The 144,179-nt window shown below is 34.9% G+C and overlaps 4 protein-coding genes, 1 long non-coding RNA gene and 1 pseudogene across 8 annotated transcripts in view; 5 read left to right on the forward strand and 1 right to left on the reverse strand.

Annotated features, from left to right (window-relative positions):
- The window catches only part of LOC125844786 (uncharacterized), an 8,084-nt gene extending 6,725 nt beyond the window's left edge, over positions 1–1,359 (forward strand). The window contains exons 2-3 of the mRNA XM_049524119.1: positions 1–64; positions 174–1,359. The exon at positions 1–64 is cut by the window's left edge and continues 100 nt beyond it. Coding sequence (XP_049380076.1) covers positions 1–64; positions 174–1,265 — 1,156 coding nt within the window. The 3' untranslated portion in view covers positions 1,266–1,359. The remainder of the gene's footprint in view (positions 65–173) is intronic.
- Positions 1,360–12,666: 11,307 nt separating this feature from the next.
- Positions 12,667–14,956, forward strand: LOC125845491 (blue copper protein-like). The gene is made up of 2 exons (XM_049525004.1): positions 12,667–12,901; positions 14,307–14,956. Exons 1-2 carry the CDS (start codon positions 12,706–12,708, stop codon positions 14,810–14,812), a joined length of 702 nt encoding a protein of 233 aa, XP_049380961.1. The 5' UTR covers positions 12,667–12,705; the 3' UTR covers positions 14,813–14,956.
- A 9,382-nt stretch (positions 14,957–24,338) lies between these two features.
- Positions 24,339–87,657, forward strand: LOC125843570 (uncharacterized). Of its 3 annotated transcripts, none has more exons than XM_049522697.1 (35): positions 24,339–24,618; positions 24,986–25,153; positions 25,273–25,362; positions 27,392–27,528; positions 27,626–27,716; positions 27,829–27,911; positions 28,047–28,153; positions 34,943–35,095; positions 35,855–35,919; positions 37,810–37,897; positions 37,996–38,074; positions 38,222–38,330; positions 38,435–38,494; positions 38,656–38,774; positions 41,397–41,775; positions 41,877–42,061; positions 42,177–42,249; positions 44,181–44,331; positions 44,423–44,592; positions 44,813–45,154; positions 45,884–46,051; positions 46,178–46,471; positions 49,308–49,484; positions 53,220–53,483; positions 53,886–53,984; positions 54,107–54,291; positions 66,985–67,320; positions 68,504–68,657; positions 68,800–68,910; positions 76,010–76,177; positions 78,126–78,246; positions 86,007–86,162; positions 86,247–86,359; positions 86,438–86,497; positions 87,190–87,657. In XM_049522697.1, exons 1-35 carry the CDS (start codon positions 24,406–24,408, stop codon positions 87,391–87,393), a joined length of 5,472 nt encoding a protein of 1,823 aa, XP_049378654.1. In that variant the 5' UTR covers positions 24,339–24,405; the 3' UTR covers positions 87,394–87,657. The 3 variants fall into 3 exon arrangements, with proteins under 3 accessions (XP_049378654.1, XP_049378653.1, XP_049378655.1); XM_049522696.1 differs by having other exon boundaries at positions 24,340–24,618; positions 86,004–86,162; XM_049522698.1 differs by lacking the exons at positions 24,339–24,618; positions 24,986–25,153; positions 25,273–25,362 and having other exon boundaries at positions 27,393–27,528; positions 28,052–28,153; positions 86,004–86,162.
- Positions 46,623–48,835, forward strand: LOC125844408 (uncharacterized; annotated as a pseudogene).
- Positions 87,658–100,533: 12,876 nt separating the features above from the next.
- On the forward strand, positions 100,534–102,027 carry LOC125844908 (uncharacterized). The gene is made up of 2 exons (XM_049524271.1): positions 100,534–101,062; positions 101,396–102,027. Exons 1-2 carry the CDS (start codon positions 100,663–100,665, stop codon positions 101,833–101,835), a joined length of 840 nt encoding a protein of 279 aa, XP_049380228.1. The 5' UTR covers positions 100,534–100,662; the 3' UTR covers positions 101,836–102,027.
- A 17,292-nt stretch (positions 102,028–119,319) lies between these two features.
- On the reverse strand, positions 119,320–125,958 carry LOC125844711 (uncharacterized). 2 transcript variants are annotated; one of them, XR_007444166.1, is made up of 4 exons: positions 125,839–125,958; positions 123,568–123,638; positions 122,476–123,473; positions 119,320–119,395 (listed from the first exon to the last, which is right to left on the reverse strand). It is a non-coding gene; the product is annotated as an uncharacterized LOC125844711 (long non-coding RNA). The 2 variants fall into 2 exon arrangements; XR_007444165.1 differs by having other exon boundaries at positions 122,476–123,638.
- Positions 125,959–144,179: the final 18,221 nt, after the last annotated feature.

A 144,179-nucleotide genomic window follows, 5' to 3' on the forward strand; every position in this document is an offset into this window, starting at 1 on the left:
AGAATTCCGCATATGGTATGACACACACAAGGCCAAGGGATTGAAGCCATTTCTTGATGGGATGGTAGTGTACTGCCTGAATTTGCTCTTCTCGTTGCATTTTTTAGTGAAGATATTGACAAACCTATTAAAATTAACTATTACTCTTACTGTAAAATGTTATTTGCTTGTAGGTGACAACAGGATGGTACAAAAAGATGGGGGAAAGAATCTGGACACCTTGGTTCATTAAATTCATCCATGCCCGTGGTTACTTTAATATTTACACCAATCTTTTGCATGAGCGAGCTTTTAGTGTGTCTCATCGCGATGCTGGTGTTAACTATGGGAAATCGGCTGGGCCAGATTCTTATTTAGTGGATGAGAAGTCTTTTGATATTAACCTTTTGAAGATGCAATCTTTGCACAGTCTGAAGTGGTACGATTTCTGTTTCAAGGAAGTTTCTCCTGGTAGAATTGTACGCAGTTCAGATGATCTAGCGTCTGTTTTTCACTCAGTTCAGAAATCGAGGACTATACTATTTGTAAACCTACAACAGGTGTCAGAGTCAATTATTAGGAATCTTCTCTGCCACTTTGAAAGATTGAATATCCAAAACTATGTCTTATTGGGTCCAAAGTCCTATTTCCTACTTGATCTTGCAAGAAGGGGTTATCCCGTGATTGACACAGACCAATTTTTTGACAGTATTAGGCTACAAAACTCGATTAACTTTGATAAATCACATGAAAAATTGGGCAAAGAGATTGTTGTGAAGGCCCACGTAGTTAGAAAGTCCTTGGAACTTAAATACAACACATGGGTTGTGGATAGTGATGTGATTCCTCTCAGCAGTGATTCATTTCTTGATTCGTATGATCCGGCTAATGACTTTCTTTTGGGGAAGAACTTTAAACTTGTCTTCATACGAAATTCAGCTTCTGCTTTAAAATTTTGGGTCGACAATGTTTTGAACAAAGTTGTTGCCTTGGTTGCCACTTTGAAGACTAGAGGTTCAATTGCCACAGAGGGAAATTTTGTAAATCTAGTTGAGAAGTTATTGGAACAAAAGAAAACTACTTTTAACAGGGTTGATGACACTGATTTTAGTTTGAACATCAGTTTTATGGATGCTAACCAAACCTCTTCAAGGAATGGAAAGAAGTTTGCCTTTTGGTCACCTGAGATGGGTTCAGAACGGATACAAAAACGACTTGAAGAGTTTGCTATGTGGGTTGTGGATAGTGATTTATCATGTAATGCAGTTGTTTGTCATCCATCATAGCATATGGAGGTGTTTATCTGTGTATCTATCGTATACTTATGATGTCTGCTTATAGTTTGATGGATTTTACATGTTAATATTGAAGGCAAGAAGATCGGAGAAGAACAAGAAAAGGCTCACTCTTCAGGAATTATCGCTGATATCAGACATGTTTTGTAAACCATCGTCAGTTGAAGGTAATCGTTCCGAGTCTGAATTAACGAAGGATGATCTGTTTTACTCTTCTTCACTGAAATGATTCTATTAGCTTATTGGTGGAAAAGGAACTGCAAGAAAACTCATTTTTGACATATTGTTCCAAGTCTTATGTAAATGTGCCAGTAGTGACATGATTGATTCATATGCCAAATATGGCTACTTATCTTGCTGAAGATCATTTGTGTCAAATCTGAAGATCATCTGAGCAATTTGCAACTGGCCTCTAGAAAACCTGTTGGTACAATTTTTATTTTTTTATTTTTTTTGTTGTTGTTGTACCGTGAATTCAGGTTTAAACAACTTGCTGTAGATAATCGATTTTCATTGGGTGATCGGATATAATGAGAATTGCCTTGGAGGGATTTAGCATAATGGTAATAGTCCAGAACTATCAACAATAACAATAAGGTCCAACAATAACCCTCTTACTTGGACCCTAGTAATCATCTGAACTGGATTGTTTAAATTTTCAGGCATCGTGAATCAATACATCTCTCATGCTCAATGGTACAATATAATAATTACCTCATAGGTATAAATTGTTCGATCCGTAAGTTCAATGTTGTTGTCTGGTTCGTAGGCTCAATCAGCCCGACCCATAGGCCTGGTGTATCCAAATTTTTATGGGTCTAATGAGGCAAGAACAAGCCCGTAGGCGGTAACCATACGATAGAAACATCATAACTATAACAAGTAATCATAGTGACCTAAGCACAATCATAACATATTTTTCTACGCCGCTAAGTTAGAAAAAGAGTGTTACTGATAGACACTATATCATGGAATGGTAGTCAACTCAATAAGATAAGGATATAAGTCAAATAACAATAATATACAAGCTTAGGTCATCAGGATCATGTCAAGACAGGAATTAAAGCTTTAACATACCTTTCAACTTGAGCCTCAAATGTGTCTCTATGAAGCTTGACTAATCGAAAAAACGAATCGTAGACAATCGGTAGTGCTTTAAGGTCGTCATTACAACTAGACTAGTTTAACTCAACAAACGGAATCAAAATCCCTACCAACCAATAACTGATAACAACAAGAAAAAGCAAACATCTTTTTAATGACCCAGTTGGTCATTTTTTGAAACTTTCATAAAATTACCATTTTATCCCTCCCGATATTTACCCTGACTTATTTCTAATTGAGTTTTGAAAGTTGGTTTCGAGTTTTGAGTAAAAAGTTGTGAATTTTGTAAGTTTTGAGTTGAAATGCTAAAGTTGTTAAAAAGTGGTTTCCGATGTCTTTTGGAGTTTCGAGGTTGGAATGAAATTCCATCGATTCCATCAGTTCTAGAATGTGAAAATTGGTCTATGAAAGTTGTCGGTTTCAAATTATGAGTCTTTTTGATGATTTGAGGTCCTAAGTTGGAAATTTGTGAAATTTTAGCCTTTGGGTTGACTTTGGTCAACATTTGGTGTTCGGAAGCTTGGATCAGAATTTCGAGAGTTACGTTAGATTCGAGGGATGACTTTAGGCCTGAGTGAGGTCTTGATTGAATTTTCAGAGGTTCCGAACTTGATTTAGCCTTTTTAGGTGTTATGTTCATTTCTTGTTACTCTTACGAGTTTCAAATTAAGGAGACCTCAGATTCATGTTTCGATGATTCCATTGAGTCCGGAATATCGAGTATAGTTAAATTGCGTATATTATTTATGTGTATGAGATTCCGAATGAATCCGAGGGTCCATTCAATGATTTGTGTTTTGTTGGTGTCTGCAGGCCTTGCTTTTGCGAAGACTTGTTTGCTTAAGCGAACTTTGCAAAAGTGAAGGAGTCTTCGCTTTTTTGAGAGGGTCCATTTTTGCAGGGTTCGCTTAAGCGATGTCTGCTTAAATCTGGGTCCGCTTTTACGATTTCAAAGGGGATTTTAGACTTACAAATTTTGGGGTTTTAGCCACACTTTCTATTGTTGAACTTTGTAAAGTCTTTGGAGGCGATTTTGAAGAGATTTTTTGTGCTAAATCATTTTGTTAAGCCTTTGTAACTTTAAAACTTCATTTCCCATTAATCGTTTATAAATTTTAACATCAAAACTTGAGATTTTGATTGGCAAATGACAAGGTTTTTCAAGAACTTGAGTTCTAAACTAAAATGGTGATTGTGAACTGATTTGAAGTCCTTTTTCGAAATGGTTTTCACCAATGGGTTCCAAATGCCTTGTGTAACATTTTCAAGCAAATATTTTTGTATTCAAACCTCATTTTCATAATTGAGTTTTTGAGTTGATTGACCAATTTTCAAAGAGTATGATATGAGTATTGTTATTTCTAGTATCTTATTGTGATTACTTGATTGAAATAGATTGTGTGGCTTTGGACATTTTTCGGAAGGGGAAGACTCAAGTCTTGGATTGACTATTTGGTTGAATTAAGGCAAGTGATCTTCTAAACCTTGTAAATCTAATAGAATCGTGTGTTTCTCTTCATTGCATGTGTTGGGGAATAATGAGAATGAGGTGATGGGCTCATTGTTCCACTTGATTAACCTTAACGAATAAAAAAGAAGTTAATAAAAAGGTAACGTGTTGGTCATAATGCTTTGTGAATTACCTTGGTGTGGACCCTATTTGATTGATTGATGAAATACTTTGATGACATTAATGTGAACTTGACTTGCTTGAATTGTTGTTTGTTCTGTATAGTGTGAAACTGCTTATTTGTATTGATTGTTATACACCGTGATGATACATGTGATGTCATGCCAAAAGAAAATGGTTCTAACAAGAGCTATGATATGGAGCCGAAGGGAAATAGTTTCCGGCTAGTGATGTTAATATAAAGCCAGAGGGAAATGGTTCCGATTAGTGATGTGATAATGTGTCGAAGGAAATGGTTTCGACAAGTAATGTGATATTAAGCCGAATGAAAATGGTTCCGGCTAGTGATGTGATATAAAGTCGAAGGGAAATACTGTCGGCTAGCGATATTGTGTTGATGGAAAATGGTTCCGACAAGAGTTGACTATCATGATTTGATGCATTTTGTTATTTGTGATCGATCTATTTGTTACTTGTGATTGACATATTTGATACATGTTGGTTGTTGAACTATGACTATTGAATTGTGGCTTAAACCTTGTGAACCGTGTATTGTGAAATTATTAGGTTGGGCTGATTTCTGTGCAAGTTGTAGTTTGAGGAGGTTCGGTTGGAATGAAAGAAGTATTCGATTTCTAGCTAGTTTGCCTTTTTTTGATTTTGTTTTCTTGCTGAGTACCGTGTTGGTTGGTACTCACTACTTGCTTATACACTTATGTAGGTTCCGAGCTCGGTACCCTGTGATTGCTCTTCTTCTCTCTTATTTCCAAGGCTTGTAAAAGGACTTTTGAGAGGTAGCTAATTGTCATCCCGACGGGCCCTCTTATTTCTTATTTTATGCTTTATTCTATTTGAGAAACCAAGACATTGAGACTTGTAATTATCTTTCATTTCTAAACTTTATGTATTAGTGATTTAACTTGTACACGTGACAACCATATTTTGGGGTTATAATAGAATGAATAAGTTTTCCGCCCTTATATCTTGCTCTTGTTTTATTTTCCGCATTTGTTTGGTTTCGTTGGATTGAAGCTGACTTGTCTTGATGGGATTAGATAAGTGTCATTACGTTCATTTTTGGGTAATGGCAATCTCATAAAAGCAGCGATCGCTCGAGGCAGTAAGGCATACTTCAGGTCGTTTAATCCGACAACTATTGTATGCGACTCCGAAAAGAAGCACATCAATCCTCTAGTTTCAACCACCTTAACTACAATATTAGCCTTTAATATAAATATTCCCTTTGTCCAACAATAGTTGTCCACTATTAACTCGACACACCCCTTAAGAAACTATAAATAGAAGGATAATTTTATTATATTACCCTTTGAATATAATTAGTACAAGATTTTGAAAAATGTAATAGGGAATGATTATAATTAATGATAAGGATAAATTAGAAAGTAAGTATAAAATTATCCATTGATTTCATAACGTAACAATTTTTTCTAAAGTTACGACTTTCTATCATCATTTTATGGCTCGATATAATCGACAAAAATCAATATGACAACTTAAGAATACGAGGGGGACATTAAAAAGGAAGCTTACTGCCTGAAAATTTCAACTAGGATTTTGTTTCAAAGCTCTTTCGGCTTCTAACTTTAGTCTAAAAATTTCAATTGACCTCATACATATATTTCTTGATAAATCACTAATTTAAATTATTTTCCCAACATACAGTGTTTTCAAAAACTTTTTTGGGGCGAGTCTCGAGGCGGAGCGTATAAAAACGCTCCGTGGCTTAAATTAAAAATGTAGATTTATAAGGCGTAATTCTAAAATTTGAGGCATAAGTCCCGAGTATAAAAATGTAAGTCCTGGGCGTAAAAACGTACTCTCGGGCGCAGTGACGGAGCTAGAAATTTTAATAAGGGGGTTCAAAATCTGAGAAGTAAACACACGAACTAGTGGAAGGGGGTTCGACATCTATTATACATACCTAAAAAATAATTTTAACCATATATAAATAGTAATATTTTTCGCCGAGGGGGTTCGGATATGCTGCCTACGCCCCTGTCCGGGCGTTTTTAATTTATTTTTTTGAACTTTTTTTGCTTTAAACCATATTTTTATTATTGGTGTAATGATATTTCTCAAATAGTAATTATAATACTTTTTATCTTCATTATTGATTATTAATACTTATCTCAAATAAAAATCATAATATAATTTTCATATATTATAGGTTATTTATAAAAATGTTATTTGTAAAATCATTGAAATGTTTACTTTTGCTTATTTTATTAGTAATAAAACTATAAAATTGAATATACATGAGACTACACTCCATAGATCTATGGGACTTACGTCCCATGTCTCGAGGCTCACGTTTCACCCCGTACTATATAAACCGCCTCACCTTATGCCCTGCCTTTTAAAATACTGATCTCATCGATAGTTGATGTAAAACCTGATAAATCGACTTGTCAATAGTACACTCATTATATAAACATTAGGAAATTATGAGAAATTGCATTATACTCAGTAAAAATGGGAAAAAAAAATACTAGAAAATTGAACAGGAGAGGGTTGGGTCAAAACACAAAAATATAAAATTGTATATATATTTTTTGGTAGGTACGTACGTGGAGTGCGTTGATAGAAACCACATGAAATATACGTAGTAGTAGTTTGGAGAAAAGAAATGATGGATACAGCTATTAATTACCCTCTCCGTTTAAAAAAAATGATCTAATTTGACTTAACACAAAATTTTAGAAAATAAAGAAGACTTTTGAATCTTCTGATTTTAAATTAAAGTTATGCCAAATGTACTAAATTGCCCTTTAATCTTATGGTCTTAAACATGTCACGTGAAAAGCTGAAATTAAAATATTACAAAAAAAAAAGTCATTTTTTAAACGGACTGAAAAGAAAAGAAACTCTTTCTTTTTTAAAATGAGGAAAGTAATTAATATCTACTACTAAATTATTATTTTATTAATATCACATGAAATTTGCAGCAAACAGTATTATTCCACCGACACTCTCTCTTTCACGCTACTGATAAGATTCTACTTAAATCATTCAATTTTTTTTGGATGTTGTGCTCCTCACCAAGTTGAAAAGACTTATACATCACTAATAAATCCATAACTAGTTATATCATATCGATAAAGAATTAAATTCTAATGATTTTGATATATATATATATATATTAAAAATGTATTTGTGAATCAATTTAATGGAAATAATAGAAAAAGAATGAATGGAAAAAAGACGAATTTTAATAGATATTTTTTTGTAAAGTTATGACCAATTAACTGATGGACATTATTTATATACATTTTTTTTTTCGCTTTAGATATTTGTATTTTAAATTTACTATTAACATGCTATTAATTAATATTCATTATGTCTTTAATTGCTTGTTCACTTTTTCTTTTTTAGATGTGTCTAATTACTTGTCCATTTTGACAAAATAAGAAAGGACAATTTATTTTTATATATTATACCCTCAATTAATTACTTTGAAAAATGTAGAACTTCTTAAAAATTTTAAATTTTTAATTCGTCCACTTCATAACTAATAGGGGTAAAATGACAAATTTACTATGTTAATCATTATTTTCTTAATAGGTGTGTCAATTTAAAAGTGAACAAGTAATTAGGGACAGAGGGTCATAAAAATTTTAATATTTTATTTTATATATAATATATTTCTTACAAAACATTATTACACAATATTTGAATATGACTTTCGTACAAAATAATTTTATAAAAAGTATATTGTTATAATGAATATCATTCCTATTATAGGTATGATATTGTTATAGAGAAATAAAATATAACATAAAAATACCAATTCTATAAAAAATCAAATTATTATAATAAAATATCATTATAATTTAATTTGACTATACTATGTATAGCATAAAACAAAATACACAACACTAATGATTTCCATTTCACCATACATTGATTTGTCATCGGGTGTTCATCCAAAAATACTATAATAAAAATAATTTTTAGCACTCAAAGACATTATAACAAAAATAATATTTAACGATCATAAATACGTATATTAACAAAAATAGTAAAATAACTATAACTATGACAAATCACGAGAATTCAGTGTACTTGAGTGTCATGGAAAAGTAATGTTGAGTGAGATATTTTTGGAAATAATAAAGATAATGTTTTTATATAATAAAAAATGAGAATAACAAAAGGAAAGAGGACACGTGACCCCTTGTAACACATGGACTGTCAACTAAATTCTGTGTAACAGAGAATAGTAAAGTAGCATTTGTTTTGAAATTTATGTGAAATTCTATTATTTGGATTATAAAAAAACAGAATGGTAGATTCTTTGCCGACCAACAAGTACTTGCTCAATTGAAATCCTCTTCTAAAAAGGTTAAAAGCATCTTACATACTCCCTCCGTCCCATTTTATATAAAATAGTTTGATTCACACAAAATTTAAGAAAAAAAAAAACTTATAAAACTTGTGACCTAAAATGAGTGATAGAAATTTGTAACGCTATAAATGATTTCATTAAGGGTAAAATGAACATTTTAAAGTGAAATTGTTACTCAATATAAAAATATGTCATTCTTTTTTGAACTAACTAAAAAGGAAAGAAAATCATATAACTTGGCACAGATGAGTACCTTATTATGATTTTAATTTTTTAAATATTGGGGCGTTTGGTCATGTTTTGCGTCAATCTACAAATACATTAGTTTATGGATGCGTAATTATGTTGCAATAAGTTACAAGATAACTAAAAAAGATATAAAATGAAGAAATCAAGAAAAAGATATCAATAACAATTGATTTATTATAGGGTAGCTCATGCTTCTCTTTTTTGGAGAGTTTTCAATCGCGATCCAAGCAAAGAATCAAAGCAAAAGGCATACAAAATAAGGCAGTACAAAAAATAATAATATAGGTGATGCATACTAGTTAGTACAATATTGTATAGTATTTGATTCGTTTGCATGAAAGTCATAGTCATAATCGTTTTGTGTTTTAATTTTACATGTTTGAATAAATTTGAACGATTAAGATCTATATCAAAGTGTTAATATTGATAATTAAGATGTCTATTCAAAAATTTGTACAAAAATTACAGGGCCGTTAGAATGTATGCATCCACCAGTGATCTTAGGACCAGGTCCTCAGACAGAATAATAGTGCCGACAATAAATAGCTCAAAAGATCAGACACAATGATTTTACGTGGAACCCCCTTGCTCAAGGGTGGTGAAAATCACGACATGTACTCACAGGATTTCAATCCAAACTCCATTTCATTCAAACAGAGCAAAGTTTTAGATTAAAAACTCTTGCAACCTAGGAATTAAAACTTTTTAATCCCTTCCCCCTTATTGTAGAAACTCTACTACAAAGGAAAACTAAGCTATAACTCTATTGCCCACTAAACCAACTAACTCTAGTTGATCTAAACTTTAAGAACCCAACAAGGCTAACTCTAGCCACCAACTCCAATCTCAAAGATAAGAGCATAACCGAGCAACAACTCTGCTGCACCACACATCAAACTAACTCTAGTTGACACTCCTAAGCAACTCTACCCAAGAGAACATCAAAACAATGATGTAAAGAGGCTTGACAACATAGATGATTCGACTAACTAACTCTAGTTAATACGACTCAAACTAAAGACTTAGACAAGCAAATGATCTACTATCCTTTATAACTTATGAGTAGATTTACAGTATAGGTACATAAGATACAAAGCTCAAAATACAACAAAAAGCTTCAGCACTCCATCAGGTCCCTTGTTGAGTATGAGCAGTGTTCTTCTTTGAAGATGACTTCTTCCTTGTAAGCTTATGAATTTTCAGAAATTCAAAACTTTGTTTGCCAAATCTTGAGTTTGTGTCTTGTGAGAAGAGACTATATCAAATGGACACAAACCCCTTGGAACGACACCATTGGCTAAGAGCATACTTCTCTGAAAAGACGTGCACCAAACACATCAGAGTTGACAGCTTTCTAACAACTGTCTTTTTCACGTACGTAGTCTTTCCAGGACCAGGTCCCTTGCATTGTTCTTTGATGCTTGAGTTCTTGAAAAGACTTGCTAACTCCTGTCTTTTTGAATGAATAATGTTGTTTGTTTATTGTTGTATATATCAATCACCAATAAAAGTATTGACCACTGAAACAAACAACCTCGTCTTCCCTTCCTATTGGTGAAGTACACTGTACTTTTTACTAACCAACCTGACAAGACAACTTTACAGTTATACACCATTTTGAACCTGGACGAGAGCACTCTGCCAGGGACCGAATCGCTGCATTTGTGAGGATCATCAAAACACCTAGAATACAACAAGGGCAAAATTGTATCTAATTTCACCACTAACCACCGCATGTCATTATCAACGTAACTACTATTACCTCAACTATCATCCTTAACTATAATTATCACTATTGTCAATCATCTTATTATCACAACTAGTCTTTACTTACAATCAATCACTACTGACAATCACCATCACCACATATATACATCACCAACCATCTTCACCATTCATAACTGTCGCTAACTCACTATCACTATAATTGTTAACCACTACCGCTAGTCGTCATCAAAACTAGCGCGCTACTACCCCCGACCACCTCAATAATCTAACATCATTCCTAATTGATACACACAATCATCATCACTAGATGATCCACCAATTGTCATACAATTTTTTAAAAGTACTTTTAAGTGATATACTTAATGCAAGCTCTCTCTCTATTTTTATTCTTGTCTACTCTCGAAAAAAAAAAAGGATGTATATTGATAGAGTTTTAGGCTTTTAATCTAATGATCATGGACTTAAATTTTATTTTTAACTAACCTCTCGCACCTTCTCACCATTGTTATTATTGCAGTACTCTCAATAAAAGAATGGAACTATCAATTTGGCATGTTCCTCATCAATATAAAAGTACCCAATCCCCCTATTATCAATTTGTCCATAGCTCTTCAATCCATTTTTTCATAGCCTAAGTTTCTAAACATTTAAGAACATCAATATACCATAGTAGAATTCACGACTTAAACATCTCTTATCATTAATACATTTTGAGTCGAAAAAAGGTTCATTCCTAAATATGGAACATCTCCTTATTTATTTAACAAAACTATTAATTAAAAATGAGCTAATATTACAATGAATTTGACATCAAACCAAACTCTACTTGCCCCAACTTCAATTTAATGTCTCTTTTTATAATAGTATAAGTATACATAGGGGTCCACTCTTAATAATTAGATTAGACAGCTGTTTTAATTGACTATAAATATCTATTGATACAGTACTCAGGAATATGCCAAGGGCTCTTTTTCACTAATTTACTTCATTAATTTGATGTATGAATTAATCTAATTTTTTTATGTTATCTAAAATTTAGATATTAAAAAAAACTAATATGTAATACAGGTTGTTGCTTTTGATATTAAAAGAGTGTTCAAAGACATAAAATCATAAATAATAAAAAGGTAAGGAATTAATTACGCCTTAATATAAGTTGCATGTGATCACTAATGTGTGTGTATATATATATATATATATATATATATATATATATATTTGACTGTTATTATTTTAGATAATTATTCAATATTAAAGATACAAAAGAAAAGTTATAATAAAACTTTCTTTAAAAAAAAAATTGGACAAATAAAATAATATATATATATATATATATATAAAAGCGAGAAAATATGAAACGCGTGAATAATTTATAATACACGATCGCACATTTTCTTGAAAATGGGTAAAGAAGAGATTCGAAGGAAAAATACCACACACATCCAAGAGTCTAGCCAAGCAATTAATAAAGCAAATCAGGTTTCTATAACCATTTCAAATTAACATACAATAATAATTTAGTTTACGATTAAATATTATAAATATTTGTTAAATATTTTAATTTATAAATACCAATGAGTTCTTGTGAATCCACATATATCATTCTAGATCTATGAGACAATAAAGTAGTTTTTTTGTTTCAATTTGCTTTGTCTTGGTGGGTAAATGGATTGATAACATATATACAATAAAATAATTGAGATACATGCAAACACATTTCGTCATATATTTTTTAAAACGAGTATTGAAAACATTCTTAAACTTGACATAAATTATTAGTTTATTCTCGAATTATTGACAGTTTTAAAAATACCCATTTACTTGACTAACTAAACTTAAATACTCCCCGATCTTGCAACATGAGTGAAATATACTTCCAAATTCTCATCAAGTTTAGAGGCATTTTCAACACTTCTCTCGCCTTTTTATTAAGAGTCTCATGCTCCTACAAGAGTTTGAGACCATTTGGCACTTGCTATGTCATGTGACAGATCAAAGGTGTATCTAAGTTTAATTAGTCAGGTAGAGATACTTTTTAATTAAGGCTATCAATCGTTTGTAGACGGAATTAATAATTTATGTTATTTTCAAGATGATATTCTCTCTTATATTTTTTATGAAAGAAAGTAGTGGTTGGGGAAGACTTTTTAATTAAACATAAACAATGCCTTTAATTGGGAAAAATCAGTACAATCAAGAAGAAACTATAGCTAAACTAAAAAGAGAACCATTTTAGTAAATTTAAGAGAGGAACAAGGTCCTCTATATAAAAGCACAAAAGGCTAGTACCACCACTTCTCTTAACAACTAATACTCCATCTTTTTTCTTTGTTCTTCCAAACAAACAAAGAATAATGGAACAAACTATTTTCAACAATAGACTTTCATGGCTTCTTGTCCTTATTTTGATTTCCTTTTCAAAATCAGTTGATGCTTACAAGAATTACACAGTGGGTGATTCTTTAGGTTGGTTTGATAATCTTGAAAAGCCTCATGTTAACTATGACAAATGGGTTGCTAACAAAAAATTCAGCCTTGGTGATTTTCTGAGTAAGTTTTCTTCTTAATATTTAACTTATATATATAGACAGTGTAAACATGATTTGTATAATTTAATTGGAGGCAGAGCTAAAATTTTATTTAATGTGTGTTTTGGATCATAATTACTTTTGCTTACTGAATTCTGAATAAATTACTTGTACATATTTAAATTTATAAAATTTAAGTTAAAATTATTAAGTTGTGATGAACCGATAACTTAATTATTACAAGATGATTTGGTTTGAAGCTTTTTGAATGTATTCCAACTATTGGTGTCCATAAGTTTTCTTCTCTCTTTTTTGTGTGGGGTAGGGGGCATCATTATATGATAACTCTGTATCTCAACGTGTAACAAAAATAAAGCATGGAACAATCTTGATTTATGGATTTTTGGATTTTTTATTTTGCTTACGATTACATATATGATGGATCTGAATTTATATATCCAAAATTGAATTTTGACAATTTTATTTGAGGGATGAATGATTTACAAACTACTTTACCAAAAACATTGATCTTTGTACTAACTTTTTTTTTTTTGAAACTACCAATTCCTCACTTGATTTTGATGTATTGGAGTTTTTTTTTTTTATAATCACAAACAGCTGTATTTGTTGGCATTATTTAGAGTTTGATAAGTTAGTTGTAGAAGTGTGTTATGATAAGGTATTGTACAAGTAACATGTAGTGAGCATATGCTTGCACATGTTCCAAACATAGAAGCCAATTCATCATTCTCTCTCATGGCAAAGGCCAGAGCTAGAGACCTATGTACTACTGATGTCAGAAGCGGAGTCAGGATTAAGAGTGTGAGGTTCTAAATTTCTTTTTTTTGTTGTTCTAGATGCAACCTCATTCGATAAATTTCCTTTAGAAAAGAGAGAGGGAGGTTTGAACCCACAACTCTAGCGTGAAAAGCATTTTCACAGTCACTTCCTTAGCAGTGAACCGTCAATCAATTTTATTAGGGATTCACAAGTTAATATACATATATATTTATTTAATTTTCTAGTACAAATACAGGGTCTACGGAAAAGCTATTGGGTTCGTCTGAACCTATGAATCCCCACCTAGCTCTGCCTCTTATTGAGATGAGTGAAATACACCCTTAAATTCTTGTCAAGTTTAGAATATTTTTAACATTTCTCTCAACTCTTTATTAAGAACTACACACTCTTACAAAAGTTTGAGACCATTTGATATGTCATGTGGCAGAGTGAGAGTATATTTAAATTGAGTTAATAAAGTAAATGGAGTGTTTTTTAAGGCTGTCAATAGTTTAAAGATGAAACTAATAATTCACGTCAAGTTATTTTCAATATTTCTCTCTTTAAATAATTCTGAATTCATAAACTTTTGAATATCATCTTAATTACTAAAATAATCTTTTTCTTTTGTGTGTTTAATTATGCAGTATTTAATACAGACAATAACCATTCAGTCACTCAAACTTACAACTTTACCACATACAAAAGTTGTGACTACAACAATGCCTTAGACAATGATACCACACAATGGGTATCTGCAGATCCATCTTCAACTTCAATTTTTCCAGTTTCAGTAGCAGTGCCACTATTAAAAGTTGGACCTATATATTTTTTCTCTAGCGATTACGATGGCGAACAGTGCGAAAACGGTCAACATTTTAAAATAAACGTAACGTATGGTCAAGGATTGCCTCGAGCCCTTAAGGATCCATCTGACGATGACTCAATGGCTCCGATTAGTCCGATTTCTGGTGATGAAGAATCAGCACCGGATACGATTGTTCCTGCTTCGTTCGATCATCCACGTGATGTGAGTACTGATGATAGTCCTGAACCTTCAAATTCGATTTCACTATCGATGTTTTCTAAGGTTTTAGGTATTCAATTGAATTGGGTATTCGTTATGCTTGCGTTAGTTTTTGGTATTTGTTGATTATAGGACTTTAGTTTCATTTTTTTGGTTCATTTTTTGGATTTACTATCTTTTTGGAGTCTGTTTGGTTTGTAAACAAATTTTTGTATGTATGTATTATAGTACAAAGATTTTTTTATAGAAGCAAATAATGTTATATGGTTAGTATTATAAATGAACAACTTTAACACTTTGTTGAGAGGTTTGTTACTTAATTATTGTTTCATAATGTATTATATTGTGTTGTATTGTATCGTATTATATTGTTTTAATGAATACAATGTTTGGATTGATTGTATCGTACTTCGTTGTTACATAATGTCGTATATCCATAATTTGAGTGATAAATCTACCAGAAAAGTAGTTTAAAGGGTAGAGCTATTATGAAAAGATAGGATAAAAGATGAAATATGATTATTAAATAATAAATAAAGATAAAATGAGAAGAAAATATTAAAATAACGGCGCGATCACACCAAATCGGACGTTACATAGATTGGGTCTTTCCGTCGTTACCTAACGATGGATTTAAACGATACGATACAATAAAATTTAAGTAACAATAAAAATCAAACATTGTAAATAACATAATATAACATAATGGGATAACAACCATCCAAACAAAGTATAATGTGTCTCAATATTTTATTTTGCATGAAAGATACACTTAATCACATAAAATATCTAGTTTATTTACTCCACTTAAAAGTGAAATTAGTTAATCATGATATTTTATAATTGGATTAATGATTGCCATTACAAATTAGTCAATGGAGAACAAATGCATGTGTAAAGGTTGGGTAACAAGTCCCACCTGGAATGTGGAGATGTTCCTCTCTCTCCAGTTTTTTGTTTGAAGTAATTTTATTCATTAAAGAGAAAATATAAAAAGTCTTCGTTAAATTAGTATTTGTTTGCTAAGAAGATATCTAAATTTTGCAGAACTCTTATGACCCTTCTAAACAATTTTATATTGGTATTAATATATCATTTATGGCCACTTGACAGTGAAAATATAGTTCACTCTCAAGGAGAGTGAGAGAGATGAACTAAGGTTTTTTGTTTTTATTTTTCTCTTTTTATTGTACTTTTTCATTTTTATATTCCTTTCCTGTTTTTCAAATTTTATTTTCTATTCAATTCTTTGTTTCTCCGGTCTTCTACGACAACATTGATAGTCAATTTCGTCGTCATGTTTGTTTTTTTAATAGGAATAATGAGAAGGTAATAAATATGAAAAGAAAAAAGAAAGAGGGAGATGGTTACTCTTAGCTACCATCTTTTCCAGTGAAAAAGCATTTTTTGACGACAAATATATGCTTTTTGAACTGCCTTGGTAATGAATTTCATCATTGGTGTTTAATTTTTTCAATAAAGATGATGAAAAGATAATAAAAGTCAAAGGAAAAATGGAGAGGACTGCTAGTCACCATATTATCCGACGACAAAAATATCTTTACGGCAATAAAAAATGACATTTTTCTACCAATTCTATGTTCTACCCGAAACAATATTAATTGATATGAGCTTGAAATAATCACAAATTAGATTTCGTAATAATGACACCCACCTTGCATAATCGTATGTCACTTTTCCTTTTCTTTTTCTATTTGTGTTGCGTGTAATACTTTTGCTTGTGTTTTGCAGTCTAGTACTTTTGGGTCTTGGGTCATGGGTCATGGACTCATATGCTTTTGATCATATTTTTGTAAACAAATCACTTCTGTATGATGTTGTTTATTCACAATTTCTTCCAATTATTACTTTAGCCAATGAGATCCAAACAAAGTCAAACCCCTCTCTTCTGTCACTTTAGACTTTGTTCTTTATGTCCTCGATTCTCCCATCTTTAGTTGTTTGACGCATCCTACATTGTGGCATAATTGTTTTTTGATGAGTTTTTTCCTCATGTAGGGCCACAGTACAAGACAAATGATTGACACAGAATATGAATTACAAGGCCTTTACTATCTAACCTCTTCAAATTCCTACAACATGTTCCATAACAAATTCTCTAGCCCTAATTTACAAATGTTTGGGACATCCGAGTTTATCCAAGCTACAGAAGATGGTGCCTAGTTTGCCTAGTTTATCCACATTACATTGTGAGTCAAGTTAACTTGAGAAGCACATATGTGCTACCTTTTTCCATAGTACTAAGGGTCGTCACAATCTATTTTTTCATTAGTTCATTATGATATTTGGGGTTTTAGTAGAGTCAATTCACCTTTAGGTTTTCGTTATTTTGTTAGTTTCATTGATGATTATTCAAGATGTATTTGGATTTTCTTAATAAAAGACCGTTCTGAGTTATTTCTAAATTCAAAAGTTTTTTTTGTTGAAATACAAAATCAGTTTGGTGTTCTTATTCATACTTTTTGTAGTGATAATGCCTTAGAATACTTATCCTCTTAGCTTCAGGAATTTATGACTCCCTAAGGAATTATTCACCAAACATCTCATTTGCATACCCCTCAGTAGAATAGTGTAACAGAAAGGAAGAATAAGCATCTCATTGAGATTACTCGTACTCTCCTAATTGAATCCATATTCCGTTGCATTTTTGGGACAATACAGTCCTTGCATCTTGTTATTTAATTAAATAATACTCTAATCTTCTACTCTATCCCTCATCGTGTCTTTGGGAGCACATGTTTTGTTCATAACTTATCCCTGGTAAAGATAAAGCAGCCCCTCGTGCTTTCAAATGTGTCTTGGTTACTCTCGAGTTCAAAAAGAGTATCGTTTCTATTTACCTGATCTTTGTCAATATCTTATGTCCCTCGATGTCATATTCTTTGAATCTCAACCTTACTATACATCTTCTGATCATTCTGATGTCTCTGAGGTCTTACCTTTACCTCATGTCTTTTTTTTATATACTATTGAGGAATCTACAATTACTTCTACATCTCCGGTTGTAGTGCCACCACTCTTGACTTATCATCGTCATTCACACTCAACACTAATCCAGATGATTAATATCATGCGCCGAACCCTGCTTCTATTATGGACTTGCCTTTTTCTTGCCAATCTATTGCACTTCAAAAAGGTATATGATCCATTAGAAATGTTAACCTATATTATATTTTCTTGAGTTATCATCGTCTCTCATCACCCCATTATGTATTTGTATCATCTTTGTCCTCTATTTTCATTCCTAAGACTATATGTGAAGAATTTTCTCTTTCGGATGCAGTCTATGCTTGAGGAGATGTCTCTTTTACATATAAGTGGTACTTGGGAACTTGTCTCCCTCCTGTAGGTAAATCTAATGTTGTCATTGGATTTATGCAGTCAAAATTTATCTAGACGGTCAGGTTGGTGGACTTAAGGCTCGCCTTGTTGTCAAAAGATATACTCAAATATTTGGGCTCGATTATAGTGATACTTTCACTCTTTTGGCTAAAATAACATATGTCCATTTTTTTCTATCTATAATTGTCGTTCGTCATTGTCTTCTTCATCAGTTAGACATTAAAATTGCTTTTCTATATAATGATTTTGCGAAAGAAGTCTACATGGAGCAACCACCTGGTTTTGTTGCTCAGGGGGAGTAGTAGCCTTGTATGTCAATTGCGTAAGTCATTCTATGGTCTCAAATAGTCTCATTGAGCCCGGTTTGAAAAGTTTGGCATGGTAATGCATGAGTTTGACATAACTCATAGTGGAGCTGATCACTCTATGTTTTATCGGTATTCTGCATCAAATTGATGTATTTATTTAGTTATTTACGTTGATGATATTGTTATCACCGACAATGATCAAGATGATATCACTAATTTGAAACAACATATCTTTAAGCATTCTCAAACTAAAGACCTTGACAAACTAAAATATTTTCTAGGTAATAAGGTTGCTTAGTCTAGATCAGATATTGTTATTTTTCAATGCAAGTTTCCTTAGACATTCTCGAGGAGACAAGAATGATGGGATGTAAACTCATTGACACTCCTATGGATCCAAATTTTAAACTCCTTTCGGGACAGGGGTGTTTTTATTTAAAATAGGAAAAACGACAAGTTTTTAAGAGTCGCCACTTAATTTTTAAAGTAAAATCAAGAAATAGAGGAAATAAACCACTTTTGAACTCATTTTCTCAGGGGAAGGGAAATAAGGATGTTACTTAAGTAAAAAAATTAAATATCCTAAAGTCAAGTAAAATAAAATATATTTTATTTAATTTTAAAAAGATATGATTGATTCATCTTTTGGGGAATTGAATTAGGGAAAAAACCTCAGAATTAATTTAAACAAATAAACACAAGGGAAATTAAGTAACAAAGAAGAGAGGATCTGGGCCCAAGTCTGGTTTCTGTTCGCCTGGGTCGGCATTTGGGCCTGACTTTTGCTTTTTGGACCTTTGGCCCAACACTTGGTACCTGTCCTACACTAACACAATAATAATCAAAATAAATGGGCTTTTGGCCCAATAATTACAACAATACAAAAGCTTAAAATTTAAGGTTCTTTTAGCCCATTTTCAATGCAATATACAATGTATACAACTGATGTATATCGCTGTATTTCGTGCGTATCCACCCTCTTTTCCAACTCCGAACACTTGTACATCGACTTAAGGAAACCTATTCTTCGATTATATTGATCTGGTTGACTCGATAAAAGAGAATTAGGCCTCCTTGGCCTATTTCGAGATGCAAGGGAGAACATAGGAGTTCATGTAGAACTTGGGCAGATTTCACATGCAAACAAAGTAAATGGAGAAGAGTTAATTTATAAACCAATTAAGAGAAACAGGGAGAGAATATACTAGATTATACAAAAGAAGGAAATGAGACGTATATATCCAAATTAACAGAAATCAAAAAAAGATGTGCTGGGAAAAATAGAGACCAATTAAACTTTGAAATTTTTTAACGGGAATAAATAAAGTAAACACGTAGATAGGCTGCTTATAAAATAAATGGGTCAACACACAGCTTGTGCATAACAAAGACAGATATAGTCAAGTTCACACTAATTTTTAAGATCAAATAAAACAATCCAATCTTTTACGAATATGTGTATTCATCACGACATGCTAAAGGAGGATGATACTAATATTCATAATAATGTCTTAAACAATAGGAACATAATGTCTACCAACCATACAGTAAGTTAATTAAGAAAATGGAGAATAGAAGCTATCAGTGAGCAATCTTAAGATGGAAATGAAGTTGTTGTGAACATATACAAAGGCTTATATCATTACATATCTCTTAACATACGAAACTAAACACCAATCTTGTAGTTGAGCAAACATCAAAAAATTGCAAATGATAGGCATCCTTCGACTAAAATCTAAACAGAATGGAGACTTAAATTCGATTCAAATACGACAGACTAAACAACAGGACACTCACAGAACTGTAAAACGCAGAATCGAATGAGTACAGCCGACAAACAATAGATAAAACAATATTCATCCTCCAAATTAATCAGTTCCGAGATCTGTCTCATTTTCGAAAAGATAATAAAAGAAAAACATAAATTCTACTACATCTAGATAAGCAGACAAGCAAACGAGAGGCAAATGATATAACAAATTCGAACAAAAGAATATAAAAGACACAACACATCTGCAAGGCGGCAAAAACTTTAGTTCACAAATAGCTACATAACGAGAATTTTACGACATTGGAAAACATCACATCGGAATAGAAGAAGAGACGAAGAGAATATTATGACAGGGAAAGCGTTACCTTCCTCCGGGCAGAGACTAGGACAACAACGAGTTGCAGTTCAAACCTCCCTTGAGGATAAGGTTGCCAACAACTAGAATTCGTACCATTTTCAACGGAATGAGAATGGTATCCAAGGGCAAGGACGAACCAAACACATGCGATTTTGACACCTGGCTGTGAAGGACAACGATGCACCTGCTGGAATTGTACAAGGGAATATGAGGAAGATGACGCGCACACGCGATTGAAGCTGGACTCGGATCGATTTCTGCTGGGTTTCGATTTTTCCTGGAGTTTGGAATGTACGCGTTCTTCACTGGAAGAAGAAAACACGCGCAGGGGTCTGCTGGTATTGCATTGGATTTGCTGGTGGGTATTTTTTGTTGGAGATGGAATTGAAATGGGTTACTGGAATAGACTCAAAATATGGGCCAATTGGTGCAAGAATTGGTGAAAAGAATTAAGTCTGAGAGTTATGAAGTGGGCCACTGAAAATTTGGCTTCAAAATTGAGTTAAGTTGGGGGTCAAAGATGGGTTAGATTTTGGAGTTTAAGAAATAGCCAAATTGAGTTAAATTAACAAATTCGGCAAAAACTTAAATAAGACGAATTAATAATAATTAATTAACGAGCTTCTTAATCTTAACGAAATAAAATAATTAACTTAATTGTAAACTAATGATTCAAAATTATAACCATAATTTAAACTCATCTAATTTAATAAAATACTTACTAAAATTAAAATCTTTCTGAGATGATTTTCGAATGTTTATAAAATGTACTAATTATATATAAAATTATCTAAAACACATATATTATTTTTATTTTTTTTATAAAAAGTGACAAAAATATTCAAAATAACTTGCGAACTATTTTTGAAAATTTATAAAACTAATTATTTCAAATCGTTTAAATTGAAGAAGCTCGATGATTAATGTATATTGTGGAGGTCCAACATTGGGTGTCAACAAGGGGGAGTCACTCAGTAATCCTAAAAGGCATAGACGACTGGTTAGAAAGTTGAATTATCTCACAATGACTAAACCTGACATCTCTTTTCTGTGAGTGTTGTAAGTCAGTTTATGACTTATCTTTGTGATAGTCATTGGGATGTAATTTTTTGTATACTATGGTATGTAAAGTCAGCTCTTGGTAAATGACTATTTTTCGAGGATCAAGGCCATGGGTATATCACTGGATATACAAACGCTGATTGGCAGGATCACCTTCTAATAGACGTACGACATTCGAATATTGTATTTTAGTAGGAGATAATTTGGTGTCATAGAAGATTAAGAAATAGAGTGTGGTTTTTCGATTTAGTGAAGAATCAGATATCGTGCAATGGTTGTAGCAACTTGTGAGCTAGTTTGGATCAAACAGTTGCTGAGAGAGTTAAAATTTGGCGAAATTGATCTGATGGAACTTGTATGTGATAATCAAGTGGTCCTTCATATCACATCAAATCTCATGTTCGTGAAAGGACTAAACACATTGAGATTGGCTGCCACTTTGTCAGAGAAAAGATACTCTTAGGAGATACTGTTACAAAATTTGTGAAGTCAAATGATCAGTTTGGAGATATCTTTACCAAGTTCTTCACTGGTCCTTGTATTAATTTCATTTGTAACAAGCTAGGTACATATGATTTGTATGCATCGGCTTGATGATGAGTGTTAGAATATGAATAGTATTACAATCCTATTTAGAATAAAATAGGAATAGGAATCCTATTTGAAAAAAAAAGAGTGTAATGTAGTGTCTATAAATAAAGTCTAAATGTAATAATATAGACACACAATTTCAATAATATTTTTCTCCTTTATTTCTCACATATACTTTTTTTTATGAATATATTTAATTATTAAATTGCAAATATAATTCTACACGCCTAATCGTGTTTTTTCAGCCCCCTTTTATCTTCAATATTCCTAGTTTCCACCTTCAAAGTTTCTCTTTCAATTTATCCCTAAATCATCGTCTCTTTCCCCCAAATTTCCTTACAATTAACGATCCTTTGCATGATTTCATGAGCTATTTTGTGATTCAGATTCATCAGATATATTCTAATTCCATTTCCCCCCCTTTTCACCAAAAGTTATAATTGTATACACTCATCTATCTTTATAGGGTTTCGATTGGAGGTTATTTTCACCATTACAATGACGAAAGCTAGTACTTTGAAGAGGATCACAAAATGGACACATTTTTTTGATAAATTATCGATAAAAGTACCTTCGCTTGATTTGTGTATCACTCAAGAGCAATCCAAAATTTCAAGCTCTATTACTGCAAAGGAGATCGAGAAGCAAACAAAGATTCGTAATGACATATTGATGGATTTTACACCTGTATAATTGTATTGTTTTAGTTTCATTTTGCCATATTGCTAGGCTGCATACATTAATACTTATATTGTTCAAACAAATATATGAGTTCATTGTATTCAAAGTATGTTAGTCAATTGTTGTATTCATATGAGTATTATATAATTTGAATAAGAGGAAGAAATTACTACTTTTTTTAATACTTTTTAGATTTTTATACAATAGAATATTTGTATACTTGGATACTTCTATTGTATTAGATGTCATTGTCACATGTATTGAATTATTAAAAGAAGTTTAAAATGTGGATATATTGAGTATGTTGTATCCAATGTATGTTAGTGAAATTGTTGTATTCTTATGTATAACTATCATTTGTATACCTATACTATTCATGTGTGTATTTAATAGTTGTATTAACATGCTAAATATACACATAATGTATTTATTGTATGCAAGAAATCAAATTTTGAGTATGTTGTATCCCAATTTTTTTGTTAAACTAATAGGAATCTAAAGTATATGTTGTGAAGAGGTCATTATTTCTTGTTAATTTAATAATGGGAAGTTGAGAGTTTAAATGGCATAATTAAAGGACAATTATAATAACAAACCCCCCTTATTTAGTGCATCATATTTAAAACTGTATCATTGTATTTTTTTTAAATACCTATAAATACTTTGAATACAACGAAATTTAGACGGAAACTATAGTTATTTTGGGTAAATATAATATTTATAGCTATTCTAATCTAATAACCCTAAAATAATTGCCATTTACTCGTTTTTGTAAGTTGCTCTTTTTAAAAATACTTAAGGGGTAAAAGGACAAAAATATATTTTTACACTACTTAAAATAAAAGAAAGCATATTGTATTGGTCGGTTCGGTTTTGAAGTTTATCGGTTATCGTCTTATCGATTTGTAGACATGCTAAACCATTATAGACCATTAAGATATTGACTTATCGATTATTGATCGTTATTACTTCTGTTATCGGTTTAATTGTTAAGATTTGACCAAAAAAAATTGAAAATCACTTAAAAACAAGGTGCAAACCAAATGAACTATGAACATGAGTTGCCATATTGCATCTTGCTCAAGAGCAAACAATGCCACATTGTAGAATAACCGAGAGTAATGAGACAATAAAAAATAAAAATATGAAACTAAACTCTAAGTCAGGGACTTTATATATCAAACAATATTAATATAATTATTTAATTTGGTATTAGGTTATCGGTGTTAATCTATTAAAAAAAATCTCAGACATAATTCAATGATAAAATAAATTAAAATCGTTACTGAAATCATTGAACCAATAACTCATTATTAATTTCAATTCAATTTTGAGCCGCCCCAACTTATTATTTAAACTTATGGGAACAACAAAAAAATGAAGACCCCAACATTTGGGGACAACTGTAGTAATTTGGTGAAAAAATATGTATAAGCCAATTTCTTGAGAAAGAGGTTAGCATATATACTTTAAACCATCACTTGGGAGAGGGGTCTTTGCGAAGTCCAGGTACAAAACCTACATTAAACGATCTCTCCAAGGTTTTCACACAGACAACAGAGAAAGAAAAGCAAAGAAAATAAAAATGGCGGACTCTTCTTCTTCCTCTTCAACTACGGCATCGTCTTGGTCATCTATGCTATCTGGAAAATCAGATGTTGAGATAGAGGAACTTCTTGATCGAATGCTCACAAGGCTCGCACTTTGCGATGACTCCAAGCTACATGACTTGCTCACCAAACTTCTCCCTCTCTCCATTGCTTCCCTTTCATCTCCTGCTCCTCTTGTCCGCAACAAAGTAATGATGTTTCCCAATTGGGTCTCTTAATTTTCTCTTTTCTTTGATTCCTGTTAACCAAATTTACTCTCTTTTCTTGAATTACTCTATATCAGTGGTAGGACTAATATAAACTAATCATTTTCCCCTTTCTCAAGACTTATAACCTAATGGGTCTTTCAATTTTATCTTTTCTTAACACTTAATTGCTTAACTTAGTACTTCACTAAACATGGGCAGTATGCTTCTTGCCTGGGATGAGTGATGAGTCTTGCACTCCCTATGAAGTTCTTTAGTTGCATTCTCAAATTTGAATTGCGTGGTAGTGTATGTTTGCTACTTAATTTTTTGAACACTTGTTAAGCTGTACTTGTGTTCTTTCCATTAGGTACTTGAGATTCTAAGCCATGTGAACAAGAGAGTGAAGCACCAGAATGACATTGGTTTGCCATTATCTGACTTGTGGCAGTTGTATATGGAATCTAATGCCTCATCGATGGTTAGGAATTTCTGCATCATGTATGTTGAGATGGCAGTTGATCGTACAAGAAAGGAGGTATGAGTTAATATGCTGTGAAGCTCATATATATATATATATATATATTTAGGTGAATTTGACATCATTTTGCAAGGCAGACGTAATTACCTTGCTGATTCTACTATCTATTGTTGCAGGATAAAGAAAATATGGCACCTAACTTCTTAGCTAACATTTCAAAGCTACCTCTTCAACATCAAGACGTACTGTTAAGGGTCATAACCAAGGTAATCACATCATCTTCATCTAGTCTAGAATATATGGGGTTCTTTGTTCTCCTTTTAGTTACATATGGTTGTCAGATTCTGTAAGAAAGATGTAGGAAAGAACAGTAGGGAAAAGGTGAGTGACTCTAGTAGAGGTGTCTGTTGTCCAAAAATTTGTGGGGAAGTTAGAGACTTAGAGGACTGCTTCTAAAATTTAAGCATATATGTTAAATACTCGGACATAGCAGGGTGCGCACAATCTTATGAATATTCTTTCTAATGATTTTGATGTATATTTTCTTAAGACAGATTGAAATGAATATACATATATATCCGTGTGTGTGTGTGTATATTTATTCATAAAGTAAAATGAATGTATATTATTAAGGACGATATTGTTTCTAGTAAAAATGACTGAAGTACAATATTGTTCTTAAACAAATTTGCCATAAACAATAATGACCATTGTTATTAGTTCATGAGTGGTTGACAGTGTATAAGACAAAGATGTAGTTATACAACAATGAAGTGCCTAGCACTTACCTATTTCTGGTGTAAACATGAGTGTATGGAAGACAGAGAATCTTTTGTTGATGTTCTAGGTCTTTATAAGCTACGTTACGCGGACTCTTCATTTTTGCTGCCGAACATGACATGGGTGCGGGATTCGGTCAACCCTTACCTGATTGACTAAAAAAAGTACAAAAATAAACTAAAAGCCAAAAGTTGGGTATAACGAACTTATAGCTTTTAGCTTAGCTACTTAGAAAAAGCCAACTCAAACACCCCCTAAATTAATTATTAGCATGTTAACTTTTGACAATTAACTTATGTTTTTTAATGCCCATCTTGGAGTATGAAAGATTGAATTCTACAACATGCATGTAAATTTTCTACAGGATATCAATTTAGAATATTTTTAAAGCTCTATTTTTATAATTTTGATTTTTTTTAGCTAAATCCCAGCACCCATATCCATACCTGGGTCCATACTCCCGAATTTAAAATTTAAATTTTTCCAAATCCAACTCCCGGATCCGCGTCCGTGTCGGATACCTACACCCGAGTCTTCGCAACTTAGTCTGTAAGTAGGTTATATCTTAGTGCATTTTCCTATATTCCCTTAGAATTATGGACAACTGCAGTTTTTATGTGGCAAATCGTTATATAAAAATGTTGCCTTCTCAAAAAAAAGAAGAAAAGATGTAGCAATAAAAAGAGAGACATGTTATATGGAGTAGATGATATTTCCTGGATTTTCTTGTGAGTCTTGCAAGGAGGAGGTACATCTTCCATCAGTTGGTAACATGGGGAACTAAGGGATAAATATGTTGCTTAGGATACAAAAAAGTTATTTTCTCCCACTTCTGCTGATCTTTTATGACAGCCAAACATTCCCTTAGGTTACGTTTCTGTATGCTTTCTATGCTCTGCTTTCTGCCTAGGGAATATTGTTACTATACAATTAGCTTTGGATGGAGGAATGTCAACAGGGGTTATATTATATCTGTCTGATGAATATGTGCATCTTGCAAGTATTATGTTACCAAGCATGTATAGTGTTATGAGGAAATACCAACTGTGGCTCTGTGAGTTTGTATTAGGTAATGGTCCAAGCAATAGCTAAAGCTTTTTTCAGATTAGAAGTTTTGTTGTAGATGCCGTTATGTTGCTCGTTATTTACCTAACAGGACCATGCAGTTGAAACTGTCAGGAAAAATTCCTGGAGAACATTTGCATGATACTAATATTCTCTGTAGCCAATGGTTTCAATTACTTTGAACTAGTTAAACATGTAAACAATTTATTTTATTTTAATTACTAGATATTGAAGTTCATATGGTGCTTATATTGGATTCATCATTTTTCTGCATTGCTCAAAGTGCTCTTTGAGAAGTGTAAAAATGTCAGATTGACTACTTTAGTGAAGATCCTTTGATAAATTGTTAGAAAGTGCTTTATCAATCACATTGGATTCTATTCACAAGACAACAAAAGACGTTGATCATATCTGTGTTAAGTCCTAGGTGAAATCTTTTCTGATTTTCAGGTGATTGGGGAATGCCATTCTGTTAAAATAAGTGATGAAGTAGCTGCAAAGTATAGAAGATCTGGTGATCTGCCAGACCACAAGATATTTCTTGAATTTTGCCTTCACATGGTTTTATATCAACCAACTTCTCAAAGGTTGGATTAGAGTTTATATGAGTGTGTTAGTTTGGTAATTTTGACATTTGAGAAGCTAATTGACTAATTTGTTGTAAAATAAAATTTATCATTACAGCGGCGCTTGCCCTGCCGGACTTTCGATTGCTCAATGTGATCGTGTTACTGGGAAACGACAATTGACAAATGACTATTTAAGAAATGTGAAGGTGATTCAGTAGCTTAACGTACCATTCTGTAAACGTTACATGGATAGATTTTTGTCCATCTCTGTTGACTATCTGAAGAAAACTTATTGTTGGTCTATCTCACATTATGCAGTTGGGAATCTTGAATATCGTTCAAGCTATGGAACTGTCTACAGAACTTGTTTATCCCCTCTATGTGGCTGCCTCTGCAGATTGGTACTTCTTGTTTCTTTCGAAGCTGATTCTGCAGAACCTGATGTGTTTAGGTTTTGTTTTAGTTAGTTGAATGTCTTCGCTCCCGTTTCTGATTTCAGAATAAATAACATGAGCTTCTTTGGTTTTCTTTGAAAGTCAAGAGTCTATTGTTAAGAGAGGAGAGGAGCTTCACAAGAAGAATGCTTCTGGTGTGAATTTGGAGGATGCAAACCTCGTGAGCAAACTGTTTGTGCTATTTAATGGTATGATATACATTATGTTAGAATGCAACTTGTTTTACCCTGATAATGTTACGCCGGTGATTGATTACATCTTATTAGTGCTGGAATTGAAAGAAAATATATCTCTGTTAGGTTGTCTTTGCATAGGGTTGGAAGAGCGGACTTTTTATACTTGCAATTCCCTGATAAACTATTTTTTGCGCTTTGATCTTCATAGTATAGAATGATAATTGCAAAAGCTTGTGGAGATTGTTCATCAATTTCACATTATTTACCAAGGATTTGTAGAAATCCTTGCTTGTAGTATAATCAGGTCAACAACACCAATACTTTTCCATTTTTCTGAGCTTTGTCTTGATTTGGAGTCCCACATCGTTTGTAGGATGGGAACATGGACTCCTAATATGGTCTTTGGACAATCCCCCCTCACGAGTTAGCTTTTAGGATTGAGTTAGGTTCAAGGTCCATTTCTTTATCATGGTATCAGGGCCAAGCCATCCCAATTTATTGTTTATGATGTTTCCCCTCTTGCTTTATATTGTCTACACTTTAGATGACCAATCGTGGGCCTAGGGGGTGTTGGAGTCCCTCATCATTTGTGGGATGGGAACATGGACTCCTTATATGGTCATGGACAATCTTTCCCTTATGAGCTAGCTTTTAGGGTTGAGTTAGACCCAAAGTCCATTTCTTTATCATGATATCAAATCCAGGCTCATCCCAATTCCATATTTTTATCGTGTTGGCTTTTCGTCTTGTATTGTCCACNATCTGATTGGGGTCCGGTCGCCTGAGCTTCCCGAGCCTTGTGATGGTGTTGTCTTTCGCACAACACCTTCAGAACGAAAGATGACACAAATCAGTCCCAACCGTCGTCGCCGGAATTTGACACGATGACTTAAAATTTCTCACCAATGCTCTGATACCATGTAAGAAATATATGGGGAAGATATTATTGAATTGTGTATTTAAATTGTTACATTGAGACCCTATTTATAGACAATACATTGAAATCCTTTTCTAACTAGGATTCCTATTCCTATTCTTCTTCCTATTCTTCTTCCTATTCTAAGTAGGAGTATATGTACATATTTCTATTCTAACAGTTTGTGGAAGGGAACATGGACTCCTTATATGGTCTTGGGGTGTCCTTCCCTTATGATGTAACTTTTGGGGTCGAGTTAGGCCCAAGGTCCATTTCTTTATCATTATATCAGATCCAGGCTCATCCAAATTCATTATTTTTAATGTTGGGCGGTTGGGCTCCTGTCTTATATTGTGCTTACTCTAGATGTCTAGTCCTGGGCGTGGGGGTGGGGGGGGAGGGGATGTTGGAGTCCCACATCGTTTGTGTGATGGGAACATGAACTCCTTATATGGTTTTGGGCAATCCTCCCCTCATGAGCTAGCTTTTGGGGTCGAGTTAGGCCCAAAGTCCATTTCTTTATCACTTCTCCTTTGGGGCATCCTCAGAATCTGAAGCTGTTCTGATTCCTTTAGTTTTTAGTAGCGTAGAAAATCTGCAATGTTCTCACATCATTCTTGCATTGTGCTTTAGCTCCACTGACCTTGTTCTTTAACTCAACTTCTTTGGTTTTGGTGAGATTCTGGCCAACCTCCACCATCAGTGTTAGCTTATTAACTTAGGGATCATTCTGATTATTTGTTTTTAGACTTCAGGTTTTTAGTTTTGATTGCAAATCCTAGAGCTATTTTCTGAGTTACAGGTGAAGGCAAGTGGTAAAATTTGAGGAGTATCTGTTTGAATTGAAGATGCTCTAGGGATAAGCTGGATCAAGTTTTTAAAAGTATTGTCGGATTTTCCATCTCAATCAATGGTATCTTCTGAAGGTTTCTTTCCTTCTCAAAGAGGATCGAGACAAGTTATGGAAGATTTGAACAACATGATAAAAACTACACAGGGCAATGGATGGATTAAGGGGTTTCAATGTGGCAAACTATCAAAATTAACAGGCTGGAAATTACTCATCTTCAATATTGCAGATGACACCTTGATTTTTTGTGATGTAGAAGAGAGCCTTGAAGCCATTTATGAGCTCATATTAATTGGATGAAAAGTCAAAACTTTCCAGCTAATGCGGTGCCAAACATACAACATATGACAACCATACTGAGAGGGGAAGTTGGTGTTATCCCAACTATCTATCTTCGGATGCTTTTGGGAGGTTAAAACAAATCAAGAGACAGTTGGATTGGAGTCTTGGAAAGGTGTGAGAAAAAAATTAGCAAGATGGAAATTACACTACATTTCCTTGGGTAGTAGACTTGCGCTCATAAATTCTGTGCTGGATGCTCTTCCAACCTACTTGATGCCCTTATCCCTATACCTACAAGTGTAGAAAAGAAGCTTGAAACCTTGAGAAGAAATTTCCTTTAGTGAGGAAATAAATAGAAACGAGGATGCCATTTTGTTAAATGCGAACCTCTGACCATTGGCAACCATAAAGGGGGACTCAGAGTGAGAAACTTGAAAAAGCAGAATAGCGGTGGAGGTTTACTAGGGAGGAACAGGCACTATGGGGCTGGGTATTAAAGGAAACATATGGAAATGAATGTTTTTTGATGAACCATCCTTATGGTACAAGTTTGTGGAGAGTTACAAAGAACCTGAGGGGGAACTCTATTGACAAGCTGATTTTTAATGTAAAGGAGGGAGAGATAATTCTATTTTTGGAGGACAACTAGTTGGGAAGGAAGCCTCAAGCAATTATTCTCTTACAGGTATGATTTGAATTAACAACAAGGGGCTACAATGAATGAGCTTTGATCTGGACAGGGCTGGAACCTCACCTTCAGAAGACTTCTTTTTGATTGGGAAATGCCCTGAATATCAGACTTAGCTAATATTCTGGAGCAATGCAGAGGACTACCGGAGGGGGAACATACACTTAATTGGCAAAAACACAGAAACAGTCCACTCAGCATAAAAAAATTGAACCAAAGTGGAGCTCAACTCAATTTATGGCCTTGGAAGCATATTTGGAGTGTAAAGATACCATACAAAATGACATGCTTCACTTGGTTAGTAGCCAGAGAAGCTGTCCTTACACAGGAAAACCTAAGAAAAGGGGGAATATGAATATGTTCAAGCCTGGTGTTATTTGTGTAGACAAAAGGCAGTGATAATCAACCATCTGTTTCTACATTATAATGTGACTAGTCAGCGGTGGGATTTGTTCATCAATCTCAAGGGTATTAGGTGGGCTTTGTCACGAAGAACATATGTACTTTTGTGTTGGAACACACGGAGAAACTTTACTACTAAAAAAGATAGATGAAAAATTGTCCCATCAACTATTTGTTGAACTCTTTGGAAGTAGAGAAGTTCAAGATGCTTTGAAAATACAAGTAATCCTACTATTAAGATCAATTTGTTCAACCTCAAAGGGTATTAGGTGGGGGAAATGTGAGGAAGAACATCTGAACTTCCAATAGAGGAGAACTTTACTACTAACAAAGACAAGTGTAAAATTGTCCCAGCAAATATTCTCTACCAGTCGCTAGAAGAGAAACAAGGAATGGAAATTGTGTCACACCATAAAGACATCAAAACATGAAGCTGCTCCTCATATGTAGCTATGTATGTATAAGGATCGAGCTCTTTTTGCTTCAAAAGCTCACGTATTTCTTTTTCTCCATATTGTCTACATTCTAAGTGCTAATTGAGCAATATCCCACGCCCGACATCTTCTTTTCTATCCTTTAAAGGTCCAACTAGAGTTCATTCTTTGCAGTTTCCGACATAGTTAATTGTATCTTGAACCATCTTCAAGCTTCCACCACAGACGTGATGTTGCATCATGTTTGATGATGCAAGAATAGATGATTCACGTCCTCTCCCTCGAGTGTTTACGGGAAGCATCAACAAACATATGTGATCCTCTTCTTTTTCATGTTTTCGATCATCAAAACCACACCCATAGGTGCTAATCACTTGAAAAGCACGCTTTTTTTTCACCCTAGGAGTCCAAGCTAATATATGAGGAAAAACACTATTTCTGTTTTGCTAGAAACATACAATACTTCAATCCAAGAGCTTGTCCTTGCTTCCAACACCCAACCCCGAGAATTCTGACTCTGCTGGTAAGGTTTGGTTATAGATCATTTCAAATAGACTTTGAAACTCTATTATATCCAATTCATCAAAGTTACTTCAAGATTTGAGATCCCAAAATAGGCTTTGCACATGTAATCTTTGGACCTGTTAGATTGTCATCGACAATACTATAGATGTTTAGGAAAGTGATCCTCAACATGTTGTTCCTGCACCATAATCTCCTAGATATTAACCCTATCTCAGTCCCAGCACGGAATGAGATACAAACATTAAATTCCTCCCACCCCTTCTTTGAAGGTCACTCCCAAAAGGCATAGTGATATATATATATATATATAAAATCTAACCATGGTATCTGGGCTAGCTTGCGTACACCTCGACTAATTTCACAGGATACTTGCAACCTGGCACCTGCCACCAGCAACAGGTTCCCGACAACTCTATCCACCAAGACTAGACGAAATGGGAAGCAATCACCTAGTGTTTTTGTCTCTGCTGGAATTTGAACTTGAGTCCTCATGGTGTTCAATCCACTTCATCATTTCATTGACTACTAGGCCACACCCTTGGGTGCAGGCATAGTGATGTTTCTTGTTCTTGACTCCCCTTCCATGGTGCCATAGTTCAACCATATCACCTCTCTTAATAAGGCATAGTGGTGTTTCTGGTTTTCCACCACCTTTCATTGTGTCAAGACTTGTATGGACCATTCATCTTCAACTTGCTAACTTCAACCAAATGTTTTTTAGGCGGCATGATAAGACTTCATAGTCTTCATTGTAATGTTTTCTTTTCTAAAGTAATGCTTCTATACACGGAACTGAAAGTAGAGACTTTTAAGAACCCAAAACATACCGGGCTTGGGACTTTCATGTTGGAGGTCTCAAGTTCGAAACCCCTTGCAACAAAAGCAAGAGGTTTGCCTTTTGGGTCGAGCTCATCGCACCGGGCTTGCCTAGTGTGGGTTTACCTCTCCTATGTGGTTTGTGAGCTATTGCATAGGAGCAGGGGTTTTACCCTGTGCGCACCCAAAGGGTAGCGGCAGCGGGTTTCCCTTGTCATAAAAAAAAAAAAAAGGAACCCAAAACATGGTATGCTATTAAAAAAGATAGCTTTATCTATTTTCTAGTAGAATAGTTCTATGCAATATTAACTTATTTCAACACAATGAACAAACAATATGCACAATAATAATCTTGGTTCAAACCATTAAAAGTTACGTATTCCTTAGCTTAAACCATGTATTATAGACTCTTAAAATCAAATATTCACAACAACTACGCCTCAATCCCAAATAAGTTTGGGTCAACTATACGGATTTTCCTTCTCCATTTAGGCTCAACTCATGTGATCATCACCAAATAAAAACAAAAGTGAAAATAAGTCAAATATATAAAAGTTATAGTAAAATTAATAATAGTAGAAGTTCTCTAACTAGACTAAGAGCCCGTTTGGATTGGCTTAAAAAAAGTAGCTTTTAAGTCAAAAATAAAAAGTAAAACTGAAATGACTTTTAAGTCAAAAAATAAAAAGTAGGGAGAGACCTACTTTTGGTTTTTGACTTATTTTAAGTCATTTTTGACCTTGCCAAACACTTCCTAACTTATTCTAAGTCATTTTTGACTTATTTTAAGTTATTTTTTTTTGATGAAGTATTTTAAGTTATTTTTTATATTACCAAACACTTTCAGAAGTCAAAAACTGACTTAAAAGTAGGTTTGACCAACTTTTAAGCCAATCCAAACACCTCTAAATCGTATTCCCCACTAGTAGATATAACCATATGATCTTTTTCCTCCATTATATTATGCCCTATCTTTAGCTAAGTCTGCGTTGATTAAAAATCAATTATTCACGAATATAAATTTTCCTATATTTCTCACATCTTCCGAATAACATGTTACCGAATATAACAATTTATGGAATCAAATTGACTTCCAATACTAGAAGGGAAACTATCATTTCTCTAACATAAATACGTTTAGCTCACTTCAGATATCCTTACTACCATCAGAACAGTTCCATTTCAGAAAGTAGTAACATTTGTACCATATAAATAGATCATTCAGAAAGTAGAAACATACATGTGAAGGTAGGTTTGTTGTCCCCCAAAGTGCAATGTCCAACAAAGAGTCACACAACAAAGGGAACTGGTCAAGTTATTAACAGGTTATTCACCCCCCACTTCCACCATGACCTGCAACTATCATGTGAGGAACATATCTACAAAGGTTTTTGGTACCATTCACTCATTGGTGTTATTGAAAATGATTTTTTAGGGGTCGTTTGGTAGTTGGATAAGAAATAAATTATTCATGTATTGATTTCTGTATAACTTATACGACGTTTGGTAGGTAGATATGAAGTAAGTTATTCATGTATAAAATTAATACGATGTTTGGTTGACAATTTAGAAACCCGCATAACTAGTACATGTATAAGTTAGGAAGGAAATTTATGTATTATTTTATGCAAGATAGAAGGTGGAATAACTATTACATGTATAACTAATACATGAATAACTAATCTTTGCATAACTAATACTTGCATAAAATAATACATAAATTCACTCATAACTAATACCTCCATACTCTAACCAGCTAGCTAACAACCCCTAAGTGCTTTTGTCTTTTTTTGCCTCAATTTTTATTTCTGATGCATATCTTGGTGAGTAAGAAATTGTTTTGCTCTATCAGATGCAGATAATGCTAACGGTGTAGCTGTTTTTATAGGTACCGCTGGAACTGACCAAATTCCACCAGAGTCTAGAGTTAGTCCTGGAAATCCATCTTTGAGAGCAAAACTGATGTCTATTTTTTGCCGATCAATAACTGCAGCAAACAGTTTTCCGTTGACTCTACAGTGTATTTTTGGCTGCATCTACGGTAAAAATCCTGTCTTTGGTATAGAACTGGGATATGCTCGGAAACCATTATCGCATCTTGTAAAGCATTAGAGTCATCTCTTAAAGGGGACCATAAAAACGTCCAAAACTTCATTTATGGCTTGCGTTGTTTCTTCAAGATTGTGTGCTGGTATTTTAGCTTCTTTTATACACACAAATGTAGGATTTAAGCTCATGTAGACTCCTACTCTGAGATTTCTGCTTGTCTAGAATGGTTATTCTTACCATTCTGTGATGTGTCCTTAAATTATTTTGCATCCTCATATGGGTAAAAGATGTTTTTTCTCTATGTTTCTGATTTTCTCTAGAGTGGGCTACGAAAGTACTCCTTCCGTCCCAATTTATATACATAGTTCAGATTTTGAAAGTCAAGCTTTTTTGTTTTGACCATGCATTCGGACATACAATTTTAAAGATTTTTTAAAAACAATTTACATATTTAAGAACTACATAAAAGGTACTACAAGTCACAAGATTTACCAATTTAAATTATTTAAAGGGCATATCGAGCTTCCCAATCAATCTAATTTTCAAGGGGTGTGCCAAGAGCTATATGTTTCAATTTTCTATTTATGCTACCTCAAACATAGAGCAGTTTTTTTAATTTGCATGTTATAAAGTGCTGCATCTTATTCTTTTATTGCATTAGTACATCTATTAGGATTTTTTCTGTCATTTCTTCAAACTTCCAGTCTTACTATTATAGAAGACAAGTCATTTATACTTCTTGCTTTTATAGGAAGTAATACAACGTCAAGGTTGAAGCAATTGGGGATGGAGTTCACTGTATGGGTCTTCAAGCATGTAAGATTTCATGACCTATGTGAATTTCTCACAACATAGTGAAGCTCAACAATCCTGTCATGTGCTAATAAAGGAGCTCAAACATTGTCCAATATAGGTCAAAGAAAGATTTGGGAAGTGCGATAACAGTTAGGGGTACTTGAGAACATTTGTTTCCAAAAATTAAAGACTCCTTTTCATGATTATAGAGGCTTGGAGAATGGCTTCACTAGATAAGTTGAAGTTCATTTCACTAATTCACCGTGAAGGTGCCAAAGTATATGCATGATGTGGCTTTGAGTGCTCTTCTTGATTTCCTGACTGCTGTATCCAATCATATATGCAAAAATGTTTTTTTTTCACCAAATGCATAAATGGAGCATGAAAGAACTTTTCATATTCCTTAATTTCCTTCCATTGCATTGGAACATCCTCTTCATCCTATCATTCCAAATTGTCCAAGAAGAGGTTTGCTGCTTTCATCTGGGTACCATGCTTCCTTAGTCCAACTCAGAATGACACTATGGTGCAACAATAAGTAATGTACATCTTTCTTGCACTTGTTGGATGAACAATACTAACTTACAAAGTTACAATAACAATATGTTCCCTATGTCTAAGATTTGCTTGCTCTAACTATTGCATTCCCAAATTACTCTCTATGTGGAGGAAAAGAGACTTTCTCTTTTGCTGTTATACTCCATATCTTCTGCCCTTCATCCCATCTTTCCCTTAAGTTACATAAGTAATAAGGTCACCTGGACCTACTTATACTTGGTCCTCTCTGTAATTTATCATCTGCACCTAGTGTACATGTAAATCTTTTGTATAAACTTCAATTCCTACTATTTCCAATACTAGATAACTCCTCTGAAGTATATCTCTCAATTATTCCCCGAATGTTGTGATGATCAACTAGAGTTTTTCTTTTTAAAAGACATCCGAGAAATTCGTTGTATTTCAATTCTGAAACATGGTGGATAATGAGTCCATTTGTAGTTTTTTCTTCACCTAAATATCAGATTTGGTTCACTGATTAGTGTTCAAGCTCAGGTGTGCCTACCGCATAGTTAGCACAATACTACCTTTGCTGTTCGAACCAAAACTTGGGAGCAGATCACTTAGAGGTGTCCTCTCATTAGCACTGTGCTCAGCCGTAGATATGACGAATAATATCCAATTACCATTATGAACAATCGAGCCAAGATCATCGTTCTCCTTTATAATGCCTTTATGGATAGGTTGTCCTTAAAGGCTCATTATTTAATGTGAGAATCATCCGTAACATGATGCCCTATATATGCACTACTTGCCTTTTCCCATAATGCATCCAACATTGGTTAGTATGTTAAGTGACAATATGAGAATCAAGTGTTAAAAAAGTTCAGTTATTAGTTAGTGTCCAACAAGAAAAGAATATAATATGAGTCTAAGGTTTGACTGTTATAGACTCATTCGTGGGTAAGGTTTATGCAAGGCGAGGCCCTCAAGTTGAGACCATCACGGACTGTCATGTTGATTGGAGAGGTAATTGGTTATTGATTGGAGATTGAAATTTTTTATGGAATATAGAAAGTGTGCAGCGAGGATGCTTGTAAATCACTAGGTAGCCTAGATCGACCTAAGCAATGCCCAAAAGTCCATGCCTTTCTTGGTTGGACCAACCCAACGGGCGATTTTCGATAAGTCTTTCTGAATTGGAAGAACAAGAAGGGGAACTGACCTCTTCTATTGAACCTGAGAGTTGGAGATCCACTTTCGCTTATGCTGAAAATGCCAAGATTTGCCTGAGGAAGATGGTCTTTGGCTTCCAGTGACAATTCACTCTTCTTATGTACACCAATTCTTTGATAACTGAAGCAATTTCATTGAATTTAATTTCTCTTGACACTTTATTATCAATATATGCAGGGAACAATGGACCAGTTGAGGCTTATGGGCCCTGTTATACTGTCTGGGATTCTGAAATCTCTTGATGGTTATTCGGCAGCAGAATCAGGTGCTATTGCTCATACAAAAATGAACTTTGTTAGGCTAAGCCCTTTGAGATTGATATAATTGGCTTAGTATAATTTTTAACAAGTAATATCTGTCCAGATGTTATTGCGCGGGAGACGAAAGCATTTGCCTTCCAAGCAATTGGCTTGCTTGCTAAGAGGATGCCTCAACTTTTTAGGTATGTACATTTTCTGATATGTGTTTTCTTTTCACTCTGCCTTTCTTCTCCAGACCTCCCTCCCCTCCCTTCCCCCGGGCCTTTCTTTTGTTTGCAGCTAAATTAGATATTTTTTGATGTGCCATTTTCTTTTTGAATTTGTTACAGAGATAAAGTCGATGTTGCTTCAAGGCTCTTTGTTGCCCTGCAATCTGAGGCCCAATTTCTCCGTCTTACTATTCAAGAAGCAACAAATTCCCTTGCTTTTGCTTACAAGGTTCTACTTTCTAAGCTGTCAATACTATTTGTCATATATTTAAGTTTTCTATGTCTCCACCCTTCTTCTTTTATTACATCTTTTGATGGCTATTTGGTTTTCAGGGTGCACCACAAAATGTATTAAATGATCTGGAGGCGCTCCTTCTGAGAAGTTCTCAAGTGGTAGGATACATTTGTACTATTGATTCCTTTTTCTTGTTCCAGTGTTATGCTTGTTTCTGTCAACTTGAGGGACTGTATTTAATATGGATGCAGGTTGTTATTTATTGTTTAATTTGATGCAAGCTGTTATTTATTGTTTAATTCGTTTTGTTTTTCAAAAGGAGGAAAGCGAAGTGCGCTTTTGTGCTATGAGATGGGCAACTTTGTTGTTTGACATGCAGCATTGCCCAAGCCGATTTATCTGTATGATTGGAGCTGCTGACACTAAGCTGGATATAAGGTTAGCTTATGAGGTTTGCTGATTAACATTAAGTGAAGATTCCTGTTTAGCAACTGTTCGATATCTTTCTACAATATTCACTTACGACCATAGTAGTACTTTTGCATATTTAGAATCTTTGCTGAGCTTTTTACAGGTTCCCTCATTATTGAAGATTCTTGTTTAGCAACTGTATGATATCTTTCTACAATATTCGCTTACGACCATAGTAGTGCTTTTGCATATTTAGAATCTTTGCTGAGCTTTTTACAGGTTCCCTCATTATGTAGCTTAATGCTTCAATTGTAAGTCTACTCAATGCAATGACATGAAATTTTGGTTATATTGTCAATTTAGATAATCTGTATCTCTTTTGGTTTCTCGTTCTTGGGATGTAATAAAGAATGGCAGTCTGGCATTTGACAATTAACCCTTGATATATGGTTATGCTTCTCAACATAAATGATTGTATCTAACTTGAAAAGTAGATCAGTTTTCCGTGGAATTCTATGGCAATAATTCTATCAATCATGTTGAGTAATTTCTAGAAAACCATATATTGGCATGGGCTCTCTACTTTTTGTGTACTACTTGTATCCCGGGACTTAAATCCCACAACCAGTGTTATCAAAGGCGCATTTAAACCTTGAAGCGAGGCTCAAAACGCGTTGAGCGCTTTGCCTCACTTAATGTGTCGTCATCAAGACTCCAAGAGATACTTTTCCTTGTGAAAGAGCATTTCTTGAAGAGGCGACGCTAAACCATTGACATTTTACATTATCGTAAAAACAATCAATTTCCTTGTCCATATATTTGTTATTCCTGAATCCTGCCTATATTATTAATCTTGGACTACACATATATATAGTTGTATATTTTCTCCATTTGCACATTTTCTCAATAAAGCTCACCCTTTATTTGTGCTTTGCACTTAAAGCCCCAACGAACCTTAGAACTTTTTTGCACTTTTCTTTTTTGATAAAACTGTCCACAACATCAGTAAATTATTACCTTTTCTAAAAATTTCTATTAGTCATTTGGTGATTCTGTTCCTTCTGAGTGATGAACCTATTCTACTTTAATTTTAACTGTAACACCATTCCTTGAAGCTTTCTCCCCTTTTTTCTGGTCAGCATGTGTGGTTCTGCACTAATTTTGTAATTTGGATGCTCCAAGTGGAAGAATGTATTCCACTTGTGTTAGTGGTTGCAAGCTAATAATGATGGTAGAATGGAGGATGGAGATGTGAGAACTCTGGAAAACTAAGTATAGGTTTGGGACAACTAGTCATAGTGAGCTCGTCCCACATACTGGCGTTGTGGATGCTTTATTGCAACCAGAAGTTTCATTCATATCGTGAGTCGCTACCAAAGATATTCCTATGCCACATTATACAACCTTCTCATCAAATGTGTACGACTTGAGAATATTTTTTTAGTAATTTGTACTTCAATTTTGAGGTAAGGCTCTGTGGAAGTTGGCAATTGTGTGAACAAATTGCACTTGGTAACACCTGATTATTCGAAGGTAGGTGACTGCCGTCTGCTTTTGTCTGGGTATGGAACAGTGTTGGCTTCTCTGTGGGTGCTATTTTGATAGGATGATTCCTAACTGTAGCTTCAATTGAACACTGAAGAGATCCATCTAGAGACCTTTTATGCATAGTTCACTTTATGTAGGTTGACATGTTGCCCTTGTAACTCTTCTTCTACCAGAGAATATGTAACAAACTTGTCAATAAGGCCTTGCCCAAGTGTTGTGGTTGAGCTGGCAGAACATGAATGTTCAGGTTCAGTTCTCTCTACCAGCTTAAACTGTTGATAAATAGTTTATGGTCTCTTAGGCCTAATTGTAAAATGCAATTAGCTAGATTGTATTCAACAATGGAGGAGGAAAAGCCCTTTGATCAAACAAATTTTAGCCTCTTACAGTAAAGTGTGCTTCCCTTCCCCCTAATCCAAAAAAAATTGTGTCTCCCTCCTCATTTGGTGAAACATGGTCAGTGAAGATTCATATAGCCGACCCCAACTTGTATGGGACTAAGGCATGGTTGTTGTGGTGCTTGTTTATGTAATTTTCTTTTTCTGGGGGGAGAGAGGGGAGAGGGAGGAGGAGGTTGGTGCATTTTGAAATTTATCTAAGTTCACTCCACTATTTTAATTTTCTGGAATTTGGTCTAATTGATGTGGATTCCCTACCTAATGCGGAAAATGAGAGTCGCATGGAGTGAAAATGCTTGAAGTTTTTCCTCCACTGAATGTAAGCTAGCCCATAGATAGTCTGAGGATTCTAGGGTCTAAGATTGCAAAGATGAAGTCAGAAGAAATAGCTTCCTGTAATTCCCTAGGTGTTTATCTGGAAAAACTGTCTACTGCAAATATTTGGCTGCTCATTTTCTTTATCCTTTCAAATGGGTTCTGGAGGATAGATTAGTAGTAGACTAGTAGTGATGGAAAGAAAGTAGGAAGTAACTAAAACAGAAGACATGGTATTCCTCATTGTTGAAACAGTATCTTTTGTTTTATAGTTTCTTTTCAAGTTACGTGCAATGTATTGTTGGGTGATTTCTTCGATGGGTTAATAGCAATATTATCTCCTCTCTCTATACACCGTCTTCAAATGTGCAACTTGTCTGTTCCGTAGGGAAATTGCATTAGAAGGTTTATTTCCTGATGAAGATCAAAGGAAAGCAGTAAGCAAAAGCCTCAGCTTAAAGTACCCAAAACTTTTTGACATGCTAGACTATATTATCCAACAGCAGCCTGCGGTGTTGGATTCTGCTAGTGTGGGAGGTTCAAAGCTTCTTTTTCCATCAAAATCTTATGTGGCTATGATCAAGTTTTTGTTGAGGTGCTTTGAGGCAGATATGAAACAGAATAATTTGGTGGAAGGTGCCCATTTTCCCGCTACAGTTGAGAAATTATGTTTGCTTCTCGAACATGCAATGGCTTACGAAGGTTCTGTTGACCTGCATGCTAATGCCTCCAAAGCGCTTATATCTGTTGGATCTCATATGCCCCAGGTAGGCTCACATTTCCCTCGAATGCTAGGACCACACTAAATTCTCATTTTATATCTGATGTATGGGTTCAGGAATTTTTGGTCTTGTAATATAATTGACAGGTGATAACTTCTCGATATGTTGATAAAGTTGCATGGATGAAGCAATTTCTGGGGCATATTGACTTTGATACACGTGAATCTATATCTCGCTTAATTGGAATTGCTTCCTGTTCACTTCCTCTTCACAGTTTGTCTGATCTTATTAGTGAATTGATTGCCTCAATCGGTACAACACCTAAGTTAAGGTTGTAGCTTGGATTATTAAACATTTAGCTGTTTGTTGCTTCTTGTGGATCATCTCCCTTGTTGGAGCAACTGCATTGGCTTCCTGATGATATAATGCATTATCAATTCTTCCAGGTTCGAGATGCAGCATGGTGTGCTATGTACTTTAGGCTATGTTACTGCAAATTGCATGTCAAGAACTGTTTCTGTAAGTTTTTTTCCTTCGGCATTTTGCATGTCAAGAACCGTTACTGCAATGTGCATCCAGGTGCTTTTTGTTAATTGATGTAAAATGCATTGTAGAACATCAGTGTACTTGATTTAGATGGATACTTTGTTAGCCGAGTTTAGTTGTTGCATATATGCTTCATGTATTATAACTCTGGTTCTCTTCCTCAGTATGACCTAAAACAATGCTTCAAGAGTAGGTGGTACACCGGCTCTGCATCATAAAAAGAGTGAAATCATTTAACTTCCAATTCCTAATCAACCCTCTGTGGATAGTCAAAGTTGAGACTGAAATATGCTGATCTCATAAATGAGTCAAAGCAATTATGCATTGCCATATTTTCCAGAGTTTGGTCATACTTAATTCTGCATGTTCTATAGTGTATTATAGGTGTAGGTGTATTGTGTAAGAATTAAGGTAGGATAAACAAAATTGGTTTTCTCTATTACTGTCGTCCCCTCAGAACGACTAGAGCTTATTCAATTTTTATTAAAATTTTGAAGTTGCTTCCACTTTATGCTTCCTAGCCAGATACCATTCATTCTTTTTGTCCTACTTGCACGGTTCCTACCTTTAACGACCAAATATTTCTTCTTTGTTTAAAATTGAAGTTCCTTTCCAATCGTCTTGTTTCCTCTAATCCTCCTTTCTCTGCCTGGTTTGCCTGACCTGCTTCTGACACCCTCTTGCTCGCTGATGCTATAGCTGTATGTTAATCCTTAGTGGTGGCCTTCTCATCCTTTTCTGCTCATTTGGTCTATAAAGCCTTGGGGTAAAGGGTAACGGAACTGGAAAAAATTAGTGGAACTGCGTTAAATTGGTTTTTTGATAGTTTAGGAGGGGCATAGATGATAGATCTTTTGGTTTTGCTTACTGTATACTCCTGATGTAATTACCACTGAAATACACCATTGGTGTATTGCTGTCTATAAAATGTTAACTTTCTAAAAAAAAATGGTTTTTTGTTCAGGGTAGCGCGGCAGTCAGTTCTCAGGGTAGGACCAAGTTAGTTTTGTTTAATTGGTAAGTAGGACCAAGTTAGGGGTAAGGTCTGTGTACATGCTACCCTTTAAGTTCCCAACTTGTCCGAGAGCATCCCGAGCCCCTTGGGTCTCAACCCGAACTTTACCAACAAGTTCCAAAACATATCCAACCTATTCAAAGTCTCAAAAAACATGATTTGGTACACAAATACTCAGAATGAGGGGTCAGATTGTTACAATCTTTACTGATATTAGCACTTGTTACTTGGTCAGCAACCACCTGATTTAAGACCTGAAATTGACCAATAATCAGGTAATAGCACCACTTTTTTCTTTATGGAATGTAATTTAGGTGTGGGGTAATTCACTTAACAGAGGGATGGTTGGTTTAGGAGAGAATGTTGCAGTCGCAGAATCTACTAGGAGCAAATTTAGCACATGTTCATTTGAGTAACCAATTATCAAATTGAATACCTGAAATTGACCAACAACCTGATTATGTTGTAGAAATGAATGCAGTCATGTTCTTAGTGATAATTCTAGTTTCGAGGCTTGTCTGGCAAAATGAAAGACTGCAGCTTTTGGAAACCTAATAATGCATGCTTTTGCAGGACAGCCAGATAGCAAAAATATTGTGTATAGTCTAGCACAAAGACAATAGTTACTGATATGGGATCTCATGGATGCTTTGATTTTATTGACATCGTTAAGACTTGAGAGTTATCTATTGCATGGTAACTTAGAAATAAAAAATATGCGATCAATTTTTTTCAAAGGTTTACTATCTTAAATGTACACAACTTGAGGATAAACCTATGCACTAATTGTTTATTTCATTATAGATCTTGTATTTATTGATTTTGTTTCGATAAGCTTTCCTGTTGGTTACATAGATCTTTGTGCTGCTTTTCTTTCTACATGTGACAGATCCCAGAAGCTTTACTCCAGAGTACACTTAAATGTCTGGTCGATGTTGTCAATTTAGAGACTGCCACATTGGCTTCTTTTGCAATGCAAGCGCTGGGCCATGTTGGACTTTGTATCCCATTGCCTCTCCTGCTGGTAGACTCTAGTTCAGGTGTGTTTGTATATTTATTGAGGCCACTATAGAATCTGTATGTGAAGCATGCTTGTAGTATAATTTTACTTAACCAAGCTTAAAACTGCAGTTCCCATATTGGTTGTCTTACGTGAAAAGTTAAGCAAGCTACTTGCTGGTGAGGACGTGAAAGCAGTGCAGAAAATTGTTATTTCCTTGGGACACTTGTGTGTCAAGGAATTATCCTCTTCGCATCTAAATATTGCTCTTGACCTGATTTTCAGTCTAAGCCAGTCAAAGGTAAGTGAAATTTCCTCCATTGATGGCCCCAAAGGTCTACTCTATGTTGGTGACATGCACAAACACTCTTTTTCTCAGGTTCACAGCTGGAGGAAAACACCTTCTTAATTGTTATAATAATATCACTGCTAAATAATTTCTTTCTTGTGCTCCTGCGTGGCATACATTGAGTTGTCATTATTTCATTTCCATCTGGGTTTCCTATTTTGTTGTTGATCAGGTAGAAGATATCTTGTTTGCTGCTGGGGAGGCATTGTCATTTCTATGGGGTGGTGTTCCTGTTACTGCTGACATGATTCTTAAGAGTAACTACACTTCACTTTCCATGAGTTCGAACTTTTTGATGGGAGATGTGTCTTCTACAAGTTCTACCTGTGTGGAATCTGAAGCCAATGAAGATGGCCATGGTACAGTTAGAGATGCAATCACTAGAAAGATTTTTGACGATCTATTATACAGTAGCCGGAAACAAGAGCGCTGTGCTGGCACTGTCTGGCTTTTATCGCTGACAATGTATTGTGGTCAGCACCAGGCTATCCAGAAACTGCTTCCTGACATCCAGGTATCTTGAATTTAACTTGATGCTGACAGTTCCACAGCAAAATCTTATAATACATACCTGGGAAAAATTTCGAACTGGTTTGGGGTTAATCCTAATGTTGTTGTATATCTGGGAGAAGTACTCAAACTATTGCTTTTCAGCTCTATTAGCCTTTTGTATATGCTGCCAGGACAGTCTTTTATTTCTTTTGATTATTGGGATATATTATTAGTAAAATCTAGAAACTATTACAAGCTTTGACTTCCTAGGGATAGGATTTCTTATTTGATTCATAAGTAAATAATACAAAAGATGGCAGTGTATCATAGTACAAAAGTAAACCAAAAACTTGGATTTTTCTTCCATGCTTAGCTAGTGTGTCCGCCAACAGGTTAGCCGATACACTGAATCCTTGTGTTTCCCAATCTAGTCAGGTATAATTTGCAGTCATCTATTACATTTTTGATAATAATCATTCCCGTTAGAGATCATGTTTATTGTTTCATAGTCAGTCTCAATTATGATAGTCACAATTTTGTTTTGAAGAGTGATGTTGAGACAGCTTCAAGCATCTCTCTTCCCCTGATAAATACAATTTTAATAACTAACCACTGGGGTGCCTTTTAAACTGTGAAGCCTATGCTTCTTCAATTATCTATAGACATCAAAGTAACCTCCTTTTATTTTGATGTTTCCAAAGAAAACAGTTTACAAGAGCCTTTTGAGCCACTGACTCTTGTACTATTGTAGGAAGCATTCTCTCACCTTCTGGCTGAGCAGAATGAGCTTACACAGGAGCTGGCATCTCAGGGACTTAGTGTTGTGTATGAGCTTGGTGATGCTTCTATGAAGAAAAGCTTAGTGAATGCTCTTGTTGGCACTCTTACTGGCTCTGGGAAGAGGAAAAGAGCTGTTAAGGTTTGATGACTACTTTTATCTTGCTCTAATTCTTGACAATCTTTCCTCGTGTGTTATACTATGAATACCCATTTTTTGCTCTGAAATTAGTTTTTATTTATTTTTTATTTTTAAATTTGTTCCTAGCTTGTAGAAGATTCTGAAGTGTTTCAAGAGGGTACAATTGGTGAAAGTCCAAGTGGAGGGAAACTAAGTACTTATAAGGAGCTTTGCAACTTGGCAAACGAGATGGGGCAGCCGGACATGATTTATAAGTTCATGGACTTAGCCAATTATCAGGCATCTTTGAATTCTAAAAGAGGTGCAGCCTTTGGATTCTCCAAGATAGCCAAGCATGCCGGGGATGCTCTGCAACCTTACTTGCATGCTCTTGTTCCAAGACTCCTTCGTTATCAGTACGATCCTGATAAGAATGTGCAGGTACTTCCATATAAGTGCTTGTGCCAAGCTGGTGTTCTGTGTACTCCTAGTTTGTTAGGGGCTTAACTTAATAGTATTCCATTCAAGCAACCATAAAGATCATTTTGGCTGTTTCAGGTGATTTGTTATGTTAATTTTTTGTATTAAATAAGCTGATATCCTACTGTCTGTGATTGTTTTGGCAGTTTTAGCTGCAAACTAAGAAATGTTTCGTTTGTTATTATATGCTTATGCTTTTCTCAAAAGTTGTGGTAAGAGGGAAAAAAGGGGTTACCATGCAAAGGAAGAAAGCCAAAGAAAGCAGGGGGAGGTGTGTAGGGGGGTGTGGTGTAAAGGGGAGAGAAAAACAGTTCAAAAAACTCCCGGCGATAAACCAAAAGTCTCCTCTCTATTTTTTCAACAGACGGACACAGAAGATTTTTTTTTGCAAACGGAGAAAATTGTTTACTTTTCTGTCTTAAATTTACATATTTTCATAATGGATACCCTGCCCGACCTGGAACACGTTCAATATCGAGACTCAATATCATCGCTAACCGGCGTTTTGTTTGCCGCTGGCGAGATATGGCCGTTGGGCCGCCTTGTCACATGGATTTATCTAGAATTTCATTTCTTCTTCGATCTATTATTTCACGAAGCCCTACCTGAAGAGGAAGATATCTCTTATTATCATCTGTGTTTATTCTTTGTGTGATGTCCCTGCTCTTTCGCATGGACCATACCTCGGAACGGTTATATTCTGTTCCGTCATTTCCATTATTCTTCTTTCTATCAAAGCTTGTATTTTCTGTCAATTCATATCTGGAGGTTGAAGCTTCATCTTCTATCTCAAGGCAAAGGCCTCATCTGAAAAAGTCATGGGGGTGTGCCTGTGTTGTTTCTTTCTTCGGTAGTCTTAGCTCTTGGACATGCTGTAATTGCTTACAGAACAATCTTTTGAGCAAGGAGGAAGCTTTTGTTTCACCGAGTTGATCCAGAAGCTGTCCTTTCGTGCAAAGTTGGATTCTCTTCATACATTAAGGTACCACAATCTCCAATTCCGACAGGTAAAACAAGAACTGAGAGTGATATGAGGAGAAAACTTGCTGGATCGGCTCATGAGGATGGGAAAGTCCCTGCTATATTGCTTGCTGATGTTGACAGTTCATTCATTTCTTGCCTTGGGGTCTCTCTTCATTACAAACTTTGCTTGCCTGGCTCACCTTACCGTTCTTTGTCTTTCAGACCTTTTTCTGCTCACCCATTGCATGTTTTGTCAAAAAGTGATTATCGTATTCGGAAGTGCCACAGTAGTCAATTTCATACCCACACTCTCTCTATGCCTCTTTTAGATGTGTCTCCAACTTCCCTAGTTTTAACCTAGATGAAACTGGTGATGAAGATGATGTTGGTAAGGTGGGATGTTCATTCCCAGTATGAGATGTTGAAGGAAATAATCAGTTTGTTACTGTTCTAGTGCATGGTTTTGGAGCCGGGGTTTTCTCTTAGAGAATGATGATGGATGAGCTAGCCCGATAGGTAGGTTGTGCAGTCACAGCCTTCTACAGGCCAGGATGGGGATTGACATCTAGGCCATGTCAGACAGACTGGGAGGAGAATCAATTGCCTAATCCCTACAAGATTGAAAGTCAGGTTGACCTGCTTCTCTCGTTTTGTTCGAGTATGGGTTTTACTTCAGTTGTACTTGCTGGTCATGATGGTGGGGGTGGATTGCTTGTACTGAAGGCTGCACAAATAGTTCAGTCATCCAGGAATTCGATTAATGTCCTTATTAAGGGGATTGTATTATTGGATGTTAGCCTGTGAGGAGAACTGGTTCCAGCCTTTGCAAGGATATTATTCTGTACTTCTCTTTGGAAACTGCACTTGGTGCATCCACTGTTGGGAACAGAAATTACTCGAGTTGTTAATAGACGTGCATGATATGTTGCCACCAAGTTGACAACTGATGTTTTGAGCCTATACAATCCCTCAGTATGTGAAGAAGGATGAGATGAAGCACTGCACGAGGTAGGAAAACATTCATCTGAGACAGTCCTCTCACCTGAAAATGCAGCACAACTGCTAAAAACAGTTGAAAGTTTATCAGTTCTGGTAATCGGAGGAGCTGAAGATGCACTTGTATCTATAAAATTTGTTCAAGTGATGGCATCAAAACTTGTAAATTCTAGACTGGTCGCCATATCTGGCTGTGGACATCTTCCACATGAGGAATGTACGAAAGCATTGCAAGCAGCCATGTCTCCCTGCTCATCAATAGAATTTTAATGGAACCACAACTGCAACTTCAGTAGGATGCTCTAATGTCAAGTTACAAGTATTTATTCAACTAATATTTATGCCCATTTTTTCACCTACACCTTTTGTAATTTTTCTTTCCTAAATTTACTCAAATAGTAGAGGTCCAAGTCCACCTCTCCTTTTGGTAGCTTTAATTTTGAATTTGCAGCTTGAGTGTTAGAGCTTTCAAAATGTTATCTTTCTACGCTCCCTCCTCTCTGCTCTCTCCTCCTTTCTTGTTTCTGTTTGCAGATTCTTAAACTCGGTTTTGGTTTCTGTTTCCTACCACTTAAGAGTGGAGATAACATCTTTGTACATGTTCTTTTTTCTTTGGAACAGTGTAGCAGATTTCCTGCTATAATCTCTCGAGCTCCTTCTCCCTATTTGTGAAAATTCTGAGTAACAGTATGGTTGAATACAAGAACAATTATTTCTTTAAAAAGAAAAGGTGGTTACCATGCAGTTTGTTATAATTATTTTTTGTATTAAGGAAATTGATATTGTACTGGCTGTAGTGACGATGCCCATTTTCGAACTATTTTATCTTTTCCTTTAGGATGCGATGACACATATTTGGAGATCACTGATTCCTGATTCAAAAAAGACAATTGATGAGCATTTTGATCTTATTATGGATGATCTTTTAACTCAAAGCGGATCCCGACTTTGGCGATCACGAGAGGCTTCTTGTCTAGCGGTTTCAGATGTAATCCAAGGACGTAAATTTGATCAGGTAAAATCATTGATTTGTCATCTTATGTTCAAGGAAATTGCACTTGTCTGTGATAAACATTTAGAAATCTTGATTAGAATGATATTCAGCCTTATGATCGAGAAAGTTGGTCAAAGTTTTGAGGTTATAGGGTGGAAACAATTGCATATATGACTCTTGTCAAAAGAAAAGGAAAGAAGAAAAATAGATAATTATTATTGAGGTACTTAACAAAAATAAAGGTTATTATACTTGATCTAGAGAAGGAATTTGGAGGATGACAGAAGTAACTTATTCTCTATACAGAAAACTGTTCCCACTAACACTTAATTTTCTTCATGTACTGGTGACTAGCTTTGTATCTCTTTACCAGCATCAAGGTTATGTATTGTACATGATGTAATGGAAAAAATATCTACAAATTCTCAAAAAAAAAAGGTTTACAAATCCCAAAATATGATTTCTTATTTATTATTTCGTCCGTCTCATTTTATGAAGCAGTGTTTTATTGGCCACAAAATTCAAGAAAGAAAGACTTGAAATTTGTGGTCTAAAACATGCCACACATTTGTGTGGCTATAAAGTCATATCATTAAGGGTTAAATGAGAATTTTAAAGTTCAATTATTTCTAAATAAAGAAAGGTGTTATTCTTCTTTATGACAGACTAGAAAAGCAAGGGTCACAGAAATGGGACAGAGGGAATATTGTTATTGTTATGTTCTTAATTTGACAAGTCTGAGCACAAAAGTAAATTAAGCTGAGGATTACAGAACCTTGCAATTTGAGAGGGCAGACTACTCGTTTTGATTGTCCATCATAATTGCTTGTTGAGGTCCACTTGGTCTACCCTCACTTACTAAACATTTTCTGAACTGAGTTAGTGGTTTCTGTATTACAAAAACTAAAAACAGTTGGGCAGTTTCTTTTGGTCACATTGGATAGTTTGTTGATGCTTCTAAAAGCTATACCAAAAGAGATAACTAATATGATAGGATCAGAAAGTTTGGTGATGCGGTGAGATATTGTAAAATTTGATAAAGAAGAAAGAAGAAAATGCTTTTTTTGTATTTCAGTATGCCTTTACATCCCATGAGAAAGGGGTATTATACAAGTAAATCTTAACTAATCAAGGAAAGACAATCAAATGAAATAAAAAAATTACTTTTTTTCGTATAATTACGCTAGGAAAAGGGAAAATGATCTCCTAAAATCACACTAATGAATTACTTTTCGGGGTGGCCCAGTGGTTTGGGCTTGGGACTTCCATGTTGGAGGTCTCAAGTTCAAAACCCCTTGCCAGCGAAAGCAAGTGGTTTGCCTTCTGTCGAGCTTGTCCCACTGGGCTTGCCTAGTGTGGGTTACCTCTCCTATGTGGTTTGCAAGCTATTGCATAGGAGCAGGGGTTTTACCTTGTTCGCACCCAAAGGGTAGCGGCTGCGGGTTTCCCTTGTCATAAAAAAAAAATCATGCTAATGAATTAACACAATCAACACTCCCCTCAAGTTAGAGCAAAAATGTCGTAAACACTCACCTTGCAAATCAGAGTATGAGAAGTCCTTTTGCTGAGGCCTTTTGTAAGTACAACTGCTAGCTGTTCTTCTGAAGGTACATGAAGTGAACTCAAGGTGCCACTAGTAATTTTCTATTTCATGAATTCCCAATCAATTTCAATATGTTTTGTTCAGTATGTTGAACAAGATTCTGAGCTAATTGATAATTCTCAAAAAAGAAAAGAAAAAGATTCTGAGCTAATTGATTGCAATTTTTATTTTGAGGAATGGTAACATAGATTGCAACTTTCTCTTAAAGAATGGTGACATAGATTGCAACTCTGTTGTCGCACTACAAGGAAAGTTTCCTTTTCTTTTTCCTGAAAAATATCAATTCTTCTAGTAACTTTTGTAGCCAAAGAAGCTCACAAATGCCCTCGGCCATAACTCTATTCTGCTTCTACAGTTGATCTTGCAATTATATTTTACTTCTTACTTCTCCAAGTAACTAGGTTCCTCCTGCGAGTGTACAATAATCAGATGTAGATCTTTTGTCATCTAAAGATCAAGCCTGATGCCCTGATGTGTGTCCGTTTTCAGAGAAATATAGATAACTCACCAGTAGAAGAGAATTCAACTTTGACAGATTGCATTATGAGATTTTTTGCTCTATTTCTTCTTGAGTAAGTTATCGAAGCATATTTATCCAACACCCAACAACTTCCCTTGAGTTTTTTCTCTAACTTCACTTTTCCCTACGGGTAGTGGTTTTAACTGTGAAACTAGGGGGAATCATCTTTTCTTCTTATTGCTCTCCTCTGAAGAGGTGATGGTGTAAGACTGAAATAGCTCAAATTCTTATAATGTAAAATGCATGCTGACAATAGATACTGGAGTGAGGATGAAATCATTTGTAGCCTTTTTGTGTAGGAGAATACCCAATAAGACACACTTAAGGGCTCTAAGATCAAGTTTCCTAGAACTCCTAGTGTGAACCAAACCTAAACATTTTTCGGAGGAATAATATGTTTATTCTCACCCTTTAGCCTCAAGAGGACTCTGATGATTGAGGGTTTTAAGTGGCATTTCTTTTGATATGATATACAACAACTAGAATGGCATCCCCAGTGGTTTTTTGATAGATTCAGGGTTAACATAAGAGATCTTGCCACTTTGAACAGACGCCTATTTGTTCTTCCATCAACCCCATTTTGTGCACTAGTGTAGGGACAACTAGTTTGATGGATTATCCCATTGAACTCCCTTAAGCACCAAATCTTTTATCTATGTATTATGTGCCATTTTCAGTTCACAAAATTTTTATCTGAGGCTCAAATTGAGTACAAATTATCTTATGGAATGACTAAAAACAAGAGAAACCTCACTTTTGGAGTTTTGGTTATCCTAGGGTAATAATCAATAAAGGTAACAAACTATCAATTTTCAGGCAAAGAAATAGTTTTAGGACCTCGGACATCCGGCTGAATAATCGTAATATTAGTACTTCTATTATCACTCAAAGGGTAAGAGTTTCTAGTATGCTTTGATATATTCACAAGCATTATAAAACAGAGAGTCAAACTTAGTCTGGAAAACAAATTAGGGTACAACATCTGTAAAACCAAAAAGGATGGGTGCCCCAACCGCCTATGCCACTGGGTTATTTCTTGATTGACAACCTCATTTCCTCCAAAAAAGGGCTTAACTAGAGTCTCCAGTCCCAACTAAATAGTTATAAGTCGTCATGCAATTTACAACTGCCAATCCTGTTCCTTTTTTGAAGATCCTTAAAAACACAGTGGTTAAGGAAGAACTCACTACTACAACTTAGTTCTTCGGTGATGGGGCTAACAGATAGCAGGAAACTCAGGTACATGAAGAATGGATGATAATGTAATATCAGGTGAACAAACACCAAAACCTGTTCCAGTGATGGGGTTTAGAGATCCATTCTCAAATAAGTCTCTTTGCGACTAGGAAAGTAGTTTTGGTAAGCCTTGGAGGAGCCTGTCATGTGTATTCATAGCAGAATGAGGTACTTTCTTGGATGTAAATTATGGCTTACTCTTCCCACTCTGCATTGCTTGTAAGGGAGCAATTGATAAATAAGCTTTTCCCGGAATTTTCCAGTCTTGCGTTTTTATAGTTTGGAATCATATCCTTTAATTTGATGTACTTGTTGATCTGTTTATCTGTGGTATCCCTTATTGCAGAGAGCATAATTGTTGCCTTATCTGACAATGTCAGTATTGCATATGATATAGGTTGAGAAGCACTTAAAAAGAATATGGACTACTGCTTACCGTGCGATGGATGACATAAAGGAGTCTGTACGAAATTCGGGTGACAGATTATGCCGGGCTATTACTAATCTAACATTGAGATTATGTGATGTTTCTCTCACACAAGTTTCAGAGGCAACAAAGACAATGGAGATTGTGTTGCCGTTACTGCTATCTGAAGGCATAATGAGTAAAGTTGAAAGCATTCGCAAGGCATCCATTGGAGTGGTTACAAAACTCACAAAGGTTTCATTCTATCTAGAAAATTGAACTAATGAGTCTGTCTTGTAGACCTTCCAGTTTCTAAAATACTCAAAATGCCATGTCTTTTCCTTCTCTATCAATCATTTCAGTCAGATCATTATGGTGCTTCTGTGCATACTTGACTGAGAAGAATTTTCTTTGCTTCGTTCTGTAATGTTCTTGGATTATTGCACCAGAGTTGAATGTTAAAGTTCTTATCTGGTGGTTGGCGATCATCATGTGTATATGGTAGAAGATGTTTTAGATGAAAGACAAACTTGTCTATTCTAATCTAGTGCCCATGCAAATATCCCACCTTTTTCTTGCTTGCGTAGATCCAGTAAGTTCGTTTCAGCTTCAAACAATCCAATTTGGTTCTTTTAACAGCTTTTTCAATAATTGCAGGGTGCGGGTGTTGCACTTCGGCCACATCTGCCTGACCTAGTCTGCTGCATGCTTGAAAGCTTATCAAGCCTGGAAGACCAAGGTTTAAATTACGTTGAGGTCTGGCAAATTCTGTGGTTTCTGATATTGCTTTGGTACTTATTAGTGTCTGGAACATTATTCTATTTTTCTTTTCATTTTCTAATGTTTTCCTCTTTCTTCGGGCCTCTCCCTTATCTCAGTTGCATGCAGCAAATGTTGGTATACAAACCGAAAAGCTTGAAAACCTCCGTATATCAATAGCAAAGGGTTCACCAATGTGGGAAACTCTTGATCGTTGCATTGATGTTATTGATTCCCAGTCGGTGGAGTTATTAGTACCTCGTGTTGCTCAATTAGTTCGTGTTGGTGTTGGATTAAATACCAGGTATTTTGCAAGTACCATATGTAATTTTACATGAAAATTGCAATTTGATTGGATTTTAGTCTACATTTATCTTATTCTCTGTATTGTCTCTTTTTTGAGAAAGTAACATTTGTATTAAAATCAAAGCACAAAGGTTGTGCTGGTAATTGTGTGAAATATAGGAGAAGAATATTATTGAATTGTTTTTTCTACATTATTACACATACCCTACTTATAGACACTACAATACAATCCTTTACCAAGTAGGACTACTCCTATTCCTATGACTATTCATATTCCTATTCCTATTCCTATTCTAGGTAGGATTGTATATACCTATTTCTATACTAAGTAGGATTGTATATACCTATTCCTATTCTAACACTCCCCTCAAGCTAGTGCATACAAATCCTATGTACCTAACTTGTTACAAATATAATTAATACGAGGATTGATGAGGGCTTGGTGAGATATCTGCAAGCTGGTCACTCGACTTCACAAAATTGACAATCAATCTCAATGTGCTTAGTCTTCTCATCAAATATTAGATTTGATGCATATTGCCAGCCAATCTCAATGTATTTGGTCTTCCATGAAATATTGAATTTGATGCATAATGTCAATAAAATATAGAGTGAAATTACAGTGTTGAACTTTCCAAACCAAGCCTGCACAAACTGTTTCAGGCCATAGAGTGACTTACATAATAGACATACAAGTCTACTAAACTCCCCCATGAGCAATAAAATTAGGTGGTTGCTCCATATAGACTTCTTCGCAGCAGTCGCCGGAAAGTGCTCAAAATCTAGTATAAATATATGATTGTGTTGGAACCAATAGACGAGTCGATATTAAATACGAAAGTCACTGAAAGACTGGTCGAAACATGCTCATACACTTGAGTATTAGATTTGATGGCTGAAAGTGGTCACAATCTAAGAAATAAAATTATATGGGTAGGGTCGGAATGATGGCACGACCCAACTAGAAAATAGAAATTATATAGGAAAGGTCGGATGGACGGCATGACCCTATTGAAAAAGAGAAATAATATGGGTAGGGTCGGAATGATGGCACGACCCTACTGAAAAAAGAGAAATTATATGAGTAGGGTCGGAATGATGACACAACCCTACGCAAATAAGATTCGCGGAGTCACCGGAAAGGCGAATGAAACTATGCAAATCAAATCTAAGGAGTTACTAAAAAGACACACGGTGCTATGTAACTCAGATATGAGAAAGTAGTTTGGAAAAATCCATGGTACTATGCAAATTAAATATGAAAAGTAGTCCGAAGAGATGCATGATGCTACGCAAATTAGATATGAAGAAATAGTGACCGGAAAGATGGCACGGTGCTACACAAATTAAATATGAAAAAGTAGTCATCGAAAAGATGGCACGGTGCTACACAAATACTGACGGATATGGGGTTAACACAAAACAACTCTAGGAAGTCACCGCATATTGATGCACGGTGATCTGTTTGACTAAGTTTTCTTCCCCTGACTATGGGGTTGAGGCGTATATCATTGGCCCTACTTTTGTTAACATAATCGTTGGCCAGACGGGCGACATATATGGGTAATAGCCACCCGTTGACAACGGAAGCTCTGATACCATGTGACAAATATAGGAGGATATTATTGAATTGTTGTTTCTACATTACTACACAAAGACCCTATTTATAGACACTACAATACAATCCTTTACCCAGTGTTTTGGATGACGAAAGGCGAAAAGGGCCTGCCTCGCCTCGTGGCGAGGCGCTCTCCATTTTGAATTGAGGCGCCAATTAATACCAAATAATTAAAATATGTAATTTCATATATAAATATCCAAAATCTCAATAACAGTAACATTCATTAGCAAATATTTCAATTCAAAAACTAATAGTAGATATTAAAAGTCTAGAACTTGAATGACTCAATAATTCATAAGACAATTGACAAGCAATACTAGAACTCTAAAAGAAATACTCCAATGTCCTTTTTGTTACCATAAGAGGCCATTGAATTCATTATTTATGGACAAACAAATATTATATTATTTAGTATAAAACTAAATTGAGTAGGGAAGAAATAAATATAGAAGGATTGATTTTTTTTAAAAAAAATATAGGCAGAGTTCAGTGAGCAGTGAGCACTCCAACAGAACAGAGCACTCAGTCACTACCACTGAAAACAGAGCACTCAGGTCACTACTACATTACCATTGGAAAACAGAGCACAGTGACAGTCTCAGCCACTCACTACTGAAAAACAGAGTAGAGAAGAAGAAGAAAAGAAGAGAAGAACTAGAAGAGAAGAAGAGAAGAACTGAAGAAGAAAAAAAAAGGTCTCATACTTGGCAGCAGTCGCGAAGAACCTCGACACTCAAAGGGGTCGCTACTGAGGAGAAGAGGAGTGCAGGTCGCAAAGGTGAAAGTTTTCAAAAATACTCAAGAAAAACCCTAATTTTGGTTTTTAATTACTAAATCAGACCTTTAAAAAAAAAGGCGAAGCCAGTCGCCTCGCCATCACCTTTTCGTCGCCATAGCTCGCCATTTTCAAATTGCCTCACCTTGCCTTGTCGCCAAATGCGAAAGGCAAGCGCCTTTCATAACACTGCCTTTACCAAGAAGGATACTATTCATATTCATATTCATTTTCATTTCTAACAGTAACTACGCACATATCAGTGTTAGCAAAGGCGCGGTTAAAGCGCGCTTAAACCCTGAAGTGAGGCTCGTATTGAGCACTTCACCTCGCTTAATGTGCGCTTCAATGTCGTCATCAAGATTCTAAGAGATACTTTTCCTTGTGAATAAGCATTTCCTGAAGAGGTGACGCTAAACCATTGATTTTTCACTTTATCGTAAAAACAACCAATTTCCTTGTCCAATAAAAAGAGAAAACTGTGGCGTTTAACTTTTCTCCTAGACACAGTTCCCAAAATATGTTTTAGATTCACCTCATCATCCCCTTTTCGGTGGTCCTTCCGATCACCGGAAACCCTCAATATCATCCTTTTTCTGTTACATCTTCCTCACAGTTCCCAAAATATGTTTTAGATTCACCTCATCATCCCCTTTTCGGTGGTCCTTCCGATCACCGGAAACCCTCAATTTCATCCTTTTTCTGTCAAATCTTCCTCTATTATGGAGGATTGTATTTATTTTGCGATAGGTTTCAAGTCTTTTGACATCGAGAGAATTAGCGATACGGCTGGTGAATGGTACGAATGGCCCCAAATTCCCATAATGAAGTCCTACAGAGAAGCTTAGTTGGAAGCTTTGAAGGAAGGGATATGACCATACCTACCTTGTCGGAAGTGGGGGGTTGAACCAACAAGAATTGGAGACAAACTCATGGTTTGAATACTTACGAGATGGGGGGTGGAAAATTCTTGTTCGAGTTCGCGACAAGAGATACGGCTGAACAAGTGATTGCAGGGGATTGGGTCTGGTGTAACACAAAAGTCCGTTTGGACTGGTGGACACCAACAATAGTGGCATCAAACAGAGAGAATGGGCCAAGCTCGACCTGGATTAGAATTGTAGGCCTCCCACTTCATCTATTGTCGCAGACAATCTTCAAATCCATTAGAGATTTTTGCGGGGGTTGGGTCGAAACAGAGGAAGAGACGCAACTAAGAAATCACCTTAAATGGGCAAGAATTAGGGTTGAAGACGACGGTTCGAGGATCCCAAAGGAGGTGACAATCCTCAATGCTGGAATTTCCTTTTCCATGCAATTGTGGACAGAGTTGCCGGCGAGATACGTTGTTGGAGAAGAAAGTGAGTCGCCCCCTATTATCCAGCAATTGTCGAGGAATTATCTAGTGGCTAATAGAAGGACTGATGGGGCTGCCAGCTTTAAAACACGTGGGGTGGCAGTAAAGGACAAAGGACCTGGGCCCACTTCTAATTCAAATTTAATGGCAAATTTGGGCCAGTTCTCGCCCTTATTAAATCAAGGCCCAAAACACAATCAACATCACAAACAGCCAGATCTAACTGATAATACTAAAAAGCCCAAAAGTCTAAATGACTTCTCACGTGAGAGAGGCATGAAGGGGGAGAAAGATCTTAGAGAAATTAAAAACCTGGCATCTAAGTTCCTGCAAGCTTTCAAAAACTGGGAAAAAGAAGCCGAGGTGGAGGAAGACACGATGTGGCAAAAAGAAGGGGATGCGAAAATGTTTCCAACCAGGAAACGACTCGTAATCAAGAATGCTCCAAGACAAGAAAAGAATCCGAAATAAGAACAGCTAATATCATGCGAGAGGCAGAACAAAACTTGCAGATACAACAGATTCATGAGGTTGACCCAGTCAATATTCAATTCCCAAGTTCTCAAGAAATTATTGAGACAGAAGCATCAAATTGGGTCAATTCTCATATCCTAGAGCTGAGCAATACCTATGGGGTAGCTTTCGAAGGCTTCGAAAAAGAAACCATAGCCTTATTAATGAAGATCGATGAGGGGAAATCAATGTTGGATAATAAGGGGTCTGGTAAGGCAGTGTCTACTCCAAAGAGTAGAATTGGGAAAAATGAACTGAGAAATTTAAAATCCAGCCTTAATGAAGAAGTGGAAGGCAGCAGGAGCAGGGGGAGGAATTTAAGTTTAACTTTTAAATGAAAGTCAAACTATTGACATGGAATGTAAGGGGGCTAAACGATCAAAACAAGAGAATAATGGTGAAGAGTCTAATGCAAAAATGGAAAGCGGATGTCTACTGCTTTCAAGAAACAAAGATCAGCAAGGAAGTTGAAGCAATAGCTAAGCAATTATGGTCATGCCCATGGATGAAATGTGGTTACCTGGAAGCTGAGGGTAGCTGTGGGGGTGTCCTTATGATGTGGGACATCAGAGTTTGGAGAGGGACTTTAGTTGAAGCTGGTCAATTCTCCATCACCTATGAATTTGTATCAACTCAAAACCTTTGTACCTGGTACCTCACTGGAGTGTATGCTCCCCATACCAGGGATGAGAATCTACTTTGTTGGGAGGAAATAGCTGCAGTTAGAACTATTTGTGATGGTCCATGGGTCACATGTGGAGACTTTAACACAGTTAGAGTCATGGCAGAAAGAAGAGGATGCAGTAGGATCACAAATGTGATGAAAGATTTTTCCAACTGGATTGAGGAGATGGAATTACACGACCCTCAATTAAAAGGTGGGAACTTTACATGGTTCAGAGGGGCAAACCACCACAGTGCAGCCAGGTTAGACAGATTCTTATATTCAAGGGAATGGGAAGAAACCTTCAAAAATATAAGGCAGACGATAATGCCTAGAGTGACATCTGATCATAGCCCTATTATGCTACAATGTGGGGATTGGTGGCAGAATAAGTCCTACTTCAAGTTCGAGAATTGGTGGCTCAAAGTGGATGGTTTCAAGGGGCTAGTTGATAGTTGGTGGAGTGAGTTTGTAGTTGAAGGCTGCCCTGACTACAAGCTTAGTATGGAACTGAAGTTGCTGAAACAGAAACTCAAAGAATGGAGTAAGCAAATAGGTGGGGAACTAGGCACTAAGAAAAACAAGTTGTTATCTGAATTAGGTGACATTGATCTGGCACAAGATTCAAGACTTCTGACAGAGGATGAGCTGATGGTGAGGGCTACAATCTTGGTAGAATTGGAAGAACTGGCAAAAATTGAGGAGTCTAGGTGGAGACAAAAATCTAGGATTCTATGGTTGAAACAGGGAGACAACAATACTAGGTTTTTCCAAAGGATGGCTACAGCTCACAAGAGATATAATAATATAGACAGACTAATAATCAGCGGAGAGGAGGTCAAAGAGCCAGAAGACATTAAGTTGACTATGATTGAGTTCTATAAAAAACTCTATACTGAAACAGAGCTATGGAGGCCTTCTTTTGAGTATGTGAATTGTCCTAGAATATCCCAAGAGGAACAAGAGTGGTTGCAAAGACCTTTCAGTGAAGATGAAGTGCTAAATATAATCAAACACTGTGATGGCGACAAGGCACCTGGGCCTGATGGATTCACCATGAGTTTCTTCAAAGTCTGTTGGGATACTTTGAAGGAGGACTTGATGCAGACAATTCATAACTTTCACCAGAAGGAAACTTTTGAGAAATCATTCAATGCCACTTTTGTAGCCTTAATTCCTAAAAAGCATGGAGCAGAAGAGTTGAAGGACTTCAGACCAATAAGTCTGATTGCCGGAGTATACAAAATCATAGCCAAGCTTCTCACAGAAAGAATGAAGAAGGTCATTGGGGTATTGGTGGATGAGCACCAAATGGCTTTTCTGAAGGGTAGGCAGATAATGGATGCATCAATGCTAGCAAATGAATTAGTGGACTGTAGGGTGAAGCAAAATCTACCTGGAGTCTTATGCAAGCTGGACATTGAGAAGGCTTATGACCATGTAAATTGGTCCTTCCTCCTGAAGATTTTGAGAGATATGGGCTTTGGAAATAAATGGATCAACTGGATTGAGATTTGTATATCTACTGTGAAGTTCTCCCTTATCATTAATGGCAATCCCGAAGGGTTTTTTCAGTCACAAAGAGGTTTGAGACAAGGTGATCCTATGTCACCATTCCTATTTATCTTAGCTATGGAGGGCCTCAACTCCATGATCAGGAAAGCAAATGAGAATGGGTGGCTGCAAGGGTTTTGTGCAAATGCAAATAGGGGAGAGGTTATGGAGATCTCACACCTGTTATATGCAGATGACTCTTTGGTTTTCTGTGGAGCTGAAGTTAATCAAATAAGACACCAGAGGGCCATCTTAACCATCTTTGAAGCAATATCAGGATTGCATGTCAATTGGCATAAAAGTTGTTTATACCCAGTTAACCAGGTGGCAAATATGCAGGTGCTTGCTGAGAATTTAGGCTGTCAGGTAGCCTCCCTCCCAACAAAATACCTTGGAATGCCCCTTGGTGCAAAGAACAAAGAGGTGGAAGTCTGGAATGAAGTACTAGAACGATGTGAGAGGAAGTTGTTAAGATGGAAAAGTCAGTATCTATCCTTGGGAGGCAGAATAACTCTTATCAAATCGGTGATGGATGCACTCCCTACTTATATGATGAGCTTATTCCCAATACCAAGAAGTATAGAGAAGAAAATCAACAAAGCAAGAAGAATCTTCCTGTGGCAGGGAAATAAAGAGAAGCTTGGGTATAATCTTGTTAAATGGGATGTAGTGACACTAAACAAAATTCAGGGTGGTTTGGGTATAAAAAAGTTGAGTACGCAGAATGTCAGCTTGTTGAAGAAATGGCTATGGAGGTTCTGTAGTGAAGATCTGTCTTTGNTAAAACACGTGGGGTGGCAGTAAAGGACAAAGGACCTGGGCCCACTTCTAATTCAAACTTGATGGCAAATTTGGGCCAGTTCTCGCCCTTATTAAATCAAGGCCCAAAACACAATCAACATCACAAACAGCCAGATCTAACTGATAATACTAAAAAGCCCAAAAGTCTAAATGACTTTTCACGTGAGAGAGGCATGAAGGGGGAGAAAGATCTTAGAGAAATTAAAGACCTGGCATCTAAGTTCCTGCAAGCTTTCAAAAACTGGGAAAAAGAAGCCGAGGTGGAGGAAGACACGATGGGGCAAAAAGAAGGGGATGCGAAAAATGTTTCCAACCAGGAAACGACTCGTAATCAAGAATGCTCCAAGACAAGAAAAGAATCCGAAATAAGAACAACTAATATCATGCAAGAGGCAGAACAAAACTTGCAGATACAGCAGATTCATGAGGTCGACCCAGTCAATATTCAATTCCCAAGCTCTCAAGAAATTATCGAGACAGAAGCATCAAATTGGGTCAATTCTCATATCCTAGAGTTGAGCAATACCTATGGGGTAGCTTTCGAAGGCTTCAAAAAAGAAACCATAGCCCTATTAATGAAGATTGATGAGAGGAAATCAATGTTGGATAATAAGGGGTCTGGTAAGGCAGTGTCTACTCCAAAGAGTAGAATTGGGAAAAATGAACTGAAAAATTTAAAATCCAGCCTTGATGAAGAAGTGGAAGGCAGCAGGAGCAGGGGGAAGAATTTAAGTTTAACTTTTAAATGAAAGTCAAACTATTGACATGGAATGTAAGGGGGCTAAACGATCAAAACAAGAGAATAATGGTGAAGAGTCTAATGCAAAAATGGAAAGCGGATGTCTACTGCTTTCAAGAAACAAAGATCAGCAAGGAAGTTGAAGCAATGGCTAAGCAATTATGGTCATGCCGATGGATGAAATGTGGTTACCTGGAAGCTGAGGGTAGCTGTGGGGGTGTCCTTATGATGTGGGACAGCAGAATTTGGAGAGGGACTTTAGTTGCAGCTGGTCAATTCTCCATCACCTATGAATTTGTATCAACTCAAAACCTTTATACCTGGTACCTCACTGGAGTGTATGCTCCCCATACCAGGGATGAGAAGCTACTTTGTTGGGAGGAAATAGCTGCAGTTAGAACTATTTGTGATGGTCCATGGGCCACATGTGGAGACTTTAACACAGTTAGAGTCATGGCAGAAAGAAGAGGATGCAGTAGGATCACAAATGTGATGAAAGATTTTTCCAACTGGATTGAGGAGATGGAATTACACGACCGTCAATTAAAAGGTGAGAATTTTACATGGTTCAGAGGGGCCAACCACCACAGTGCAGCCAGGTTAGACAGATTCTTATATTCAAGGGAATGGGAAGAAACCTTCAAAAATATAAGGCAGACGATAATGCCTAGAGTGACATCTGATCATAGCCCTATTATGCTACAATGTGGGGACTGGTGGCAGAATAAGTCCTACTTCAAGTTCGAGAATTGGTGGCTCAAAGTGGATGGTTTCAAGGGGCTAGTTGATAGTTGATGGAGTGAGTTTGTAGTTGAAGGCTGCCCTAACTACAAGCTCAGTATGAAACTGAAGTTGCTGAAACAGAAACTCAAAGAATGGAGTAAGCAAGTAGGTGGGGAACTAGGCACTAAGAAAAACAAGTTGTTATCTGAATTAGGTGACATTGATCTGGCACAAGATTCAAGACTTCTGACAGAGGATGAGCTGATGGTGAGGGCTAGAATCTTGGTAGAATTGGAAGAACTGGCAAAAATTGAGGAGTCTAGGTGGAGACAAAAATCTAGGATTCTATGGTTGAAACAGGGAGACAACAATACTAGGTTTTCCCAAAGGATGGCTACTGCTCACAAGAGATATAATAATATAGACAGACTAATAATCAGCGGAGAGGAGGTCAAAGAGCCAGAAGACATTAAGTTGAATATGATTGAGTTCTATAAAAAACTCTATACTGAAATAGAGCTATGGAGGCCTTCTTTTGAGTATGTGAATTGTCCTAGAATATCCCAAGAGGAACAAGAGTGGTTGCAAAGACCTTTCAGTGAAGATGAAGTGCTAGATATAATCAAACACTGTGATGGTGACAAGGCACCTGGGCCTGATGGAATCACCATGAGTTTCTTCAAAGTCTGCTGGGAGACTTTGAAGGAGGACTTGATGCAGACAATTCATAACTTTCACCAGAAGGAAACTTTTGAGAAATCATTCAATGCCACTTTTGTAGCCTTAATCCCTAAAAAGCATGGAGCAGAAGAGTTGAAGGACTTCAGACCAATAAGTCTGATTGTCAGAGTATACAAAATCATAGCCAAGCTTCACAGAATGAATGAAGAAGGTCATTGGGGTATTGGTGGATGGGCATCAAATGGCTTTTCTAAAGGGTAGGCAGATAATGGATGCATCAATGCTAGCAAATGAATTAGTGGACTGTAGGGTGAAGCAAAATCTACCTGGAGTCTTATGCAAGCTGGACATTGAGAAGGCTTATGACCATGTAAATTGGTCCTTCCTCCTGAAGATTTTGAGAGATATGGGCTTTGGAAATAAATGGATCAACTGGATTGAGATTTGTATATCTACTGTGAAGTTCTCCCTTATCATTAATGGCAATCCCGAAGGGTTTTTTCAGTCACAAAGAGGGTTGAGACAAGGTGACCCTATGTCACCATTCCTATTTATCTTAGCTATGGAGGGCCTCAACTCCATGATCAGGAAAGCAAATGAGAATGGGTGGCTGCAAGGGTTTTGTGCAAATGCAAATAGGGGAGAGGTTATGGAGATCTCACACCTGTTATATGCAGATGACTCTTTGGTTTTCTGTGGAGCTGAAGTTAATCAAATAAGACACTTGAGGGCCATCTTAACCATCTTTGAAGGAATATCAGGATTGCATGTCGATTGGCATAAAAGTTGTTTATACCCAGTTAACCAGGTGGCAAATATGCAGGTGCTTGCTGAGAATTTAGGCTGTCAGGTAGCCTCCCTCCCAACAAAATACCTTGGAATGCCCCTTGGTGCAAAGAACAAAGAGGTGGAAGTCTGGAATGAAGTACTAGAAAGATGTGAGAGGAAGTTGTCAAGATGGAAAAGTCAGTATCTATCCTTGGGAGGCAGAATAACTCTTATCAAATCAGTGATGGATGCACTCCCTACTTATATGATGAGCTTATTCCCAATACCAAGAAGTATAGAGAAGAAAATCAACAAATCAAGAAGAATCTTCCTGTGGCAGGGAAATAAAAAGAAGCTTGGGTATAATCTTGTTAAATGGGATGTAGTGACACTAAACAAAATTCAGGGTGGTTTGGGTATAAAAAAGTTGAGTACGTAGAATGTCAGCTTGTTGAAGAAATGGCTACGGAGGTTCTGTAGGGAAGATCTGGCTTTGTGGAGGAGATTCATATCACATAAATATGGTCTCCAAAACAATTGGATCACTGAAGAAGCAAATGGTACTTTTGGATGCTCTGTTTGGAAGACAATCAGAAGACTGGCCATCTTTTATCCCCAATCTACCCTTTAGGATTGGGAATGGGGTGAAAACCAGTTTTTGGAATGAACTCTGGTTAGGAGAAGAGAATTTGAAGATCATGTTCCCAGATCTTTATATATTGAGTCTACAACAGATGGACACTATGGCACAGGTGTGGAGCACTCAAGGTTGGGATTTGATCTTTAGGAGGGGTTTAAATGACTGGGAGATTGACATAGTAGCAGAATTACTACAGACACTTAATGCATTTCCAGGTGTCACTGAAGGTCCTGACACTCCAATTAGGAAAATGCAAAAGGGATTTTCACTGTGAAGTCTTGTTACTGGAGTTTAAATTCTAATCAGACTATGGAAGTGGAATGGCCTTGGAAACTAATTTGGGAAATCAAGAGCCCTCACAAGGTTTCAGGTTTCACTTGGTTGGCAATCAGGAAAGCATGTCTAACCCATGAAGTGTTACAAAGAAGAGGTATACAGATTTGCTCAAGGTGTTACATGTGTGGGGAAGAGGCAGAAGTTAACAGTCACCTTTTCTTACACTGCAGAACAGCTGTAAATCTGTGGGACATGTTCTTATGTATACTTGGAGTTAACTGGGTAATGCCCAAGACTACTTTAGACTTGCTGAGATAGTGGGAAGGAGTGGGCAGAAGAAGAAGATCCAAAGAAGACTGGTGGAAGTGCATCCCAGCCTGCATTTGGTGGACATTGTGGAAGGAAAGGAATGAAAGATCACACGATGGGAAACTTAACAACACTCAAAAAATCAAGATGAATAGCTTGAGCTTGCTGTATTTTTGGTGTAAACAGGATTTGGTGGGGGAGGTAGATAGCTTAGTGGATTTTATAGCTCAATTATAAAGTTTTTGCCCAGTTTCGGCTTTTGAAACTACCCCCTGTGGGGCTGTAAATCCCACCTCATCATGCTCTGCTGATGAGTTTTGACATGAATATAAAGTTAGCTTTATAAAAAAAAAACAATCAATTTCCTTGTCCATATATTTGTTATTTATGCTTATAATTATTAGTCTTGGACTGAACATATATATAGTTGTATGTTTTCTCTATTTGCACCGTTTCTCAATAAAGCTCACGCTTTATTTGCGCTTTGCACTTAAAGCTCCAACAAACCTTAGAGCTTTTTTGTGCTTTTCGCTTTTGATATCACTGTTACATATTCCAAAAGTAAGCAAAAACCTATCCTTGCTCTTCTTACAAGGATTTTATCAAGTCTATTATGGATTCATCATCATTTACATAATTTTCTTTGCACCAAAACATAATCAGCAAGATACAATTCATTTTTAACTTCTGAGTAGAGCTGCTAGCCTGCTTCTGCCTTCAAAATGGAACACCTGGCATTCCTTTCCTTCCAGGTTATCCAACAAATGCAAACTGTGATGAGGTTCCACCATTTCTTTCGCCTGAAATTTCCCCCCTGATTGTACCAGTACCTTGGTAGGGTCAGTTGTAGTTTTTGGGATAGACCACCTGATTCCAACTGTACTTAAAAATAGTTGCAACAGTTGAGAAGTGACACTACAGTGTAAAGACACGTGGCTATTTAACTCTGAATCTTCACAGCATAAGTAACATCTGGAGCTCTATTTTAATCCTTCACTGTCTGTTGTACCCTGGAATAACCCCAGCTGGTTTAGTATTCAGCTACTCTGTCAATTTCTCAATTTCCCAGTCATTGAGCATTCTTCTGAAATTAGAGTACCGTACCTCCATACTCCACATCTCTCCAACAATCTCTGTATTGTATGTGTGACTTGAATGATTAATTACCTTTTGATCTCAAAAATTGAAGAGATCCTATTTGTTTGGTGATGAACCGCCATTGATCTAGTTCTGAATTCTCATGTCATGTTATTTGTTCTCCTATTGACAGGGTTGGTGTTGCAAATTTTATAAGCTTGTTAGCGCAGAAAGTTGGCGTAAATATCAAACCTTTTACAACCATGCTACTGAGACTTCTATTTCAAGCTGTTAAGGAGGAAAGAAGTGCTACTTCAAAACGTGCGTTTGCAAATGCTTGTGCCACAGTTCTGAAGTATGCAACTCCTTCCCAGGCCCAGAAGTTGATTGAAGACACTGCTGCTTTACATCTCGGGGACAGGAATGAACAGATTGCATGTGCAGTTTTATTGAAAAGCTACTTTTCCTCAGCTACTGATGTTTTGGGTGGATATAATGATGTGATTGTGCCAGTAATATTTATTTCAAGGTCAGACTCTATCTTTCCTTTCTCTATTTCATAGCCTGTGATGGTGAATTTTATGTAATCTTGTTTCATGTTATGTCAATTTTCCCAAGAGAAGTTAGCATTGTCCCAGTAATCTTGAATTTGCTATCACTTCTTACATGACAACGCATCTATGTGTATAAAATGAGGTAACCTTAATTATCGAAGAAATCTATATATTGCCATGTTATCTTGTTCAAACGAAGTATAGAAATGTAAAAATGAACATAAAAATTTACATGCATGACAACCTAAGCAGTATGGATTTGGGATAATGGGACAATGCTAACTTCTCTTGACATGACAACAAATTCAATATTACTGGGACAGCGAATTCAAGAATATTATATTATCTTGTTTCAAATACATAAAATGGATTTAATTTCTCTCTCCGGAGTAGTATAGTTAGGGAGCCGGTTATCTGGTATCCTGTTCTACACATGAATGGCACTTTTTATTGCCCAATTCTCTGAGTTTGGATATTTGGGAGAAGTTTGTAAGTTCGAGGTCAGGATAATACCTGCTTTTAACGTCAATCTTGCATGCTGTTTCTTGGTTCTTTTTTTCCCCCCAAATTTGCATACTGGTAGGTTTTGCTGTCAGTTTCTTTCTATCAATTCTCCGTAAGAATATGCCCTCTTGTTTCACTAAATCTTCTGTTGTCAAGTGTTGTCCTTAGACTTCCAGTTAATGATTGACGTTCTTCTTTATGGTTTGAAGTCCAGTTTCTGATATTATTCAATGATCATGATCCTTATATTTTCCTTCCTTGGTAATTCTGATTGAGTCCGGTGCTTTATTTGTTGGCTACTGACTTAAGGGCCACCTTTGACAAATATTTTATGTCATTTTAAAATGGAAGTGTTATGAAGTTCTTGAACTTCTAGTGGTAGGACAGCCTGATGTAGTAGTCAATGCGAACTCTGAACTTTCTGTTTATTCTACCTCCACCACCTTCCCTTTTTATTGGGAAATGGTAACAAGTACCCCCATCCCCCTCTTTTAGAACAATTTTTAAATACTTGCAACAATATTTACATAATTGAACCTTCTACTTGAGCTTGCAGGTTTTGTCCGGTTGTAATGCCAAGTATTTTAAATTTCTCCTAACGGTATTTTCTATGACCAGTGCTTATCAATTGAACCAATAAATAATCTTATGCAGATTTGAGGATGAAAAATCTGTTTCTAATTTGTATGAAGAAATGTGGGAGGAAAATATGAGTAGTGAACGGGTTACTCTTCAATTGTACTTGGGGGAGATCGTTGAGCTTATCAGTGGAGGAATTATGTCATCCTCATGGTCTCGTAAACAGAAGGTACTAATGATCTTTCTTATATTCACTCCCAATCCTAGATAAGTGCATGGAAATTTAACTATCTGCAGTTTTCCCCTTGCACCTTAGCGAAAAAGGTATTTTGGGCTGTTTCAAGAGTTTTACTATCCTATTCATCATGCAGGCTGCTCAGGCAGTAAGAAAGCTCTGTGACATCCTTGGTGAGGTGGTTTCCTCACAGCACCATGTACTCCTCTCATCCCTCTTGAAAGAAATCCCTGGACGCATATGGGAGGTAGGAATTGGTACTTTTACCTTTTTATTTCCTTGGGTAAACTGGTATTATTTCTTCTCATTCGCTCCATTCCAGTTTATATGGTAGCCTTTCCATTTTGGGATGTTCCAAGATCTTATAACATGATTCCGTTGATAGTAATATTATTTTATGCATATTTCACAATTTTTTAAAGAATTTACATCACTAAACTTTTTCAACTTTTAAATTTTGCAATATTTTCACAGCCAAACTAGCTTTTCACTTGGTCATATATCTATATATATATATATATTCCGTGCCACTATATTGTTAGAATTGGAATAAGTATATGTAATCCTACTTAGAATAGGACTAGGAATAAGAATTAGAATAGTAATAGGAATAGTATATATTTCCTAGTTGATAAAGGATTGTATTGTAATCTAAGTTGCTCGGGCTCTTCACTTTTGGTGCCGCACCCGTGTTGACACACTACATGGGTGTGGGATCCGTGTCCGATTTGGTCAACTAATTTTGGGTACTTTGACCAAAATCGCTGGAGAAAGTCTGGACAGTTTTAATGATTTCTATAATCAATACAAAAGCTAAGGTGAAACTAAAGAAAATGGAATACCTTTTATATAGAATTTGCTATGTCACTCATTTTCCTTTAATCTTTATCCAAGATTCTCCTCAAGTTCTCACATAATATCTCATAATTTAGGTTTTATAACTTTATTTTTAGATATTTTAATTATATTTAGGCGAATCCCCGCACCCGTATCCATAATCCCCGAATCTTAAAAATTAAATCATGAAGGATCCGATCTCTAGATTCGCACCCGTATCGAACACCTGCACCCGAGTCCGAGCAAGTTAGATTGTAGTGTCTATAATAGGGTCTCTATAATAATGTAGATACAACAATTCAATAATATTCTTCTCTTATATTTCTCAAATGGGATCAGAGTAAGGTCCATCCGGTTTGGACTCTCACTCCACGCTTCAGTCGGGCCTGGGCGTGAAGGGGGGGTGTTAGAGCGGGTAAAAGTCCCACATTGGTTGGGTAATGAACTGGTTTTTGGGATTGAGTTAGGCCTAGGTGATATATCTTTACATGATATTAGAGCATATCTTTTCGGTGATTACTTTTTTCATATTTAATTTGTGAAGCACCGTACCATCATCTGGTGACTACTTTCTCATATCTTATTTGTGTAGCACCATACCATCATTCTGGTGACTACTTTCTCATATCCAATTTGTGTAGCTCTGTGTCATCCTTCCGTTTACTACTTTTTATTTGATTTGCGTAACATCATTTTTTCCGGTGACTACTTTCTTATTTGTGCAGGGTCGTGCCATTATTGCGATCCTACCCATATAAGTTCTCTTTTTTCAGTAGGGTCGTGCCGTCAATCCGACTCTACCCATATAATTTTGATTTTTCAGTAGGGTCGTGCCATCATTTAGACCCTACCCATATAATTCTCTTTCTTAGTAGGGTTGTTCCATAATTTCGACCCTACCCATATAATTTTATTTCTTAGATTGTTACCACTTTCGGCCATGAATCTAATACTCCGACGCATGAGCATGTTTTGGTCAGCTTTTCAGTGACTTTCGTGTTTAATATTGACTCATCTATTGATTCCAAGATGATCCATATATTTATACCAGATTTTGAGCACTTTTTGGCGACCGCTATAATGTGAATAAGTTTATATGGAGAAACCACCTGATTTTGTTACTTGGGGGGGGGGGGGTTAGTAGCCTTTGTATGTCGATTGCGTAGTTCACTCTATGGTTTGATATAGTCTTCTCGAGCTTGGTTTGGGAAGTTCAACATAGTAATTCAAGAGTTTGGCATGACTCATAGTGGGGCTAATCATTTTGTGTTTTATCAGCATTCTGCATAAAATCTAGTATTTCATGAGAAGACTAAGCACATTGAGATTGATTGTCAATTTGTGAAGTCGAGTGATCAACTTGCAAGTATCTCCACCAAGCTCCTCACGATCCTCGTATTAATTACATCTATGCTAGGTACATATGACTTGTATGCACTAGCTTGAGGGGGAGTGTTAGAATTGGAATAGGTCTAGTAGCCTTTGTATGTCAATTGCGTAGTTCACTCTATGGTCTGATATAGTCTTCTCGAGCTTGGTTTGGGAATTTCAACATAGTAATTCAAGAGTTTTGCATGACTCATAGTGGGGCTAATCATTTTATGTTTTATCAACATTCTGCATAAAATCTAGTATTTCATGAGAAGACTAAGCACATTGAGATTGACTGTCAATTTGTGAAGTCGAGTGATCAACTTACAAGTATCTCCACCAAGCTCCTCACGCTCCTCATATTAATTACATCTATGCTAGGTACATATGACTTGTGTGCACCAGCTTGAGGGGGAGTGTTAGAATTGGAATAGGTATATACAACCCTACTTAGAATAGAAATATGAATAATAATAATAGGAATAAGAATAGTGTATAGTTTCCTACTTGATAAAGAATTGTATTGTAGTGTCTATAAATAGAGTCTCTCTGTAATAATATAGATGCAACAATTCAATAATATTCGTCTCTTATATTTCTCACATATATAATACAAATTCTTATTTTCTTAAAACTCTGTTCAATCAAACAACATCAGATAAAATGAAGCAGAGGAGTAATGCAACATGTTCAGTTTTCGATAGACCCTTTGCTTAGAGGTGAGTAGAGAGGTTTCCGATAGACCCATTCAATGTCTTAAACTTTATTCGATCAAACAACCCGTGAGATAAAATAAAAAAAACATGTCATAGTGAGGTCTGGGCAGGGTGGTGTATGCAGACGTTACCTTTACCTCAGAGGTGAGATAGAGAGACTGTTTTCAATAGACCCTTTGCTCAAGACATAAATAGATTAAAGAAAAACGTAATGGAGTACAAGAAACAATAGGGTTAACAACAAATAGTAGCAGAAAGTACTACAACCAAATAATACTACAATCAAGCTACACGAAACAAAAGATATCAATAAAATCGAAGAATAAGAAACTACAAACATAGCCCTAAGACTACTAGTAAGGGCACCACGACAATGCACTCCTACCTACTATCCTTTTATCATAATTTGCGTCCTACGCACCATTCTATCTAAGGTCATGTCCTCAGTTTACTGCAACTGTGTCATGTCCTATCTAATCACCTTTTCCCAATACTTCTTCAGGCTACTGCTTCCCGTATCTTGTCTTCCATTGAAGTCACTCCCACCTTGTCTTAGATATCGTCATTCTTAATCCTATCCCTCCTAGTAAACCCATATATCTATCACAACGTCCTCATCTCTGCCACCTTCATTTTCTGAATATGAAAGTTCTTGAGTGGCCAACACTCTGCCCGATACAACATAATTGGTCTAACCATCACTCGGTAGAACTTGCCTTTAAGTTTAGGTGGCAACTTTTTATCACACAAGATTTTGGATGCGAGCCTCCATTTTATTCACCCTACACCAATACGTACATCCTTGTGTATTTCTCCATCTCCCTAGATAATAGACCCAAGATACTTGAAATTACCTCTCTTTTGGATGGCTTGTGTATCAAGCCTCACTTCCACATTAGTGTCGTGTGTCACCTCACTAAATTTGCACTCTAGGTATTCTGTCTTGGTCCTGCTCAACCTAAACTCTTTAGACTTCAGGGTTTGTCTCCAAAACTCCAACTTAGCATTAACTCCTTCGTGAGTATTGTCAATCAAAATTATGTCATTTGGAAATAATATACACCATGACACCTCACCTTGAATTTGTCGCGTTAATACATCCATCACCAAGACAAATAAAAACAGACTTAGGGTTGATCCCTAGTGCAACCCCATCAACATTGGGAATTGCTCTAAGTCCCTCCCGCTATTCTTATTTGGGTCTTAGCTCCATCATACATGTCCTTAATCGACCTTGTGTGCGCAACAGGTACACTACTAGCCTCTAAACACCTTCCTAGGTACTTTGTCGTGAGTCTTTTCTAGGTCAATGAACACCATATGTAAGTTCCTCCTCTCCCTATATTGCTCCACTAGTCTCCTTACGAGATGACTGGTTTTTGTAGTCGAGCGTCCTGACATATATCCGAACTGGTTCTCAAAATACTCACGAGCCTCCTCAACCTCAACCTCAACCTCAACACCACCCTCTCCCACACCTTCATAGTGTTGCCTAGCAACTTGATACCCCTTTAGTAGTTGCAATTTTGAATGTCTCCCTTGTTATGAACAACATTGCCACAATACTATATAAAATTTAAATTATGTCTTGAACTATGTTTTCAAACTAACAACTATCACATAAAATGAAGCAAAAGGAAGTACTATGTTGTTTCATAACATGTTTTTTCATAAAGTTACCAGTTTAAAAAAAGAACATGTTTTTTCATGTTGTAAAAGTTTTTTTTTTTTGAGAAATATTGTAATAGTATTCTTTTTTTACCTATGATCACTACATCATGCTTTGCTTATCATCAAACTGCTTGTATATGTGTTGCTTGTGTGTATGTATATATGTTACTGATTTGTATTAATGATCATATACTTCCAAAATGACTAGTTTGTAATCCTCCTACTTTGTTAGTGTTGTGATCATCTAAAATCAGAGGGTAAAAGAGTTCTAGTTGGAGGAATTTCATCTTAGAGTGATTTTTGAATTATGATCCCATGTTATTCTTTTATCATACTAAAATTCAGTTCATAAACGAAGATCAGTATTATGATTATTTTTTGTTTAAATCCAATTAATATGGAATATGAGTATATGCAGTGAATTCAATAAGAAAATTATGTGTAACACTTCATATTATAGTAGTGGAGAGAGGGGGAAGGCCCACGACCTAGATCAAGTGAAGTGTATCAAAGACGAGGATAACAAAAGTATTGGTGGAAGAGGCACACATTAGACGACGATGACATGCGTACTTATATACTCTTAAATGAGACTTGTATAGGATTATTGTGATGGATGATTTTGTAAGATGATGAGGGGAAGAGCAACCGGACTAGATGAGATCTTGGTGGAATTTTGGAATAGTGTAGGCAAAGTAGGTATGGAACGTGTAACTGAATTGTTTAATGTCATTTTTAGGACAACTAAAATGCCCAATCAATGGAGGTGGAGCACTGTGGTTCCATTGTACAAGAATAATGGTGATATAATAACTATAGGGACATCAAGCTACTAAGCCACACTAAAAAGTTTGGGAGAGGATGGGGGAGATTAAGATGAGGAGGATGTGTCTATTTTCAAGAACCAATCCGGATTCATGCCAGACTGATCTACTACTACAGAGGCCTTCATCTCGTTAGGAGATTATTAGAGTAGTATAAGGATAGGAAAGAAACCTGCATATGGTGCTCATCGACCTAGAAAAGGCATATGACAAGGTCCACTAGGGGTTTTGTGGAGATGCTTGGAGTCTAAAGGTGTACTCATGGCACACATTAGAACAATAAAGAACATGTATGATAGAGCCAAGTCCCGAGTAAAAACAAAGGAGACCCAAAACACTTCTCGGTAGTGATGGGGTTGCATCAGAGATCGACATTTAGCCCCTTTTTGTTTTCTTTAGTGATAGACAAGTATGCGGCATATCCCAGGGGAGGTATCATGGTGTATTTTTTTTTGCAGATGACATAATATTGATTGATGAGATATGGAACAAAGTTAGTGATAGACTACAACCTTAGAGTCTAAATGCCTCAGGTTGAGCAAGACTAACAAAATACATGGAGGCAAGTTAAGTGACACATCACAAGAGGCGATGAGAAAGTGAAGGTTGATACTCAAGTCATCCCCAAGAGAAGAAGCTTCAAGTATCCTAGGTCTATAATCCAAGGAAATGGGGAGATCAACAAGGATATCTCACATCATATTTGAGCCAGGTAGATGAAATGGAGGCTTGTATTTGGTGTCCTATGTGATAAGAATATGTCACAATACTTAAGGTAAGTTCTATAGAGTAGTTGTTAGACCGACATTGTTGTACCAGCGTGTTGGCTGAAGAACTCTCATGCTGAGAAGATGAAGGTAGCATAAATGACGATGCTTAGATGGATAACTAATCATAGTAGGAGAGACAAGATTAAGAACGAAGATATATAAGGCAAGATTGGAGTGCCTCCGTGGTGGATTAGATGCGGGAAGCGAGGGTGAGATTGTTTAAACATGTGAAGAGGAGGAGCATAGATTCCTCAATGAGGAGTTGTGAGAGGTTGGCAATGACAGTTCTGAGGAGAGGTAGACCAAGGAAGAATGCACTGGTAATTAGACAAGACATGAGTCGTGACACATCTTCAGCTCACTGAGGACATGACCCTAGATAAGAGGTAGTCGAGTTATTGTCTCTTTTCAGTGGTAGCATGATTCTAGTGAGCACCTAGCTAACATTATCTTATTTGTCCATTGTATTACTATGGTTGTTTATTATGCTTTGGTTATCTTTAGACTTTACTAGTTTTGATGTCAGTATTTTTCTGTCTTTAATATTTCTATCATAGACTTTGTACTGTTGCATTCTCAAAACTCTCCTGAAATTTATTTTTTTCCTGAGCCGAGGGACTATCAGAAATGTCCTCTCTACCCCACAATGATAGGGGTAAGGTCTTCGTACACCTCATCCTCCCCATACCCCATATGTGAGATCACACTGGTATATTTTTGTTACAACTTGCTTCATATTACAATATATTATTGATGCAGATTCAAGTTTGGGTTGCGAGAGATCATGTCAAACCACGATAGTTTAGGGTTTTTTCAAGAGAAAATTACAGCACAATGCCTTTGGCCCATCTAGTTTACAAATTATGTACACAACGTATATGTAGTGTATAATTTATACTAATATACATACCTATACATCTAATATACACACACATACACACCATATACAACCGAATGTATATGTAGTGTATACTTTGGCCATGTTTGGTAAACTAGATGGCTGAATGATATGTATTGGTAACCATCCCTTTTTGCAATCTTTGAAGGCTTAATTTATCACCCAGATCTTTTACTTAAACCCGTACAGAATATCGTGCTTATTGTTTAATTATTATCATAGTGATAATTTAACAGAAAAATGCATTGATATGATTCAGGGAAAGGATGCAGTACTCTCTGCGTTATCTGCACTCTGTATGTCGTGTCATAAATCAATTTCTGCTGCTGATCCTAACACACCAGATGCCATTTTGAGTCTTATATTATCTGCATGTTCAAAGAAAACGAAGAAGTATCGTGAAGCAGCTTTCTCCTGTCTTGAGCAGGTATTTGCACTCTGGTTGTTTGAGCACCTTTATTCATGCAGGCAGGAAAATCCAATCTTTTTTGCCTGAAATATCTTACAGCAGTTATGTGAATAATCTTCTGTCTATGAAATATTTTCATTTTTTTATAAAACCGTGGTGTCCGGGCTAGCTGCCATCTCCCACATGCAACAGGTACTCGATAACTCTTTCTACTAAGGGTAGGACGGATGGGAAGAAATCACCTAGTGATTTTTGTCTCTACTTGGATTTGAACTTGAGGCTTGAGACCTCAGGTTCTGAACCCACTTCATGGGAAGTAGATAAAAGTTTCAGTTGAGAGAACTTTGGAGAAAAGCATATTTGTCATTTTAGTGTCTTATCCTGGGATTGTTTTCCCACATTGATTGCGGTATAAAATTATACTTCATCTGTTCCTATTTATATGTCACCATTTTAGATTCACGTCTATTAAGAAATTATGTAAGTTTACCATTGTACCCTTATTTAGCGTTTTCTTGAAGTTAAGTTTTCAATAAATGAACATAAATTATTTTATTTTGATTAATTAAATTTGCCAATGAACATGAATTAATCATTTAGTTTTCCTATGTTGGTCAAATTCATACTTTCAAGGCTAATAACTCTCAAGGGTAAAATAGGAAGAATAGTGTTATTATGTATACAATTGTGTTATATATAATCCTGGGATTGTTAATCTTGGAAGCAAAATCTTAACCAAACGCAAGATAAAATAATCTTGTATCTTTTCCTGGGATTGTTATCCCTTGTCACAATTTAAACCACCCTTAAGTGAAATGAATTAAACCTTCATAGTTGAATAGTATCACATCATTCAGACACATTCAACACTGGTAGATAGGATTTTGAAGATCCAATCTTTTAGCTTCTTCCATAATCCAATAAAATATGCTTTAGATAATGTAAATATAGAAAATGGAACTTTATTGTGCAGCGGGAACTGAAAAGGTACTGACATGCATGATGCTATACGCCTACTTTGCATAGGTATATTCTGAAGCAGTATGTATGTGGTATAGGTTCAAAGTCTCATTAAGACATTTGCTTGTTAAGTTTGTTAACTCTTCTGAAACCTTCAGGTGAGTTGATCCCCCACCCCGCACACACAATCTCTCTTCTAGGTAAAAAGACCCCCAATAGTTGAAGAATGCTCAAAACCATAACTTATGTCAAGAATGTTCAAGATTTTGCACCAAAGGGATGAAAGGTGAAAATTATGCATAGCAAGAAGTGGATAACCAGATAGATATATGTGGATCTAAAAGCAAAGCTTTCAATGAAATAGAATACTTGCATGTATTGTTAAGCTGGAGCACTGGGTTTTGGCTAACTGGAACTGTCTTGAGGACTCCTTGCTATTCAATCAGAAATTCCAGAATGTTTTCAGAGAGAGAGTTTTCTACCTCGAGGAAATGTTATGTCATATGGTATAGTTAAATGGAGCAACATAGTTGTTGAGGATCATACAGCTGACACCAAATTGCTTGGATTAGTTTTCTAGAGGAAATGTATGTCATATGGTATAGTTAAATGGAGCAACATGGTTACTGAGGATCATACAGCTGACACCAAATTTCTTGGATTGAGGCATAGTTGTTGTTTGCATGCTATAATTTGAAAGGCAAGGAACTTACATTATACTGCTGTACTGAAAGTTTCAACAAATCAAATGCGCTTTGGGAAAAAAGTTGGGCAAAATAGGTGGATTTAGTACATATGTTGTATGCCGATAGGGATGATCTTTGCACCCTTGCTTGCTTTCCATATACACTACAAAATAATCTGGGTAGAAAGTAATTTACTTATGCTTTATCTAGATTCTGCTTTTTATTGTCTAGTTTAATATTTGATCAATTTGTGTAATGTTTTAGCTTCCTCATGTTTCGTGGCATTAAATACTATTTCCTTTGGTCATCTCTCCTTTCAGGTTTTAAAGGCGTTCAATAATCCAGACTTCTTCAATAAAGCTTTTCCACAATTATTTGACATGTGCACTCTGCAAATTAATACGACTGGTCAGAATAATTTGTCCAGTGATCTTAGAGGAGGTATTGCATGAATTATCGTATTTGTCATTTCCCTCATTAAAGATGTACAACAATTTATGATGCATATTTTATTGTCTTTGAATCTGTTAGAATAGGAATAGGAACAAGAATAATATATACAATCCCACTTAGAATAGGAATAGGAATAGAAATAATATATACTATTTAGAATACTACGTAGAAAAGGATTGTATTGTAGTTTTCTAGTTGGAAAAGGAGTCTAATATAGTGTCGATAAATAAGGTCTCAATGTAATAATGTAGATACACAATTCAATAATATTCTTTTTCAATATTTCTCACATGGTATCGAGCCTCTACAATCTTGGTAGAGAATCAAAGAGCTTCCGCTGCCGGCAGGCAGCTATTATCCATATATGTCACCCGTCTGGCCAACGATTATGTTAGCAAAAGTTGGGCCACCCTGTATCTTTCCAGTGACTATTTTCTCATATCTTATTTGTGTAGCACCGTGCATCATTGTTGTGACTACTTTCTCATATCTTATTTGTCTTTGTGTCATCTTTCTGGTTACTAATTTCTCATATCTGATTTGTGTAGCAACATGCCATATTTTCGGTGACTATTTTTTCATATCTGATTTGTGTAGCGCCGTTCCTTTCGGTGAATCCTTTCTTATTTGTGTAGGGTCAGTGTCATCATTGAGACCCTACCCCTATAATTTCTCCTTTTTAGTAGGGTCGTGCTGTCAATTTGACTCTACCCATATAATTTTTATTTTTCAGTAGGGTTGTGCCATCATTTCGACCCTACCCATATAATCTCTTTCTCAGTAAGGTCGTGTCATCATTCTGAGCCTACCTATATAATTTTATTTCTCAGATTGTGACCACTTTCGGCCATCAAATCTAATACTCCGATGCATGAGCATGTTCTGCCAGATTTTCAGTGACTTTCTTGTTTAAATCAACTCATCTATTGATTCAAAGACGATCCATATATTTTGTACCAAATTTTGAGCACTTTCCGGTGGTTGTTGCACGGTGAAGAAGTCTATATGGAGCAACCACCTAATTTTGTTGCTCGTGGAGAGGGGGGGNGGGGGGGGGAGTTTAGTAGCCTTGTATGTCGATTACGTAAGTCACTCTATGGTCTAAAATAGTCTTCTTAAGCTTGGTTTGGGAAGTTCAACACTGTAATTCAGGAATTTATCACTATGTGTTTTATCGACATTATGCATCAAATCCAGTATTTCATGAGAAGACTAAGCACATTGAGATTGTCTGTCAATTTTGTGAAGTCGAGTGATTAACTTGCAAATATCTCACCAAGCCTCTCATCGGTCCTCGTATTAACCATATTTGTAACAAGCTAGGTACATATGACTTGTATTCACCAGTTTGAAGGGGAGTATTAGAATAGGAATATGAGCAAGAATTATATATACAATCCTACTTAGAATAGGAATATAAATAGAAATAGTATATAGAATCCTACTCAGAAAATGATTGTATTGTAGTGTCCTAGTTGAAAAAGGAGTCTAAGGGAGTGTCTATAAATATGGTCTCAATGTAATAATGTAGATACACAATTCAAGTTAAAAGCTCTGAAGTCCAAACTGAAAGAATGGAGTGCGAGTACATATGGGAATCTAGAAAAAAAGAAGGAATTGCTTACCAGAATTATTGAGTTTGATTGTATTCAGCAGAGTAGACCTTTAACAGAAGAAGAAGTTGTCCAGAAAGAAAATGTGGTCAAAGATTTTGAAGATTTTGCAAAAAGGGAAGAGATAGCTTGGAGACAAAGATCAAGAACATTGTGGATTAAACAAGGGGATAAGAACACTAAGTTCTTTCAGAAAATTTCAAATGCTCACAAGAGGATAAATCACATTGATAAACTAGTAGTAGAAGGACAAGAATTGGAGGAGGCTGCAGACATCAAAAGAGAGATTGTATCCTTTTACCAGAAGCTGTATAGTGATAGTGAGAACTGGAGGCCATCTTACAACATGAATCATTGCCCTTCTATCAATACAGAAGAACAACAACAATTGCCAAAAGACCTTTTGAAAAGGAAGAAGTCCTATTTGGGCTTAAGACTTGTGTCATAGACAAAGCACCAGGTCAAGTTGGGTATTCTATGGGTTTTTTTGTAAAATGCTGGGAGATTGTGAAGGAAGATGTGATGGCAACTATTCAAAACTTTCATTCACATGAGCTTTTTGAGAAGAGCTTTAATGCAACATACATTGCTCTCATTCCAAAAAATAATGGTGCCAAGGAATTGAGAGATTTCAGACCAATCAGTTTAGTAGGAAGTGACTACAAGCTGATATCCAAAATTCTCACAGAAAGACTAAAGAAAGTGATGCATAAGCTAGTTGAAACACAATAGATAGCCTTCCTGAGATGTAGGCAAATCATTGATGCAGTTCTCATTGCTAATGAGTGTCTAGATTCAAGAATAAATGACAAGATTCCAGGAGTTATGTGCAAATTGGATATAGAAAAAGCATATGATCATCTCAATTGGAACTTTTTGCTTGGAATCATGCAAAGGATGAGATTTGGAATGAAGTGGATGAGATTTTGCATAAGTACTGTCAGATTTTTAGTGCTAATAAATGGATCTCCGAAAGGTTTCTTCCTTTCTGATTGAGGACTGAGACAAATGAAAGGTTTCAATAACATGATAAAGACAGCTCACATTAATGGTTGGATAAGGGGCTTTAATGTTGCAAAGGATGGGAATGCAAGAGTGGAAGTCACACATTTACAATATGCAAATGATACTCTTATCTTCTCTGATGCAGAGGAGAAACAACTCAACATTTTGAGGGTAATCCTTATTCTTTTTGAAGCAATTTCTGGTCTCCACATCAATTGGAGGAAAAGTCACATTTTCCCAATCAATGAAGTGAATAGAATCCAACAACATATAGAAGTCTTGGGAGGAGAGATAGGGCAGTTGCCAATTATCTATTTGGGGATGCCTCTGGGAGCAAAAAGCAAATCCAAAGATATTTGGAATGGAGTGGTGGAGAGATGCAAGAAGAGATTGTCCAGATGGAAAGCACAATATTTGTCCAGAGGGGTTGATTAGTCTTGATCAACTCAGTCTTAGATGCCTTGCCAACTTATTTGATGACAATTTTCCCCATTCTAGCCAAAGTAGAAGAAAGAATTGATGCCATAAGGAGAAATTTTAGTGGAAAGGAGATAAGGAGTACAAAGGATTCCATTTAGTTAAATGAAAAACTGTAATCCTATCTAAAAGCATGGGGGATAGGTATCAGAAATTTGAGAAAACATAACAAAAGCTTGCTTATAAAATGGCTGTGAAGATTCCCTAAAGAAGAGCAGACGCTGTGGGTTAGGGTGATCCAAGCAAAATATGAGAAGCAAGATTTCTGAAAGACTAAAGAAGTATTTTTTGCTTATGGCATCAATATGTGGGGGTCAATCAGAAACTTGGGGCATGTTTTCTTTGAAAGAACAAGCTTCAATGTAAATAGTGGAAGGAAGATCATGTCCTTGGAAGATGATTGGTTAGGAAGTGGCAGTCTCAAACAACTTTTTCCAGATATTTATCTACTAAATCAGCAACAGAGGTCTACTCTGCAAGAAGTATGGACTCCTAAAGGGTGGAGCCTGACATATAGAAGACTGATGCAAGATTGGGAGGTGGAAAGACTAGCCGAATTTTATGGCACCTTAGAGCAGTATACAAGAGCAAAGGAAGGAGAAGATACTCAGATGGAAATGCCATAATAAAGGCTTTTTCACAGTCAGCTCTGCTTATAAGAGTTCGAATCAGATGGGGTCTCAAATTAGTTTCTTACCCTGGAAGCTTATATGGAAAGTGAAAATTCCCTACAAAGTGGTAGTCTTCACTTGGCTGGTAGTGAAAGAGGTTACTCTAACTCAAGAGGGGCATACAAATGTGTCCAAGATGCTTTTTTTGTGAGCAAAAGGCAGAGACAATCTGATAGGAACCGAGGTTTTTTACTTGGATAAAAGCAACAAAAAATACAAAGAGAGACACAAGTATCTCGTATCTCATAGAACAGTAGAAAATATAAAGAGAGACAAGTATCTCGTATCTCTTAGAACAACCTTTTCTGCATTTAAAAGAAATATTACCATATGTCTACTTATTTACTAGATCTCCTATTATATAATAGATATCTTATAACTACTTTATAACTATTTAGGATAAGGATAGATAACTACATTATAACTATTTAGGATAAGGATAGATAACTACTTTATAACTATTTAGGATAAGGATAGATAACTACTAGTAACCATAAGTAACTGCCAAATAACTCCTAATAACGGTAAGAAACTGCTCATTGCTCTATGGGTGAAACCGATAGGAATTTGAGAAGATGCAAATCATTATCTTCTCCTATCTTTCTTCCCTTCTTCCTCCTTGAATAAGTATGGAAGATACATGCCTTATCAGTACACCCCTCTTGGAAAGATGACTTGTCCTCAAGGCGAAAATCTGGAAACCGTGCAGCTAACACAGATTTTTGGCCATATGGCTGAAGACATAAAATAGAAGCATCGCCAACATTAGAAGAGAGGTCTATGTGCTTATAATCTGCCTTCATAAGGTTCAACATAGCATCTTTAGTCAACATCTGTTCTTCAAGGTCTGAATGGAAAGATGTTGTTGTGAGTGTTTTCCGAGGAACGCCTTGAAGTTTATAAGTTTTCTCATTCAATTGGAAGATTAGGAACATCTCGTTCCAATTGGCTTGTATTGTGTTCACGGATGCTAGCCATTGTATACCCAACACCATGTCTGCGCCACCGAAGGAAAAAGGGAAGAAATTGTGCTTTATGACCAAGTTAGAAACCTCTAATGACAGGACATGACAAACTTTGTTGCATTTGATAATTTCATCATTGCCTATCTGGACACCAAAAGTAGGGATATATTGGACTGCCAACCCAAGTTTCGTGACAATTTCTTCTGCTACAAAATTATGTGTCGAACCACTATCTACCAACATCAACACTTTATGCCCGCAAAGAGTGCCTTGAAGTTTAAAAGTTGAAGTAGATTCTTTGCCCAAAATTGCATGAAAAGAGATCTCCCCCAAATCAGTAGGGGGTATGTCTTCATTATGATTACCTTCAACACTTTGCACATGGTTTTCCCCTTGCATTAACTCCAATTGTGCAAAAGTCCCAGGTTTGCAGCGATGACCAGGGGTAAACTTGTCTCCACAGTGGTAGCATAGGCCTTTTTCTCGCCGAATTTGTTGTTCAGAATTCAGTGGGCGATTGTTTGGAAGAGACGACTGTTGAAAAGGGCGTGTGACTGGTTGGCGGGATGATTGAAAATTAAAGGATTCTCAAGCCGTCGGAGAGGAAGTCCCAATTGATGAAGGTCTTGATACAGAAGGCCCAGCAGGTAGCAGGTACCTTAGTGGACTGATTTAGTCCTTGTTTTCTTTCATATTCTAAGGCCAAACTCATCGCCTTATACACAGATCGAGGCTTGTGATTCCTAACATCCACACAAAGGTCTTCTTTGAGTCCGCTACGGAAAACTCCATGCAAACAATATTCTGGCCAAGTTTGCACACGGGCAACCCGTTTTGCAAATTCCTGCCTATACTCGAACACTGATACAGTCTGTTGGATACTACACAAATGTTCATCTGGATTTTGAAACTCAGCGGGTTCGTAATTTTCCTGCATAACTTTCACCAACTCATCCCAGTAATAATAAATTGTTCTTTCACTGTTGATCCAAGCAAAAAGATCCAATGCATCTCCTTCCAAATACATTGAAGCCACATCAACCTTGCAATCATTAGGTGTTTGATAATTTTGAAAATACTTCTTTGCTTTCAAAATCCAACCTCGAGGATCTCCTCCCTCATACTTAGGAAATTCCATCTTTGTGTGCGAACATCGATAAGTTTTGTGATGCCTCCAAGTGCTATCAACCTCACCCTCTTCCACTAAAAATTTAGATATTCCATGTTGATTTTGCATGTTTTGTGCTTTTAATGCAGCCACATCAGCAGCCAAAGTGTCAATGGCTCCCAATTTCACTGCTATAGTGGTTAATTGCTGGCCAATATGATCCGGAGTCAACATGATAGGTTCGGTGTGGGAAGCAGTGGTTCGTGTATTAACCATGGCAGATCTTACTGCTCTGATACCAATGATAGGAACCAAGGTTTTTTATTGGATAAAAGCAACAAAAAATACAAAGAGAGACACAAGTATCTCGTATCTCATAGAACAGTAGAAAATACAAAGAGAGACAAGTATCTCGTATCTCTTAGAACAACCTTTTCTGCATTTAAAAGATGTATTACCATCTGTCTACTTATTTACTACTTATTTACTAGATCTCCTATTATATAATAGATAACTTATAACTACTTTATAACTATTTAGGATAAGGATAGATAACTACTAGTAACCATAAGTAACTGCCTAATAACTCCTAATAACGGTAAGAAACTGCTCATTGCTCCATGGGTGAAACCGACAGGAATTTGAGAAGATGCAAATCATTATCTTCTCCTATCTTTCTTCGCTTCTTCCTCCTTGAATAAGTATGGAAGATACGTGCCTTATCACAATCAACCATCTGTTTTTACACTGTAAAGTGGTTAGCCAACTGTGGAACTTGTTTACTAGTTTCAAAGACATAAGGTGGACTATGCCCAAAAGGGTAGGTTAGGCTCTAGTAAGCTTGAACAATGAGGGGAGTGGTAGCACAGACAAAAACAGATAGAGAATTCTCCCAGTAGTGACATGGTGGACCATTTGGAAGGAGAGAAATTCAAGATGTTTTCAATGTTTCAGTAGTCCTTTGCATAGGATTAAAATAAACTGCATTATCACTTTTTGCTATTGGTGTAGTTCGGAGTATATAGATGATCCTGTAGCAACTGTAGACATCTTAGGATCCTTGTAAGATGAGATAAGGTCTTAGAGATAGGTTTTCTTTTTTGGGTTGCTGAGCCTACTCAGTTGTATGTAGCTCTGTGATGTAAATTCTTTGTATCTTAGACTCAGTGCTGAAGATTTATATACAATCTTGTTACCTTTGTCAAAAAAAAAAAAATGAGTATGCTTACCGAGTTGAGATGACTCACAGTTTATGGTGAATAAGCAGAATGAACAAAGTACCTTCTTAAAAAAAAATTAAATAGGTTGGACTCAGCGTCTATGAAAGCATCTCCGAGGAGTTGATTAAAAGGCAATCTGTGGGTGATCTTGGAAGATTGAGCTAGTAAAGTCCGTCTTCTTAATTAAGCTCAATATCTCTTATTTTTCCCATGCTACAATCTTATCTTACAACAAATTCATTCAATAAGGTGGCTGCATGATTTAGTGTTTGAGATGAACAGCTAATGGATGAGATTAAGAGGCAACCAGGTGCATAAAGAGAGGAATCTTATGTCAAAGAGGGTAAAGGGGTCAAGTGACCTACTCCAAGTGTCATGGTCTTGGATCCATTGGTCAATGTGACTTCCAGAAGGGATTTAGAATAGGAAATAGTTGAGAAAAGAGATTTATTATCAGAGAAATAGGCAGCACGGAATTATCAGTTTGGACAATAGATGCAAATTGCTGATATGTCTGCTAACGTGACTCCTTTACTTAGGAAACTCGGTGTATTCAGATAAGGAAACCATCATATTGCTCAAACCACCATAAACTTTCTTATAGTTCAATGCTTCTAAATCCAGACGACAAATGATGCAAGAAGCTCAATGTCATTTGTCTGATTATGTCTTTTTATTATTTGCAGGAGGAGATGAGAAGGAGGATTTTTCTTCTGCGCATGATAGGATAGTAAATTGTGTAACAGCATGCATTCACATAGCACGGGCACCTGATATTATTAAACAGCAGCAGAATTTGATTGATTTTTTCTTAATTTCACTTTCACCAAACTTTTCATGGCCAGGTATTTGCCTTCACAACATTATATATCCTTACCATGAGAGTGAAACAGTTTTGCCTGTTCTGATATGCTGTTTCCTTTCTGCAGTGAAAGTGTCTGTTTTTTCGTCAATTAAAGAGCTCTGCTCAAAGCTGCACACTGAGACAGCTGGTTCTCAAGATTCTTCTCAATATGCCAGCATAGTTTCTTTTGCCCATGAGGTGATTCATATCCCAAAGTTGCATTTTGTCCTCACTTGTACTGTACCTGGATTCTAATTAAAATTCTGGTCTTTCCAGTTGTTCTGCAAAACCTCTGTGAAAGTACTTGAAATTATACAAACAGTAAAAATTGCCCAGGTATGTCATCTTCATTATGCCTTCCTATCTTTCACATATGTCATTACTACTATTTCATCTCATCGACTATCTACACCTGATTGTCTGTTATTACGTTGAATGGAGATATCTCCATGCTGGTGTCTCTTCCTGCCTTAACTTTCTTTTTTTCAGTTGTGATATCATCCTTTCTTCAGTAATTCAGCTATTTTTCTCTGCTGTTTAGGACAATTAATTATGGATAGCTGTTGTATACTTATTTTTATGCGATCCTGTCTTCTGGTCACCCAATCCTATGTCTAGGGTGATAGAACTTGGTAACTGTTCTATAGATTTGGCATCCTTTCCTGGCTCCACTAGGTTCCACTGCATGCATTTAGCAGTGTTTCTGCATTCAATAAGAAATGTTAAATGTTCTGAAATAATCTCTGATCTCGTCATCCATTTGAGAAAAGTTCAACAGCAGACATTTATGACTAGTATTACTCAAAAAAGGGAATTTATGACTAGTATTACTCATAAAAAGGGAATTTATGACTAGTAATTTCAATTATAGAATTTTTTTTAAGGAAATGAAAGGGGATATAGTATGATTTCTTGCTCAAGTTTGTTAGAAGGTTTGGGGTGATGCTATTTCGATTGAGTTTAAATGTTTTTGTTTGTTTGATATTTTATTGTGAACCTCAAACATTGTTATCCATGCACAAACTCAGGTTCACATAGCAGCTTCAGAGTGCCTTGTGGAAATGGTGAACTTACTGAAAGCTATCAGGCAGTTGCCTGGTGGAGAAGTGGCATTCAGCCGCGAGTTTGTTCAGGTCTATGAAATGGAAAAGAATGAGCATGCTAAGTCTTTGCTCAAGAGATGCATCGACATCCTCGAAAACCTTGAAAAAGAGCACAAAGTTTCAAGTTGAATTCATTGATTATATCTGGACTACAGCGACACCGTTGTACGGAATGCAGAACCCGTTGCGCTTCATTTGGATCTGCTAGAGGCTGCACTCTCCATCCCGCGCAGAGGAGAAAATTGGTAGCAAAAGAAAAAAAGGAAAATCAAATTCAAAGATGTTGAGCTTGTCAAGCAAAGGTGAACATTACTTTACTATAACGTAATGACAAGTCAATTATTAATGGTTAAGTGATTGCGCAGAGATCAATCAATGTAACTTTGAATTTTTGAAATGTTAATGAAATTTTTTTATGAATGTTTTTGTTACATCATTTCATTGCTTATTGATCTTGAACAGTCATCATTTATGATTATTTAGGATGTCTCACATTTGTCAAGTTATATTTTGGTAACTATCTAAACGTTAAGCGATACCTACCAGTATAATTGCTACTTTACATTCGATACATATAAAGTTCAATTCTCAGTAGGGTTTCGTTATCATTCCTCCACATGCATTTCCTATCCACGGGGGAAAAGAGACTACGATTGTAGTAAGAGCATTCGTCGATAATTTTTTTTTGCTTTGAATGATCATCTCATGGCTATTGAGAATGAATTAAATTGGTTCCATTCTTAGTGACTTAAATCTACATTTTATCCTAGGAATTACTTATTTAAATGTGAACTTAATATGTTTGGCATGGCGGCTTCATAGCACAATTGTTTTCATGGTCGTTAGTGCTTAACTAACAAGATAAAAAGAGGTTAGAGGTCCATTCCCTTGATCCGTGCTGATGAGAATTTGACTAGAAATTGAACAAAAGGTTGTTGAAATAGCTTATTTCTTGCGTGTTCTAATTGAAGTATTTTGAGAAATTAAGGATCAGAATGTTCATTCAATTAAAGAAAATGTAGTTGATAAAATCATAAAACCAAGCTCATTTTATGGTCTTTATGCATGGCCTCAGTATCTGTGAGATTATGAACCATACTTTTTTCTAGAGGATGTTCAAAATTCGTTTGGTTTAGTAGCGATGAGGCAAATGCTTGTCAAAAAGCGTTTGTAGCCAATGGTGTAAGGGATTTGGTTTATTATTAGGAATTTTAGGAGAGTATTGAATTTAGGAGTTTATTTGAAATATTCAATGACTTGATTTATAACAATGAGGTAAGTTTTTTTATAATAATTTTGTAAAGCTTCTACGTAATTTCTTTCGAATTGAGTCGATATCTATTACGTTCATCATCCAATTGAAAGAATCTTCATTGACAAAAGGGAGTTGCTTAGATGGTAAACACTCTTCACTTTCAACCTAAATGTTGTGAGTTCGAGTCATCTAGTGAGTAAAAAGGTGAGAGTTTCTAGGAAGCGTAAAAAAAAATAAAAATTTCATCCAGACTCTAAATCAAAATGGAAAAAATAAAATAAAATCTTCGTTCCAAACTCTAAATCGAAATGGGAGCCGGTTGAAAAGGATCTCTATTCTCTAGTGTTGGTCTAGGAGGTCTCTTAACACTTTTTTTTTTCTTGCGCAACAAAACAGAGAGTTGTCTATTGAATGTTAATTAAAAATACTCACTTTCTCAGCTTAAAATTACCCTTCTGCCACAATTATTACTCCCTGTCATGTATTACTTAAAATATATTTTATTCTATATGAAAAATTAGTTTCAAATACATAACAATATAAATTAGTGGATGATGTTGTGTAAAGGTCGTAATTATGTGAATTAGAATTTGATTTTGTAATGATTAATACTTGAGAAAATGGTCTAAAGCCTCCCAACCTGTACCCGAAATCTCAACTACACACTCCAACTTTACGGGTGTCCTATCACCCCCCCTGAATATTTTATTTGTCTATTTACTACACACTTGAGTGCTGACCTATCATAAGAGGTGAGAACACCACCTCTAGGCACAAGAGAAGAGGCAATAGCCTTAAATTTTGACTAAAAAAAGTGTACTTCTTCCATGGTCATATTTCCCAAGTTAAATAAACCATTTTTGCTTCTTCCCCACCATTAATCCTTGTTCCTTTTTTGAAAATTTCACGATTTTCTTTCAATCTAAGGTAGGTTTTAGTTGTTTATATTCATTTCTACTTTAAATCTTGAAGTTAGGATTTGTAATCTGCTCTAATTTCTTATTTAGGGTCTCTAATTTGAATTTTGAATTTTCTCGAAATTCATTAAAAATGGCAAATGAAAACTTGAATAAGCTTTGTATGGATGAATACACACAAAAATTCTTCGATAAATCACCAAAAAAGTTTCGATTCAAATGGAGAAAACGAGATGAAAAACTTCTCTTTTGGAGTTTCTTACAGTTTTAGGAGGGAAATGGAGAAAAAACAAAAATTGGGGGTTGAAGTGGGTGGGGACCCGCGCATGCAAACACGTGAGATAATTTATTTGGTTTATGTGGACTGGGCAGCACTCAAGTGTGTAGTAAATAGACAAATAAAATGTTCAGGGGGTGATAGGACACTCATAAAGTTGGAGTGTGTAGTTGAAATTTCGGGTATAGATTGGGGGGGAGGGGTTTAGACCGTTTTCTCTTAATACTTTAATTTAAATTACCTAGTCCCTAATAACTTTCACTTGCACTTATATCCTATATACTCTATTTTTTATACAAGGGAAAATGACCTGATTTACCTTTCAATTTTGTCATTTATAATTGATATATTTGTCGTTATAAGAGTAGCGCATATATACCCCTATTGTTAAACAAATGGTTAACGTATACCCCTTTCCTCTAAAGGAAGTGAAAAAATTAATTTTAATTTTTAATATTTTTTTTAAAAAAAAATCCAGATGGGTATATTTGATCCTCCTCATACGTATTTTTGTTGACTTTTTTGTTTCAACGACTAATTTAAATTTATTATTTTAATGGTCAAATTTATTTATGTTTCACTAATTTTCTTGTAAAATTTATTATAGATGCCCCAATTTTATTTGTTTTACAAATACAAGAACTAAATTACAATATAGCCGAAAAAATAGTATAATATTATAATATAGCCAAAAAAATTAGTTTCAAATTTGTTTTCTTTACACTAAATAATGAAAGAAAAAATAAGAAACTCAAATAATTATAATCAAAAAGGTCAAAAAACAATTTATGAATGAAAAAAATTAAAATATACCTTGAACTTTGCTAGAAGGATCATATATACCCCTACATAAAAAATTTTAAAATTAAAAGTCAAAAATATAAATATAAATTTTAAACTAATTTTTTCACTTTTGTTAGATGAAGGATATATATGAGCTCAATTTGTAACGGTAGGGGTATATGTGAGTCATTTGTATAATGGTAAGGGTATATATGAGCTCAATTTGTAAGTTTTGTAAGTGTAATTTATAGTACTTTTCATATAACTTTTAGATAATATATGTTACTCCTTCTGTCCTAATTTATGTGGCATCGATAGAATATACGGGTCTAATATATGTTACTCATTTTATCTCAATTTATGTGACACACATAAAATTTCGAGAGTCAAACAAATTTTGTATTGCTCTTCAATAGCAACCCCTTCAGAGGAAATTTTTGGTTAAGGTGTAGGTAGGGGTGTTCACGGGTTGGTTTGGATCGGTTATTGGTTAAAACCAAAACCAAACCAACTTAATCGGTTTTAAAATTATCAAAACCAAACCAAACCAAATATAATATATATTTATCGATTTAGTTGTTTTCGATTTGGTTCGATTATTCGATTATTAACCATATGTAAAAATATCTCATCATTTCTTGGAGAAAAATATATAGCCATATTGTCTCTACAATGTTAAACCAAAAGAGGTCGCCCAAAACTTTGATAATCTTTACTAAATATGCTAGAGAAAGTTGTATGCACCGAGTTACAAACAGTATGCTCATTCAGTTCCTATCCCTTTTTCTTTTGCAAATTCCATTCATCATTTATCCAGTGAGCAGTAATGACCATATAGGTCATATTTTGAATTGATGTCCAAGTATCACTTGTAAGACACACACGCTGATCTTTAATAAGCTTATTTTTCTCCTCTTGATAAATCTCCAAACATTGTCTAGCAACGGTGATGCGAGAAGGTAACTCATAATTAGGCAAAATGAGTGTCATTAATCTTTTAAACTCTTCCCCCTCTACAACTTTAAATGGTTGTTCATCAAGAATAACAAACTCAGCAATGACCTTCTTAACCTCAACAACATTATAAACAATCTTTTCCAAAGTCCCTTGTCCCCCTTCTTTGATAGGTTTAAGCATATATTAATGATTCTGTAAGGGGATTTGGCACAATTACTGTTTATATGTATCCATAGATTAGAAGTCCCATACTTACTAGGGCAAGAAAGTACTTTAGAGCAATAATTGCATTTTCCCTTTTGTTCACCTTTCTTATCAAGAAATTTTTCAAAGTGGTTCCAAATTTGTGATGTTTCCCTACCACTCCTTCCATGGCACCAGAAACAGTAGTTCTTTTTTGTTTTTTAGGAGGATTTCACGTAGTAGAACTTGTAGAAGTTTTAAGTGTGTTACCATGTGCTCGAATTATTGCTGGCGTGGGTGTAATTTCTTTTTCAGCCACCTTCAACTTCCATTGTTTCAATCTGAAAAAAGAAATAAAAAATTAAAATCAAGCAAAAATCAAGAAATTTGATTTACTAGTAGACAACCTATTAATAAAATTTAACAATGAATACTTTACTTATGACAAATGGTTGAAGAGATGTAGAAAATTAATTTGCAAGTTGCAATAGAAAACAAATCTCAAAGAGTTGATGAAAAGTGCCTCTGCACTTTTTCACCTCAAAAGAACGTGTTACAATAGTACTTCATTGAATTTGACCTAAGAATAAAAAAGCTACGATCCTTGTAGTTGTATTTTATTGAAGAACAACTTTTACATATAGCAAACAAAAAAATTATATTTGTATGTTATAGCAAAGTTTGTATAATTGCGCTCCATAGCAAACATATATATGCATAATTCGCTATTCATATACAAATGAAAGCTATGCCTATTTCGCTATACATATATACAAAAGAAGCAATTGTATAATTCGCTGGCTCCTCTTCAGAATTGTATAATTTCGCTGGCTGGCCATTTGTATAAATTGTTGTTAGCCTCTCGTTTGTATAAATCATTGACAACCTCTCAATTCAATTTTATGTGTTTGTATATCTGTATAAAATTTGAATTTGTATACAATTGAATCGAAATAAAACGTTTGTATATCAAATATCACTCTCTCTCTCGCTTTATACAAACATAAATTATACATTGTATTTTATATAATCTGTGTTTGTATAAAGCGAGAAAGAGAGAAAGACAAAAGAGAATTGGGCAGGGGAATATTTATATTGTATAATTATAAGTGTATAGGACGAAGATATATGTTTTTGCATGTGTATATACAATTTTCTCTTGCTTTATACAAACAGAAACACAATTTATACATTTCTGTTGTATAAAGCGAGAGAGGCGAGCGACAGAGGGAGAGTGGCAAGCGAGAATTTAGGGAGAGAGGCGACTGACAAACAGTTTGCTATGGGGTACAATTAAATCAAACTATGATTATACCATTTAATTTGAATTAATAGTTTGTCATTATATACAATTTTCCCAAATTGAATGAGGCTTCAAATTATGGGCCTTTTGCTAGGTTTTAATGTCTTTTTTTTAAATTATTTTTGAATACATTTTATTGAACATATATATATATATATACTATATAAGAAATGTCAATAAGTTGCTCTCTCTCAACGTGTCTGCTTATTGACGGAGGGTAGTTTTATAATTTTATTTATCAATTTATTTTACAGAGCTGCTTCATAAAATACTGTATTTTATCTTCTATTTATGGGAAAATGCATAAGTATTTCCCAGCCTATGCCTGAAATCCCAGAGACACATCTAACCTTTACTAAGGTCCTATTACCCCCCGAACTTATTTTATATGTAATATTCTACCCCTTTTTGGCCTACATGGCATTATCTTGTGGGCCCAACGCATGTTAACAAAATTTTCAAGGATAGTGCCACGTAGGTCGAAAAGGGGTAGAATATTATAGATAAATTAAGTTCGGGGGGTAATAGGACCTTAGTAAAGGTTAGGTGTGTCTCTGAGATTTCGGGTATAGACTGGGGGGTACTTATGCATTTTCTCTCTATTTATTATACATTTAGTAAATAATTTGTGGATTAAATAATTAATTTTGAGGGTAAAATATTTTTAAAAATCTCTTTGATATGTTAAAAACATAATTTTTTTAGAATAATAAATAATAAAAATGAATGAATGAAATATTCAGTGGGGGCTATTTCACAACTTTCTACTATTTTTTTCAATGGTGCAATTTGTAACCCAAAGATGCTAAGGACAAAAGAAATTGTTGTACTTTTTGTTGACATGAAAAAAAAAAAACAAAAAGTTGCTTATCACTTTTAAATTATCCGTATTGTTTTAAAATTACGATTCACATTTTTTCAGGATAAATTTTATTTTATTTGAAAATTAATTTTTCGTTGTGAAAATTCAAAATTTAATTTGAAGTTCTGTTTCAAATTTGGAAATAGCTTAAGCATGTTTTTGAATTTGCTTTTAAAATAGTAGTATATTTAAATATAAAGATTATTTCACATATTATAAAAAAAAATTATAATATGACCAATTTATATTATGAAAATTTTACACAAATCTCATAATGTTAAGACTAATTACATCTTATTACTATTTTTTTTAAATTACAAAAATCTCTTAAATTTGATGAAACCGGATACATCTCAAAACGTTCTGATACATCGTGTTTCGATTTTGGATACATGTCTCAACGTCCTAATACATCGTTTCTCGATTTGAGATACATCACTCAACGTCTAGATACATCGCGTACATTAATTATAAAAGTAAATTAAAAATTAAATGTAAAATTATTTATTAATTTTATAAAATAAATAAATATTATTAAATATCTTAAAATAATATAACAGACAATTATTATTAAACAGAAAAGTAATAAGAAAGGAAGGAACTACATGAGAGATTCGTTTAATCTAAACAATGTTGGATTGTCATTTAGTTTTGACCTTTTGTATTGTTCCAAAGGTCATCAAAATTGGAAAATGTGTGGCGCCGCTCTTCTTTTCGCCAGTCAAGATTACCACGCTTGCCTAAATGAACTTGCGACTTTTATTCAAGGGAAAATAGTCGATCATAATTACTTTCTCAAATACTATATAAAGTGAATTTTAAAGATTTTTTTATCATTTATAATAATAATTTAATTAAATTGTTCAAAATTCAAGATAGATATTTAGATTTTTTTTATGAAGTTTTATATTTTCTACTCTCTGTTCTTATGTACTTGTCAAATATTTTTTATTTTTTGATAAATTAAGAAAGAATAATTTTTTTTCTATTATACCCTCAATTTATTAACATTGAGTTTTAATGTTTTTGAAAAATGTAGTTTGTAAATATGTTAATCTATTAATTAATAGGGGCAAAATGGTAAACTCACTATACCAATCATTATTTTCTTAATAGGTAATCAAGTTAAATTTAACAAGTAAAAAGTGATGAAGGGCGTATGAAATATATTACACTACTTATAAAGTTATATTTATACACAAAGAGCAAAAATAAAAATTCTAATTTAAATTATATCCTTAAATAATATTTTTAATAAAGGTGCATTACATCACAAATTCAAGTAATAAAAGGAGTAATTTATATTTATCAAACGTTGTCTTAAACTCTAGTGTGTGTATATATATATATATATATATATATATATATATATATAATTTATCGGTTTGGTTTGGTTATTTTTGTAATTTTTTTTTAACAAATTTATAATCAAACCAAATATTATCAATTTTTAAAAATGTTAAATCAAACCAAACTAAACCAAAACCAAATGAAAATCAATTTATTTAATCAGTTTGGATCGATTTTTACCCAAACCGTGAACACCCCTAGATGTAGGATATAAGTAACGGTAATTGGTAAAAGACAACTGTTTCAAAGTACCTATAGGTGGCTATAATGTACAATTGTTAAAGTCTTTTGTACAGGCACCTACAACTGTACGTGTTGGTACAACCTCTCATATTTTGACTTATACTTGCCAAAGATAAGTGTGCACACGTGTATTCATCGCACTATTAGTCTTTTTCTTGTTAGACTTATATATAAGGGTCAGAGGCGGATCCAGGATTTAAATTTTCTGGATGCCAAGTAGACACATTGCTTAGATCACTAAATCAATCTTAAGTTTCGATTCCGCACAAAATCCATAAAGCATAACTTTTGAAAAAATAATTTTACTAATATTATAAATATATTATTCATTTATAATAGTTCACGACGAGTTTACGTAATTTGAAAACGATAAATTAAAGCATCATTACTTATATTTGTAAATATATCACTTACTATGTAACAAACTAAACAAATCATTTGAATATTAATCACCACTCTTATTTCATATTTCATTGTATATCTACTTCATGGAAGAAAATGATATTTCCACAGTTGCGATAGCTACAAGAAAAATATTTAGTTAAACAATTTTAAAAAGATTAAGAAATAAAAATATTTTTATTTTATTAGGAAAAAAGAATTTTATCATAGCTAAATAAAAATTAAAGATGAAGTTACTATGATATTATTTAAAAAGTACATGACATTATCTATTTAAATTACAAAATGAGATTAAGAAAAATATTACTATTTCCAAATTTTTTTAGTTAAAAGTATTTCAAAAGAAAAGAAACAAGAAAGAGATTCTTTAAAAATATTAATTTTATTAGGAAAATAAAAAAAGATTATGTTCATTAGAGAAATAAAAAAAATATTATGTTCATTAGAAAAAGTGTATTTTTGACACAATAAAGTAACAATAGAGAAATTTTTAGGATCAACCTATTAATAGTGGAGATATTTTTAGAACAAATTATCAACAATATGGACATTTTTTAATCAAACTATTAATAGAGAATATCTTTATTCAATATGACATAGTTTAAAGCTATTTTTAACACTTCTCCATCAAACAAATAACTAATAACAAATTATAAAAAATCAAAGATTAATAAATTAAATTAGTCAATAATAATCACTAATTAAAACTAAGACAACTAGAATTAAAAAGAAAAAAGGAAATATAATCTTCAAAATATGCATTGTTGAAGCTGAATTCGTCATCTATTCGAGGCTGCGAGTTTTTTTTTTTTTTTTTAACAAAAAGTCATTTCCCTGACTCGATCCCGCGTCTGGAAGGTGGGGAGTCATTTACTAGTGGCACCACAACACCTTTTGGTTCTATGGGTGTATTTGTTTATTTATACACATTGTACATATATACACCTATACATACATCACGTTTTGACGGAAGCTCGTTGTGCCTTTTTCGATGAGTTGTAGACTTTTTCGATAAGTTGTGACTTTTTTCATAGAGTTGTGATTTTTCAATGAGTTGCGACTTTTTCAAAGATTTGTGACTTTTTCACTAAGTTGTGCCTTTTCCAAAGTATTGTGAATTCTCTGAAAGGTCATGACTTTTCAGACAAGCCACAAAAAACAATTGTTCATATTACCCTTTGTTGACTATAAATAGAGGGGTTTCCTCTCATTTTTCAACAATAATTTTTTTAATCTTCTACATTTCTTCTTCTTCTTGAATATTATAAAATTTCCGTGTGATTTATTGATGTTGAGTTAGTCCGAAGTTTAGCGGAATATGAGGTACCACTATTCTAATGAACTAAATCGTTCTATCATAAGAAGGTATATTCCATAACCTCGAGTACTTGATGAAAACAATTTTGATGATATAATAATTATTGTTTTACTTAACATATACATTAGTATGTAATATTCCAATATATGAAGTTAATATGATGTAGTCTAAATTCATTTGTTTTTGTTAACATTTTCTCTTGTGATGTAGATATATGCTTTTGAATAACTTTTTTCCAAAATTATTAGACTTCTCAAGAGTTAGATAATTGTCAAGATTTATTTTTTGGATGCTCAAGACAAAAAATGACTTTATTTATCAATGTTACTCATGTGATTTGGATTGTCATGAAGTTTGCTTCAAAATAGTTATTACTATATAAACATTGGCCTTTTGTTTTACTTATTTACTGATTCTTAAAATTTCAATATTTTAGACGAAGAAAAGTTCATATGACTTGTAATAATGTCAGTTTAAGTTTATGTTAGCTTAATTTTTATTATTTATTTAATAACTAATTTTATGAGATAAATATTTTTATTAATGCAAATATATATATAGAGGTAGGTATCTATATTTAAATAAAAGTATTATATATGTCACGAATGTATCATAAAGCTAACAAGATCTTCTAACTTCAAAATAAATTATTTTATAATGTTATGATATATTTTTTTTTAAAAAAAACAACTCACAACAAATTTGAAAATATGTGGATATTTATGAAACATTTAAAATTTATCATTTACAAAATAAATTTTATATTCAGTAATATTGAATAAATATTTTCATGTTGTCCCTACACTAAATTAAAATCTAATAACTATAAAAAAATGGGAACATTAATTAAAAGCCCTATTTATTTATGTAAGTATAAAATTTATTAGAAATTCAGCTATTGCACATTAATTATTTAGTTATAACATTATAAATTCTCTTAGTTATTACTAATTATTGCAAACGTTATTCACACTCTCTTGCATTCTTTAGTTTTAATATTATGAATTCTCATATTTATTACATTAATTATATCAATTTTTCATCTTTCCTTATATTAACCTTTGACCAATAATTTTTCATATTATTATACCACCCCTATATATGTCATAACAGGGTGCTGAAGTATATGAACTATATCTTTTTTGGGTGTAAGATAAAAATGTGATTATATATATGATTTCANNTCCCTACACTAAATTAAAATATAATAACTATAAAAAATGGGAACATTAATTAAAAGTCCTATTTATTTATGTAAGTATAAAATTTATTAGAAATTCAACTATTGCACATTAATTATTTAGTTATAACATTATAAATTCTCTTAGTTATTACTAATTATTGCAAACGTTATTCACACTCGTTTGCATTCTTTAGTTTTAATATTATGAATTCTCATAGTTACTACATTAATTATATCAATTTTTCATCTTTCTTTATATTAACCTTTGACCAATAATTTTTCATATTATTATACCACCCCTATATATGTCATAACAGGGTGCTGAAGTATATGAACTATATCTTTTTTGGGTGTAAGATAAAAATGTGATTATATATATGATTTCATAGATAGAATATTTTCTTTAATTTTAACTTCTAGTTTTTCTAGTAAAAAAAAGAAACCTTTATTAGTTAACTATGAACATTAAGATAACTATCTTTTATTTATGTACACAATCAATAGAGAAGTCAAATATGCGAGCCAACAATAAGAATGTCATCTATTATGTTATAATAATCAAATAAAAATTAATATAAAAAAATAGTTCTAAAAAATACATCTAAATAGTTTAACGTGGAATACACATGCAAAGCATATTTGGTTATATGACAAGAAAAATGCACAACAAATATCGTCTATAAGGTAATATTAGTAAGATATAACTAATTACATGATTGACTCTCATCAAATTGAAATAAATATATGCATTATTGAATTAGACTAATAAAATATTTTATTGGTCATCTTCATAGGTTCGCGTAAATAAGAGATATATATGACGATTTAAATTGAACATTCTCAAAATAATCTGTAATATTATTTTGTGCAAAACTTATTATTCAAATCTTCGCTTAAATAAGCAATACTATTTACTATAACATATATTTTCTAAATTGGTAATCAGGTGCAACGCAAATATCGAAAAACTAGTATATATATATATATATTAATGAACCTTTTGGCCCTTTGGCCCGTTGATAAAAAAGATTAGAAAATGTCAAAAGGTTTGGGTAAAGATTAATGAGAAAAAGTGACCTTAACCCTTTGCAGAATATTTGTGGTGTTATTCAGCAGAAGTTCTCATATTTTTCTTCGGTNTATATTAGTTTTTGTTAATAATTTCTCTTGTCATGTAGATATATGCTTCTGAATATCCTTTCCAAAATTTAGAGAATTGTCACGATTTGTTTTTGATGCTCAAGACAAAAAAATGACTTTATTTATCAATGTTACTTATGTGATTTAGACTCTCATGGATTTTCCTTCAAAATAGTTATTACTATATAACATTGCACTTTTGTTTTACTTATTTACTATTTCTTAATATTTCAGCATTTTAGACGAACAAAAGTTCATATGACTTGTAATAACGCTAGTTGAAGTTAGTATTAGTTAATTTTATGAGATTAATATTTTCAATGATGCAAATATATATTTATATTTGAGTAGGTATTTGTATTTAAATTAAAGTATTCTATATGTCACTAATGTATAATCAAGTCAACAAGATCTTATAACTTCAAAATATATTATTTTAAATTATTCCGATTTCTTTTTAGAAAAAAAAACTCACAACAAATGTGAAAATATGTGAATATATATAATGTATATGTTCTCTTCACATGTTCATATGCCATCTAATAAAGAATTTAATGTGGAATACACACGCAAAGCACATTTGGTTAGATGATAAGAACAATACAAAACAAATATTGTCTATAAGGTAATATTAGTGAGATAAGACTAATTACATGGTTGAACCTCATCAAATTGAAATAAATATATACATTATTGCATTTAACTAATAAAATTTTTCATTGACCATCTTCATAGGTTTGCGTGAATATGAAATATATATATGACGATCCACGTTGAACATTCACAAAAGAATCTGGAATATTAGTTTTTACTAAGCTTATTATTCAAATCTTCGATTAAATAAGCAATACTATTTACTATAACATATATTTTTGAAATCGGTAATCACATCACGTCTCAAAAAAACTAGTATTATATATATATGAGCTTTTTGGTTCTTTTGACTTGATAAAAAAGATTAGAAAATGTCAAAAGGTTTGGGTAAGATTAATGAGAAAAAGTGAGCCTTAACCCTTTGCAGAATATTTGTGGTGCCGTTTTTGTAGCATATGTTCTCATATTTTTCTTCAATTTTTGTTCCTTGGACTGCGGCATAATTCACAATCTTATAAATGGAAAGTGAGGGAACTAGAATTCACGATCTTGAAAGTGAGGTGCTGACTAACTCCGTCTTCACACATTTGTGGTGTCAGTTCTTGTTTTGGTGTTGGGTGCAGCTATCGATATGTACATTAGCACCAAACAAACTTGCGTTGATTACTGGAGGAGCGAACTTTTTGAAGCACTTGAACCTTTTATGAAATGTAATGATTCTCCATCAATCCAACCAGAACCCAGTTACCATGATCTTGCATCCGTTGGGCTCAATTCCTCTGAAATTGATGAGAATTGGCTTGGACCATTTAACTCGAAAGAGCTGGCACAACTTGATGCTTCTTTTCAACAACCAACACCACAACAAGTTGCCCATTCGCAATCGAATGTGGATATTGCTAGATCTGGAATTAGTCATTCAAAGAAAAAGAATGCAATAGAGAGGATAGAAAAAGATTATGGGATAACTCGACAGATTCTGGAGCAGCATTTTGGCATGACTCTTCAACAAGCTGCTAAAGCTCTACGTGGTAACCCCTTGTATTGTTACTTTAAATAATCATCATTGTATTATTGTATCATATAGGTAAAATGAAAAGACACATTTTGTACAATGATCAATGTTGTTCTTTCAATATTTCCTTGTCATTTAGTCTTAATTTATCATTTAGTATTTCTATTTTATACTTTACCCTAGCTTTACTCTGTATTGCATTGCTCCATCATTACATATAGTTTCATACAATGCAATACGAGCATTTGAGGTTTTTATCCTTTATATATCTGTATTTGGGGCTTTTATCCTTCATATATCTGTATGGTATTTGCATAGGTTCACTAAAATACCTTTTCTGGACTTGCAGTTAGTAAATCAACATTGAAACGAATATGTAAAGTACATGGTATATCTAGATGGCCACATTATAAGACTAGAAAGGTTAATCACCATGTTAGCCAAGGCATATCTCTACCGGGTGTGGCAGATCATTTGGTTCTGAACAGGAACAGGTCTACTCTTGTTGACTGCAGGCTACTTGATAACAACGACCTGGTTCCTACTGCTCCTCCAAAGGCTACTGACCCAGTAGCCAGTCTTTTGAATGATCTTCATATTGCCAGGGAACAGAATCATGCCCTCCGTACTGAAATTGAGACTATGCACACTAACCTGGCTGAGTCACAGGGGGAAGTTGCTCGGTTGAAGGACCAATTGCTGCAGCAACAACAGGATAGTAATACTCGAGTGGATAATTTTCTAAAGCTCCTGGCATCATCTCATTCCCCTCTCCCTTCCTCGTCCTGATTCCCTATACCAACTCATCCTATTTGCTTATTTTGAGACAATCTTGTTGCTTCTTGTGTTGTGTATGGTTTGGATATTGTGTTGGAGCTCTTCACTGGGATTAAAACATTGTGCATCATGTTTTGATTTGTTCTTTATCCCTGCTTGACTGATCTTTTGCATCTTGTTTGGATGACTAGTATCCTTAGATTGTGTTCGTTGTCTGCTACCCTGCCTTCAGTGTTTCCCCTGTGGCTCTGAGTTTATTATGATCTCCTGTTGTTATGATCTTTATTCTTTCTTTTTGATATGTCAAAAGGGGAAAGTCTTTTGCTGACACAGGTGTGGGAAATTGAGTATATTTGTTATCATCAAAAAGGGGGAAATTGATGAATAATGAATTGCTCAAAATACTTTTGATGATGACAACATGAACCAGGTTCATATAACACATACCAGACTCAAAACAAAGAGGCAGGAAGAGATAAAATAGGAAAAAGGTGTCCAAAATAGCAAGCCAAGTTAAAAGAGGAAAATAATAAAAGCGGAAGACTCCTAGACCGAAAAGGAAGAAAGCAAACAAGTTCTATAAGGAGAAGGATTAGTTTTCTAGGGAAACAAATTGTTTTCCTTGTAGAAATCGATTAAGGCCCAATCAAATTCTATAAAAGTAGAATAAAAAAAAAAGTAGTCTTTGCAAAATCACAAATGAGTTGGGATTTCTTTCTAAAGTATAGTGTTACATATTCGTTGGAGAGTAGAGTTAATAGAGAGTTTGACAGAATTGTAACAAGAAGCGAGTTTGACTTTTTGGAGAATAGAGTCTTCGATAATCGATACAGAGTAAAGGTACTAGAGTTAGTTCATTGATTATTGAGTTGTAATCTTGAATTGTGGTTGAAGGTAATGAAACTGTGGTGTGATTTTTTCCTTCCTTGAGGGAAGAAGGTTTCCACGATAAAATCTATATTTTATTGTGTTGCGATTGGTTATTTTAGTAAACGCACAAGAACCAGGTTCTTGTATAGGGGTAAGGTTTCTTCAACTCTCTCATCCCATGACTACTCAGTCAAGGAATAACATTCATAAACCCGTTCAGAAGTTGTGTCTAAGTGCTACTGTTCATGATTCTGCCAATCTCAACTTGTTGACTCAGTAAACTGCACAAGTAAAACAGTAAAAGAAAACTCTAAGATGCACTAATTTTTAACATGCTCCATCATTACATATAGTTTCATACAATGCAATACGAGCATTTGAGGTTTTTATCCTTTATATATCTTTATTTGGGGCTTTTTTTTTTATCCTTCATATATCTGTATGGTATTTGCATAGGTTCACTAAAATACCTTTTCTGGACTTGCAGTTAGTCCATTAACATTGAAACGAATACGTAAACAATATGGTCCATCTTAAGACTAGAGAGGTTTATCACCATGTTAGCCAAGGGACATCTCTACAGGGTGAGGGAGATAAACAATGTTCTCATCTTTCCCAAGAAAAAGGGGCAGATCATGATTTGGTTTACGAAACATCTCGTCTTACAGGACAACCTTATGATAGTGTGATGATGACCGGAGAGGTTACATGTGGAAGTGATATCATAAAATTCGATCTCTCCTCTTCATTAACCAGGGTAGAATTGGAGGGGGAAGTCGAAAAGAGACTTAATATACCACTTCAAATCTTTTCAATCAAGTACCTAAATACAGACGACGATTGGATTTTGATAGAAAGTGATTTAGACTTGAGGTTATCGGGAAGGACTACTATGAAATTACTGGTTACCCTCAATTGCCATCACTCGTGAAGGATATTACTGCAGTGTTATTTTTTTCTGACGGAGGGTGTCCCTCACTCCATTTTTATTACCGCAATGTTATTTGACTAATGTATACATGATCGATATGATTCGACTTTTTACCATTACAAAATAAGGACATATCAACTATGTTTTCTCAATACTGTACATTGACATGTTTTAATGATTGTGGATTAAGTGTTATCTACTCACTGATCTAGTAAGCTCACTTTCTCTAGGTTGCAAGCAATATGAATGAAAACCAAAGGATAGTTAGAAAGTTCAACACATAACTTGGAAAATCAAGAAGACAAAGGAACAACAATAATTAGAATAATGCATTAGCATAGATCAAGATATACGTTCTTTTTTGTTTTTCTTGATTAATTTCATCTCTAACAATACATTTGTAACAATCCTTTTCTTTACATTGAAATCTTAGTAAATTTTGGCGACAGTATTAGGCAATTTTTCTAATATGCAACTATAATATTCAAATACTAGCATAGTAGGTGTGTTTGCATTATCAACATCAACAATAATAATAATTACTTTATAACGTCCCAGTTTTCCAACAAGTTGGATTAACTATATGAATATACACTTTCATTTAAGCTTGTATTATATCATCAAGGGATATTCACAAATCACGACAAAATAAGTTAGAAATTTTAGGAGGGAAAAAAGATAGTAAAATAATAAAGAAAGAGAAGAAAAGTATACACCATGAATTTTTTCCTAAGTTTGCGAATTTATCCTAAATCGAGAGGAAAAATAAAAGTTTTATTTGTTCAAAGAAAAAATTTGGGGGTTATATGTAATTTAAGGTTGTTTTGTGCACAAATGTGAAATAAATTTCTCCTAAAGGTACAAATAAAATTAGTCCCACCACTAACACCAAATGAGTCCGCTGTAGCACTGGCAATTCTATCTTGTTGAAGAATCCGGGTTCAAATCCCGGCAGCGGAATTTTTTTAATACATATTTTCCCCTCATCATTTGTGTAACATTATCCTTTTCAAACTTTCAATAAATAAATGTGACTCTCAACATTATTAACAATTGCAAACATATAAGGCCGACTTATTTGTACTTAATGTAAGTCATTTTTAGATCTTAATTATTAAGCGTATTTTTTTAACATTATAATCGTTTAATTAATAAATAGATTTCTCTCGTAATCATAGAGATGACATAAATATATCCCTATTTCTAGCGGATGTGCTCCTTAGCTAAAATTCTTGTGACCTAATATTTAGATGAGTTGAACGTCATGTGAAATACCACCTCACTATTCTCTTCATACTTTACCTTATCCCCTAATAATTTTCGAGTAAGTTATGTATATCTTTAAAAATATTTTCACTTATTTTTAATTTGTTCTAGCAAAATAATAAAGTACAATTTATGCACCCAAATAATTATCAACCATTGTTAATTATGTGGTTCAAGTGGATGAAGAGTCTTTGTCATCCATTATTGTGTCTCTTAAAACTTTAGAGTTTTATTTGTCAGTTTTTAATACTTTGGTTATCTTAAGACTAGGGGTGTACATATGTCGGTTTGGTTTGATTTTTCATTAAAAAAAAATTAAAACCAATTATGTCGGTTTATTAAATCTAAAAACCAAATCAAACCATATAAAGTCGGTTTTTTCGGTTTTGGCTTTAGTCGATTTTTTCAGTTTTCCGATTTTTTACAACTATACAGTATTTGAAAAAGAGATTAAATATATTTTCACTATCTGTGTGATAAACTAAATTTAAAAAATGTTAAATAAATAGAAATTTTTGAAAAGACGGTAAAATTCACATGAGTACAAAATATTTTTTTTTAAATATCAACGTTCATTATGTTAAATTAATAAGATTAAAGGCTAGAGGCAAACTGAATACAAAACAAAATATTTACAAAGTAAATTGTTAACTTTGAATTTGAAAAACTATAGCAATATAATTGTAACTTTGGATCTTAATACAAAAATAAAATATTTACAATTTTTACAAGCCCAAATTTGAAATAAAATATATAAACATTGAAAACTATAAACTAACTAAAAATATATCAACAAAGTAGATTATAAATAATATTTTTGATCTATAAATAATATATAAATATATATAAATATATTATGTTGGTTTGGTTTGGGTTCGGTTTGACTTTTTTTCTTTTAATACCAAACCAAGAGTGGTCAATTTTTTTTTTAACCTCCAAACCAACCAAACCAAATCATAAATCAGTTTTTTTTTTCGGTTTGATTTGGTTCATCGGTTCAATTTGACTTTACGATTTGACTTGTACACCCCTACTTTAAGACTTGCAAGTTATGTATTGAACTTTCTAACTATACTTTGAATATATGAGTATTCAAAATTCTCTTTTCACATCATAGCAATATACTATTTTCATTCTTGTAGTATTATTGGCGTAACAATAGCAGTAAAAAATCACACCACATGCATTTTATATAGTAGATAATCTATATCTGTGCTTAGCGCGGACTCAACATTATAAACTCTTGAATTATTATTTTTTTGGATGCATTACAACAATCATTTGGCTCTTCAATAAATAACATTTCCTCACAGCAAACTTTAAAAAGTACAAATCTGATCAATATTAACAGCCAAGATGAAATTCATTACTTTGGGTTAGCTATGAGTCATCCATGCAACAAAACAATCAATGAAAAACTATAGCAATGAGCAAGATACACAATTAACAGGGAAAACATCAAATAAGATTGAAGAAAAGTGTCTTAACAAGAACGTTATAAGAATAAAACAGCTTGATAAATATTACATAACAACTCAGTTGTGATCTATATAGGCATGTATCTTACTCATACTAGAATAAAGACACCAAATTAATAGTGCAATTTTTTTAATAGTGACAGGTAGGTTTCAGAATAATGAGGTTTTATATAATTATTTGAAATTCATGAATTAAAAGTATGCACAAATAAATAATAATATAAATTATTAAGCCTATTTACATGTACAACTGTTACATCTGTTCACTTAAAAAGAAGGGAAAATACATAAAAACCCCCCTGAACTTGGCACGAAAACTTACTTTAGTACTTAAACTATACGGTGTTTATATACCCCCTTAACATCTTTTATGTGAATTATTTTCAACCCTCCGAACACCAACCTTGTGCGCGTGTTGTTACAGCTTAGAACGGTGCGTTAGTCATCTTTTAACATTCTTTTAAAATTAAATTTACCCCTCCAACGGTAATATCCGACCCATTACCCATTTGAAGAACAATCTTCACTTTTGAAGAACCCTAAATACCTCTTCACCCTCACCAACCCAATCATCCAAAAAATGGCGACTTAATTCATTATTTTTCTCAAATCTTAGCTCTTCCTAAAAGTTGAATGTTTAAAGGAATTGTTCTTCAAAATGTAAGATTCAAACCTAAAAGTTGAATCTTTGAAGGAAGTGTTCTTCAAAATGTAAGATTCAAACCTATTCTTCTTCATCTATTATTTTGATTTTTCTTTCCTCCCTTTTTCTTATTTTCTGTTTTTTCCAGATTCTCGTTAATTCTTGCACAAAATTGTAGCACACAATGCGATCAATTAATTTGACAAATCTTTGTATGGAAGAAGATGATTATACTACGAAGAAAAAAGTTTATTGTAATCTTGGACTTGTGGTGCTTTTGAAAACATCTTGGACTTCAAATAACCCCGGAAGAAGATATTGGTCATGTCCTTATTATGGGGTAAAGATCATTTTTGTTTAAATTTTTTTAGCCGATTAAGAATTTGATTAACCACTAATTCCTTCATCCTTTTTCATTATTGAAGAGTCCTAGATCTTGCAACTTTTGGTGTTGGAAGGATAAAGAAAATATTGATCCGAGGTCGAAATTTGTGATTCCTAAACTAATACAGAAATTGGGTGAGCTTGAGAATATAGTAGAATCCTCTCAAACCTCAGCCATTGCATTTGAATTGATTGAGGTTACTGAAGAAGTTGACAAGCCGGGAGATTTCAAACAAGATGATGATGGTCTAGGTATGAAATTGAAAATGTTGCAAGAAGAGGTTGAGAAGATGAAAGTGATGCAGAATAAATGGAGAAGAACATGGCAGAATGTGCTCTTTTTTGCTGTAGCTTGTTGTTGCGTTATGGTTATAGCTATAAGCTATTGGTTCTGGGTGATAAATATGAAGAAATGTTCAATGAAGTTACCTTAAGTTGTTGATGTAGTGAGATCCAATGTTGGTGTAGTGTAGCACTGTTTATGTTGTAACCAATTAGGTGCAAGACTCTTTTGTAATGAGTTTTCTTATTCTCTTAATGTAATTTGGTGGTTTGTGTATTTGTTTGTGTTTTATTTACAACTGCATTCGCTAAATTGTAGTCACAATTGCATAATTGTACACATAAAAGTAATGCAAAATTGGCTGCATAATTGTTTCAAAAAGAGACAACTAAAATATCAAACTAATGCAGTCACAACTGCATAATTGTTTCAAAAACAAACATAGATCAAACTAATGCAGTCACAATTGCAACATAATTGTTTCAAAAACAAACAGATCAAACTAATGCAGTCACAGCTGCATAATTGTTCCAAAAACAGCTAAAATATCAAACTAAAGCAGTCTCCATATCAAACTTCAGCAGCATTGGACCTTATTCTCATTCTTTTGTTTTCTTTCATCTCTTGAAGACCTTGTTGAGTTACAGTAGCCTTTCCTTTCCATTTTAAGCCTGATCTTGGTTTATGATGCCCAAGATTTCCAGTCACTGTTGAAGAGTTCATAGGCATTCCAGGCTAGATTCACAAAAATATGTTGTCTTAGATGCTTCATAAGTTAAAATTAAAAAGTGTGTAAATAATTAAGACAACTTACATTGTGGATTGTAAAACCACTCTGTGTATGTAGTATCCCCATTCCAACCATTCTTGGCCTCTTCCCTCTTCTAGTAGCACCAGGAACATCAGTAGCAGTAGCAACTACACTAGTTCTTCTTCCCCTTCCAGCTAAACCAGTTCCAGTTCCTCTTCCCCTTCCAATGGCACCAGAACTATAGCAGCAACACCAATCCCTGTTCCATTACCAGTTGCAGTTCCTCTTCCCCTTCCAAGCCTATAACATAAGTTGATCAACAAAAATATTAGACTGATTAAGATGTAAATTATCAACTAAATGAATTACTATAAACATTACCTGTTTTGTAGAACCTCCTGGTCGACCTCTTCCTCTCTTTGTGCTTGATTGTAATTCAGTTGGTGCTTTAGAAGAACCAACACTTGACCTTGTTGAACTAGGCTTACATCCTTTCCCCATTCCTCTTCCTCTGCCTACATTAGCTTGATTATTCAAATGACAACCCCTCTTATTATGACCTTTTGCATGACAAAGACTACATGTCATCTCAACACCTCTCTTGGACAACTTTCCTGTTTTGTTTCATTCTATTCCTTTCTCCTACACTTTCTAGGCCTTTCTGGTAGTGTTTTTATAACAGGTGGTATAACAGAAGGGTTGGCCGACTATGGCCACATTTTCATGTTAGTAACTGGTTGAATGTAGTGACTATAGACCTTGAGATAAGTCTCCTTGCTATACCAATGTGCAACATAGTTAATGGGCTCCAATTTTCTAAAATGAAGTGCAGCTATAACATGACAACAAGGTGTACCTCTTAGCATCCAAGATCTACAAGTACATGTTTGATTGCCTAGATTCACAACAAATGTGTTATCCCAGCTGTCTTTAACCTCAAAACCATATTCATCATTCCATTCAAGGTTACACTTCATTGACTTTGTTGTGTTCTCTGTCAATACCTTTAGGGCCATTGGAGATATGTTTTTTATCCAAGTATCACAGAACTCCCTCAATTGTCCTATTCTTCTCATCACATTGATCCTTATTTCTTCAAGCATTGTGATGATAGTTTTGTGTCTTGGCCCCAAAATCCATGAATTAAAGCTTTCAGCCATGTTGTTGTCAACACTATCACAACAACTGAAAAACTTAAAGTATAATTTAGACCACCTCTCTAATTGTACCACAATAAGTCATCACATATTCCAGTGCCTAACTTCTCCATATGATCCAAATTTCTTTTCAATTCTTGTTCATATGTAGATTTGGCACATCTCCAAAAACAATTTCTTCTTTCAATGCCTTTCCAATTCTTAGACCAGTTGGCTAGAACATGTCTTGCACACATTCTTTGTTCTGCATTTGGCAGAAGATCTTGAATAGCTTTGTCAAGACCTTTTAAACAACAACATTTAGAATAACATAAGATCTAACTTAATGAATAAATTAAAAAGAAAATAAATGAATAAATTAAAAAGAAAACAAAAATACCTTCTGCATATCAATAATGGTTGTCAATTCTGTTCCATCTCCTAGCTCAAGATCATGTCTTACAAGCTTGATAAACCATTTCCAAGTGAATGTGTTTTCAACCTCAACAACTGCCCATGCTGGTGGTAGCATTTGGTTGTTCCCATCCTTACAAACAGCCACAAGTAATTGACCTCTAGAAACACTTTTCAAGAAGCAACCATCAAATCATATACATCTTCTAGCTCCAGCTTTGAATGCCTTCTTTAAAGCATCAAAGCATATGTAAAATGATTGAAACATTTTTCAGTCACCTTCAAAAGTTTCTTCACTAAGTCTCACCACACATATGCTGCCTGGATTAGTCTTTAAGAGCTCATCTCTATAATCTAAAATTCTTTTAAACTCCTCCACATGATCACCCATAATTTGTTTCAACACAATGTTTCTAGCTTTCCTTGCTACAGTCCTCCCTACATACACATTCAACTCTTTCTTCACTAAAATTTGAAACTGAAAAACTCTAATGCCAGGCTCAGAAATAATTTTGTCCTTGTACCTTTCTGATAAGTACTTTGAATTCACCAATTTATTTTTGGTTGTGCCATTGCATTTATGTATTGGATTATAATTCTTCACCACAAATCTCCTATTCTTGAATCAATACTTCCAAACAACAACCATGGACAACCAGCTGTACACTTTACCCTCACCCTAGTTGCATCATTAACATATTTATCTAATTCAACATGTTCTTGAACTGCATATCTAGTAATAGCTTCTCTAAATTGCTTAACACTTTCAAAAGTAAGACCAGTCTCCCAAACTATTAACTGACAGGTAGGATCAACTACAACTTTCTTTTTATTTCTTTTTGCTCTTCTTGCTTTTCTTTGTCTTCTTATAGGTTGTTCAACCTCATCTTCCTCATTAACATCTTCATCGGTATCTATTTCAAAACTAACAGCTTCATCTGAATCAAAGTAGGGCTCATCTCCAGCTATCTTACCCTCAAAAGTAGTTTGTTTCTTGGATAAATATTCATCATATCCCAAATCAACTCCTTTTTTTCCTAAATCAACTCATTCAGATCTAGGGCCCTTTTCTTTTCTCTTTTTTATTTTAGCAGCCTTTTTCTCTTTCCTAAGATTTATAACCTCCTTATGAACATCACTACCATACTCATCTTCTCCTTCATCAGACAAATCTGCATTGTCTGAATCATCACTTGCTTCTGTTTCACTTTCCCAATCAGACCCAACTTCTGGAATATCAGATGCAGCAGCAGAAGAAGAAGTACCACCCAAGTCTTCTTCAACACTAACAAAATCCCTACCCAAGTCCTCTCCAACACCAGCAGAAGCCCTACCCAAGTCCTCTCCAACACTAGCAGAAGTCCTACCCAACACTTCACCCACAATAGGTTCTTCAAGTTGTGCAGGTTGTGCAGCCTCTTCAAATCCTAAACCTTTACTACCATCAAAAGTTTGACTAGATTCCTTATCAAAAGTAGTATTAGATTCCCCACCCACATAATTTAGATATCCAATTTTCGGGGGAGCCACAACAGCTTCTTCAACTAAATGAGTCACATAAAGTTCAACAATATCTCCATTTTTTAATTTATGTACAATACCCATAATCTCCCTATCACTTTTAACTTCAACAACACGTCGACATTTAGGTAGTTTAATATAAACAACACAAGCAGAACAGTTATAGACAATTTCTTTAACTATATCAACAAATTCAAAGTAGGACAATTTATCAACATCTACATCAAAACAATCAGTGACAATACCTCATTCATACTTAATACGAGGTTTTTGTTGTAGTTTTCCACCATGCTGAAACCTTAAGGTAACGTACACATCCATCGTCAAACTGAAAAGATAAAAAAAAACTAAGCTTTACAAAAACCCTAAACTCGGTCAAATATTACAATCATCTAAACGAAGATTACTAACCTGGTAACTTTGTTTCTTCACGCAAATCCTTTGTTTCTTCACGAAAATCCTAAACTCAGCAAATCCTTCACGCTAATGACTTGTTATTCTTTAGATTAGGTCTTTAGATTTGAGAGAGATTTAGGGATATTTGTTTAAAAATGGGTTGGGTTGTATTTTGGGAACGGGTGGGTTATAAAAAACGGGTAAGATATTTTTAAAACCCTTTGCGACGTGGACCAATGAAAACACGCGTGGGTAACAATGCCCAGCCTTCAACTGGGCTGATGTTCGGAGGGTTCAAAATAATTCACATAAAAGATGTTAAGGGGGGTATATAAACACCCGTGTAGTTTAAGTACTAAAGTAAGTTTTCGTGTCAAGTTCAGGGGGGTTTTTATGTATTTTCCCTAAAAAGAAACTAAAATAGATAGAAGAGCTTTATATTTTACTTGATTGTTTTTTTTAAAAAAAAAATATTTATGGTAGTAAAGTGCAGATACAATCATTACACAACCATCACCTACAAATAATCAGTGCTATAGGTTCCTTTTGAAGGTCTAAGTCTTCTTTATCACGAGGTTCTTTTGAAGTTCTAAGCCTTGTTTATCATGAGGTTCTTTTTAAAATTTTGATGAATAATTAGTTTCTATTAAAATTAATAAATAAAAATAAATTAAATTTGACACGAAATACTAAAAAGAAATTTTAAACATATTTTTTTGTTCAAAATAATAGTTAGATCCACCGCATCCTCTCAAACACAACCTCATAATTTTTATATCTATACTAGATATGTATGCCCGTGCTTTGCACGGGCCCAACATGGAAGTCAATGGCTTAAACATCAAATGCAATCTAGATTTTCATTCCTTCAAATTGACAATTTTGATATGGTTTACAAGTTTAGCACAAGGAAAATTGCAGATAACTACAGATTGACTGTATTTATGTTATACTTGAGACATGTTTCTTTTTTTTTGAAACTGATAACTTTTTCTATATATGTTAGAATCTGAATCTTACAAGAGTTGTAGCAGTCCTATATTTACAAAGTACTACCTACATCTATGATTCTATGATCCTATGTCTATAATGAATCTAAAACATCAATGGTAGAGACAGGATCATTTAAAAGTAACTGATTACACCAAAAACACAGTAGCAAGATGCAATTGAGCTTAATTTGTTGCATACTGTTCTTTATGCTCTCAAAACACCTAGAATTCCTCTCCTTCCATATTGTCCACCAAATGCTTGCTGGGACTATCCTCCACCTGCCTCTATTCTTGGCCAACAATCCAGCTTGTTCCCAGCTTATTAAGGCATCTGTAATTTTCCCAGGCATGCTCCATGCTATTCCTCTGAGGTTCAAAAACAATCTCCATAGTTGTCCTGTGAATCTACAATGTAGGAATAGATGATTCACAGTTTCTGCCTGCTCCCTACACAAGAAGCACTTGGGGCTTAAAACTATCCCTCTTTTCATTAGGTTCTCTTGGGTAAGCACTGCCTCTTTTGTCAAAAGCCACACAAAGCATGTCACTTTATATGGTATTTTGGTTTTCCAAATGTTCTTCCATGGTCAAGTGTTTGGTTGTTGGTTGTGGTTCATTTTCCTGTACGCTATGCTCACTTTGCATGTGCCTTTCTTATCTCCCTTCCACTATAGTTGATCTTCATCTGTTCCCAACCCACTGAATTGCTCAATCTTGTTGATGAAATCTGCCATTCTTGGTATTTCCCAATCATTGAATTGTCTTCTGAAGTTCAATCTCCATCCCTCTGTTGTCCATAATTCTGTCATGGTACTCTGTTGGTGTAGTACTAATGAGTAGATATTTGGAAATAACCTTTCTAAGTTGTCTTCTTCATGCCATTAATCTTTCCAGAACCTAGTTTTAGCCCCATTGTTCACCTTGATCTTGAAGAAGCACTTTAGTTCATTCCAGAGATCTCTGATGGATCTCCATAAGTTAACTCCATAAGGAGTTGTAATTTCCTTAGCCATCCATCTGTCTTCCTCCTCATACTTAGCTTCTATGACTCTTCCCCATAATGTCTCTTTATCATTGGCATACTTCCATAGCCATTTCATTTTGAGTGCCTTACTATGAGTATCCAGATTTTTTATCCCCAAACCTTCAAACTTTTTGTAAATTATCAGAGATTCCCATTTGACCAAGTGGTAGTTTTTCCTGTCTTTATTTCCTTGCCACAAAAACTTCTTCCTGATTCTGCCTAGCCTACTAATGATTTTTGCTGGTATAGGGAACAAAGACATCATATAAGTTGGCAAGGAACAAAGACATCATATCTTCAATAAAATCTGAGAACTCCTTCATTCCTTTTGTTCTTCTAGTGTAGTTTCTTTTTTCAGAAATGTATCTGCATACATTAAAATCCCCACAGAGTGCCCATGACCCTTCTATAAGTCCCCTAACCGACCGTATTTCCTCCCAAACTAATCTTCTTTCTATATAACAATTTGGAGCATAAACTCCTGTAACATGACATAAGAAATTTTGGAGTTGAGCTTCAAACTTGCAAGTGAAAGTGTATGATCCTATTTCTAGAATCTCTCCCTTCCATACCCTGCTATCCCACAACATCAATTCCCCCCCTCTTGTCCCACTAGCCTCCAAACAAGTAAAATCAACCCATCTACCACCCCACAATTGTTTAGCTATTTCTGTTATGTTCCCCTCTAATTTTGTTTCTTGAATGCATATGATGTCTGCATTCCAACTAGCCAACATACTCTTGACTAATCTTCTTTTGTCCTTGCAATTTAATCCCCTCACATTCCATGAAACTAGTTTAATTTGCATCATACAGATTGTAAACTGTTTCTTCCCTTAATTCTTTCCCCACCGCTTTTGAATTTCACATCAAAAGCTACTAAACTCTTTAATTCCTGCTCCCCTTTGAATCTTGTTTTCCTGCACATTGCATCTGACTCCATTCCTCTTGCAATTCTACAACTGTCGACTTGTAATAGTAGTTCCATTGCTTCTTGCTCATGTCCCTGGAAATCTGCCCCCAACAATTTGCCTAATTTCAACAAGTGTTGTCTCACCCACAGTGAGGTTTCCTTATCTCTCTTTAATAAACAACTGAGGTTGAACACTCAATGGTTATGCATCTTCAATGTCCCAATTTTCCTCTGTTTCTGTTGTGTTGTGCACCACGATGTGATTCTTGTCACCTTCCTCTCGAGATACCTTCTCCCTCGAGTTTCCCTGATTTCTTAATTCTACCAAAACGTTGGTAGAATCTTCTTCCCCGACCTCCTTTCTAATGGTTTCGACATTATCTGATGGAGCCTCCTTGTCCATTGTACTTTGCATGGTTGCTCGATCAAAGCTTTGTTGGAAGGAGTCATAGATAGCCTCAATTAAAACTTCTGTTTGACAAGCACTTGGCTAAAGTGTTATGTCATTACTTATTACTTGGCTGCAAGATCAGACCCATCTTTTAAATTAAATGAAGAAGTTTCTTTGGACTTCTGGAATTGGCCCAAAAAATTTAAGTCATTTAAATTCAGCATGTGCTCCTCATGTGTTTCAATGGGACCACTGGATCCAGCTGTATAAAGTGAGTCCCCTATGTGATCTCTAACACTCAAATCCTCAAGTAGGTGGGATTTCTGAACAGTCAGACTTTTACCACAGACAATCTCTTTCTTTGTCTTTTGGGTAAACTCATGGACTGGTAATTACTTGTGTCATCTTCTCCAATGACTGCATTGTGCAACTCCGACATAAATTCAAATCTAGGTTTGTTTTCAACCCAAATCATGATAACGAAAGTGATGCCATTGTGGATTATCGAGACTTCATTTGGCACACTTCTCCCGTCGTTAGCCACTAGAATTCTTGCCCACTTCAAATGGTTCCTGATTTCTGTCTCCTCTTCTGTGGCTACCCAACCCCCGCAGATTTGACCAATTTCGTAAAAGACCTTGTGAGACCAGAGATGTAGTGGAACCCCGACTACTCTAATCCATTTTTCTTTCTCAATAATGGATTTCGATGTGTATCCTACTGTCAGTGACCACCTTACAAGATTGAATTTCATAATCCTCCAGCTCCTTTGACCTTTCAAAACTTGTTTAGCCATATGTTTGTTGGGAAATTCGAATAAAAATCTATCATCATACATCTCATATATTGACCCCAAAGGTGTTTTTCCAGGCTAGGTTGGACCACTTCCTTATATCCGCCAATGTAGGTTTTTCTTTGCAATCATGTTCTATACTACCAACCAAACATCTATTCAGTAGTCCTTTCCCTTGAGGGTCTGAAATTTCATCTATTTCTATTCTACCCTTCTTGCTTCTCACCTCTGCTTCGCGAATGGTCTTAGAAGGCCATTTACTTTCTTGTACAACTTTAGCATAAGGGTAGTTGGTTTCTGTCAATCTTGAAGGGCCTACAATCTCTTGCCTTTTGGGGGCATTAATGAAGTTCTCTATCTTAAATGCAATATCACACCAACCTGCATTTAAGGCAGTTTCTGATAAAATCAAGATTGATCTTCCTTCTCTATTTAGTGACAGAATGCTCATAAATCTTCCATACTCATTTTGTTTCCTTGTACTAAAATGTTCAGCATCTTTCTCTGTAATTTTCCATATCCTCGCTACCTTCTTCTGGTCGTTAGAAGCTTCTTTGAGTGTGAAGCAAATCCACTCCATGATCTTACTGCTTATGGAGGTTCTCCTCATAAGTCTGCAACTCCTTTCTATCCATTCGTACCAGGTTGAGTTTCCGGAGCTCCATCTCGTAATGTCTAAAGATTTAAAATCGGCATTGAAATAAATCCTATTCTTGTCCATTGCTAGAATAGCGAATCACCACCGTACTGGTTTAGAAGTGAAGAAAAGGCAAGGGGATAGCTAAATCAGAAGCAAATAGCTCAAGGAGAGAAAGAAAGTTGGCTGTTTCCGGCAAGCTGCCACCGGAACGTGGTCAAAAAAAGGGGGGTCTTAGGAGAGAGAATGTTTTTGCGGAGTGTGCCTGAGCTTATGTTTCAATTGCATTGACATGTTCGCCTCTTGAGTCTTGATAGAGCTAATATAAAAGTCTTCACCAACCAAAATCGACTTCATTGACGGAAAATCTCACTTTTCAGCCTTCAAAATCTCCATACTATGCAATATAAATGGGTAAAATGGGAAGTCTATCAGCAATGGTTTTCAAATACTACACATCTAAAATTATCTGCAAAATGAATGAGAACTCATACAGTTGGTAAAACAATCCTCTCAATTCAAGATCAAAACAAGAAGCATTAGGCAAAAAGACTTAATTTGTACGATAGGTTTGAAGTACCAACTGATGGATTGTATCAAGTTGTTTGGCACCTTAGAACATAAAAAATATATTTACATCTCAATATGTTGAATATACACACCAATCATGTTTCATTAGTTTTGAGTAATATATAGGATAGTCCCTAGCTAGTTAGATTGTTAGCCTCCACAATATCATCACAAAACAATGTATTAGAAGCTTGAATAACCCGCCTTCAAAATGCAGATAAACACCAATCAACTTCAAGTTATACAACAACATCAATAACATACCTAGTATAATCCTACAAGTGGGGTTGAAAGAGGGTCGAGTGTACGCATTCCCTACCCCTACCTAGCTGATATATAGAGATTGTTTCAAATAGCCCTCAACCCAAGGACTATAGTAGTGCTATAATGTCAAAAGAACTATAGAATGTACTTTTTTTTTTTACCGAGGAGCGCACTTTTATAAACTCATGGAAGCATCTACTTTGGAAGAGAAGAGACAAGATACATTGCTAGAACAAAATAATAATACAAAATTCTCCCGTTAATCTAATACTACAAGACATTTATAAACTACTTGTTACTATTTGACATTTGATTTGAAAGTAAAGCTTCTTCACCTGCAAGTCATCAAAACATTGACCATATTTTGGATTCAACTAAGTAAATTACTGAATAAAAAACCATTTGCCGTAGCTTCAAAAACTTCCCACAACCTAGCTATAGAATAAATTTTAAAAAACCCTAATAACTCTTGAATTTTTCAAACATGCTTTTGAAGTTGTTGTATCATCATAAATCAAATTATATATCACCATAACTCCATAAGTAGTTAACTATTTTACAGTCCTTTTCGTCAGTGAGAGTAGTAAGATTTTAGAAATGCATCACCAAGCACATCTTTATATTGCTACTGTCATGCTGGAACACTTATTATAAAGGACATATATAGTGAAATGCCAATTGCGAATTTTGAACCTGCTCTTCTGCTAACCATCTACTTTCAAGTTGTTCTTAAATTGGTTATATATTGGATAGGTTTGAGGTTTGTTGCAGGATTGTGTCCTTCAGAATACAAAATTTTACCTAGCACCATAAACTTCACATTATATATACTTTATCCTTTCAAAATTTAACTCCACAATGTACAAAATCTACAATCTTATTATTTACATGCATTTAACGACAACGTTTTACAAGTTGTGCAAAATTAATGATGCTGCCTGGTTACAAAATGACACATTCAATTCTTTATATCTACAACAGCTTCAAATTATTTACATTATATAAATTGTAAAGACAACTCTTCATATGTTCTACTATTCAAAATAAAAATAAACATAGTAATCTATTTAATTAGACACTATTGCAGATTTACAATATAATGCAATTACAGTCTTGTGATTAGTCTTTCTCTATCTTCTTTCTAAAAAAAAGTATGAACATAAGTATAGGAGATTGTTTCTTCGTTTAGCCTACCTCATTCTTCCTCGTCACATAATATATCTAGAATAGGAAATTATCAGCAATTCCCCGATATGAAATCTCGCAAAGTACAAACAAACACGTGAAGTGCTATACATTTATTTTTCAAGAATGAGTGAATTTATAAAATATAAGAAATGGAGAAATTGAATGTCAGCTTAAAAGCATGAAAAAAAATGAATGAGTAACTTACCGGTGAGGTAGAAATAATGTACGCAACTATAGTTCTTCAATCGGTACTCTTTGTCTCTCTACTATAACACCAAAGCACTAATATAATACCAAGAATACTTTTAAATGTTCCACTTCCATGATGTCCAGGCAAAATCTTCAAATTTGATTGGAATAAAAAATATGATACTCGGTTTAGTAAAATTACCTTATGAAGATCTAATCGCTCACCTTTTGATACTTCGGATGGCCCAATGGTTAGGGCTTGGGATTTCCATCTTGTAGTCTCAAGTTCGAAACCCCTTTCCAGCGAAAGCAAGGGGTTTGCCTTCTGGGTCGAGCTCATCGCACCAGGCTTGCCTAGTATGAGTTACCTCTCCTGTGTGGTTTGCGAGACATTGCTTAGGAGCGAGGGTTTTACCCTGTGCACACCCAAAGGGTAGCGACTGCGGATTTTCCTTGTCATTTAAAAAAAAAAAGTATCCTATCATGTCATGCAATGATCAGATGATTTGCAATTTGTCAAAGCGTCGAATCACATGAACTATATTGTAATGACCCTCTTGGTCATTTCTATGTCTTGCCTTCTGTGTGTCATTTAGAGCGTTCCTATAGCGACCCCAAGTCATTTATGACTTGCTGGGACTGATAGTTCGGTCACCTGGTCGTTCGTTTGGTCTTGGTGTGAGTTTTTGTGTTTTGGAGCTTATGAACCTTGAACGATCATTTTCGATCAAAAGTTCGAGAAGATGACATCGAAATCCAATTCTGACGATTCCATCAGCTCCGGAAGGGTCATTTTGAGCTAGTAGCATGGTCGTCATGACTCCCGAGGTTTTCAGTGTGAGTCGGTGCGATTAGGCGTTTTAACTTTAAGTTTAACCCTAGGTTTGACTTTGGTCAACATTCTGAGTAAACGCGCTCGGATGAGAATTCCGTCAGTGTGGTTAGCTCCGGAATGTCGAGTTTGGTCTAGATTGACCCTTCTTTTGTGTCTGGAGGTTTTCGATATCTATCCGAGCCCTTTTGTGGATTTTGACTTAAAATGGCTATTGGAAGTGGGACCCACTTTTTATCGAAATGACCTCTGATGGAAATTTTGACTGCGCCGTTGAGTCTGGAATATCGAATTTGGTATGGTTGCATATCTCGTTTGCGTGTACGGGGTTTCGAACGAGTTCGGAGCACCCCGTCGGAATTTTAAGTTTTGGGAAATTGCAGAAAATCAGCCAATTTTCCCAAATTTCAAACCCTCATCTCTCTCTCATCTCTCAACCGATTTAGGTGATCCAAAAGGCTAAGTTGTGAGATTTTTCGAGGACAACGTGTTGGTGAGCTCGGATAGTGATTTGGAGTCCCCGTTTGAGGTAATTTTCGAATAACACCTGCTGCCAGACCCCTTTTGTGGGCTTAATTTTGGAAATTTTTTAGACTTGTTTTCTTAGCCATTTTAGATCCGATTTTGGTGATTTTTGAGGCTATCTTGAGTGGTTTTTCGAGGAGAACATTGTGGTGTTGTTAGATTTTACTGTAGATCGCCCGTTTTTGGTAAAAACGCTGAATTAGCTGCTGTCCCATTTCTATTCTTTTGAGAAAATTTGGGTTTTAGTTGCTTGTTGCTATTGTGTTGTTCCCGAGCCCCGAATTGTGTCCCATTATGGGAAATGAGCTGGGGGAACTGGTTAGGATCCACTTTTGGGGTTAATTTCGGAATTTTCCTGCGCGGGTCCCACGATTCCCGTTTTGACTCCAAAATTGACCCGTCTCCGTTTGTTGTGATTTTGGTGTCTAAACGACCGTATTAACGTTGTGACTCTATTTTTGATAGCGGGGCAGCGTTTCGAGGACGTTCGGAAAGGGAAAGCTCCGAATGAGTGATTTTGAAGCACGTGTGATCGGCCTACAGGTAGGCTACGGTTTTCCTTCTCTTAGATTGAGCCCGAGAATGTGAATGCATGTTGATTAGTTGGGATTTTGGTTGGGTAGTTATTGAATCTTGCATAGGTATTAAGAAATCATGTTTTCGATCTATTTCGGGAATTACCGGGTAACTGTGAGCATGCTTTGTATTATTAACGGACCCTCCTCGCTATGTGGAGTGCTTGCATGCTTAATTATTGTTTATTTGAAGAATGTTGGGCCTTAGTTTAGGTTTGACTAGGGCTTGCCTTAGAAATACATTATTCGGATCCAATAGGCCTTAGTTTTGCCCCGACGTCGCTCGGTCGGCTTAGATCCCTGTAGACTGGTGTAGCAGACTTGAGTCTGATAGTTTGGGCCTTAGTTAGGCGATACTCTTTCTCCGACTATAGTTATCCTTATTTTTCCCCGATGTTACGGCTTCACGAGTTACGTCGGCGACACTAATTCTACTTCGCGATTTGAATTTGGTTTTCGATTTGGTTCCAAGGACTTACATTGATTGGCTATGTGTGGACGGCGTTTCACGGACATTTATGAGTATGGATCGATTGGGACTCTTTCAGCAGCTACATTGGCACCTTTATAAAGCATCCGGTTTAAGGTCCGGCCTCTATTACCCAGATACTTATATAGAGCATCCGGTTTAAGGTCCGGCCTCTATTGCCCAGATACTTATATAGAGCATCCGGTTTAAGGTCCGGCCTCTATTGCCCAGATACTTATATAGAGCATCCGGTTTAAGGTCCGGCCTCTATTGCCCAGATACTTATATAGAGCAGCCGGTTTAAGGTCCGGCCTCTATTGCCCAGATACTTATATAGAGCATCCGGTTAGAGTTCCGGCCTCTTATACTTGTTACTTGTGATTGGTTACTTGGGTATTTCTTGTGAGCATCCGGTTCGAGGTCCGGCCTCCGTACTGTCAGATTCTACTAATTAGGGTTGAGGTTCTGGTTCGATGTTCTTCGTTCTTGGGTTCGTATATGCAATTCTTTTTAATTATAGTTATTCTGTGTACTCGTCGGGCTTATGGGGGTCCGTTCGGGTTTTTATTTAACTTGCGCACGAGTGTACCTTCTGGGCTTATGGGGGTCCAATTAGGTGTAGTTAGCTTATAGATTACTTTAGTTAGTTCTTTGTACACTCGTGTGCATTTCATTGTTAGTTAGATTTTAGTTCTTGACCCTCGGTTTGTATTATTCCTTCTTTTCATATTGCCTTTACTTTTCAAGTTCAGTCGGCCTATGATGCCTACTGGGTACCTGTTGTTTTGGTACTCATGCTACGCTCTGCATCTATTTCGTAATGCAGGTCCGGGCACTAGCAGCCAGCGTTGATCGAGCTTGGAGCAGACTGATCCGGAGACGGGAGTGAGCACACGACGTTTTGTACTATTTCAGTCTCCATCTGTATATATAGACTTGTCTTTTACCTTTCGAGACAGTCCAGTCTCTGTTGTCCATTTTGGGACTTGTACTCATTTTGTTAGTAGCTCTGTACTAGTGACTTCCAGGTTCTGGGAGGGATCTTTATTTGTATATATGTTTTTTTGGTTTGCTTCCGCCTGTTTATATTGTTATTTGTCTCCTCTTATTTAGTTTCTACCCTCAGACCCATTACTTGTTGTTCCGAGTTACAGGTTGGCTTACCTACTGGTGGGTTATAGTAGGTGCCATCATGACTTGAGAAATCGGGTCGTGACATATATCTAGCTTGCACCTTATTTTTTATGAAGTCAACCACCGTAAAATTCAAGAATATAATCATGAAATTGTTAATAACTATAGATCCAAGTATGATAAAGACTAATATTTAGGGGAAGGCAAAAGAAATTAAGGAAAAATATTAAAGGGATGCCGACACTTACTTGTTGCTTCTAATAAAACCAATCAGATGATAAAAAGAAATTGGAAGTTTAGAAGTTTTAGCAAATAAAGTCATTGTTGACAAATGAATAACTTCAATATAGCTACACCTGAAATCCTCAAATCCTTCCAAACTAGCAACATTGCTTATCAAAGTATATAAAGGAATTTCTGTTCAACTATTTTTTTAGCATAGGTCTAATCGACCTCAAAGTTTTACAATGCTCGTCCTACATATCCAACTGCTAGACACCTAATTGGTCTGATCACTCTCTCATTATTGAATAGGCGGGGATAGGATAGGAATGCAACTCAGAGGAGAAGCAATAACTCAAGTAATATCATTCTTAGGAGAAATCTAAATGCCTGCAGAGTTGGAACATATGAGCGAATATTTCAAAGTGTTACTCCATTGTCCGTGTTGGAGCCACCTTGCACTCAGTAGCGGAACCACATATATCTGAGGTGTATGTTGATCGACACCCCTTTGTCAAAAAATTACATTGTGTGTCTAGGTAAAAGTATTTGTTTTGTGTGTATATATATATATATATATATTACATATTGACACTCCTTGGTTTGTCGAAAAACTACATTGTGTGTCTAGTGTGTTCATTTTTCTTGCTTCTGTCAAATGGTGCTAATAAAACTTACCAGATGTGGCAAAGGAAGGCAGTTAGTACTTATCAAGATGTTACTTCATGATCAAGTAACAGATTTTCCGGCTTTATATCCCTATGAATAACATGCTTCTCATGACAGTACGTGTGCTTATGTGAGACTTGCAATATACTACACCACAATCAACCAAAGTATCAAAAGTCAAAGAAAACACCTAAAGCAACAGGAAAAAAGTTAACACTAACAATAATGCTTTCTACATAAATGCCATTATATGTGCAACTATTATATATATAAATGATACTTACCAAACTTCAGCTAGTAATTTTAGTTTCTTCATCTTAGAATCCTTCCATTTATGCCTTGTGCCATCAGTTTCCTGTAATTGCAGATAACACGTAAATGCACCAGATTGATTACAATTGAATATTACTATTGGGATCTTGATTTATTTTCTGAAGTCACGTGTGTACATTCTAACATGGTTTCTGATTTTCTGCAATCTCACAAAGTTTCTATTTTTTTGCATTCTCAATATATTGCGTGTCTAGTGACGAAAGTTATTTACTTGAGTTTTCAACTAAGCTCTTGCGATGAGTACTAAATTATTTACTGGAGTTGTCCAACTAAGCTCTTGTGCTTTGCATGACATTTTTTTCTTTCACTAGCTTTGAAGATTGTTGCTTTCATTAAGAATCAGAAATATATATGTATTATTATTTAGAACGGTACTTTTCCGATGCTATTGACAGAGATACAGCTTCTCCAAACAATGGGCTGATGCATTCACATTAAATATGCATGTAGCCACAAAGAAACCAAAGCAACAAATTGTCAGAAGAAGAGTAGGAAAAACATAAAAATATGGATGAAAATAATAATTAAGTTTTGAGGTGACCAACTTAAAAATAGCAACAAACAAATCTCTTAAGCATATATGAGAAGAAGCACAAGTGAACAAAATAAAATATGTCCATTCATGGCTAGATGACACAAAAGGTCAAGAAGGATTAATAAGTAGATACTCAAAGAGCAAAAAGTTTATGTATTAGTTGTTGGTTAAACCATTAGGAAAATTGGACAAAATGAGTCCCAAATCAATAATCCAAAAGTCAAATAACACTAAACAATATCGTTCAACTAAAAACGCGAAAGCGGTAAACCAACTATACTTGTTTCGATTGGATTTATTGGTTTTACCCGAAATATGCACAGCCCCTATTGCACCCATATTATCAATTGATCATATCAAAGAGATCACAAACCAAGAATATGTAATTCATTATTCATTCAGCTTCCAGAAATTCACAATAATAATCAAATAGTTTGCAAAAAAATTAAACTAATTGACTAATGCAAAATATGATCAAAGTTTTCAATGAACAGTTCCTCACTTATATGTTTCTATGCAGATGTTGAAACTTACAGGTTATATTACAAATACTTCATTATTGATGGACTGTAAATGCACACAATCAAAGTTCTCAGCCGAGACTTAGAATGAGCTCAATCAAGAACTCTGTGTGCCAAATTTCTTTCTTATTGTATCAGAATAGAGAACAAAGCATAATTGAATTCTCTCTCTATTAAGATGATTCCGCATTAGTCAAACAATACTGAAATCGGGAATGGAAAAAATTGACGGGAGATGGAATCAAAAGTTCAACTTTTTCATTATGATGTTCGCATAATATTGTCACAATAGGACAAGAAGAAGAAGAAATGCAGTCATGAAATTGCGAATTTTTAAGAGAACTAAAATACCCAGAAGATTCTAGGAAAATGAGAGAATCATACCTGAAATCGGAGACAGAGAAGATGAAAAGAGCTTGAAGGGGGAGATTGAGAAAAAAAGGTACTCTGGAATAGCAGGTTGTATTTAACGAATACTGAAATTCAAAAGAATTGCCAACATCACCAGAATAGACCCGATGATAGTTGAGTAAAATTTGTACACTGCTATGGAGGAAGTGCATACATAAGATAGTTGATGACTTGTCTAGATGGTTCTATAAGGCTAAAGCAAAATGATGTACTCTAATTTATTTATCAACCAAATCCAAACAAACAACAAAACTATTCTCATAATTAGAATACGATTAGGACAAAATGTAAACTCCATCATTCCCTTGCTAACTAACTTCTTATATTCTGTTGGTTCTACATTAACACTAAGAAGTAACAACACTATAATAGGATGGCGATCTTTCTTTAAGCTCGTGCTCCATCAACAAATTCCACCAAATAACAACAAATTAGCAAAATGATGTACTCTAATTTCGATTTTTCATGGTAAAAAAACTTTTATCTCTATTCAAGTAAAGGATGTACTCTAATTTTGATTTTTCATGAACATAAAAATAAACTTTATCTTCATTTTAGGTTTTCACTTTTTAAAATCTCAAATCAAGAAACAATGATAATTGAACAAAGAAAGCAAGAAGAAGCGGCTACATATGGATGTTTCTATATTTTTCATTTTATCACTAAATCTTGAATTGGGCAAACCTGAATTTTGAATAAAGAATAAAGTTCTTGAGATGAACCGAAGGAAAAAATTAATGAAGAATTGGGCAAACCTGAAGTGCAATCCGCTGTGAAGACTTGAGGTTGATAGTAAGAAAAGAGAGAAAGGACATATGGATGTTTCTAGGAGACAATTAAATGAAAAATGTCAATTAAGTTTGGGTTTTGTTTTTGGTGACACTTTGATCAATAAAGGGTCAAATCTACTTTAAAATATAATTAAGTAAATCTGGGACTAGATTAATATTTTCAAAACTTTCTAATCTTTCATAAAATACAAAAAAACACTTCATTTTTCAACTTTTATAATTCTATCCAAACCATTTAAAAAAAAATAGAATTTTCTCTTCTTCTTCTCCCAACATTCTCTCTTCTCTTCTTCTTCTTCCTTAGAAAATTCAAAAATCCGACAATCAAAACAAATATTCTCCCCCATTATCTTATCTTCCTCCTCATCTCCGGCCGTGACTCTCTCTTCTTTCTGGACTGAAGATTGTGTTCAACTTAAAATGGGTAAGTCATTTTTTTAAAAGATTTTACAATTTTTGAACAATACTAAATTTTTTTCTTGGGTTGATGAACAATAAATTGTTCTATAGATGTGAAAATTGAATAATAGTGTAATGGTACCTATTATTTATTGTTTTTGAAAGAAAATCAACAAATCCAAAAAAGCCCTAATTTTGAGGAAATGTATATGTATTGTTAACATTAAGTGAAAATTCATTTTTCGTTGCTTTTGTTGTTTTTTTGTGACCATTTTGTTCATATGATTTTAGAAATATAGATAGTCTTGTTCAGTTGTCCAACATATATTTCATTTGTTGAAAGATGGGTCGTATGTTGCTACATTTCAGTGATATGTTGATATATATTCCAACAGAGTTGTCATATGTTGGAACATATCACCTATGTGTTAGGGCAACAAAATGGTCATATGTAGTAACAGAAGATTCATTTGTGGCACATGAAGATTTATGTGTGGCCACAGAAGATTCATTTGTGGCAACAGAAGGTACATCTGTGGCAACATAATATTCATCTATGTCAACATAAGTATAAATTGCTACCCATTATTATTTTATAATCAATTGTAAACTCTCAACCTTTTTTATTTACCTTGTAGATGAAATGATACAAGAAGCTTCATCCATGACAACAACTTAATCTTTTATTGGTGTTGCTTCCTCTTCTAACATCAAATGCTATTTTTGTCTATGCGAAGAATGTGAGCAGCAACATGATTAATTTATTAGTCGTGTTAAAGAACTCACTGATATTTTTAAGGAAATGACCTATAATATTGATGTCTATACATCCAAGAATATTTCTCAACCTTTGAAGTGTAGGAGGTTGAAAAAATCTATTTTCCAATTACTATCTATAATTAGTGAAAGAAAAAAATCAATGACTACTGCTCCAGTATCACACTCAAACCCAAAAGGCAAGGAGAAGGAGAAGGAGAAGGAGGAGGAGGAGGAGGAGGAGGAGAAGGAGAAGGAGCAAGAGAAAGAGAAGGAGAAAGTGAAAAAGAAAGAGAAGAAAGTCAAAGTAGTCAGTTGTGATGTGAAGCAACAATATCCATTTGAAGGTTTTAACATTGACGGCGAGGGTCCAACTGAACTAATATCATCCTTCTCGCAATGGATAAACAAGGGTCTTTACAAGCATCATGCAAAAAAGTAAAGTCGTTCAACTATTATTAGTATTTCTTCTTGTTGTCCACTAAATAATTATTTATAATGATTACACAATTGCAGAAGAGAAAAGGACGATCATTACATAGCGAATTGATCGGATCTTGAGTTCAAACAACTTGATTTTGTAGTTGCATTTTCAAAGAAGAAGGATTGGTTTTACGTAATATCTCAACCCAATAAGTGCTAGACTGATCAGGTAAATCCATGCCCACCTTTATCTTTTGATTAAGATGATTAAATTCAAATAAATTGATACAAAAATGCACTTGTTGATGCAACTGTGCAACATGTGGATGTCATTTTATACTATTTACAGAAGACGTCGAAGCAACAGAGTCATTCTAAATATCGATATACCACTACTAAATTTTTTTCAAAACATACATTGATAATGCCAGTGTTATTTTTGAATATGAGAATAAATTTGTTGACACTATCAAAAGGTTTGGTATACCTAGTGGACTGCCTTGGCACCTTATCTAGGACTAAGAGAAAATTGTGCTCTGAGATTCAAAAGTTGTCTACATTGTTGCCAAAATACCTTGAATTTTTTTTTTTTATCAAGAAGACCTAACCAACTGGTCAATTCTTGAATCTTACCAAGAAAAGAACAAATCTCACCCATTCGAAGTCAGGCATATTACTGGTATTGTCCAACAAACAAGCAATAGTCTGTAAGTATCACATTAATTGTTTTGTCTTACCACTACTGAAATATGATGTTATTATATTTTCTAATTGATGATGTACCATGTAGAAATTGTGGACTTTTTGTTGTTGCATACACTGAGTTTTTGAGTGATGGACTACAAGTACCATCTTATGGAATTAGTTTTCAATTCCTCCGCATGAGATATGCTCCACTACTATGAAACTATGGGATTTAAAGGCTCAGAGTGGCTATGTTAGTAACAATGAAGACCCACAGAGGCCTAGACCTAAAAAAGCAAAGTTCGATGAAAATGTTGTGGTTACCACCATTTATTAGATTGATGGTTATGTATACCACTGTGAATTATCTTTTTGTTGATAAGTTATATAAAACAATTGGTGAAGTGTTCATTTTGGCTGATAATATTAATATTAATGATTATTAGTATTTTTATTTTGTTGGAACAAATGTCAATTATGATGGAAAGAAAGAAATGTGGTGTCTCTGACAACATATATAACCTCTGTTGTAAAAAACACCACAGAATTATCTGCATGTGCCCCAACAGAAAGGATATATGTGGCAACATATGTCACAAAAAGAAGATATGTGATAACATATGTCACAGAAAGGAGATATGTGGCAACATTATATTGTCACCAATTGTTCATTTTTGCTGATAATATTAATATTAATGACTATTTTTTATTTTTTTTGTTGGAACAAATGTCAATTATGATGGAAAGGAAGAAATGTGGTGTTTGTGGCAACATATATAACCTCTGTTGTAAAAAACATCAAAGAATTATCTACATGTACCCCAACAGAAAAGATATATGTGGCAACATATGTCACAGAAAGAAGATATGTGGTAACATATGTCACATAAATGAGATATGTGGCAACATTAAATTGTCACCAATTGTTCATTTTTTATGATAATATTAATATTAATGATTATTATTATTTTTTTATTTTGTTGGAACAAATGTCAATTATGATGGAAAGGAAGAAATGTTGTGTCTGTCGCAACATATATAACCTTTGTTATAAAAAATACCACATAATTATTTGTATGTGCCCCAACAAAAAGGATATATGTGGAAACATATGTCACACTTTGAATTGTCAAAATTCTAAAAAAAAAAAAACAATCAAAAAGGTTTAAAACAATCGTCCCTTCATTTATCCCTCTCTCGTCTCTCCTCTCTCTCCTCTCCTCTATAAAAGATCGTTTCGTTTCATATTCCAAATTTAATTTATTTTTACTAATTTCCATTTTCTTTTCTCTTCTTTCCTTTCTCTTGTTCCATTATTCCTTCACAGATCAAATTGTTGTGATATTTTCTACAACATCAGTGGTAATCTATTGCGATCCTCTTCTACAACAAGGCGTCGTTGGCCTCATCATTTCTAGTTTATCGCTGATATCTTCTCAAGTAAAATTTAATTAGGATTTTGAAATACTTACTGGTATTAAATCAGGACGTTTTTAGTGATTTTATCACTTATTTGTTTGTAGGATTGTTGGGTTGTTATTCCTTTTGAAATATTATCTAATTTCAAAAAGCTTAACCCCAAAAAACACATTTTAGGACATACATATATTGCCACATATGACATGTCTGTTGCAATTTTTCCAACAGAACGTGCATATGTTGCCACAAAAGACGCTTAAAGGATGGGTTAATCAATAAATTGAGCAATTTAGGAATGAAAAAATGTCAAATTGGACCAAATTTTAGTACATTGGACCATAATTAAGCAATAAAAATATGCTATAACACTTGGAACAACGATTTACAACGGTGTTATATAACTATCATATAGAGTTACTTGCTCATTGATGAACTAATGATATGATAATCTTTGTAAAAATAATTGATAGAATTGATGAAGGTTATTGTATTAGACCATAATTTTGTACTTAGAAATGTTGTAGGACTATATATTAGTATTACATGTTGATTTAGGTGACAATGAATTAACCCCAAAAAGCACATTTTAGGATATACATATGTTGCAACATATGACATGTTTGTTGCAATTTTTCCTACAGAACATGCATATGTTTCCACATATGTCACTTCAAGGATGGCTTAATTGATAAATCAAGCGATTTAGGAATGGAAAAATGTCAAATTTGACCAAATTTTAGTACTTTGCACCATAATTAAGCAATAAAATATGTTATAACACTTGGAACAATGATTTACAAGGGTGTTATATAACTATCATATGGAGTTACTTGGTCATTGTATGATGAACTAGTGGTATAATAGTCTTTGTAAAAATAATTGATAGATTTAATGAAGGTTGTTGTATTAGACCATAATTTTGTACTTAGACATGTTGTAGGACTATATATTAGTGTTACATGTTGAATTAGGTGACAATTTAATTGAATTAACCCCAAAAAGCACATTTTAGGATATACATATGTTGACACATATGACATGGCTGTTGCAATTTTTCCAACAGAACATGCATATGTTTCCACATATGTCACTTCAAGGATGGGTTAATCGATAAATTGAGTGATTTAGGAATGGAAATATGTCAAATTGGACCAAATTTTAGTACTTTGGACCATAATTAAGTAATAAAAATATGCTATAACACTTGAAACAACGATTTATAAGGGTGTTATATAACTATCATATGGAGTTATTTGGTCATTGTATGATGAACTAGTGGTTTGACAGTCTTTGTAAAAATAATTGATAGAATTGACGAAGGTTGTTGTATTAGACCATAATTTTGTACTTAGACATGTTATAGGACTATATATTAGTGTTACATGTTGAATTATGTGACAATTTAATTGAATTAACCCAAAAAAACACATTTTAGGATATACATATGTTGCCACATATGACATGTATGTTGCAATTTTTCCAACAGAACATGCATATGTTGCCACATATGTCACTTCAAGGATATGTTAATTGATAAATTGAGCGATTTAGGAATGGAAAAATGTCAAATTGGACCAAATTTTAGTACTTTGGAACATAATTAAGCAATAAAAATATGTTATAACACTTGGAACAACGATTTACAGGGGTATTATATAGGTGTCATATGGAGTTACTTGGTCATTGTATGATGAATTAGTGGTATGACCGTCTTTGTAAAAATAATTGATAGAATTGATGAAGATTGTTGTATTAGACTATAATTTTGTATTTAGATATGTTGTAGGACTATATATTAGTGTTACATGTTGAATTAGGTGACAATTTAATTGAATTAACCCCCAAAAGACCATTTTATGATATACATATGTTGTCACATATGACATGTCTGTTGTAACATTTCCAACAGAATGTGCATATGTTGCCACATATGTCACTTCAAGGATGGGTTAATCGATAAATTGAGCGATTTGTTGGGTTATGAAGGGTGATTAGGGCGTCATGCGGAAGCTTACAATTGCAATCAAGACGGTGATAAATTAGATGACAAATAAAGCGATACTAAAACATAATATTATTAATATGAAAACTAATTTAAAAGAAAAATATTATAACTGTTGAGAGAATAAATCTCCCCATAAACAAAAGTCTCAAACGACTACATTGTGGATTCTATTGTTTTTGTGTTATAAGAAACAAACATATATTTATAGAGTCCTAAAACTTTTCCTACTAGAAAAGGAGTCCTAAAAAGAGAGAATAAACCAAATATAAAATAATATTATATTTTCCTTTCAAGAAAAGTAAAAACATTTATGGTAATGTTTTGTTTTTTCTTTAAGGAAAAATAAATCTTAAATTATGGTAAGAAAATCAGGGCAAAACCCTAACAAATCTCCCCTTTTGGCTGAATTTTCTTGACAAAACTTGATCTGTCTTCTTCATATGCTTGATAATTTTGTTCTTCACAAAATCTTCATGTATCACTGCTGCTTACCGTGATTTAAAAATTGATATGGGTCAAAAAATTGGAGCCCTGTGTTAAAAGTTATAAGCAGGGTTGAAAATGAAGCTCATGCGTTAAAAGTAAAATGCATGAGTTAAAAGTGGAGCTCATGCGTTAAAAGTAAGATGCATGAGTTAAAAGTTGAGCTCATGCGTTAAAAGTGAGATGCATGAGTTAAAAGTGAAGCCCCAACATTAAAAATTGCTGGGGTTGAAAGTTGGAGCCCATGTATTAAAGCAAAGATGGGTTGAAAATTGATTTTGTTTTTAAGGATGAAGCAGCAGGATATTGTTGAAAATATATTTGAAATTTTTCTCCACATGTAGTAGCACAAAAATCTTCATTACCACCAAATTTGTTGCAAATTGATTTGAAACCGCTTGAACATTTCTTCAATCTTGTTAAACCATTGGATCATTGAACCATGTGATCGTTGGACCATGTGCTTTGATACCACTTGTTGGGTTATGAAGGGTGATTAGGGCGTCATTCGGAAGCTTACAATTGCAATCAAGACGGTGATAAATTAGATGACAAATAAAGCGATACTAAAACATAATATTATTAATATGAAAACTAATTTAAAAGAAAAATATTATAACTGTTGAGAGAATAAATCTCCCCATAAACAAAAGTCTCAAACGACTACATTGTGGATTCTATTGTTTTTGTGTTAGAAGAAACAAACATATATTTATAGAGTCCTAAAACCTTTCCTACTAGAAAAGGAGTCCTAAAAGGAGAGAATAAACCAAATATAAAATAATATTATATTTTTCTTTCAAGAAAAGTAAAAACATTTATGGTAATGTTTTGTTTTTTCTTTAAGGAAAAATAAATCTTAAATTATGATAAGAAAATCAGGGCAAAACCCTAACACGATTTAGCAATGGAAAAATGTCAAAAAAATTTAGATTAAACATTTTATAAAGAACAAATTCAAAAATTAGTACAAAACAAAAAAATGTCACCATTTTCCCCATGAGTTTGCAAGAAATGTATATATGTTGCCACACATGCAAAATTTAACTAATACATAAATTTAACTACTTCATCTATTTCTAAATCACAACTATATAATTCACAACGAAAGTGATAGAATTGATGAACAGTGCAACAAATTGGTCTTTCTCCCAACAATTCAGGTTCTGGCACCTTTCCAAATAAAATCATCATACAAAATATTTCTTTTGACAGTCATCCCTACTAACCTACCCCGTTTCTTACTATCCTTCAAATGCCAAATTGTCACGATCCGGGGTTACCCCCTAGACGTAACATGGCATAGTTGATCCCGAAAGGGTAGCATAAAAGCATTTAGCATAATCATACACATAATGTCATAAGAAATAGTGCGGAAATTAAAAACTTTTTTTTCAACAATCGAAGTCACTTTTATAAAATAGAAAGGAGTCTAAACATTGTCTCATTGGCCAACTATACAATTGAATATTTAGACATATAGGGATACAAACCTTACACAGTTCTAAAATGAAACTAATAAAAGAAACTACTAAGATACCTACTAAGTAAAATATTAGTCCCCGAACTTGAGGACTCATCAACTAGCTTGGAGGATCACCTATTACAAGCCCTTTGAACCAAGGCTACCATCTCCATGAACCAACCCTCTACACTTGTAGAAAACATAGAAATATGGGTTAACACAAAAATGTACTAAGTATGGTAGCTGTACATAAAAGCATTTAAAGCATGCTAGAAAGGGACATTTTAGTTGAAACCTATGCTATGCACTTTTGAACATCTTTCTTGAAAGAGTTGGAGAACACAAGTCATAAACAACTCACATATATTTCATCAAAGCACAAGGATATCACCATTACCATAAGCATAGTCATAATGCACATACCATCTATTACAAGACATAATACACATGCATAGTCACATATCAGGATCATGACATCATAATAGAACAACCACATAAGTAACCCTAAGCTCTACTTGTGCAATGCATAGATAGGGTCCATAGTCCTATCTACACTAAGTATCACTTTTAGGCCACCACGCTCATACTTATAACACATTAGTTTCATGCATAGGTAATACATATAATCAAGAGGCATTCATAATCGCTTAATTCATGTCAAGATTGTAGATCACAACATATACCCAAATAAGACATGTAACAACTCATAAACCATCTACATGTAGTGGAACTATACCATGACTACTCTTGAAGGCTACTCATCATCTATGAGCGGCATCCCATACTACCCCCCACTCAAAGTAGGTCTTCTTAAGAAGTCATTAGTCATAGTTCATGCATCATATTCGTAGTTCATACATCTTAGTCATATTTCATATACTTCATATCATAAGTAAACCACCCTCATAACCCCTTCACAAGTTCACTTGTGCAATGTACATATGAAGTCCCATACCCCCACATATACTAAGAATACCCATCAAGAAGTCATAAGTATAGTTCACATGCATAGTCATAATTCATATTAAGTGAAGTCATTCTTAATCATTCTATGCCATACATTCATAAGTTATCGTACATATAGGACTCACACAAGAACTCCTATTAAGACCCACTTGTGCAATGTATAGGTAAAGTCCCGTACCCTTACCTATACTAAGTAGTATCTATCAAGAAACCCTAGTTAGAGCCCATGTCCTCATTCATAAGTCATTTTCATATCTTAGTTCATTCTTACAACATTGGGAGATTTTTTCATAACCGACATAGACTATGTGAGCTACATGGAATCCGGTGTCTTCCTCCCACACAGAAAAGAGAGTCCCTACTTGCCAAGGTAGAACATACATACATTATAGAATCTACGTGGATCCCCTAGCTAACAATCCTATCTTGGCACATAGTTAAGGGATAAGGAGATTGCTCCTAGAAACCCTCTTTATACTTAATAGTATTGTAGTTTCCATCTACCCCTTTTGTGGAAACCTCCCTCCTTTATGAAGCGATCCTATCTCATATACATATTGTAACATCTGACAATTTAAAATGAATATGAAGAAGCTTGAAATTGGAAGTAGTCATTTTTGGAAAAAAAAAATTTAGAATCTGGAAATTTGGCCAAGTGTGGAAATCAGTGAGTTTTTGGCCAACTTTGAGCAGTCATAACTCCTAGCTCAGGATGATCCAGGAGTAGTTCCAGTTATGTTTGAAAATCCCTTGGAACGATCTTTCCAACGCCACCGAGTTTGCTCGATTCCGAGTTCGTTTGAGCGAGTTATGCCCTTTGAAAGTTGGGCAGTTGGCAGGGAGTCCGTCCGGAAATTTAAGGGCATTTTGGTCTTTTCACAAATCAATTCTTTTGAGGTTATATTGTTGGGTTAGGCTGATTGTGGATCATTTTTGTTCCATTTTAAAAGAGTAATAGTTAGGGTTCTTGAGTGAAGAAGAGAAGAAGAGAGAAAGAAGAGAAGAAGAAGAAGAAGTGGAGCTAGAGTAGATGGTGGCTACTGATTTCTTCTTCAATTTTGTTTGGTTCTGGATGATTAAGGTATGGGGATCCTTTATCCTTGATTCCTCTTCCATTCAAGGAGCCAAATCAAGTGTTTTGAAAGTTCTTCAAAAATTCAACAAAGTCCTAATTTCGGTTCTAGCATGGGTTCTTGCATTAAATGATTTTTAATGATGATTTATGTTATTATTGTTGTTTATTGATGGTTTTAAGAAAGAAAATTCCATGAACCCATGTCTTTGCAAATTTCCAAAAGTTGGCTTATGAAGTGGGGTCATTGTTTATGATTGAATGATGATAGAATTATGCTTAAATTGAGTTGAATAGTTGATTTCTATTATTATTTATGCTTATCTATTGTGAATTATTGGAGAGTTGAGGAATGGTGATTGTGGCTTTGGAAAAGGGTAAGTTGGCCTAACTTCATTGTTAATGTATAATTGATATAGAATTGTGATAGATTGATGTGTGATTCACTTATGGTGGAGGTGTCTATTTATGGAATGTATTATGATTATGGCCTTGAAGGCATTATATGAGGAATTGAAGTGTTGACATAATATCATATATATGAATGTGATGCAAAGGATTGTGATGAGGTGTTTAGGTAATATTTTAATTGGAATTATGTATAACTTTAAAATGAGATGAGGAATATATATATATAGGTGTATATGTATGCATTTTGGGCAGCACACAAAATTTTGGGCAGCACCTTTGAAGGACAGCTGCCCAAGGGATAAACATCACTTGTTTGACTATATTTGTTCACCCCTCCTTTAGTAATTTCGTTTTCCTTAAGCCTTAGAACCTTAGAAACCTATCTAAACAGATTGTTCTTCAAAATCACAAGAGAAAACTTGGTTCTTTTGGCTGGAATTCGAGACACATACTTCTTTTTGGTAAGTGACAAAATATGTTTCTGAGCTGGGTAGTGTTTGGTATTTTATGCATATCTCTCGATCTAGAACTTAGTTTGCAATGAACAAATATGATTTGGAAAGCTAACTCGTATACCTACAACTCTTATGTTTATGTAAAACGCTAATTTAACTGTTATGGATACGAAATATGGGATGCAACATAGGGCAAGTTCTGCCCAGATTTCGGAAATTGAAATCCTGCATGTTCAGCTGTAGTGATTTGAATATATCTTTTTGTACAAAATGTATTTTGTGGTGATTCTTGTTTGTTTGCAACCTTAAGAGATGTAGTTACATCTTTCATGAAGGTTATAAAGTCTAATTTTACCGTTTTCCTGTTCAAATCTAACTTGCGACTTGGGGTACCAGGCTGGACAGATTATTTTACCGTTTTCCTGTTCAAATCTAACTTGCGACTTGGGGTACCAGGCTGGACAGATTCACTGTTTTGGAAGCAAATTTGTATTTGTACATGCTAGACTTACTTGCGATGATGATCCTATTTTACGTCGACATTACTGATCTAATAGAAGTTAAATAAGATATGTAAGTATATTTTTAAGGTTATATATACTCGTGTACAAGCTGAGAACCTTGATATGTTGGTCGGGCTACGATTTGAATTCTTGATATCTTGTCGGACTGTTTCCATGCTGAAGCCCGAGGTTTGTGTATAAACTTGTACTTGTACTCTTGTTATTTTCTTGTATATTTGAAGAGTTATCTTGATACCTTGGTTACTTTTGTCACTTGGCATTGTCATGTTGGTATCATTTAAGGCATTAAAGATGCTCGTGTAACTCGCCCACTTGAACGGATTGTTTGATCACCTAGCACTCTTGTTGGGACCTTGTCCTTCTTGTGGCTGTGACTTTGTCACGCTTGGCATGCCTCTTGATTCGGATCACTTGCCATCTTGACTCTGGATTTTTAGTCCGTCTTATGAATGGAAGTTGTCCATTTTAAGTATGAACTAAAAAGTCATTTTTAATATGGTTCTTGGTTCTCTTGATTATTGGGCTTTGACCCTTCTTGATACAGGGCGTCGACCCATCTTGATACTTGCTTGTGCTTGGTGTGACGACATGATGTATCTATTAGGCGAGTCTTGTTATTGAATCTCTTGGAAATTGGTGCTATAAGCATTTTTGACACTTGGATCTTTAAGTGTAGACCTTGATGCCCTTAATGTGAACTCTAGTTACTTGATAGGTTCTACACCGTGTTGGTAGTAGTATGGAATGTTATCTACACATGGCACGAGTAGCCTTTGAAGGTGCTAAAATGAGTTCTCTAAGTCTATATGACTAAAGTGTGAGGTCCCTTAAATGCATAAATGTGTCCTAAGTGACTTTAAAGAAGAATGTTGACTTATTGTCTAAATGATTTGTTGAATGAATAGCTTATGTTAATGAAGTGAGTTACTTGGTATGTTACCTTGAAGCATGATGGTTCTTGTCTATAGAAGCCTTGAGGAACACTTAGGTGTGTATGAAGAGGTTGTATGGGCGGCCATTTCATGTCTCACTCAAGTGTGTCTTAGGGTAACTTTAGATAAGGGTCCTTGGATGATAAAATGACTTACGTGGTGAAAATGTTGAGTATGGCTATAATGTGGTGAATGTCTTATATGTTGGTTATGTTCTATAATATGTCTAATATGTCAATGTTCGTGAAGTTTTACTAAAATGGCATAAGGCATGACTTTCAACTAAATGTCCTTTTTAGCATGTTTTTGCATGGTTTCCATACTTAGTACTTAATTGTGCTAACCCCTTCCTTTCCTTTTGACTAAAGTGTAGGGATTTGGAGATGATGACATGTCATGGCTATTTGATAGGTTTCTAAGTATTGAAGATGAAGACTTGGTGAGTCCTCATAAATTCGAGGACCATACCCAATATGTTCTTTTATGTCTTTTTAGTATTGTTTAAGTTGTGTATGGGATTAGTCCCGAATTTTGTACTCTAAAGTATTAGATGGTTTTGAGACATCATGTATTCCGCTTGCTATTTTTTTTATGAAAGAATTTTGTACTCTAAAGTCTGGAAAGTCTTCCGCTTGCTATTTTTTTTATGAAATGTTTTCTTGGTAAAGAAAATTTTTAATTCCTTATGGTTTTAGTGTCTATGCGATGAATGAATGCTAAGAGGCTTGTATTAGACCTCTTCGAGGTCGAGTACGCCGGTTATGACTAGGGGGTGCTCCCGGGTCGTGACTGTAACGACTCGGAAAATGATAGGTTAAGCAAGAGCCTATGACTTTGTATTGACTTTATAATGAGGTTCTATGAGGGGTTTTTATGTAATTTCATTTTAATTGTGTTACATCCGACAATTTAAAATGAATATGAAGTAGCTTGAAATTGGAAGTAGTCACTTTTGGAAAAAGTTTAGAACCTGGAAATTTGGTTAAGTGTGGGAAATCAGTGAGTTTTTGGCCAATTTTGAGCAGTCATAACTCCTAGCTCAGGATGATCCAGTAGTAGTTCCAGTTATGTTTGGAAAGCCCTTGGAACGATCTTTCCAACGCCACCGAGTTTACTCGATTCCGAGTTCGTATGAGCGAGTTATGCCCTTTGAAAGTTGGGCAGTTAGCAAGGAGTCCGTCCGAAAATTTAAGGGCATTTTGGTCTTTTCACAAATCTTTTCTTTTGAGGTTATATTATTGTGTTAGGCTGATTGTGGATCATTTTTGTTCCATTTTAAAAGAGTAAGAGTTAGGGTTCTTGAGTGAAGAAGAGAAGAAGAGGGGAAGAAGAAGAAGAAGAAGTTGGAGCTAGGATTGAAGATTTTGAGTTCTTTCTTCTTCAATTCTCGTGGGTTTTCAACTTAGAGGTATGGGGATCCTTTATCCTTGATTATTCTTCCTTTCAAGGAGCTCAATTCAAATGATTCAAAGTTCTTCCAAAAACACAAAAATCCTAATTTCGATTCTAAGCATGGGTTCTTGCATTAAATGATTTTTTTTGATGATTTACGTTATTAATGGTGTCTATTGATGGTTTTAAGAAAGAAATTTCCATGAACCCATGTCTTGGCAAGTTTCCTAAAGTTGGCTTATGAAGTGGGTTTATTATTTATGATTGAATGATGATGGAAGTATGCTTGGATTGAGTTGAATAGTTGACTTCTATTATTATCTATGCTTATCTATTGTGAATTGTTGGAGAGTTGAGGAATGGTGATTGTGGCTTGGGAAAAAGGGTAAGTGGACCTAACTTCATTGTTAAGGTAGAATTGATATAGAATTGTGATAGATTGATGTGTGATCCACTTATGGTGGAGGTGTTTACTTATTGAATGTATTGTGTTTATGGCCTTGGAGGCATTATATGAGGAATTGAAGTGTTGACATGATATCATATATGTGAATGTGATGTGAAGGACTTGAATGAGAATCAAATGAAGTAAAGGCAATCATGTTGTGAATATAAAGGTGTTCATGTGATCTCAAGGTGATCTTGTTTAAAGTGTTATTGTATTGTGATTGAAAGTGTGTCCTCTATTATTGTTCATATGTGATGATGATGGAATGTGAAGGATCTTTATAATGTGATGTGTGTCTTGACTTGGTAGACTTAGGTGCCTCTTCTTGATACATTAGAAGCTTTGTTGAATATGAATCGATAGGATATGGCATTCCTTTCGGATGTAAGTGACGAAACCTGTTTTTGAGCTGGATAGTGTTTGGTATTTTAGGCATATCTCTTGCTCTAGAACTTAGTTTGCAGTGAATAAATATGATTTGGAAAGCTAACTCGTATACCTACAACTTTTATGTTTATGTAAAATTCTAATTTAACTGTTATGGATACGAAATATGGGACGCAACATAGGGCAAGTTCTGCCCAGATTCCGAGAATTGAAATCCTGCATGACCAGCGGCTAGTGTCTTGACTATATCTTTTTGTACAAAATATATTTTGCGGTGATCCTTGTTTGTTTGCAACCCTAAGAGATGTATCTACATCTTTCATGAAGGTTATAAAGTCTAGTTCTGCCATTTTCCTTTTCAAATCTAAGATGCAACATGAGGTACTAGGCTGGCCAGATTCACTGTTTTGGGAGCATAGTTGTATTTGTACATGCTAGGCTTACTTATGATGATGATCCTATTTTACGTCAACATTACTGAGCTAATAGAAGTTAAATAAGTTATGTAATTGTATTTCTAAGGTTGATATACTCGTGAACAAGTTGAGGTATGTGGGTTTGATTGTGGAAACCTTCCTTTCCACAAGTCCAACCATTTATCCTCTATTTCTACTTCAAGTTTATGGGTCCTTATGATTATTTATGAACTCTTGAATTATGGAATTACTACTACACATCCTATTATGGTCTATTTTGCATATTATCATGAAATGGAATTATTATGTGATGTTTATGGTTTTCATGCTTCCATGATCAAATTATGAAGGTTGATATATATGTATGTTGTTGGTGGGCTGATTTATATGGATTTTGGAATTGGTTGGACTTAGTATTCTTGAAATACAAGATTTCATTTACATGAACAATAGCCCACCTTGTGTTTGATAAAATGCCCATTTATAGAATTCTTAGGAAATGGAAGGTCCAATGTACGTCCTATGAATCGGATGGTTATATAATTACTGAAATGATGATGAAATGGACACATGTATATTGTTTTCTCTATATAAGTGTTGTGAGTCGACCAAGCCTAGTACGGGGGGTAGTAGGCCCGTATAACCATATCGAGGGGTTGGTACCTTGGTTGCCTAGTACGGGGGGTAGTAGGCCCGTATAACCATATCGAGGGGTTGGTACCTTGGTTGCCTAGTACGGGGGGTAGTAGGCCCGTATAACCATATCGAGGGGTTGGTACCTTGGTTGCCTAGTACGGGGGGTAGTAGGCCCGTATAACCATATCGAGGGGTTTGTACCTTGGTCCCTAGCTCGGGGGGTGGTAGGCCCGGGTAACCACATTGAGGGGTTTGTACCTCTTTCGCCTCTCCAAGGGGGTGGTAGGCCTTGGAAATACTATATTGATGGTCACTCACCACACATGTACTATGCCCCACTAAATATGATTTATTTTATGTAAGCATCATTATACATATCATCTCATTAATATGCTATCTATCGGGTATGATTATGCACTTTGCCTATAAAGTCCTTATCTAAGGTAATCTTGGGGAACACTTAAGTGTGCTTGAAGAGGATTGTGTGGGCGGTCACTTCTTGTCTCACTCAAGTGTGTCTTAAGGTTATATTAGGTAGAGGTCCTATGGTAATGAAATGACATGTGTCCTTCTAAAGTTAAGCATGGGTTGTATATGGATTTATGTTAAGTATATGTATGGTTGGCTATGGTCTAATATGTTAATGTTGACTTGTATTATGTCTCTTATACTTGTAAAGGAAAGGTTTTATCAAAGGACATGAAAGCATACATTTCTTGTAAATGTCCGTTGTGCATATTTTCTTGCATGGTCTCCATACTTAGTACTTAATTGTGCTAACCCCTTTCTTTCGCTTTTTGACTAAAGTGTAGGGATTTGGAGATGGTGATATGTCATGGCTACTTGATAGGTTTTTAAGAGTTGAAGATGAAGACTTGGTGAGTCCTCATAGATTCGAGGGCAATAACCAACATGTTCTTTTTATGTCTCTCTAGTATTTGCTTAAGTTTTGAGTGGGCTTAGTCCCAATGTTATATTCAAGTATTAGATGGTTTTGAGACATATTGTATAAAGTCTAGAAAGTCTTCCGCTTGCTATTTATTGAAAGTATCTTCGTGTGTGAAGAAAGTTTTTAATTCCTTATGGTTTTGGTGTCTATGCGATGAATGAATGCTAAGAGGCTTGTATTAGACCTCTTCGAGGTCGAGTACGCCGGTTACGACTAGGGGGTGCTCCCGGGTCGTGACAGTGACACATATCCTCTCAATGCTAAGCAAAAACTCCCCTCTTTGAAGTAACATTTAGTCTTTACTTAAGTCATATTTATGGAAAAATGCACTAGGCACTCAAACCAACATATATCATAATAGCTCATAGATTCTTTAACATATATCATAGTATGAGAAAACCTTTCATATTATATGCATAGTATGTTCATAAGAAAAGCCTTTCATGCAACATATAATACTACCATAATATCAACCTATCATGTGTAGTCATAGCATATCGTACTTAGTCGTATCATCATGGTCATGTACATTTCATGTATAATAGTATGTAAAGGTGCATATGAGAACTAGCCTTTCAATTGACACCTAGACACATCATATTCATATTTATGCATGGAGAGTGTGTGTGCGCGCATGATTGTCCTCACAATGGCACAACAACAACAACATTAACATCATAGACACCTCCATTCTCAAGGGGGTCACAACATGTACACAATATCTCAACACATGCACAATTCACATATATTGCATTTAAGGATCTTTGACCATGTAAATCACATATCTAACATTCATTCAATAGACATGCATTCATCATTCAAGTTGGTCATTCATGGCATGTAGAGAATCATATACTCATATAGGGGGATATGTGGGTAGGGTCCTTCCACAGTAGCACCACATACGATTCAACATACCAACACGACCATGTTCATAACATATCATTCGTATTCATAACGTATCATACTTAGTTATACCTAGGGCTGTAGGGAAGAGGGACCTTATCTCCACACCACAAACACATTGACAAGTAAGCACCTCCACCATAAGTGGATCAATCCGTTCATAAAAGGAATACATGATAAGTAAACACCTCCACCATAACTTCATCATAACATACCTCCATAGATTGTCATTGAAAGCCAAGAGTCAAGATCAAATCTATCATCTTCGATTTAGCACTTTAAGTAGTAGAACATCATAAACCAACAATATAACCAATATGATCATAATCAGGTTAGTCTAGGTCTAAAAGATTCATCATGATCAATTCATGTCTAGGTGATCTAATATAAGGCAATTAAACAAGAAGATCATTAATCCTAAAAGATCACATCTAACCCCTCAATTTACCTCTTTATGAGATAAACCTAGATCATGTCAATTTCATCTTAGATTCATAGGTTAATCAAGAATGCATGTAGAATCATACTTAGATCATGCAATTACATCATAATCAACTACTATTCATTCAATTGAATCAACTTCTAATCACATTCATATTGTAGAGAAAAGACATAGCTAGGGTTGGGGGAAACCTCGTGGATTCTTTGGAATTCAAGTTAAAATCATCTTAAATCAATAATATAATCCATAACAAACGTAAATCAATCTTTTAGAACAACTTTGAAAGGAATCCATGGGGTTGAGTTGAAACTCTAGGTTTTGAAGATTTCTAGAATTTGAGTTAAAAGACTTTGAGAGGGCTCCTTGGTGATAACTACCCAAGGATGAAAACCAACATACCTTAGGTGTAGAAACCCACGAAAATCCTAAGAGAAAGACTCCATCTTCAAGCCCCTAGTTTGGTTTCTTCATTGGTCTTCAATGGTGTTCTAGGAGAGAAGACTTTGGGAAGGGAAATAGGGTTTTGATTTGGGCTTGTGGTAAATTAATGGATTAGTTAAGGGACTTATAACCTTATATAAGCCATTAATTAACCACCTAATCGACCTCCCTTAACCCTCTACTTAATTAACTAATTAAAACACTAAACCTCAACTTAACTAAAAACTGCCAACAAACAGTCTCATCTACGATTGGCCTTCCACGGACCGTAGATCAATCTATTGGCCGTGGATG

Source organism: Solanum stenotomum, chromosome 11 (assembly GCF_019186545.1).
Source record: "Solanum stenotomum isolate F172 chromosome 11, ASM1918654v1, whole genome shotgun sequence".
Lineage (NCBI taxonomy): Eukaryota > Viridiplantae > Streptophyta > Magnoliopsida > Solanales > Solanaceae > Solanum > Solanum stenotomum.

Coding starts and splice junctions, on each gene's coding strand:
- LOC125844908 (XM_049524271.1), top strand. CDS start 100,663: ATGTACATTAGCACCAAACAAACTTGCGTTGATTACTGGAGGAGCGAA. Junction 101,063..101,395: donor AGCTGCTAAAGCTCTACGTG/GTAACCCCTTGT, acceptor CTGGACTTGCAG/TTAGTAAATCAACATTGAAA.
- LOC125845491 (XM_049525004.1), top strand. CDS start 12,706: ATGGAACAAACTATTTTCAACAATAGACTTTCATGGCTTCTTGTCCTT. Junction 12,902..14,306: donor CAGCCTTGGTGATTTTCTGA/GTAAGTTTTCTT, acceptor TTAATTATGCAG/TATTTAATACAGACAATAAC.
- LOC125843570 (XM_049522696.1), top strand. CDS start 24,406: ATGGCGGACTCTTCTTCTTCCTCTTCAACTACGGCATCGTCTTGGTCA. Junction 27,717..27,828: donor ACTATTTAAGAAATGTGAAG/GTGATTCAGTAG, acceptor CACATTATGCAG/TTGGGAATCTTGAATATCGT. Junction 68,911..76,009: donor TCCCTGGACGCATATGGGAG/GTAGGAATTGGT, acceptor GATATGATTCAG/GGAAAGGATGCAGTACTCTC.